The sequence below is a fragment of the Plecotus auritus genome, assembly GCF_963455305.1.
Source record: "Plecotus auritus genome assembly, chromosome: 2".
Taxonomy (NCBI): Eukaryota; Metazoa; Chordata; class Mammalia; order Chiroptera; family Vespertilionidae; genus Plecotus; species Plecotus auritus.
In genome coordinates, this window is record NC_137771.1 from 217,653,470 (window position 1) to 217,797,648 (window position 144,179).

The 144,179-nt window shown below is 39.4% G+C and overlaps 1 protein-coding gene across 1 annotated transcript; it reads right to left on the reverse strand.

Annotated features, from left to right (window-relative positions):
* Positions 1-23,872: 23,872 nt before the first annotated feature.
* Positions 23,873-102,738, reverse strand: CYYR1 (cysteine and tyrosine rich 1). Its single transcript, XM_080654288.1, has 4 exons — positions 102,239-102,738; positions 96,926-97,028; positions 32,030-32,187; positions 23,873-26,220 (listed from the first exon to the last, which is right to left on the reverse strand). The coding sequence occupies exons 1-4, from the start codon at positions 102,309-102,311 to the stop codon at positions 26,087-26,089; spliced, it is 468 nt and encodes a 155-aa protein (XP_080510414.1). The 5' UTR covers positions 102,312-102,738; the 3' UTR covers positions 23,873-26,086.
* Positions 102,739-144,179: the final 41,441 nt, after the last annotated feature.

Sequence of the window (144,179 nt, forward strand, 5' to 3'; positions counted from 1 at the left end):
GAGCCAAAGTATCCAAGATCAAGGTGTCAACATATTTAGGGTCTGGTGATTCCCTGATTCCCTTTTCATAGATAGCACCTTCTTACGCTGTGTCCTCAGATGACAGAAGGGTAAGGATATCTCCCTGGCTTCTTTTTTTTTAAAGTCTTTATTGTCTAGAGTATTACAAATGTCCCTCTTTTTCCCCCCATTGCCTCCCTCCACCTGGTTCTCACCCCACCCCAGGCTGGCATGGCGCAGTGGTTGAGTGTTGACCTATGAACCAGGAGGTCATGGTTCGGTTCCTGGTCAGGGCACAAGCCCAGGTTGCAGGCTCCATCCCCATTGTGGGGTGTGCAGGAGGCAGCTGATCAATGATTCTCTCTCATCATTGATATTTCTATCTCTCTCTCTCTCCCTCTTTCCCTTCCTCTCTGAAATCAGTAAATATATATTAAAAACAAACAAACCACTCTCTCCATGGCTTCTTTTGTAAGGGCACTAATCCCTTCACAGGGGCTTCACCCTCATGACCAAATCACCTCCTGCAGGCTCTTTCTTCAAGTACCATCACACAGGGGATTAGGTTTCAACATATGAATTGGATGGGAGGGGTACAAATGTTCAGTCTATAGAACAGGATAACCTGGAATTTTAAATTAAAATATTGCTAATATTCCTTTCTATTTCACTTTCCCCTGCCCCAATTCCTTTTCTACAGTGTAAAGAAAGCCACAAGGCCAGAACAGTGGCTTCAGAATTTGTCTCTATTAGATGGAGACTTTGACAAATAACAGACATTTTCACTGTAACATACAGACATTTTAACATAAAGCCTATTTTAATGACTTTTACTTATAATCAAGTAGCTTTAAATTCTACACAAAATTATAAGAAGACCGATTTGTCTAAAAATCAGGAAAATGTCACCATTTTGAAGAGAGAACAAGTAAAATGTACAATGTGGGGAGGCTGGGAAGGAAAATGGGGAAAACATTTGATGATGTCATCGTGCTATTGAGCTGGTGCTAATATTCTGTCAATGATTAGTATGCAGACATTATCTAATAAATTACTCTTAAAAAATAGAATTTCTGATGCATCCAATGTTCCAAATTCCTTTTGGCTTCTCTGTACTTTATCATATTTTATTAGATTTGGAAAGCTTTTCAATCTGGAATAGCATATTCCCCATATGTTTAGGTAGAGAAATAAAAAGAGAAAGAAGGAAGAAATTAAATGAAATAGAATAAATAGAAATAAATATGTCTCATATTATCCTCTTATAGTTATAATTGTAGTGTACATTTGTAGCACCTTCACTCTTCACATTTCACTTTCTTATCTTTTATTTATGACAAGAATGAGAAAGCAACATCATCACCTTCATTTTACAGATAAAGGAATTGAGTCTGTGATATTTTAGGTAGTGTGTAAGGTTTTATAACTTATAAGTGGCCTATCCTCATCTTGACTTTGGTGTCTTAACTCTTTAATCAGGGTTTATTATTCCACTGTGTGTATTTTTTGGGGGGAGGGTATAGTTAGCAGAAGTCATTGGAGGATTAGTAGAGAAAAACATTATTCTTTTATAAACCAATTGTCTCTCCTGAACTCTATGTTGCACACCTGAAATTCAATGGCAGTGGTGAATGAATGTGACCAAATTCCATTACTCTCAGACTTTGTGTAAATTTTCAGTAGGTATGAGTCGCTCTGACCACTTCTTTCCTCCATTTAGGAAGAAGGCCTTGGACATATATTAGTTTACCACTTAAGTATCTGATTGGTCACCCTATTGGTTTCATACACCCGATTCTTCTGACACTTGGGAGGTCATGTCAGTGAAGAAAGGCTGAAACAAGAACGTCCCAATGTGTACCTCTTGTCAAGAGTTTTAAGAATGAAGTCATAATGGAAAAGCAGACTCACTAACTCCCCATCTTCATGGTTTCCTACCTTATGAATTACTGAGTCACCCCTCTGACACCTCTTTGGGTTCGAGCCTGGCTTTGTCTTGTGCAGACAGGACTCAGTTGTGCTTTGACTCAACTGGCTGCTGCTCTGACTTGGTTGGTTCCCTTTGTCTCTCCCTCTGCTCTGCTGCTTCTTTCCAGAATTGCGGCCAACCCTGACTCTTCAGCAGTTTTTAACTCCAGCAGCTCTTGGCTTCCTGCCTCCTGACCACTCAAGTCTGTTTCTGTCTCCTGTGCTATCCCAGATTTCCCAATCCACATAACATTCCCTATCTAGCAGGTAGTACGCACATGTCTTTTGCTCCATTTAAGTTAAGACTTGCCCCCTTTTATAGGCACTTGAATCCAATCCTTTAGAATTGCTTTGGGGAAAAGGCCTGTGGACAATATTTATTATGGTGCTTTTTCCTCTCCTCACAAATTGGACTGTGCCTTTTGGGAGGCCTGTATTTTAGCTTTAAATGAATATATTACTATTCTAAAGGTTGTAGCATGGTCACCATTTTATTTTATTTATTTATTTATTTTTAAAATATATTTTATTGATTTTTTACAGAGAGGAAGGGAGAGGGATAGAGAGTTAGAAACATCGATGAGAGAGAAACATCGATCAGCTGCCTCCTGCACACCCCCCACTGGGGACATGCCCACAACCAAGGTACATGCCCTAGACTGGAATTGAACCTGGGACCCTTCAGTCCGTAGGCCGACGCTCCATCCACTGAGCCAAACCGGTTTCGGCATGGTCACCATTTTAACCTTCTGGGCATGGGTGGTCTTAACTCCTCACCGGGCTTGTGCATGTAATTTCTGGGTCTTGCTTTGGAGAGCTCCACCAGGAAGTGTGAATTAGATTGGAGCAATACTCCTGGTTGGACTATTGATGGACAACTGACAGCAGATTTGATTCCCAGCCAATATCCTCTGAAGGCATCACTTAAAAGTGAAGGTCCTGATTCCTCATCTAGAATACATTTTCCATGTTAAAATGATATTATCCACATAATCCATTAAAATATCATATAACCTTAGCCAGTTTTGCTCAGTGGATAGAGCATCGGCTTATGGACAAAAGGGTCCTGAGTTCAATTCCAGTCAAGGGCACGTACCTTGGTTGCATGCTTCTCCCCAGCCTGGGCCTTGATTAGGGTTTGTGCAGGAGGAAACCACTCGATGTGTTTCTCTCATAGCAATGTTTCTCTTTATCTTTCCCTCTCTCTAAAAATCAATGGGAAAATATCCTCGGGTGAGGATTTAAATTTTTTTTTTTTTAAAGTCATGAAATTCTAGCTGGCCGTCAAGTACTTGGAGAGACTCATTCTTGTACTGACATAAACATTTCCATAGCCATGCCCTGGCAACCTTGAGACAGCTGGTACCAACGTGGGAGAGGGCAGAGCCTTGAGCATCAGTACTAGCTGTTCCATAACCACTTTCAGCAGTAAATTAAAGCTGAAGGAGTCAAATATGAGAAATGTCATGTTTAGGATGACAGGGCCATATCCCAGGGTGGGTAAGCTTGGACTGGAACCCCATACTTCCTACTGGGACTTCTAATAATGCAAGGTAGTGGGAGGATGGGCAAACCAGGATGGAGAGGAACCAGGAGTGATCACAAAAGTGGCTATTGGCACAAATTAGAGTGCTCAGTGTGGTATGGCTATCTCAGCTTGATGTATACTGGCCTACATTGTCTTTCAGGAGTGGATGGTGGGTTAGGAACAGTGAGAGGAGAGCCAAGTCTGAGGGTTGTTGCATAGAAAGGGAAGGAGTAGTGGAACTCACTCTTAGGTGTGAATGTGAATCGGTTCAAAAGAATACAAATGGCCACCCAGCACCTACAAGAGAAAGGGGGAAGGGTGTGGCTATCGTCAAGGCCATAGGTAAGAGGTCAGGGGGTTATTTATAACACGATCTCAGACCTACTGCAGAAATAAATTCTCAGTGGGCAAGCAGCTGGCTAAGGTTCTTCTCAGGCCCATTATAAGGCAGCTGTGAAATAGAACTAAGATGTTTCTAGATTATAATTTCTTATATAAGGTCTTTCTTGGTAGAGATTGACTCAGTCCCTGGGGGGAACTGCCTCTTTGACTGAAGAAACTGACTCCTGTAAGAGAAGGAGCTATGGAAGGGAGAGGCAGGTGTAGTGTTGTGGTGAGATAGGGTGACTAGCCTTCCTGGTTTGCCCAAGACTGAGCGGATTCCAGAGACATGGGACTCTGAGTTGTAAAAGTGAGACTATCCTATTTTAATTGTCAGTCACCCCATGAGGTAATGTACTTGACAGTCTTGATCAAATGCCTTCTCAAGTGCTGCTCATAATTCAATAAGGGAATAAAACTATCTTTACACAAAATGTAAAATGTGGGATTGGTAGTAATTTTGGTGCAAAACTAATATTAACTAGATTTTTACTGTCATATTTTATTAGAGAATCTTAGAATTTTGGAATGGAGAGGAGATGAAATGTTAATCTTTCATTCTCTAAATGATAAAATCAAGACCCTGGGAGATTAGATAAATAACTCAGGTTTGTGTAGTTACTTAAGGGTCTCATATTTTGAGTCCAAATTCTTTGCATGACCTCATCAATTTTTTTCTGCAGCACCTAAAGACTCTTCCTTTTTCTCTTGGCAAGAACCTTTAAGAGAGTAGACCCTTTAAGAGAGGTCTCATTATAAGAAAAAGAACATGTTTTTCTCTTTTTCACTATATGAGATGATGGATATTAACTAAACTTATCATGGCAATTATTTCACAATATAGTCAAGTTATTATGCTGAACACCTTAAACTAACACAGTGCTGTATGTCAATTATCTTCTACCTAATAAAAGAGTAACATGCTAATTGACTTTACCTTTGTGATGCCCACCAGCCAATCAGGAGTGAGTATGCAAATTAACACAACAAAGATGGTGGGTTAATTTGCATACACAGGTGCTGAGTGGTCGGGGGCGTTCCACACTGCCCCACCTGCTCTGGGCCTCTGGGCAGCATGGGAAGGTGGAAAGGTGGCTCTGGGCCAGAGCGAAGGCGGTGCCGGGGAAGGGAGGCCCATTCTTGCATGAATCTTCATGCATCGGGCCTCTAGTATCCTAATAAAACTGGGGAAAAAAGAGCCCTTGCCACACATAGGCTAGTTGTTCTTTTTCAGTTAGGTTCAGCCAGCCTCCTTCAGAAGATTATAGCTAAATCTACTATAGAACTCTAAGACTACCAGGTTGTAATATTTCTATGTCAAATATCACTATTACTAGTAATAGCATGACTCCCTTTACCACCATTACTGCAGTATGAATGAAATATAAGACAATGCTTGTTTCAACCCCAATTTCTTAAGTGGATTGTAATGAAGAACACCATGAATTCGAGGAGTCTAGCAGTAATTCTTGGCTACTAGATGTCTTTTGTGGTCCCTGATGTAAATCTCTGGGATAGATACTCAGCTCTGGGGCCAGACAATTTAGTTTTTCCTACATCTCGTCATTTTGGTTACTGCCTCGGCTATAAGTCATAGTCAAATCTTGCAGAAGGAAAAGAATTAATGTACTGCACAGTGACCAAAGCTTCGACTCTGTAAACTGTTACAAGGGTATTCCATACCTGCAGACAAGTCTTTAAGCTTCGAAGTTTACAGGAGCAGATTGATTTCAACTGGAGGGTCAGCCTGTCGTATTTCATTCCATATATTGTCAGGTCCATCATGTCTAACATGCCCAGAGCAGCTCCTGGGGGATTGTCTGCTACCTAGAGTCACAAATACAAGAATGTTTTGAACAGGTCTACAGAGAAGATGTGTTCATACTTTAAATGAGCTTCAGGTGTTTCTGGAGGAAAAACAGGGCAGGTTCCTCACTCCTTAAAATCTATTTTAGAAGATTACTCTTGAAAAAGCTTCTAGGTATTTCCTCTGGCCCCCTTCAAGGTTGAATTGAGCATAAGTTTGATCTGGGTTAAAAGTTGAAAGTATAAATTCATATTTTGGTGCTTGAACCTATAAAATCACCAAATGGCAGGTTAAATAATTAAATATCATCATCAATGATTTTGTTTTGTTAACATGATATCACAGATTCAATTTGCTTGAATTGGCTGGCTCATTTGCTCAAACAATGTTCTGACTGTTTTGGAACTGAGTAGGCACTATTTTTTTGTGAGAAAAATTCTCACTATTCCCAGGAAAACTATGAATTTTTGGAATGGTGAAGAAAGAAAATGGGGATTTGAAATAACATATCTGGGACTAAAAGTGTATTCCCCATAACAGTATTGAGTGACAGGAAGGGCAATTTGCTGGAAACCAATCATTCTACCACTAACAGAAAGATGTGGCCATGAAACTGGGAAGGCTGGTCAACAACCTTAAATGTTTTAATCACTCACTGTTTAGTTGAAACATTGTTAGCTGAAGCAGCCTCCACCTCTGTTTCTCCTATGTAAATTTCTGTTATTGGAATTTCCTGCCTAAAGGTTATGGGCGTGTCCCATAGTCTCAATAAAAGGGATTGCAAGGCCAGAGCAAGGGGTAGTCCTTCCACTAGAGGTGGGCTCCCGCCTGGCCCCCAATATTTCCAAATTAATACTTTTCTGAGTCTCTTTTCATTTGTTCGGCCTTCTCCAGAACCCGAACCCTGAACCGGAACCCTGAACCACGCGGAACCCTGAAAGGGGTTCCCACACAATTGATGTTTCAAGATTGAATGGTTCATTCCCATAATTCCAGGGAATGTTATTCCAAACAGCAGAAGCTTACCTTAGTATTGTGAATCTCCAGGTAGTTCTAAAATGTCCCTTGATGACCAGTAGATAATCTCTCATGGGGAATTTTCTTTTTTTAGTTTGGTTAATGTTACCTCTATCATGCTCTTACATAAGCACCAAGTTCAATGTTATATAAGTGGTAATAACCAAGAGTTTCAGGCTTCAGTAAATATACAGCCTATTAAATACAAAGTTCATTGCTTTTGCTACTTAATAAGTGTTTAACTTAAAATAGTTACCTTTTTGTTGGTATAAAAGACCTTGCATGTACTTTCTGAAAACAATTAGAAATTAGCTTCATGAGAAGATCAAATTTAGATGGTTAATAAGCCCATACTGGGAACTGGGAGATTGCCTTCTCAGACAGAGTGAGAGTTTTTCTCTATAATATATTGCTTTTAATAAAGAAGCAGTCCCTACATTAACTATTCCAACATTCATTACGAAGGAAAACATAATAAAACATATCTTGTCAGATTAAAAAGCTCCTGGATCAACCTTTGCAAGACAAAGTAGAGCTTCTGAATAAATAGATTATATTATGTAGGGAAATGCCAGAAGGCAATTTTAATTATGCTTTCTGCAAACATGTGATAGTATTTCCCATAAATTATTGTAGGCAAACACCTGGGACAGAAACCAGCAGTGTATTTTTAGGGTGGTCACATTGTATGGTTGTTCTTTTGCTTTTCTGCTGTACTTAAGAATGCCTAATTTTACCATTTTCCTTAATTTGATTCAATGCACATTTGATTTTTTAACTTTGTCAAGAGTAAGATACATATCTAATCAGTAAAACACAGAAGGAAAATACAGTATAGAGAACACATCCCATGGTTTGGCCATGTGCAAATGAGCAACACCTTCTTTTTGTGGACACAATGGTGGTTGAAAACCATCACACTGAGTGGGCTGGGTAAGCCAAACCCATCTTCTGGCCTCAGTTTTACCATGTGAACATGGAAAAATTGTAGCTAATGCTGCTTTTTAAAATATACTGCAAGAAAATTGCCTAAAGTAACATAAAATATTATAGCCATGTTTTATGCACAAAGAGCTTTCCTGAGGTTTTCATTGTAAATCTAGATTATACAAACAAACTTAAATTCACTAGGAGAGCAGTTTATTTAAAATGGAATTGATTAATGTTCCTGTAAAGCAGATTTTCACATCTCATGCTTGCTTAAACCACAGCGGAGACCACTAATAAAGGAAACCACTGTTTTTATAATGAACTTAATAAGGATATACAGAATTTCCATATTTTGTGATATGAAAGTCTGTTTTGTAGCCAAAGTTGGATCTGACAGCAAAAGCACTTGGGGCCATTTTGAGAAGTCTACCAAAATCAAGGAGTTCTTCCTTTGAAATGATCCCACAAAATTTCTCCAGATTCACCTAAATGTATTTGTAGAACAAAACTTCTGCATAAAATACCACAGAAAATTAAAATGCCATTGCCAGTAGGTTTAGTATGTTGTATGATACACATCTTTCCACTACTTTCTATATAAACTCAATTTGAGGTCAGCTGAAATAGCTTCTATCCATAGTTTCATTCCAACATGTCCAACATGTACTGTCTAAAATGTAATTAAGTTAATATGATGATTGTTTTCTGAACTACTAATGACATTTCCTCTATAGAATGTATCCTTTATGGGCAGATAATCTGTGACAAGCTTAACTTTTTAGGTAATTTCTCAGTAACAATCCTAGCATATCTATATTATGTCCCCTCCCCAAATTTATATGACTGGGATAGGCCTGAATATTTAAGTATTCTCACACTAAATAAGATGTTCTAACATTAACAAAGGATAATTTTATTTGTTTCTATTTTAACTTTAATTTTAAAATAGGTAATATATTTACATGGTTCAAAATTCAAAAGGCATAAAAGAATATTTATTGAAAGTTATCTTTTCACACATCTCTTTCAGCCGCCAGTTTCATTTCCTGGAGGCAAGAGTGTCACTGATTCCCTGGGTATCTTCCCAGAGAAATTCTATGCTGCATATATAAAACGTACGTCTATGGATATATTCTATATGCTGGGGACCCTCTAACAAGCTATGTGGAATGTATTTCCTGTGCGGTGGTAACTCTCTTCTACTTCCGTATTGTGCCCACGTCAGAATGGTTGAGTGGTTTCCACAGGTGTACCAGGCAGTAGCAGCGGAGAGGGCCTGGGACTGAACGTGGTAGATGGGTGGTACACTGAGAAGAGGTGCCACAAAGTCACACTTGTGCTGAGGTGGTTCCTGAGTGACCACGTGCAGTAAAATGTTGAGCCAAGGGGACATGAGAAAATGCATAAGAGAGGGTCTGACTATACATGATACCTCAAAGTTAAAGATTGGGCAGATAACAGTTGTTGATACAGAAAGTCTAGCATGGACTCAGATTTCCATAAATTTCTACAGTTTTAGAAGATAAGGCATCTTGAGACTTTTCAAATCATGAATTTTTGACTAGGCTGTCCTAGTAGGCTCTGTGTGTGTGTGTGTGTGTGTGTGTGTGTGTGTGTGTGTGTATAGAATATGAATAATAAAATTGTCCATTTTAATAATTTTAAGTGTACAGTTCAGTGGCATTAGGTGTAGTCACACTGATGTGCAACCTAGTAGGCATTTGTAGAAGTACATGATAGAATTTTTTAATTTTTTTGCTGATGTCAAAAGTTATTGTTTTATACCATTTTTTTTTTCACTTGGATCTCCAATATATCAAAAAATGTATGACTCTGAAGTCTTTCTGCATGTCCCATGCCATGAAAATCACTAAAAGCTTGTGTTTTGTTTGGGATTCTAGAACTCCAGAAATGGCTGAAAAATTCCAGGAACCAAAATAATTTTAAATGGCCACTGTTTCACTCATCGTTTTAAGAAGCATCAGGTTTAGAAATATCTGGACATGCATTATTGGTATTGTCCATAAGCCTGGGCAACACCAAATGGTGCAGAGATCTTTCTCCTAAGCCAAAAGGGTGGTCCTTGACAGGAGTTGGCCTTGGATGGCAATTGGTAGAATTAGGTTGTGCCTTCTGATTATATAATCCGAAGACAAAGTTATCTTTATACCTTTTAGTGAGTTTGTGCACTAAAACAGATACTATTTTTCTCCTTTCAATTCACAATCCTTAAAACATCTCTTGAGAAAATAACTAGTTTCTAATAATCGGCTGTATCTTATGGGAGAAAGGCTTAAATTCCAAGAGTGGGAAGCATTTTCCTCTCAAGAAGCATCTAGGATGCTTCCTCTCTCTAGGATGAATGAAGCTTCTGTAGTGCTGCCACCCTGCACACGTGTAAAGTTCTTTCAGCAACGTCAACTCTATGGTTGTTGACAGACATATGCTTGCAAGCATGCGCACAAACACGCATTCACACATACAAACCACTGGTCAAGGATCTTACAGAAAGTATTTGTCAAATGTCTGTTCTAATTGTAAATAAATCAAATCAGAGTCACCTTCCATTTTGCACACACAACAGTTTATAAGAATTAGGGTAAATGCTGGAGGTTCCTGTCTTTGTTTAGGCTGCTATAACAGAATACCACAGACTGTGTGACTTATAAACAATAGAAATTTATTTCTCACAGTTCTGGATGCTGGAAATCCATGTTCAAGGTACTGGCAGATTCAGTGTCTGCTGGGAACTTGCTTCCTGGTTCTTTTATATATTGATTGATTGATTTCAGAGGAAGGGAGAGGGAGAGAGATAGAAACATCAACGATGAGAGAGAATCGTTGATCAGCTGCCTCCTGCATGCCCCCTACTGGGGATTGAGCCTGAAACCCGGGCATGTGCCTTGACTGGGAATTGAACCATGACCTTCTGGTTCATAGGTCAACACTCAACCACTGAGCCACAGCTGAGCCACACCGGCCAGCTGTTTCCTGTTTCTTAGATGGCTGTCTTTTTGCTATGTGCTCACTGGGTGGAAGGGCAAGGGAGCTCTCAGGACTCTATTTTATAAGGCACTGAGACCATTTATGGGGTCTCCATACTCATGACCCCTCCCAAAAGCCCCACCTTCTAATACCATCACATGGGGGATTAGGTTTTCCATATGAATTTGGGGTGGGGGGGACACAAACATTTAATCTTACAGCAGTTCCTAAAGCATCATGTGTAGGAAATTTTCCGTATGACAAAATTTTACTCATCTCACATGCTCATGTTGAGTCTATCATGAGGTCTTTGGGATATAGCATGCTATGTTTTCTGAACATGCTGCATTTTTTTTTTTTTTTTTTTTTTTTTTACGAATCTGTGCATAACATTTTTGATCTTTCAATTGAAACATGAGTATAATTGTTCAATGACTTCGGCATGACAGAACTAATCTGAAGATATTATTGTGTCTGAGATTTCCTATGTTTTACCAAAGAGCAAGAGAAATCCACTTCACATTATGAGGACCACGGATATCACCAGCTTCCGAGTTATTTCTGTGTTATATCTTACTGAATTAGTCTTTATTTTGGCCATTGAAAATTAATTCAGTCAAGGAATATTATTAGGAGACATTATTATAACTTTTATATACATGCTTAAGGTAGTCTCTCAACTTCAGTACTATTAACATTTTGGGCCAGATAATTTTTTATTGTGAGGACTATAGGATGTTTGGCCTCTACCTATTCCAGTTGTGACAACCCCAAATATCTCCAGATGTTGCCAAATGTCCTCTGGTAGGCAAAAATATCTACATTTTATAACCACACATATATATAGGGAAACCCTGATTTAGGCATGGTTTCTACAGCTAGTCTCAATGCCAGGTGCATAAATCAAAGACACCTAGGGCTGTAGCATTGTTAAAAATCTAAGAAGACTTTTATACAAGTTATGAGTAGGAGCTGTTCTGAGTCCTCCGAATACTTCTCTCACCCTGTCCTGTCTCCTCCACATGACCCATTTCTCACCTCCCTTCTATGCAGAAACTCAAGGCTTAAAACTGTCATAGCAAGATCTGTCTTATCGATAGTTAAATTGTATTATCTATTATTTTATTTATTTTATTATTTATATTGATTTTGTTGTCACTCCATTCTTATAAGTTAGAAGCAACTAGGTTCATCACACCTCTCAATTCACAGTTGAGTCCTAGAACAGAAAGTCAAATTACTTTCTTTAATTTGTTACCTTGCTAGAAAAATACCGTATTTTTCTCTGTTCTACGCCTGCATCATTCCTCTTCAAAAATGACTGCGCTCCCCTTACCAATGATCTTATGTTAAACCATATTCTTGTTGGAGTTTAGTTTTAAGATAGACTTGTTATGAGAGTCAATGGAAAAATATCCAGAGAGAAATTGCTACTCAAACTTACAATGTAAATACAGCTCCAGCTGCAATGATAACAAAAGCCTTGTCAACTGCACACAATGGAGTCAATGATAGTGCTTGGAATTCATCGCATGGTACATGTCCTTCACTGACAAACTGCTAGCATTTCTCCACAGATTTACAGACACCAACAGACATATTTATTCAGTAGTTAACACAGATCTCAGCCATTCGTATTTACAGAATTTCTAGGCATTTGAGTATTTTCTTGTAGGTTTCTTGGATTTCAGAGAAATCTTTTTGTTTGAATCTAAAAAAATAATCCACTTCTGCTTATGCCTTATCTTAAGAATTATGACCAATTGAAACTTCAAAAATGAAAACATTTCCTTAAAACATGTAAAAATATGTCATATTAATTTATCTACAGTTAAAACTTGAAATAACTATTGTTTTCTGGTTATAAAAATCAATGGACTATTTATTGTGAAAAATAAAATCTAAAAAGGAAATAATAGTACTCTTTCATCTAACAACCCAGAGATAACAATTTTTAATCTTTTTGTATATATTCTTCTAGATTTTACATGCAAATAGTATTTTGATAAAAAGAAAATGAAAGCACACTGTAAATCCTTCTTTTCCTGGTTGATATAAAGTTTGCATTGTTCACTTGTGGTAGCTGTGAAGTACTGTATTGCATAGATGATTGTTGCACATTTGGCCTTACTGAGGCATAGTTATATTGATTTTATGTCATATTCAACATTGCTGTTATGATTCCCATGCATATATCTTTGCGTATTTGTCCTGTTATTTCCTTTAGATCAGTTCCTCAGGGTGATATCAGGGAGTCAAAAGATACCCACATTTATGCATTTGGATTTGCCCAGTGTCCATCCTAATAGGGCACAAATGCACCTGTACCCCATATCTCTACTAGACACATACTAATCTTTGGAAATAGGCTTTCAACACATGAAGAAAGCCACCCACATTTTGAAATCTTGGTTTAGCCTGACTGTGAAAGTTTGTGATTGTGTCTTCTTAAACAATGATTTATAAAATTCAACATCTTCCCAGGTAAAATCGGTTTAAGTGATAATAGAAGGTTGTCATGGAGTCCAAAGTGAGATGAGAGAGTGAATTACACGTCTGGTTATTAAGAAATTAGACTCTATCAATTTACCTTATGAGAATAGTATCGACTCTGCAGTGAAAGTGACTTTGATTTAAGTTTTTCCCTTAGAAATCTGATGAAGAGCAGTGGTGGTATTTAAGGTATGGCATTATTTTTATCACATTCAGGACAAAGAATAATCTTAGCCTCACTTCAGAGTGCTTCTGATGGAGTTATTTTTGAATCCCTTTTCTCCACTGTGTTTTAGAAGCCAGAGCCCAAGTGAAACACAGTTTGCTTTGGGGTTTGATGTGAGATGGTTTCCAGAAGCCTGGCGATAGCTCTCAGTTATAAGATAAGGACTCCAGCCAGGGACAGAGCCTCTCCTCTGGATCTGGGTACAATGCCAGCTAATGACAGTGGCTTTTAATTTTTACATATAATATTTCTTGGAAACTTGGACAAAACAATAGTCCATGCTGAATGGCTTAACAATTTACAGATGAGGAAACCAAGGCTCAGAGAAATTCTGTAATTTCAAGAAGATCCTGCAGTTTGTAAGCAGTGGTAGTGGGATTTAAATACTGACTGACTCCAAAGTCCACAGTGTGTTCACTGCACGCCCTCCCCCACCACAGACACTAACCTTTCGTACCTTTTTAGCCTGATCCGTAGACAATCTACGTTATAGAAGAGAAAAAGTAACCCAGATTCTCTTTCATAATCATTGACATCTAATGGGGGTGAGGATAAACTGAGGCAGAAAGGAAGGCAGCTATCACAATAACAGACTAATACCTCATGATTTTGTTCAGGCCATATTTTAAAAACCATTCCACAATTTTTATTTTTTATATTGTTATTGATTTCAGAGAGGAAGGGAGAGGGGAGAGAGATAGAAACATCATTGATGACAGGGAATCTTTGATAGGCTGCCTCCTGAATGCCCCTTACTGGGAATTGAGCCTGCAACCCAGACATGTGCTCCTGGCCTGAATTGAACCCGCGACCCTTCAGTCTGCAGGCTGACACTCTATTCATTGAGCCATACTAGCTAGAGAAATACCACCATTTTTAGATGAATAAAAATTGTTCAGGATCTGTAGTTAAGACTGAGTCTTCTGTGCACAGAACCTAAGAGGAAAGTTATTTTCAACCATATTCATTAGTTGGGATATTCCAAAACGTATATTTGGAAGCAGCAGTTTACATCCTTTTGGAGTATTTTAGAGCACTCTAGACTCCTTTCTCACCCCTTTCCCTCTTTCAGGGAAATTTGAATGTTTTATTTTTTCTCAGCTGCATCCTAGGAAATTGAATGGTTTGGTAATTTCAGTCTTGGGTTCAGTTAAATTTCATTCTGTATGCATTGAAAAGCTAGAGTGTTCCTTCATAACACTCAGAAACATCAAATGGGGTTAAAAACTCAGAAATCAAATGACATTACTTTATTAGAATATAGACATTCAACCACTAAATTATCATATTTTGGTTCTGAGTTAGGAGGCAGCATTGTGATTTCAGAAAAAAAAAGTGAGTATAGAGATAGCAGTTTTCTTGAAAATGTCTACATTTGTCTTCTTTCCTTCGACTCACCTTACAAGGATAGCATTGAAAGTTAGAAAACACCATGAGCTATTAACACATAGAACCCAGTTCTTCAGTCAGGAAACAATAAATTGGATGGTGGAACATTTCAGAGAGAAGACTTTGGCTTTTTTAAAAATGAAAAAAAAAAATTTGAGATCTAATCTTGTTCTAGGAAATTTTATTTCTGGGTGTGCCTCTAGGGGCCAGGCTAAGAAGGTCTGGATAGAGCTTGACCAGTATTCTCCAGGTATTAGGGATCATTTTGAATTAAAAGAAAATCTTTAGGGAACCATAACTCCCCACTTTGAAGTATTCCTAATTTTATTTCATGTTGCCTCTCTGCAAGCCACTCCAAACTGTTACCCAACAACCCAACCATGCCCCCAGCCCCCTCAAGATCTATGACAGTGACCCAATTTCCAAAAATTTCTTTCTCTTTTATACTCTATGAATATCCATTAGGGATGTGCTACACGAAGCAATGTGCTGATAACTTAATGCATGCCGCCATGGGACAGAAAACCATAACCTAATTTTAAATGGTCCCAGGCTACATTTTTGCATATATGCCTTAACCTATATATCTGTATCTCTCAATCTCACTCCACCACTAAGCACACCTATGGGCATAAAAAAATGCAGTCACATAGATGAAAACACCTTGAAATCTAAAGAGCAATGTACAAGTGTTCAATAATAGAGCAAAAAAGATATATATTATACAATTTTGCCATTTAGATTAAAACTTGAATTTTAGTAAATATATATATATATATATATATATATACACATATATATATATATATATATATATATATATATATACATATATATATATAACACTAGAGGCCCAGTGCATGAAATTGTGCGGTGGGCGGGGGGGAGGTCAGGTCTCTCAGCCCGGCCTGCAACAATGCCAGCATCCCTTGCCCCAGCCTCTGGCCAAAGGCCCCTCCCCTCCCGCCACATGGCTAAGGAGCGAATGCTGGGCTCACGTTGCTGGGGCGATGCCGCCAGAGTCCCACCCCAGCCGCTATGGATGCCTCCATCTTTTGTCACGGAGTGACGGTTAATTTGCGTATTGCTCTTTTATTAGATAGGATACGTATGACTCAGTCTTCCAGTGACTTTTCATTTCACTCAGAATGAAATGCAAAATTTTTACCATGACTTACATGCTTGACCTGATCTGTTCTGATACTCATGCAACATAATCTCCCTTTTGCTCATTCTGTTCTAGCCCCAGTGGCCTCCCTGCTCTTCCTCAAATAGGTGGAGGGTTTGCCCATCTCAGGCTCTTTTCTTCTGCTTTTCCCTCTTCCTGCTACATTCATGCCCTGGATATTGGCAGGCCTCACTCCCTCACCTCTTTAAGTTTTCTGCTTAAAAGGCATTGAATCAAGAGTCCCCTGATCTTTTTTTTTTTTATAAGTGTAAAATTTTTAATCAGTATAAAAGAAATAGTTCATAAAATTTGTTAATTTTATTGTTTAAAGTATTACAAATGGTAGTACATATGTCTCCTTTTTTTCCCCATTGACCTTCCCCCAGCCTCCACGGTGAGGGCATGTGCCAGGGGGGTAGGGGAAGACGGGCGATCTTTTTGTTTTTAATAAGTCTTTTACACGCCCCTCCCCCCAACTTTGTCATCCTTGCTCCTTTTACCTTGCTTATTTTCTTCAGAGCCTTTTCACTATTGATACTATTTCTTTCTTTCTTTGTATTTGAAGTTCCAGGGAGTTTTTGTTTCCTGGTAAATCCCCAGCACCTAGAATCATGACTGACACATAGTGGGTGTGCAATCAATGTCTGTTGAATAAATGATTCTAAAGAGGGTACCCACAAATGTTCCAGGCTTACTGTTGGGGAACTTACCAGAAAGAGGTTATTGTCTTTTTTTCTGTGAAATCTAACAGCCTTATTTTATTTTTAAAATTAGGCCTGGAGATGCCGTTAAATCAATGGACTCATTTGAATACATTTTTTGTGCTCCTTAATATAAGTAGAAATGCCGCCTCTACTATTTTAATTTTAATGCTTTGTCATAGTTATAGGGCCTGAGTTAGTTAAATACGTGCTCAGGATATGTAAAAAACAATGTTTTTATTTCCAAGGATATTCTTCAACCATAGTGACATTAAACAGTGCTGCCTGGTTGGATTTTCCCCTAACAAATGGAGACCTAAAAAGGACTTATGTCCAATATTAGTTATTCATACTCCAACAACTTGTGCATCCATGAGTTGGCCTCTTGACCAACAATACACTGTACCTTCACCCGGAATAGAATGCAGGTTGCTGTCAGGTAAAAATATATCCTGACTTGAATAATGGATATTTGCATTTATCCCTGGGAGGCAGGCACAGGGGGCCATCACTTAGGTGACACATACCTGTCAAAGCAAAACTGCATAGAGAGAGACCAAAACACTGTAGTACTTGAGGTAATCTTGCTGTTTAACCACCAGTGACTGACATTCGAAGGTAGAACACTTATTTATACTCCCTTGTTCCTTAGACTGGCGCAGTCAGCTGAGCAATTCATTGCTAATGGCATGTGTTAGGGTCATTAAACATTTCAAAATTAAAGTACTTCATGTAATTGCAGATTTTTCTTTTGGGTTGACTCTGAGGTGCCAGAAAAAAAAATTTAAAAGAAAGATAACAATTCCTGACCTTTACTTGTGGTAAATAATAAAAAACATAAAGCACATATGTACAACATCGAAATGACAACTTTTTTTTTTTTTTTTTTAGAAATAAGTGGGAGATGGCGACTTAACCACGAAACGATGTACGTCGAGTCCGACGTAACCCGAGGACTGCCTGTATTTTGTGTGTAGTGCAGAAGGCAATTGCCCATGGCGAGCTTACACTGTTCACTCCTGATGTGTCTGAAAGACTGAATGGTGAGGCGTATCCACCAAGATTTTACTTGCATGAGATTATGAAGTCTCCTGGGCAAAGTTCATCTACAGGAGGAAAGAACCAGAGTTATGTTCCCATAAAATGTTCCAATCTTCGGAGGAGAGTAATCTTTTTATGTAATGAAGGTACAATGTCTGTCACCACAATTTGTCCTAAAGCTCTTTCCTTAGAGTATGTCTACGTGTGAGGAACAGGAGAAGATATTATGTCAAAACTGAAAGCACTAGTTTCACAAAATAGCCCCTGAGATATTGGGAACATGAAACATTGCTGCTATGAGCCCAATGTCTTCAGTAAAAGGAAAAGAGGTATTTCCCCATTTAGCTCAGAATACAACAGTTTCTTGGTTTATTGAGGAATGGAGAGAACATAGGAAGCTCCAGCAACTTGGAGACTCCCTTTCCAGTGGGCCAGGCCTCAGGGTGTGGATGTCATAATTCTAATGACACCTGGGGCCAATAGCTTTCAACAACAGCCAGAGGAAGACACAGCATCCCAGTCATTCTCCATAATTGCTCAGCCACTGGGGGAGTGACATTGCAACATGAAAGGCCCTGCAGTAACATCGGTACCGGTGACTGGGCCCAGCAAACCAATTCAAACATCTCAATGGCGGTTCTCAGCAGCATGGCCGTGCCAAGTGACCTTCATGCCAACCCAGTGGTTGGCAAGTGTCTAGTCAATAACAGTAAAGGGGATCTTGAGAAAAACAAAACAAAACCCTGTAAGATGCAACCTGGTAACTGAGAAGCCACAAAAAATACCTTCTGGGGATTCCCCAATATATAGGTTGTATTCTGCAAGAGTCTGGAAGTCCTACAGTAGCAAATAAGCCCAAGATGGGTAAATATCATCATGTATTATATTGCTGTGGCCCGGAGAACCACAGACTTTGTAAATATTTTAATTTTGACATTCACGCATATATGGCTTTGTGCTGGGTAAAACTATTTTATTCCCCAATTACCATAGATCTCTGCTGTTTAGGCAGAAGTATCAGGAAGACTACTATTAACCCTTTTCTCATTGAAAAATTCTTCCCTAAGTATTCTAATATATTATTATTCTATAGTTCAATGTTTTATTACTTATAAGTATTTTTTATTTAAAAATTCTGCAGAGATCTTACGTTTCTGAAAAAAATATATAACAGCCCTAGCCGGTTTGGCTCAGTGGATAGAGCATCAGTCTGTGGACTGAAGGGTCTCAGGCTTGATTCCAGACCAAGGGCACATGCCCAGGTTTCAGGCTCAATCCCCAGTAGGGGGTGTGCAGGAGGCAGCCGACCAATGATTCTCTCTCATCATTGATGTTTCTCTCTCTCCCTCTCCCTTCCTCTCTGAAATCAATAAAAATATATTAAATAAAATGTATCACAGAAAATCAACAACCCATTCCATAGGACTTGAGATATTTACAAAGTAGACACCAATTTTTGCAATTTATATTGATGTTTACCAACATTCACTATTGTTCCTTTGAAATTAATTAAAATTTCGCATCATTTTGTAGACGACCCTTTCCCATAACTATTGACTCAACCCTTTGTTCTGTTCAGGAAAAAATATAGAACATCCACAAAAAATGTATAGTGATTTCTGTCCAAGTCAAAGTCATGACCTGGGAGATAAAGGGGTGAAGTTGTCTGCTGGGACCAGGTGTTGTATCAGAGATAAAAGGGTCCTTTTACTCTATGTCTCATCCATGCTGCACATAAAAACTGGAATTGATGGAGACTGAATGATGAATTGCAACAGTAGGACGAAGTGAAGGATGTGAGTCATTAAGATTGTTCAAACATGTATAATCATCCACTGGAACTAAGCCGTGCAAAGGTAGCTCATGATCAGCACCTAGATTGCCACAGGTAGCTCTCTGAAAGATTTGAAAGATTCTCACTGAAAGATTTTTTGAGAATTATGAAGTGATACATTTAATGTTTCTAAACCTGCAAAATGGGGAAATAATAATTCTTACATCATGAAATTGGATGATGAAATGTAATTAAATGTAAAGTGCTTAGAACAGTTCCTGTACCAACCCTGGCCTCCTCTCCCTCCACCCACCAAAAACTATTGTTGTTATTATTATGATTTAAGGTGACATATTTCTAGGGATGATTCCATTGAGAATCAGTCTTTTTACAACGGTATTATTGCTTTTCAGAACTTGGATAAATGCACTTTTATTCTTTATATGCATCAAATAATAATAGCACAAAAGTTGGTAGCCATTTTATGACCCATTTCCAGCAGTTTTTGTCATTTTTTTTTGTTTCACTTCAGAATATTCAATGGTGTTTTATCAACATACCCTGAAGAAATTGCAACGTGAAAACTATGGCAACCTATTTTAATAAAAACATCTTCAGTGAATGCTTGGGACAATGCTTCTGAAATATAAAGTACGTTAGAATCCATTCTATGGAAATGTGTCTTATGAGGCAATTCTTTTCTGATATTTGGTTGGTATACCTTCTGTGTAAAAAATAAGCCAAATTCTAATCTAAAGGATTATAAAAGTGCCTCTCTCCAAATGGCATGCTGTCCTGTTCCCCTAGAATGAGTCTATGAAGGTGAGTGTGTTCATGGACTTGACATGTGCGAACACTGTGCTTAGTGACTGGATCCAACTGGATGTGCACTGGCACATGTCACCCATTAAAAACTAAGAAACTATCGCCCTCTTTTCCAGTTCTCTTACCCATACCTTGGATTATGGATCCTACTTAGAATATACTACTCACTCTAAACTCTCTTTTTCTAATTCTTAAAGTTATTTTAACATGCTTTAATGTCAAATATTATTTGCTGACTTAATATATTCCATTGTTTATGTCTTGTTCCACTTATTGTATAGTTACCCACTGGGGATTACAATGCCCAATGGATAGTCCTTTTTCTTAAAGACCTTATGGTCTCAGGGGAGACAGGCATTTAACAAATCTGTGAAGAGTGTAAGAGGGCTACAAAATAGGTGTTGAAAAGGACTAGAAAAATAATCAGATCTCTCCTCAGAGTATGAGCCTTTTAGCTACAGAAGAAGTGAGAGGCCTAGCCCCAGCAAGAAGATGAAGGACTGAGAGATCCAGGGGGTGGGTTTCCATGTACATTTTCACAGGCTAAGTAGAAGGAATCAAACTTCTGAATGGCTTCCAAGTTGTCTCCAAAGGAGACGATAATACACAACATGTTCGATAATGAAGACACTGACTTAAAATCAGATACAAAAATGGGAACATCAGATCATATGGTTCTCTTTGGATTTTCATCTGAAAAAAATTTAAATGATCCATCCTTCAGGCCATGTAAACAATATGAGAGCTCTTATTCACTTATCACCCACGACCAACTGTGATTCAGAAAACGATTCCCCTGCCTCCTCTTCACACCAAGCAATGGCAGGAGGCACACACTCAGAAGTTGCTCATGACTGGGTGAGAAGATGGGAACAGCACAGAAATAGGAATCAAAGAGTCTGACTTGGAACAACTTTTAAAAAACCAATTATGCTTAATGTGCCCAGAGAAGGCAAACATTCCCAGCGTGTGTTTCTGCAGCCCCAAACATTGCCTTGGATGTGTTTTCCATTTGCAGTGAAGGTATTCAGGGTTAGGTTTGGTAGCAACGCGATCCACCAAACACTTATCTGGAAGCTTGCTGTGGAACGCTTTTCTGGAAGATTACTTATCTTGAAAGGAGCTGAGATCATGTTAAGACTTGTTTGTAAGGTATGTGGTACACTTCGCTCCTTGCCAGAACACGATGTGCTTTAGTGTGGCTCATTAATGAAGTTCATGAGAAACACAAATGTTCTGTGTCATCTTCTATATATTCCTTAGGAATGTAGCACTTACCCAATTAATATGGCCCTGTGAATGCTGCTGGCTCCAGTCTACCCATCAGCTCTCTAAAAACAATCTGATCACAGCCAAGCACGGCCCTCGGATTCTTTTAGCTGTTGAGTTGGTCCAACCTGTTAGAGGGAAGATTGCCTAAACTCCAAATAATGGACTTCAGCAATGAGATGAAATATCCCTGTGATGGTAGGTTGACTACTAACACCGCTCCAAATGCTCTCACCTCCTGCTATTTGTGCGCTCGTGTAGTCCCCCCCTCTTTGGTGCAAACTGGACCTAGTGACCCAATTCTAAGGTATAGAACATAACAAAAGTGATGGGATGTCACTTTCAAGATTAGGTTTTACAAGTCTATGCTTCCCCTCTTGCCAACACTATGCTTTGCGGACATGCTCCCTGATGCTATGCTCTGCTTGTTTGCTTGCTCTGGGGGAAGCAAGCTGACATATCTGGAGTTGCCCTGTGGAGAGGCCTATATGGCAAGGAATTGAGCTTGGAGGCAGATCCTTCCTCCGTTGCACATTAAAATGACTGCAGCCTGTAAGACTCCCTGAGCCAGGGGACCCAGCTAAGCCACACCTAGATTTCATTTTCTATTGAAACTAAGATAATAAATGTCATTGTCTGTAGCCACCAAGTTTTCAGGTAATTTGTTACACAGCAATGGATCACTATTACACTTACTTATAGAAGTGGCTTGGAAATGGGGGCACAGAGTTTGGAAAGAGAATAGCATATATATTTGTGTCTGTCTGAGCCACCAATATAGAATCTTTATCTATCTGGTTGGTGGCTCAGACAGACACAGATGTTCTATATATACTGTTTACAATCATTGCAACAGCCTGGCAAGGGTGGTGTTGTTCACATCTTTTGGATAGGCTGAGATTATGAAAACTCACTCATTTGGCTCAGAACACATAGCCAGAAGGTGACAGGGATGAGACAGAAACCCAAGTCTCTCTTATTCGGAAACCTTTGTTCTTTCCTCTGCATTCATGATTCATAAGAGGCAAGGGCTGGGTTCACCCGTAAGATCTTTTTAAAGCTAGTTATGTCACTTTTTCCTTCTCGAGGTCCCAACACAGTTTGCACTGAACCATGCTGCAAAGTGCAGTTGGACCAAAAGAGCACTGAACGTACACAAGGTTGACTATACTCCTTGCAGCTTGGGCCTTCAGTTTGAAAATTAAAATTGCATATTCCCACCAGGTTCTGATTGAGGCTCTGGTAGCCCTTAGCAGCCTCTCTGGTGATTAGTAAGATGATCATGTGACTGACATTCTGGTGTTGTTTTAATTAAGTTAAAAATAAAGCAGTAGCACCCAGAGCCCCACTAGTTGATGGTTTCCAGATCCTATTTCGGCAACAGCCCCACATTGGCAATGGGTTTGGCTACAAGGATAAGCTGGGAATAGAGTGGGTGAGTAGATAGTGCAGCTTTCATCTGGTGGTGGCAACATGGCTGTGAATGAATAGAAGAGCACACCGCAGAGCCACACCTTAGGAAGATGTAGGTGGCCCTCAATACTCCTCTCACGGCTTCTAGGGCTGAGCGGGACAGCTGCAGAATTGATTAGAGTCTGAGAATAGGCTGTGGTCCTGTCTCACCAGCTTCTGGGCTGGGCCCAGGGTCTGTCATCTAGATTCAGCCCATCGACTCTTATAATAGCTTCCTCAGCCCTGGCCCCGTGTAGGCTTCTCATTGCTCATGAGCTCTCCTGCAGGTCACAGCCTTACTTCCAGAGCAATAGCCTCTTCACATACGCTGGTGACGGACATCGCCATTAGCTGACAAAGTCAACTCCTGGAATAGATGACTATAGAGGTCTCTCTTTTTCAGCTCCTTCCTGCTACCTCATTGCATTTCACATAAAGGATTTTTCTAGAGCAGTACTGCCCAATAAGGGAGCTAGTAGCCATCTGAGGCTGTATAGCATTTGAAATGTGGCCGGTGAGACTGAGGAAATGAATTTGCCATTTAGTTTAATTTGAATTCATTTACATTTGAATAACCATATGTAGATGGTGGCTAATGTGTTGGATAGCACGGTCCGAGAGGCTGTCATTCTTTTGTTAATGTATTTTTGGCAAATATTAATAGAACATTTTCTATGTGCCAGAATGTTGTATGTATCCATCCAGTTTGCACAAAACCTGATTAAAGCCCATTGTATGATTTACATTTTCCGGAGTAGAAAGTTGCATTTTAGAGAGATGAAGTGGCCTGTATTAGATCATATAGGCAGGAGACAGGATTGAAAATAAAGTCTATCTGGCTCCAGTCTTGCGTTTTCTGTACAGAAGAAAAAGGCTAGATCAGCAGGAAGGGAGGGCAAAATAAAATAGACACAATTAAAATATAACCCTTGTTATAATGGGTTGTTTCATTTTATTGCTTATTGTAAACATTTTGGCCTCAGCAAATACAGTAGTTTTTAAATAATCATAATTCAAAGCTTTCACAACAAATACTATTTCCCTCCAAGATGTTTCATCTATGAAAATAATCAGTGAACTCCAAAAGTCTATCCTGATAATGTGCACATTTATGCTATTGTGACACTAAATACAAATAATGAAAATAGTAATCTCTGGTAGGTCTATGGATTTGGATATATTTTACGGGAGGCCATAAAACAATTCAAAGAAGAGAGATGGTGTGGACAGAAATGGTTCCTATGTGGGTAATGATTGCAGACTATAGTAGGCATGTAATAAATGTTTATTGATGGTGAAGATGATGAGAATTCAATTTCCACTGGTCTTTTCCTCGCTGTTTTTCTTAAGAAATATATGGTGCATTTGCGACCAACATTCTGAAATTCAGTCACAGAGACCCTGGTGCTTTGAGCTGCACAGCTTCAGTGGGATTGGGTCTGATCACACTTGCAAAGAAGAGAGATGAATGAAAGCGGATGTACTGTGAAAATTGTGCTAAATCTCAGTCACTAGAATAGGCTGGAACTCTTGAATGCACTGTCTTCATGAGTAAGACAACTGTCAGTGCTTAAAACCAAGCAAGTCATTGAAAACTCACTAGTTTTTAAATCTCACTGGCAGTTAAACCATATTTCAGTCAGATAGATGTATTTGTAAGTAAAATGTGCTATGTATATTAGCTACTAACTTTCCCAACTACAAGAATGGGAACTATAATTTATATCTTAAGGCATTTCTTTTGTTTTATTCAGTAAATTCTTAGCACTGTTTTGGGGTTTCACTGAAACATGACAATGATGTTGGATTAAACATTATAGATTTAATTGCAAAGTGATACAAAAATTTAATAATCTAGTTCCAATATTTTCTTAGTGTAAATTTTAAATACATGAAAAGTCCAACATAAAAACATATATATTAAGGCCACTTGCAGAAAAATATGGCACATTAGAATTATTTATTAACAATGTTTACACCTAAATATAGGCACTTGATAACATTTGGATTTTGGCAAAAGGCAACAATTTGGTATTAATATCCTACCTTTTCCATGAACTTTTCAAAGGAATAGATTATTAAAATATCACAAAAGAGAAATAGAAATCTGTCTAAGCTATGGATGAATGGAAATCCACAGAACAGAACCCCATCTTCATTTCTTCCTCTTCTTTTTTGCAAACCTGTATATCTCCATGGTCAAGTTCTAAGATTTTTCTTCCTGACCCAAAAAGAAAATATTTGGCTTGTGACCTTTTAATCTGAAGTGAAGAATTTGTTGCTTATGGAACTTCATACATTTTTTTCCATCATTGAAATAACTTTTGTCATAATACACTAAGTAAAGCCAGATGATTTTTAGGTGGCAGTAATTAGCATTGAATTGTTCTTGGCTTCAAGCAACTTTGAATCCCTTTGATCCAAATTAAATAGGCAAGACCCAACGATGCCAGTAGTTTTTGTTTTTGGAGGCACACAGATCTACCCCACACCTGCATGTAACATGAGCAGAACCACCCTCGACCATTTGTATGAGCTAACCCTTCTAGAGCAAATCTCTCACAGATCGTCAGCCAGGTTCTGTTTGAAGCCTTGGAAACAGGGCGCTTCACAAAAGCCCCGAAACCAAAGTTCCTGTAACTTCCATCCAGTGCTTCCAACAGTATAAGGCACAGAGTAGGTTCTTATGCACTTGATCAGCATTTACTGATGAACGGAAGAATGGATCATTCCAGTTCTGACTCTTAAAGCTACTTGGAATACAGAACCTGGTGGTTTCTTTATGTAGTCCTGTCTTACATAAATCTTCCTTTTGGATCAGTGTTGCAATTTCCATGAGCAACATGATCTCCAGGTATTTTGTCAATCTCATTGCTCTCCTCCAAATGTGCTTACATTGTTCAGTAGATCTCTTCAAATGTGGTTGCATCAAACCAAACATAATACTCCAGATGGGGTCAGCTCTGAGAAGGGTTAAAAACCCCTATCTCTTAGCCTAGACATTGCACTTGACACATTGTTTGACCCAAAGGACTATTCCTCACAGCAGTCCTTTCCTGTCTGTTTCTGAGTGTAGGCATTTTATTCATGGCAAGACGTGTGGCAGGCACATACTCTCTTCAGGGAGACAGATTATTTCCTTGAGTGTCCAGGATAAGGAGGGGGTGGAGAACGCTGTGCTGAAGACTGTGGGGTTGGGGAGTAGGGAGGAGGCAGTTCTGCACAGTATTCCATCTCATGGTTGTAACTATAGGGAGGTGGTGCCACTGAAAAAGAAAAGGAAAAGGGCATCAGGCAGGTAGCAAATATTTGAGAATCCACCATGTTTATGACACTGGGCTGGGTGCTTTGAGAGGGGACATAATTTTTGCCTGCAAAAATCTGAGTTTTATCAGGCTGAGGGCCGAGTGCCATTGGTTAAAGTATTTAGGGTTGGTGGCTTAGGCAGACAGAGAAGAGGCTAGAGGATAATTCAAGTTTGAGCAAAAGCAAAGAAACAGGAAATCATTTTTGTACAAAGCACGAAGTACATGGAGGGGAGAAATGGGAAAGATGTTGAGGAATCTGATAGTATTATCATCATGGTGGACTTTGAAAATCACACAAGGAGTGAACAATGTACAATCATCAAGAGATTTTTAAAAATATTCTAATGAATGTGTCTTTGCAGTATGAATTGAGGTGGATCAAAGAAAAAGTGAGATGATGTAAGAGCTATGTGAGGAATTATAAGGCAGTGTCTGTGGGGGTGGGGGGCGGGTGTGGATCATAAGAGCCCTTAGACATCTCTGAGCACTGAGGTGATGACTGGGTAGGTGGAGAAAGGTGTGGAGAGTAAAAGAAGGTGTTGAAGTATTGGTCACACAGTACTGGGCTCCCATACTTGGAAGGTCATAGAGCCATTACAAGAACAAGAAAAATAAAAAAAATAAAAAAGAGGATAAACATGTTTGCAAATAAGGATGAAGAATTTAGTTTTCTAAATTTTATTTGAAAAATTTTCTTAATTTTTTATTGAAATATATCTCAGTGTGTTTTTAAATCACATTTAATACACTTTATTATGGCTATGTATGGATGTCTGTTTTGTAGTGATCTCAACCCTATCTCTAGGGTTGAAGAGAGGTACCTCTTGAGTACATCGTATCTTTAAGAACCCAGCCATTCTTCAACATCTGAGCAAACCCTCACCAGGCCCTCTGATGACTTGCCAGTACTTGAATCATCATCTAGATCATGATTCTACTTGGAATTGACATGTCGAATTGCTTACTGTGAATGTAGCCTAGTGTCATAATAAAGCCAAAACAAAACCAAAGGCCAGGTTCTTAATACTAGCATGGGAGGTGGACCATTTCAACCACCTTATTTCTAAAATGTGCTTGTACCAATAAGATTTGACAGTGTTCTGACAGATATGCCTGAGCAAACACCAGCTTCACCCTATTGGTAAACACAAACTGTTTCTTTCTATCCCTTTTAGTTGGCTGACTTTACCAGGAGTTGGATGACTTGAACCATTTACAGATCTGCCTATCCTCGGGGATATGAGGAAGTGGGATTGAGTCACTTAAGAAAAGAGGAACATCGAGACATAATACTGGGTGGGATGTCCTCCAAGGATTTCTCTGGTCAGCAAAGGCTCTGCGAGTCTCTAGTGGTCTGAGCAGGTTGAGGGCTTCTGACAAGGACAGTGCTTGGTAGAGAAAGCAGCAATGATAACTACAGCTTCCCCGTGGCTTCTTTAGACCTTTGGAGGCTGGGCTATTTCAAGCCTTGCTTTCTACACTCAAATGGAATAACGCCTGTGGAGTCTAATCACACATTCCCTCTGCATTACGCCCACTCCTTTGCTTCATTCTGTCCAGGAGGACTGAGAAAAGAGATTTGTAATGAACTTCCTCCAAGAAATGCAGCCTCCATGTACAATAGGAAGCTACAGCTGGATACCCATTGAACTGCTTCTTTTCAGCATGTGGTTTTAAGTTGTTTTAACATCGAGGCTTTTCCCTGCCTCCCATGTGAGGAGCGCACACCTAATGATTCTACAGATTGACTGCATCATTCTCTGTCATGAAGCCGCAGTATGCGGCTATGCCTCGGTAACAAAGCGTTTATGTTTTGCCATCTGCATAAAAACTGCCGGAGGACATTTCAGTGAGATTCCCCATGGTTTACACAGCTGCATGTTGAACAAGAAAATCTAACATATGAAACAGTGTTCTTGCATTCATCTAGCCTTTGAATTTTGATGAAGTGATAATATAATGCTGAAGAGTGATATTTGGACTATCCATCATGAAATAGACATGGCACATCGTTTATGGTACCAGCTACTGGAAGACATTTTTGAAATAATACTTGTATATCTGTGGGCTGTGCTATCTTTCTTTCTTGCAGATAATAAGGTTTCAGTAGGAAGCAACTTTGCACGGTATCCATTTTTAGAATTCCGGATTAACTCTAAAAGGATTTGTTCTTCTTTAAAGGTTAAGTCATCTCTAAAAGATATATGGATGCAGATGGAGATAGGGTACCTTAGAAATTCTTTTATAACCAATATTCCAATTTTCTGATTTAAGTAGAGCAGGCATGCCATTTATCCTTAATGTCATTATAGTTGTCTACAATATTAGAAAATGTAAGGATGCTATGAATTCATAGAAGAAATTTAATGTTTTTCACCCACTCAGGCCAACATTTCTAAAGCAAATGTAAAAGGAAGATGCATAGTGTTATAAAAACTATGCAACATTATTTTAGAAAAATTGCAAACAGAAAAATCATCTATAATTTTGTCACCACAATTAACTAAAGATTATATATTCTCTTCTAGTCATTTGTTTTTTATATCCTTGTGGTCATATAAAATGTTATATGCTTTTTTATACTTTGTGTTATAACATAGTGCTTTTCATTGTGCTATATATTCTTCATAAACATTATTGTTAATAGCTGCATATTATTCAACTGATCATTCTCTTGTTTTGAGATCAACAAATTATTATTATTATAAATAATGGGGTGATAAATGTCTTTCTACACATAGACTTCTTATTATTTTAAATTGGTTCTTTAGAATAAAATTCCAGGAATCACCTAATTGGATATCGCTTACTATTTTTATCTTCCTTGTTTTTATTTTTTACCTGGTAAAAGCTTCCTCCCTTCTGCTCATTTTGTAGTCTTCATTTTGAAGACTGCTTACATTATGGCGCTGGTTTGTTATCACCTGAATTATCTGCTTTAGTCATTCTTTAACACAAGTGGCCCTACTTCTCAGTCCTTTGGACATTTTTGCTCTCAAAAATGATTTTCTCACTTTGTAACCAATAATACTACCATTTTGCAAATCTGAACACAACTCTTTATCTTTCTAGAAGACACATTCCAAAACAACTTGAACCTCACCTGGATTTTCAATTTACTGATGACATTTAAAAAATGATAATTTTAACTGATGTCACCTCTTTTCTGTCTTCATATCTTTATGCAGCTTAGATTTATGGTCCATCACAGAAATCATTTCTGTGCATCTATCATCAACTTTCTTTTCTCTTTCTTTTCCCATTGCCTGAGGAAACTCCAATCCTAATTAAATCCAACATTTTAGCTATCCAGCTCTGTATCCAGGAGCTTAGAATATGAGGATAAAAATGCACAATTGTACTGATTGATTCTTAAGTGTGCAGACTGTTGGTGGTGCCTGGAAATTAAGTATTTCAGCACCCCTCCGTTCTCTGAGATTACTGTTTCATGCATTTTTCTTTCTCCTTAACTACAAACACTTCCTTAACCTAATTTTAGTGTAAGACTTGCTTCTTATTTCATTTAAAAAATAGGCACAATTAGAAGACACCTTATCATCAACTCCTCCTCAGATGAGTAGTTGTAAGTCTTCCATGTCCTGTACATATTCCTATAAGGTTGCCCTCAAATACTAGTTCAATGATTCAAATGGAGTGTTAATTTCTTTTTAAAAAAATATATTTTATTGATTTTTTACCGAGAGGAAGGGCGAGGGATAGAGAGTTAGAAACATCAATGAGAGAGAAACATCCATCAGCTGCCTCCTGCACACCCCTTACTGGGGATGTGCCCGCAACCAAAGTGCATGCCCTTGACTGGAATCAAACCCGGGACCCTTCAGTCCTCAGGCCGACACTCTATCCACTGAGCCAAACTGGCCAGGGCGGGAGTGTTAATTTCTTAATGAAATATTTCCAAGAGATTTTAAATACTGCAAGCTAGTTATTTTACAGAATGTTCCTCAACTTGGGTTTGTTAGATAAGTTTTCATGCTAAGATTCAGGCTGTGAACTTCCAGCCAGAATACTACACAGATGAAGCTGTGTCACCCTCAGAGCAGCACCCAAAGATGTAAGATGTCCACTTGTCTTTCTTTGGTGATATTAGTTTTTATGTCCTGGTCAAGATGTTGTTGGGTTTCTTCACTTTTATAATTAACAAGAATCTGGAAATAGATACTTGAAGAACATGCACATATCCTGATCCTCTGTAATCTTTCCCCCCAGATATACCATAAATTGATGATTCTTGTCCTAAATCTTTCTTAGGATGGTTTTAAAATGATAAATTTTCCAACTCCACAACTCCTTTCTACATGTATCCTTTGGCATTTTTCTATTAGCAAGGGCCTCCCTATCCTCCATTGTTTATATCTATCTATCTATCTATCTATCTATCTATCTATCTATCTATCTATCATCTATCTATCATCTAAATATCTATCTGTTATCAATCAATCATCAGAGACTCAGTAATGCACTTCAAATCTCAACTCTCTTGATAGTGTTAAAATGCCTTGTTTTCCTTTCATTGGAATTTGATTTTTTTCTCTTGTTAGGGTCGTTCTGTATTATTTCCTTTCAGTTGTGTGTAATCCAAGCCAACTTCTTAGAAGGGGGTTAATATGATCACTTTTCTTTGTTTATATTGAATTTCTGGCAAGTAGTGGAAATGTAAGACTGGAATAATAATCCTTATTTTCACACAGATGGTTTTAAAAACAGTTGTAATTAAACAGACATCATTCATTCTACCCAACATGACAGGAATAAAAAACCCCAAACAATTTCAGAAGGTCACTGTCCAAAGGGTCAGGGATGGCAGATTACCTTTTCTTGGTAATCTCCTTCCCAGTGCAGAGTAATTACATTCACTGTCAGGTTCCCCACTGAACACTTTCACCAAGGGGTACTATAACCTTGGCTAAATTATTTTCTACTCACTTATGTGGCTCCAGACTATCTCTATTATCACAGGGTTAATTAATTACTGTGGGTAAAAACATTTTATATTTCTACACATGGAAGATTTTGAAAAGCATTCAATTCTACTCTGAGTTGCTTCCCTATCCTTTAAGTAAAAGCTTAATTAGTGTCTTTGAGAAGTAAATGAGAAGTAATCAAGCACATTATGTCTCGAAGACCTTGTCTTTTTGCAGTAAAAATGCTTCTACCATAAGGTTTATTATGTTTCTTGCATTAATCGGTTCAGCGAACCATACATTTACTAAAAATGCAACACGCCTCTGTGATCTGCCAGTATTAATGATGCCACTATAACATATAAAAAACATGTTTGCATGTGTGAAATAGAAAGTTCAAACCCGAAAAAAAAACAATACTTCACATGAAAATATTTTGTGTCTTCTAATTTTATAAATAATATTTTTAAATGTTTTAAAAATTAATTTTAGCCCAGCTGGTGTGTCTCAGTGGTTGCGCATCAAGCTATGAACCAGGAGGTCAATGTTAAATTCCTGGTCAGGGCACATGCAGGCTCAGATCCCCAGTGGCAGGTAGATACACTGGAAGATTGTTCATTGTAGTCAATGAGACAGCCATTGAAAATATGAATATCTTCAAATATCAGGTGGATTTTATTATTTGGATCTAAGTAATCACCAATGAAAGCTATATTTTCAATCTACATTAATTTAGAAATACACTACATACTCGAAGATTATTCCAGTGAGTTTCTTTAATGTTTCCTCTCTCCAAGGAGTAGAGCATGACTCTTTCCTGAGAAGAAGTGAGCAATTTTGCTTACCAGGATAGGAGGTGATGGCATTGATGCGGGCGGTGCTGATGACGCCCACCCGGGTCCCACGATTGTTTTTCATGCACATGCAGATACATATGGCGATTCCAGCAATGACCCCCATGATAAATACGATTCCAAACACAATACCGGCAATCGCCGTGCCCCTAAAAAAGGAAAAACAAAAGTACATTTGTTAAAAAGTCTCATAAGGATTCTTCAGACTTTCAAATGCAGCTCAATGACTATATGACAAGTGCTTTTTTATGAATGTTCTTAAGGAGAATGTTAAAACAAAAAAGATAATTCCCTGGTTTGGTTAAATAGTCTTGTGCATTCCAATGAATAAATGGAAGTTATAAATCTTTAGGGAATCCTCTTCCAGAACAGTAAACTCATCATTCAGATTCTGATTTTAAAAATTCAGGTATTTATAAAAACCACAATTCTCCAGATACGTTCTCTAAAATAATAATTAAAAACACACACACACACACACACACATTCTGTCATGTACTTAAACATCAAATAATTTATCTATTTTCTGTAGAGTATATGTGTTTAATGAAGACAACTTGATACATGTAAAAATATTAAATACAGTTTGACATTTATCCTCATTAAAACTCTCCATATAGTAGAACTAGAATTATTTTTCTTAATGAAAAAGAAAAACAAACATTTAAAAAATTTATACAGAGAACAGTTATGACAGATTCCCATTAGATTCAGGAACAATGTAAACAAAACCTTTATTTTATCAATGTTAATGTTTCTCTACAGAAAGTTTTTTCTCATGCAACAAAATCACAGAAAGAAAAAATACTGCATGAAAGACTCAATATTATTATTCTGTGTAGAGAATATGATTTGTATGAATCTATTTGTCCACCATTTTGGAAAGTAATGGGGGAAATTTTTATCAATATGTAAATTTTCAACAGGCAATATCATTTGTAGCAATGCATCCTAAAGAAATACAACACATATAGGTACAAATAATGTACTAAGAATATTTATCCAAGTGTTGTTGCTAAGAGCAAAATACCAGAAACACCCTAATGTCCCTAAAAAGGGAATTGACAAAAACTGACAACAATATAATACATAGAGAATGAATCCTATACAATGGTTTAAAAAGGTAAAGAGGTCTATAAATTGAGATGTTCAGGATACATGGTTAATTGAATAATAATACAACAAATGAAAAATCAAATGTCAACAGAATAATACCAGTATCAACAGAATGATTGAAAGAGGATAAATTGTATTTTTAGCAATCAAATTTTTGAATGTATAGATAGTGATTACCTTGTAGGATAGGAAAATAAAGCAAATTTTAATTTGTGTACTCTCCAGAAGCAAGCATTTTCAACTCTATTGGCATTTTTTAGTATTTTCTTCCTATTTCTCAAAAATATTATTATATTCCTTCAAAAAATTTTATTTCCACGCATTAGCTATTGGCTTTTCTTACAGTTTTTGGGATTGTAGATTCCTCAGACAAATCTAATCCTTCATTAAATCAGTCATCAGTATATAGTATATAAACATGATATTACTTACTTCTGAGTCATTGTTACCTTTCATTTCTCTTATGCTTATTTTGTAAGGTATATCCATGAGTTCCCATTTTTACATATACCTATTGTTACTCCCCTTTCTCTGTCCCCAAATACTTAGAAATCTTTCAATTATCATCTATTTTCAAACTCTCAAACACAGTAACAATCACTTTATCAGTTCTGTTTTATCCCCATGGTGATTTCCTTCATAGCCTGCCATCTCCAGTGGTGCTTTTTGAACCTGGAACTGTTTCTAGACCTGCTTATGGTCCATGGATGTCAAGTGTCTGGACCACATTCTTTCTCTTTCTTGGTGAACTGCCCTGTTCACTAAAGCACATTCTTGAGTGGCTTCTTAAAGAAAGGTTTAAGGGAAATAAATGTTTCAGGGTCCTTGCATGTCTGGAAATGACTTAATGCTACACTCACTTGATAGTTTGACTGGGTATGGAATGCTAAGCTGAAATACATTATTTCTCACAAATATAAAAGCCATTTTCATTGTCTTCTAGAATTTGGGATTGCTGTAGAGAAATCCCATAGCATTCTATTTACTTTTCTTGGTGTGATACTGTTTTTTCCTTTCCCTTTCTGAAGTTCTTATATTTTCTTTTTACTCCTAGTATTCTGAAATTCTATAAAATGCTTGGATTAAAAAAAAAAAAAAAGAAGGCTAGACACTGAAGATTTTTCATGTCCGAGACTCACCTTCTTCAGCTTTGAGTCCATTTCATAAATTGCCAATTTCTTTGCCACCATGTCCTCTGTTTCTCTTTCTGGAAGCCTACCTATATATATAAAAGCCTAAGCGACCGTCTGACTGTTTGCCCGTTCGCCCAGTAGCTATGAAGTGCAATGACCACCAGGGGGCAGATGCTCTGACCAGTAGAGGAGGGAGCCCAATTCCTTGCAGAATCAGCCATGGGTTAGGTTGCTGCTGAGGGGAGGGCGGGAAGAGATTAACTAAAGATCTTACATGCATACTTGAGGCCCTTCATGCACCGGTGGGGTCTCTCGGCCTGGCCTGAGGGAATCGGGCCTAAACCAGCTCTCCAACATCCCCCAAGGGGTCCTGGATTGTGAGAGAGCTCAGGCCAGGCCAAGGAACCCCACCAGTGCACTGGGCCTCTAGTTCTGAAATAAGCCTCTGAACTTCCTGAATAAATTCTTTAATGTTTATTATACCTATTTGTTTTCTTGAAATACTTTCTGGGGAATTTTACTAACTTATCTTCCAATATTTTATTGAACTTCTAAATTTCAGCTATCATAATTTAAATTTCCAGGTGTTCTATCGTATCCTCTATTGCAATCTCCCTCCTTTTCATAGGGTCGTTTTCATGGATGTAATTCTCTTAATTTCTGAAGGTATTAATATATTATTTGAAATTTTCTCTACTCTTTGTATATCCTCCACCTTGTCTAGATTGCTTTCTACTGGTTGTTTATTCTGATTTGGTTCATGTTTGATATTTTCCTTAAATGTCTGTTTATCCCTAATCTCCTCCTATTTATAAAAGAGGCACTAACTATCTGCTTTGAAGTTCAGTGTGCAAGGCCAGCATCGGGCAAGCGAGTTTTACAGGATCACCTGAGGTCAGTTCCCATACTTTTTTCCTTTGTAGCTCTTCACGTTTCTCTTTAAAAAAATCCTCCAATTTCACACTTTGGGAGTATGAGAGGCTGCCAGTTTCCTGGAATCTGGGGTTTTACATGGAAGGGTATGAGCTTTTACAAAATCCTCATGCTTTCAGCTCTGAGACGCAGTCTCTCTCTGCTGTGACAGTAGAGGCTTTCAGGATAAGCTTCAGTAAGAAAAGTCCTTGTGGTTTAAAACCATGACTTCTGGCCTGGCCTACATGGCTCAGTGGTTGAGCATCAACCTAAGAACCAGAAGATCATGGTTCGATTCCTGGTTGAGGCATATGCCTGGGTTGTGGCTCAGCCCCAGTGTGGGCATGCAGGAAGCAGATGATCAATGGTTCTCTCTCATCATTGATGTTTCTATCTCTCTCTCCCTCTTCCTTCCTCTCTGCATTCAATAAAAACATTTAAAAACAAAACAACAAACCCGTGACTTCTGAAGCCAGATTTCCTGGGTTCCAACTGTTAGCTGAGTAACCTTTTTTTTTGGCCAAGTTGTTAAGCCCCCCAATTTTCTTAATGAAATGAAGGTCCGTTTGGTGCTTATGACTCTCCTCCCAAATTTCATGTCATAAGTTATTATTCTTGGTGCTATGTGAACATCCACCCAATACTTATCTAGGATGGGTTCATAATCTCTCATCCCAACCTCTTGTGGCCAAGGCATGTCTCATAAGTCAGGAAATTTCAGGTTTTGAAAAGGAAATACAGTTCATCCACCCTATATTGTCTGATACTCCCAGGGCTAGCATCCCAAGCGCAACACATTTACATTTTTGCAGTAAAGGTGGGAATATTAATGCTGACCAATTAAACAGAGACTAAAAAAAATGCCCAGGTTTTTTCAGGTCCAGTCTTGCCACCAGTTGAGTGACATACAACCTTTTGCTTTCCAGAGTTTTTTGAGGATTTCAGAATTTCAGACAAGGGATTTTAAACCCGCATTTGTATTTTTCAGAAGAGATTTTTTTTTTTCTCTCATGACCTTTCCCACTCACTGAAGAAAAATTAAAATAACAGAATACAATTAAGAATGCCAATAAACTATTTAAAAAGATTCCTTCTTGCATATTAACTTTGTTAGTAAATTATGAAGCAAAATGTGAGATATTTGGACATCCTGTTATTTAGTGGCAGATTCTAGCAGTTTAATAAGTTTTTTTTCAAGAAAAAAGATTTATCAAGGGAGATCATTTGAAATAGGAAAACAAAAAAGGATCCGGAAACCTTTTTATTGTAATTTTTATGTCTAAATAATATTAAATTGGAGGGCTTAATTTATGTTCTAGAAATACTATTAATCAATAGCTCAATTATTCAGGCACAGAGTTCCCAAAGTATGTGTTATAGAAACTGTCAATATCAGCCTGGCCAGCTTGGCTCAGTGGTTGAGCATCGACCTATGAACCAGATCACAGTTTGATTCCTGGCCAGGGTACATGCCCGAGTTGTGGGCTCAATCCCCAGTAGGTGGCGTGCAGGAGGCAACCAACCAATGCTTCTCTTGTTATTGATGTTTCTATCTCTCTCTCTCTCCCTCTCCCTTCCTCTCTGAAGTCAATAAAAATATATAAAAAAACAAGCTGTTAATATTAAATAGGTAAATATTTATATTCATTAATCCCTTTTAAAACAGAGAAAAGTAGAAAATTAGCTTCATTTTATTTCCTTGGCAGCTCCAGCCTAAGTGCCTGCTCTGAAGATCAACAATGAGGTTGCAACTACTGTGTTAGGTTAGGTTTCTTACTAAATCATAATTTCGGTGCCCTTAATCCTCTGATACCCATTAACAACTGAAAATTAGTTATTTAAGACATGACAAGTATAAAATGTATAGCATAATTTGCTATTATTCAAAAAGCAGTAACAAACTAATCTTTCTGCATGTAAATAATTTGGTTTGCTCAACTGTTGGAAAGAGAAAAGCTATCAAGTTGAGCAATTTGGCACCACAAAAACCCTGATAAAAAAAAAATGTAGGGGATTCTTTTTTTTTTGAAAGAATGCATGTATTTCAGGGCGTGCACATTTTCTGGTTACCAGAAAGACCGAAGTGTGATTAGAAGGTTGAAACTTTCAGCCTCACTTCTGACCTCTGGGGAAGGAGGCAGGGGCTGGAGGATTGAGTTCATCCCCATTGGCCGATGACTTAATCAATCACACCTGCCCAAGGAGCGCTCCATCCAAACCCTTACACGGTGAGGTTCAGAGCATTTCTGGGTTGGTGATGGGAGCAGTCACAGAAGCTCTGGACCCTTCACTTCCCTTCGCCCACACCTCGTCCTATGCATCTTTTCCATTTGGCTGTTATAATACACTGGTGATCAGGTAAGTACAGCATTTTCCTGTGTCGTGTGAAATGTTCTAGAAATTAGTTAAACCTGAAGGAAGGGGTTTGGGGCATCCCTGAGACAGAGGGCTATATCTAGGGGCATGATGCTTGTGACTGATATTTGGAGCCAGTGCAACCTAGTGGGACTGAGCCCTGAGCCTGTGGAGTCTGATTCTAACTCCAGATAGTGTCAGATGTCCTTCTCTGGGTGCCAAAAATCTTTATAAATGCATATAAGTATCAGTGTGTATTGTCAAACTCCATGGTTGGGTGTTGACCATTTGCTGATAATGAAAAAGTTTTAAACAAAATTATAGCTTAAAATTTGCACCAATATTACACTTTATAATTAAGATATTAAATGTATTTGTAGTGGCTCTAGTGATACTATGAAACTGTGGTTTACAGTAATGCTCAGAGATAAAATAATTTATTCCATTAACAGATTTTCATAAATAAAAAGATTCTGATAAATGTTGTAATTGTTATAATAATATTCACAACACACTTTTAGGCTCAGCACTCCAAATAGTAATTTAGTATAGATATTTTGACATGGTTTTACTATTAAATAATGTTTAAGATAAATAGTAGTTATGAAAAGAATATAATTGTAATATTTCCCTTCTTCTCTGACATGATCAATTTACAAAAGCATTTTATAAAACAGTGTAATATGAGTTAATTTTTCTATTATAATAACAAATTATAAGTGAAGGAAAGCATTTTAACCTTTTTATCAAAGAAGGAAATATTAAACAATTCTATTTATTTATGATAATTCATGTGTGATGAATGAAAGCAATGAAAAATATCATTCCAAACTGTAGGGATGAAAGTAAAATGCACACATGAGAAAAATAAAACTTGGCAAAATTCTTCAGACTATCCCACGTTCTCAATAATTCTTTCTTTTGGCCAATGCATTAAAATATTGTAACGAAGAGAGTAGTAATGATTTCTTTTTAAAAATATATTTTTGTATTGATTTCAGAGAGGAAGGGAGAGGAAGAGAGAGATAGAAACATCCATAATGAGAGAGAATGAATCATTATTCGGCTGCCTCTTGCACGCCCCACACTGGGGATGGAGCCCGCAACCCATGCATGTGCCCTGAACAGGAATCGAACTGTGACCTCCTGGTCCGTAAGTTGACATTCAACCTCTGAGCCACGCTGGCCGGCCTGATTTCTTATTACTTGGTTGCATATACACTTTTCCGACCAGGAGGATGTTTTTGTGAAATAGAATCTAATCCACTTATTTTAGCCCCAGAGCTGTTTATACTGCTCACATTCTCTCATCTACTCCGCAAAGGTCATGGAGTCGCTTCACTCTGTCAGATCAACGGACAAAGTCTTATTGGGAAGCAGAGGAGAGGAGAGAGAGGATTCCCGGAACAGTTGGGAGATTGAAGCTCTGAAGACTGATGGCCAGATTGGATTGGGGAGTACGTGACAGGAGAGAGTGTAGAGTGTCTTCCATGTGGGTGATTGCATATGGTTCATAAAACTGTGTTGAAATGGAGACTCTATGAGACATGCAATCATAACTAGATTTAAACAGAAACCGCACGGAGCTTTCCCTGCCTTCTGCCTCCCAAACCGAAAAATCCCCAATTACTGCTAGAAAGGATTCTCCCCTTTCTAACGCTTTGGCACAGCTCATCCTTATGAAGTAACCTTTGCTGAAACTAATTACTTTAATGTATGATGATTCCTTTAGACAGGGCTTTCTTCCTTTTCTTTCTAGGCCTTTTTATCATAGTTTGAGTGGTGGGAAAAAATCACGAAGCAGTTTCTCAACAGTGACTATGAGGATTTCTATTGAAAATCTATTTTTTGAGATTTAAGTCCTAAGACGTAAGAGATGGCATCTGATTATGAAAATACAGAGCCCTCAGAGTAACCTACTTTCCTTTCCATCGACTGTAGCATTGGCTCCTCCAGTTATTGACCTGGCAGAAAAGCATCTACCTTTCAGGTTCAGACGTTTAAAAATTTAATCAGGTTCCTATAAGATGGGCTGGATGCTGGAAGTTGTAAACTTTTCCCAATTAACTGCTGAAACCGGTAACAGACCATGAGGGCACTATGGACCCCTGGCAGTAAGCCCACATGCTATCTAGCCCAGTGTTTTCTCCTGGGGCGCTGCCAACTGCTAGGCTGTTCATGACTAGTGGGCCCGCCCACCGGGACAATCGTGATTCTCTTCCTGGACCTTAGCAAGTCCTTACCCTTTGCTGCAACAGGCCTGTGTTTGATCATTGTCTGCTGGGGAGATTCCTGGTTCGAGGCCTGCCAGTGATCAGCTCTGTTATGGCATTTATTATCAGCACACAACTCTCCTGAGTGTGTGACTTCCAAGCCCCAAACCTGATCCCACTTCTTCATAGGCCTCGCTCACAGGCTCGCCTGTGCCCGCCTGATGCGGTTGATCAGAAATGCCACACTTTGGCTTCTCTGGAGGATGCCGCCTCATGCTCATTAGTGATTCTTTTTTTTTTTTTTTAATATATTTTATTGATTTTTTACAGAGAGGAAGGGAGAGGGATAGAGAGCTAGAAACATCGATGAGAGAGAAACATCGATCAGCTGCCTCCTGCACACCTCCCAATGGGGATGTGCCCGCAACCAAGGTACATGCCCCCGACCGGAATCGAACCCGGGACCCTTCAGTCCGCAAGCCGACGCTCTATCCACTGAGCCAAACCGGTTTCAGCTCATTAGTGATTCTTAAAGCTGTTTAAAAGCAATATCTCCTCATCATAGCATCACCATCATTCTCTCTCCCTGTAGGTGGCTGCCTCTACATAGCTCCAAACAGTTTCTGAGTTGTGTGGGTTTGTTTTTTTTGTTGTTGTTGTTGTTTTTTGTTTTTTGCCTTACCATTAGAGAGAAAGTGATTTCAACCATGTCTATTCCAGTGGAGCCAAGCTCAGAGAAGGAATGCGATTGGCCGGGGCTGGAGTTGAGGACCCACCTCTCAATCCACTTGGCCAAGGCCTGGAATACTGTGATTGACCCAGCTTTGATCAAATGCCGGTCCCCAGACCTTCAACCATATAACCAATGGGGAAAGGCATGGGGAAAAGAGGTAGTCTATTCAGGTGCACAGGCAAGGGGTTTGGCAAACATCACACACAATATGACTCTGTATAATTGGCATTATTAGGATTCCAGGTCCAAGTTGTCCAAGTTTGAGTTTGTAGATGTGAGCTAGAATTATTAAGAATGAAAAACTGAGACAAATGACCCCAAATCTCAGATCTGTCCACCCTTCACCAACATTTAGGTGGTACTACAAAGTCAGAAAGTAACTCAGACAAGTTTGCAGGTGTGGGAGTGTGAGGATTTCTAGTGGCCATCTGTTCTAGCAGACCCTATTTCAAAAAGAAAATATCTCAAGGTTAGAGAAAAACATAAATTATGTAACACCAAACATTTTTTAGTGTCTTCCCTGGCCTATGATGTTGGAGATTCAAGGAAGACAAATACTGGGGAAGACACAGACACACATGCGTGTAATAATAATGCATGGCATTGAGTCAAAGAGACTGACAAGATTCTATAAAAACAGAGTACAGTGCCTAATCCAAATGTGTTAGCACATGTGCAAGCCTGTGTGTGAGTAGAAAGAAGGCATCTGTGAAAATGTATGCGAACAAAAGAGGGTGTGGGTATATATGTGTATTTAGGGGGTGCTGGAGGATGGTTTTCTGAAGTGGTAACCCCTTCAGAATCTTAAAGGATGATTAGGAATGAATCAAAGGGACTTGAAGGGATTGGAGCAGGTCAAAAGAACAACATGCAAATGCCATAGGAATGTAATAAATGTATCATGATGGGTTTAAGGGACAGTGAGAAGTCAAGAGTTTCTGGAATAGAAAAGAGGGAGGTGAGGCTAGAGCATAAGAAGGGGTTTGGGGGCTGGTCAGGAGGAAGGTCTTCAATGACACGGTAAAGAACTTGGCTTTTTTACAGGAGTGTGCAGAAAACAAGTGGAAATATGTAAGCACAGATCCATCTAAAGGAATGTGGAAAGTGGGTTTGATGGGTATCAAATGGTTCCCAGGGAGCCCTATTAAAAGACCATTGTAGATGTACCACAGTTTTTTAATCCACTCACCTGCTGATGGGCACTCAGGCTGTTTTGAAATAATAGCTGTTGTAAATTGTGCTGCTATGAACATAGGGGTGCATATGTCCTTTTGGACTGGTGTTTCTGATTTCTTGGGATATATTCCTAGAAACGGGATTACTGGGTCAAATGGGAGTTTCATTTTTAACTTTTTGAGAAAACTCCATTATGCTGCTATAAAAAAAGGAAATTTTTACCATTTGCAACATCATGGATGGACCTGGAGAGCATTATGCTAAGTGAAATAAGCCAGTCGGAGAAAGATAAGTATCACATGATCTCACTCATTTGTGGAATGTAGTGAACAACATAAACTGATGAACAAAAATAGACCCAGAGACACGGAAACATCAAACAGACCGTCAAACTTCAGAGGGAAGGCAGGGGAGGGATGGGTGGTAAGAGATCAACCAAAGGACTTGTATGCATGCATACTGGCATAACCAATGGACACGGACACTGGGGCAGTGGGGGCTTGTCTTGGGGGTGGGAGTGGCTGGGGAGGGGTCGATGGGGGAAAAAAGAGACATATGTAATACTTTAAACAATCCTATATAATAAAAGCCTAATATGCTAAGTGTCGGGTGGTCCGGTCAGCCATTCAACCAATCAAAGCGTAATATGCTAAAGATATGCTAAGGCCTCTCAACCCTTCACTATGATGTGCACTGACCACCTGGGGCAGTCGACCAGTCGCTATGACGTGCACTGACCACCAGGGGGCAGATCTCTAACTGGTAGGTTAGCTTGCTGCTGGGGTCCAGCCGATTGGGACTGAGCAAGATGGGCTGGACATGCCCTGGAGCCTCCTGCAGTCCCTCCCTGGCTGGCCAACCTCTCGTGTTCCTCCCAGGCCTCCATCATGCATCAGTGGGATCCCTCAGCCTGGCCTGTGCCTTCTCTCAATTCGGGACCCCTTGGGGGATGTCGGAGAGCTGGTTTCAGCCTGATCCTGCAGGCCAGGCCAAGGGACCCCACTGGTGCAGGAGTTCGTGCACCATGCCTCTAGTAATAATAATTTATTTATTTATTTATTTATTTATTTATTTATTTATTTATTTTTAAATATATTTTATTGATTTTTTACAGAGAGGAAGGGAGAGGGATAGAGAGTTAGAAACATCGATGAGAGAGAAACATCCATCAGCTGCCTCCTGCACGCCCCCTATTGGGGACATGCCTGCAACCAAGGTACATGCCCTTGACCGGAATAAAACCTGGGACCTTTCAGTCCGCAGGCTGACACTCTATCCACTGAGCCAAACCGGTTTCGGCTAGTAATAATAATTTAAAAAGACCATTGTAATTATCTGGTCAAAACATGGTGAGATACTGAACCTGACAATGGCCAAGGGGCAGGGGGAAGGGTGGGAAAGAGGGAGTGCAGGAACATAAAACATAGAAGTTAGAGCTAGTGGTGGTTTAAGGTCATCAAGTTTAAACTCCTAAAGATTATTTATTATACCTCTATGCTATCCCCAGGCACACAAACCTTTGGACACTCCCAGTACTTAAAAGGCATTGACTCGGGAGACAGTTTATTCCAATACAGAACAATACCCTGTAAGTGTGTGACACTTCAGTATGGCTCAGTTCATCAGGTGTCCTATGTCCCCCAAAGAAGGGGCCTCTGCAGAGGGAAAGCTCTGACCTCTTACAGGAAAAGAGAGAAGCGCCAGGCTCAGAAGATGGCAGAGAGAGGGCAGAAGATAAACTCTGTTAACTCTTGTTGCTTACTGGCTTGACTTTAACCAAGTGTGTTTTCCAAAATGAATATGTTTATAAAAGCCATATGTACTCTTTAATATTGTATTACACAAACTTTTAGCAGAATGTGCATGTATTGATAGGAGGGTTTCTTTATTTGTATAATCACTGAACTCTTAATTGTCCTTCTCTGAAAAAAATTTTCCCTAACCTCTGGAAAACACAAATCCTATGTAATAAAAGCCCAGCAACTGTAATGGTGGAACGGCCAGAATGACCAGAGATCAGGATGACCAGGGCCCCTCACCCTGGCCAGCCCCACCCCCAGTGAGGACCCCACCCCAATTAAGGGCCCTCATCAGGGCAGGCCAGCTGGCCTCCACCTGTGCACCAGGCCTCTATCCTCTTATAAAAGGGTAATATGCAAATTGATGGAGTGAACAAAACAACCATTCAACCAGTCACTATGAGGTGCACTGACCACCTCTCAGTCCCTTTCCCTGGCTGGCAGGCTCTGAATGCCCAATGGCAAATGGGGAACCAGGGGTGGATGGCAGCAGGGGGGCAGAGCCAGCTGTGGGCAGCCAGGGAAGATGGCCCTGATCACAGGCCAGGCCAAGGGATGATACCTGCACATGAATTTCATGTGCCAGGCCTCTAGTTAAAAATAATAGCCTTCGAGTTTTTCTTAGATTGCTGCATGCAGTCTGATATTCTGCTCCAGGTTTTTGTGCTATTAGAATCTAATTGGATCAGAGAATGCCCGAGATCCCCTCCAGCTCCTCAGTAGCACAGCTAATTAGCAGAAATTCCACTTTAATAATACAGCTGTTGCAGGTCAAGAAAAGAAAGCAAAGCAGAGGTGGAGATCTCAGACTAATGAAGATACAAGAAAAGATTAGAAGAGTGAAATTTCTGTGTGATAATTAATTCTAGTCCAACAAGAACAAAGTTCTATGAATACTGGCGAATTGTAATATGAGCTATACTGACTTATTCACACAAATCTCTCCCACAACATCACGTCTAATTCGGAGGTGGGAATAGATAATGCTTTTCAATAATTCTTATCTCATTTATTGTCAATTTAAGCAATGATCTCAAGTCCATAGAGATGTAATAATCATCCAGGTAGCATTAAGTATTTTATTTTTCAATTAAAACTTCATGCACTTATTCATATCATCTATCTACTCTCACTTACTAGTAATTATTTCTACTTTCAAAGATATAGCCTTGGCTTGAAGATATTGGCTAAAATGGCTACACCATGACATAATGCTTGGTTTGGAAGGTATCATACATGATTTTTTTTAAGAGCATAAGTGATTCAAAAGTCTGATTGGTTCTGTGCATTTTTAGGAGCAGCTAATATAATGTGCTTGAAGGTTTCACTGTATTCTTTGGCATTCCAATAGGCTAGGGAGGGGGCTCCTCATTCTCATTGCCATGAACTGTGTGTGTCGGGGGGAGCGAGGGGTGAATTACGCTGGGTATCAGAGTGGCAGCACACCAGTTTTGTCTCTTTTGAGTGCTTCAGAAGACAGGCAAGCTTTATATCCTGTTCCATCTAGTGGACAGAGGAAGGCAAACTTCATATCCTGTTCCATCTGGTAGGACAGAGGACAAGAAGGAGAACTGGACTGGGAAATGACAGCTCTCCTACTGGGGAGAAAACTAATTGGCTAATAAAGCTGTGTAGTCTGGCAGAATAAGGAAAACTATAGTTATTCAGGTAATTATCTTGCCAGTGTAGACAAGCGAATAGCAAATTACAGTGTGGGTGTTCACTATAGATCAGCGATTTCCAACCTTTTGCATCCCATGGCACACATAAACTAATTACTAAAATTTTGCGGCACACCAAAAAATATAGTGTATTTTTTGCTGATCTGACAAAAAAAAAAAAAAAAAAAAAAAAAAAAGGTATAATTTTGATTGATTTACCAAAAAAAAAAAAAAAAAAAAAAAAAGGCAGTGCCCTCGGCGGTCCCAGATCTGACTCCTGCTTCAACAGTGTTTGGATGGAACAGACCCAGGGACACCCTTCTCACCCTTCTCCCAGCCTCCGGCCTCCCTCCTGTGTCCAAGGTGAGTGGGCAGAACTCAGGGCCCATGGAAGCCACCCTGGCCTTGGAGGGGAACCTGACCCAGGCCCTCTTGGAGCTGCAGGCCCTGGGTTCTACCTGCGCAGACCCTCAGCTCTGGGACTTCCTGGAGAACCACTTCCGGGTGAGGAGGTGAAACTCATCAAGAAGAGGGGCGACACCTGACTCACCTCCGCAGGCTGCCAGCCTCCAGGCTGAGCTGGGAGAATATCTCTTCGAAGGGCATGACTAGGAGTCTTTGGAGCCCAGAGGCCTTTGAGGGGCCCCTCTGCATCCCCCTGGTGTGTGGCTTTTGCCTGAGCCTCTCCCCCAAACTACTAGCCATTCTTTTAACCACCCTGAAACCCTCTCCCATGCATTGGGCCAAATGGAAACAATAAAGCTTTTTGCAGAAAAATAATAATTAATAATAATAATAATAGTTACCTACCATTTTTGCTCTAATGTGACTCTTTAAAAAATCAGGTGCCTATACTTGTATATAAAGATTTCTGGTACCAAGAATTAACCAATCAGATGAAACTTTATTATGGGACATGATCAATAAGATGCAACTCTATTATATGACCAATATATTTATGGTTGAAGATGGAGCATGCATACTGGATAACTATTGTTGTGTTGGCTATTGTCATTTTTTTAAATTTGACAATCTAAAGGGGAAAGGTCAATGCTCTTGACTAAATAGCCAGGTATTTAAAAATAGCTGTTTTAAAAATTCTTGCAGCACACCAGTGTGTTGAAAATTACTGCTATAGATTAAAGATTCTTCTGATCAAATTAATGCAGATTGGGCAGAAAGAAGAAGATCCAACAAGGAGAACACAGCAGCAGGGAATTAAGGGGGTGATCATCTTTACTGCCACAGATTTATCTAAGGCGGGTGAGTGCAGGCAGCGGGGATGTGGCAGAGACAGTAAGAAGCATGTGCTCCTCTATATTTCCCAGCTTCCCCAGCTTCTTAGAGAAGAGAGACTATGTGACAAATTCTCCCCAACAGAATATTGCTGCATCCCTTCCAGTCAAGGTCAGTAAGGATTCCGTGTTTCTTCATCACCTTCTTTTACTATCCCACCCTGTCTGTGGTACTGGAACCATTCTGGGATGGTGAGCCTGGAAGGAGATCAAGTCGCTGCCTCACAGCTTGAGAGAGATACAAACAGCTTATGTGTTCAAGAAATGAAGTGGTATTGGGCGAAGACCCTGAGATTTCAGGGTTTATCTGTTTCTGCAGAATAGCCTAAGTGTCTTGACTAAGGTATGGGTGTTTTGATTCAGAGCATAGGATGTGGATTTACCATGACAAAGTTTAAATCCTGTTTCTACCACTAATGAGCTCTGTGACTTGACCTCTCTGAGCTTCAGTTTGGAAGGGGTGTGGGAGGGGGGGCAGGAATCTTGCTACCAGAATGAGACATCATAAAAGGGTTAAAAATCAGGAAATAATTATGGAAGTCCAGGGGTGGTCCCTGAAAATGCTACCTTCCAAGACAAGAGTAATTTCCAAGGAATTAGGTGTGGCTATCAGGCTCCCTGAGTTACACAGCAACTGAGGTCCACAGTGCTCCTGATTTGGTCAAGAATATGAGCGCCAGTCCCATTATGCCTCAGAGTGAAGCCGTGGTCCTCACCTCTGGTTAGATATAAATTAAATTACACACAATACTGATGCCTAGGCCCTAATCCAAATTAATTAAACCAGAATTTCTGGTGATGAGATCCTGATATTGTTATGTTTTTTAAAGTCACCTGCTGGTGCTATTCTAGAGTCAGAGTTGAGGATCAATGCGCTGCTATAACAAAGAGGTCTAAAGCTGCTTAAGAGCTTTCTGTTTCAGCTGAAATTGGTTAAGAAGGTGAAGGACAGGGCCAAGGGGAAGAAACATAAGCTTGAATCTGATATGTGGAACTGGAAAAAGAGGTGATTTTAGCAGCAATTTCTCACCAAAAGATAGTAATTTAAGTCAAAACATTTCTGTTTACAGAAATGAAATAGAAGAAACATCATTATGTATATGACTATTATTTTCTTTTCAATCCTCCTTTTATTTCATGTTTTTAGTCTACTGAATGCATTTGAAATATGGGAAGAAATCACGGGTGCACAAAATGAATTTCCAAGATAGAAAAATATGTCTGATTGGTAATACACAAAACTAGGAAAATGTTAACAAAAAGTTAAAAAAAAATACAGAAACTGAACAATTGTTTGCAATCTTTACTGCTCAGAGATAGTCATTAAAATATATCTTTGGCTCTATGAAACAGGCAGATCAGTGCTTCCCAAATAGGGAGAAAACTTAGTCCAGCAACCTGGAATTGCCAGATTGGTTTGGACCCATTATTTGTCCAACGTCCTGTTCTATTGCTGACCTAACCCACATCCAGCAAGAAAGACCAATTTTCTAGAAGATATAAGTAAATCTTAGTGAAAAGGTATACTTCAATTTCCTTTAGTCATTTATAACTGTTACTAAAATTTCCCCTAAGCAGTTTTTGAACTGCTTAAGTCCAGTGGGATGACAAATTTGAAAGTATCTGCTGGCAATGAAAGGTATTAATTGGACAATAACATATTAATCTCTTGGCTTTGAGGATATAGAAAGGTCATTAAAGAATACTCCATTCACTTACACTAAATTGCATGGGTGCCAAAGGATTTTATTTTTCTTCTTTACTTGGCATCAAAGTCAACAGTCTTAATAATTTTTCTGGTCCTTCAAATATTCACACACTTGCTCAGATTTAATTTGCAAGTAAGTCTCTTTTCAGCAATGTACCCTCATCAGGAAATCCAAATCATAAAAATTCCAAGGAACAGCACCAATAACTTATTTTATGTAGAGTTTGGGATTATGTCCATCAATTCACCAGTTCATGACTTCAAAGACTGTTCCATCAATCTTCTATCAAGCCATAGAACATAAAATAAACCCTTTAACAAGAATTTGGATTTTATTCTATTAAATAAAGGTCATTTTTAAAAAAGCAAATCAGCTAGCATGCCTACAAAGAAAAATGATCATAGAGCCTTTTGGCTCTATTCTATAAATCTTGGCCTCTTTTTTTTCCCATCTGCTACTAGTGGATAGTTTGCTGCTTATATTTGTCCCTAAGGGAAGTTCTAGTACTACATGGGGATAAAAAATATAACTTGGTCTTTTACTATTTTAAGTTCAAGTTATTAAAATGCCATGGACTCAGTGAAATGTGGCTCATATCATATGACCAACCTGGGAAGGAGTCACACATACTGCTTCTGACAATATTGTGATACTATAAAACTAATAAATTTTGGGGGGTGATAAATCCATTTAAGATCAAGGTCCCTAAATGTTATGTTTTAAAATGCCTAAGAAACACACATTCTTTTCTACATTGAAAGACAAGCGAAACATGGCTCTTTCAGGAGACCCATGTGTAAATATTGATTTTATGCTCTCCACTGAATGAAAAAGTCTGAATTAAATTTCAAATTGAGTTCCCATATGCCATTTTTGTCATATATTTTCATTTGGTTTGAAATTTCAAGCAGCTAAATTTGACATTGGCTTTACAATATTTCCATCTTTTAAATTTCAAAAAAAAAAGAATGAGTGCTGTAAGCTACCCATTGTCTACACTATAATGAAAGTGCAGCAGGGAACACTGATGGAAGTTGGGCTTTAGCAAGGGCTAAAAGCTATGCAGGGATTGTTCTGTTGAGACAATGGTGGCTTAAAGCAATCCCCTAACCTGATAATCTTTTACTATTTACCAAACCTTACCTTTGTTATGTGTGTTTGCTTTGCTAAAGGACAAATGTGTATTCTAGTAAATAAAAAGCCAATGGGTCTGGGCATTGGGGGAACCTCTCCACTAGAGAGTAAGGTCTCCATCTGGCTCCCCCCATGCCTTCTAAATTTATATTTCTTGTCTATTGTATCTGTTTGTGCACAGCCCCTTCTTCAGATCCTGAATCCTTGCTGCAAAAGGTTGTGGCAAATGAAAAACAGATCTCTTCATAAATTTGTCCACTGTGGATGTAGTACCTATTCAGATGTTTGTCTAGGAACTGTAGATCCAGAAAGTGTCTCTTTTAAATGATACCAGAGATGGAAGACAGTTAGACAAGATATTAAGAAATATTAAAGAAATTATAATTAAAATGAGCTTTGAAAGGTGAGTTGGTCAAGGAAGTAAAAGAAAGTATTCAGAAAGAAAAACAAGCTGTGAGAGAGTGAGAGATAGAGTAGGGCCAATATTAAGAGAAAACAGTTCAGTATAGTAAGTACTGTAAGTAGCTTTGATGGCAGGAAGAGGTTTGACTAATGGTTGCAGATGAGATCAGAGAGCTCATAAAAGGCCTTGAAAACCACAGTAAAGGGTGACTGGATAGTGGAGAGGTTAGCGGCAAGAATAGAGGTGTGTTTCAGGAGAATATCCATAGAATAACAAATAGTTTGCAAGAGGCAAGAATGGAGAGACTGGGTCATCAATTAGGAGATTGCAAAAGAGGTGAGGAAAGGCATGGGCAAGTATTGTGGATTGAATGGTGCTCTTCAAAAGATGTGTCCCTGTCCTAACTCCCAGAATGTGAATGTTATCTTATTTGGAAAAGGTCTTCACGGATGTACTGAACTTAAGAATCTTGAGATCAAGAGATCATCCTGGCCATCTGGATGGTTCCAAATGCAATGACAGGTATCCTTATAAGAGACACGCAGGAAAGATTTGACACACAGAAGAAGGCAGTGTGACCATGGCGACAGAGAGTGAAACAAGCCAAGGAATGTCAATAGCCCCCAGAAACTAGAAGAGACAAGAGAAGATTCTCCCCTAGAGCCTCCAGAGGGAGCCAGGCCCTGCTGACACCTTGCTACCTTGGTTTCAGACATCTGACCCCAGGACTGTGAGAACAAGTTTTTGTTGATTTAAGCTACACGTTTTGGTAATTTGTTGTGGCTTCATCAGTAAACGAATACAGCAAGGCAAGAGAAGGCCAAGGCAAGGGGGAGGGAGAGAACACAGTGCTTTTGGGACGCTGCAAAGTATGGTAGAGCAGAATGGCAGGGAATTCATGAGTGAGGTCAACAGACAAGCAGGAGGTTCTATTTGTGAAAAGTTGCTGGGTCTGAATGCACAAAATATCAGCGAGCATATGAAAATGGCTGAAAAAGAATTATGTTCTTCAACAATCGGAAGAAAAATGGGAAAGGGTGGGAAATGAACAGAATGCAGTATTTTCTCGTTGGAGGAAGAGTCTATGGCAGTGCAGGTGGGGAGGGGGCAAGGGCTGAGTGTTGGGAATTTCTACCTCAGTCAAATACAGGGCAGTGTCTTTTCTTGTTTTTAATATATTTATATTGATTTCAGAGAGAAACGGAGAGGAAGAGAGAGATAGAAACATCAATGATGAGAAATTCATTGATTGGCTGCCTCCTGCATGCTCCACACTGGGGACTGAGCCTGCAACCTGGGCATGGGCCCTGACTGGGAATCAAACCATGACCTCCTGGTTCATAGGTGGATGCTCAACCACAGAGCCATGCCAGCTGGGCCAAGGCAGAGTCACCCAGTGACTTTGTTATGGTAGCCCAAGCAGACTAAGACACTGTCATTTGCTTTGTAGGTAGTCAGGAAGTAGATGAAAATGTATAGCAAATTTGATAAGAAGAGTAAGTTACATTTGTAGAGCAATAGGAGAATAACAAGTTATTTATGAACTTAAGCATTTCAAAAGGAAGATAAAGTCACGGTGTGCTTCTTATACACTAATTATTTTAGGCTGTAAACCCCCCAGCAAATAGAAAATAGTTAAATAATTTTGGCCCTTATAATTTCTCTTGGTTTTTGCATCTACAAGGATGAGATATCACAGTATCTGTCTTTTCTTTTATAGACCACCAATTCCTTGTATTCCCGAAACAAGTGTCATAAGTCTATTTATAAATTGTTTGACTCAAAATATATTCCTTTTTCCTCCTGTTTGTCTCCATGTTGTAATACACCTATGAGCTGCCGCCAATGTTACAGATAAGACATTTTATTTAAGTTCTCTTATCTTTAATGCTACCTGTGGAACAGGTGGTGCTCTGCTTCTGTAGGTGCATGCTTTTGATGATGAATTTTCTTCTTTTTCTTCTTTATTCACATGTGCTAGTTTGTTTTTGCCCAAATGCTTATATTCTGCTCTATAGTAGATATGGTCAAGAGGGTATTTGCTCTTGTCAAAAGTGTCTATTTTATGCATGATTCTGGAGGCAGATGGGAGGAGGACAGGAAAATAAAATTGGGTATAACTCCTAACAAGTTTAACATTCTTCCCCCTCACCTCCCAAGATTCTCCATTATAGGAGAGAATGTATGGGAACCTCACTTATTTAGGATATTAGTGAGGTAATTTGGAGTCTGTTCTTGAGTGGTGGGACATACTTTCAAATATCCAAGTCCTGCCTTCCTAAATATTTCATTCTTTTAAAAAGGGAAAAGTAATTTGAGGTATATGATCAAAATTGAATCAAAATTATATTTTAAGAGTGCATTACTGAGCACTACATGTTATTGATTAAAAATTCAAAGGTTATTAAACAAGTCCTTTTAAATAAATAATAAAAAACAACATAATCTAATTTAAGAAATAAATTATAGCCCTAACCAGTTTGGCTCAGTGGATAGAGTGTCAGCCTGCAGACTGAAGGGTCCCAGGTTTGATTCTGGTCAAGGGCATGTACCTTGGTTGTGGGCACATCCCCAGTAGGGGGTGTTCAGGAGGCAGCTGAAGGATGTTTCTCTTTCATCGATGTTTCTAACTCTCTATCCCTCTCCCTTCCTCTCTGTAAAAAATCAATAAAGTAAAAAAAGAAATAAATTATAGGTTAAACATTTTTCTTTTAACTCCTCCCTCCAAGACACTAGAATGTTCTCATATACACTGAGTGGCCAGATTATTATGATCTCTGACCGCATAATAATCTGGCCACTCAGTGTATATCCTGTATAATAAAAGGCTAATATGCAAATTGTCCCCTCAACCAGGAGTTTCACCAGCAGGCAGGCCAGCCAACCACCCATGTCCCCTCCCCCTGGCCAGGCTGGCTGGACCCCCATGCACGAATTCATGCACCAGGCCCCTAATACACACACACACACACACTGAGTGGCCAGCTTATTATGAGTTCAGAGATCATAATAATCTGGCCACTCAGTGTATGTCTCATCAAATATGTCTAGATTTCTTCTACATTCTTCTTTTTCTTCCAACCTCATCATTTTTATCTTATTTCTGTTCATTTTTGTGTCCTTCCCAGGCTCTCTCTGCCTGGAATCCTGTTGCCTGGAGACCAGTCTTGAACATGCACTGTCACGGCCTCTTGAAGATTTAACATCTAATGAGGAGCTGACAGAAATCATCAGCTTGTCTTGAGCAGGTAACATTGTTAAAAAGTCACAATAAAACACTTGTCTGGATATTACCTACTCAGGTTATCATAACACTTAAGTATAGCATTCAGAGGAGAAAAAATACCTTTGGGAAAATCTGAATTTTACAAGTCCTTGCAAAAGGGAGGTGTGATAAAAATTAAAATATGTACATTTAAAAAAATAAGTGAACATTTAGGTTTCCCCACATTGCTTATATACTATAATTTTAAAAACTATTCTAAAGGCTCTATTATCTGTATTTTTAGTTCTTCTGTGGGTCTATTGACATTCTCTTTATCCCAGAGATGTTTTGAAGCAGCAAATTCCATAAAATGGCATAAGAACAACTGTACAAAAAGTCAACAATAAAGGAGAGAAAACACAGCTATAAGAACGTCATATCAGCAAAGAAACAATCAACAAGAAACAATCCACAACCAAAATGAAAAGGCAACTGATGGAATCGGAGGAAATATTTGCAAATCATGTGTCTCATAAGGGGTTAACATCCACAATATATAAAGAACCCATTTAACTCAATAGCAAAAACCCAAAGGGGTAAAAAAAACCTGAATAGACATTTTTCCAAGAAGACAATCACATGGCTGACAGGTACATGAAATGTGCTCATCACTAATCATCAGGGAGATGCAAATCAAAACCACAGTGAGATATCACCGCACACTTATTAGAATGGCTGCCATCAAAATGACAAGATAACAAACGCTGGGGAGAAGGTGGAGAAAAGGGAACCCCCATGCACTGTTGGTGGGATTGTAAATTGGTGCAGCCACTATGAAAAACAGTGTGAAGGATCTTCACACAATTAAGTCAAAGCACAACCCCCATATGATCTAGTAATTCCACGTCTGGGTACTTAGCTGAAGGAAACAAGCTCACTGCCAAAGAGATCTCTGCACACCCATGTAGAATCTAAAGAACAAAATAAACAAACACCCATGTAGAATCTAAAGAACAAAATAAACAAACAAAACAGAAACAGACTCATAGGGCCCCAAAGGTGATTTTGGTGCCACGTTCAGAGTCAAAGCACGATGCAATAGATGAATGAGCTCGGTGATTTTAGTCTGAAGCAGCTCTTCGTGTTTCTCTGGTATCAGTGTCTCCTGGGCCCTGAGTCGTACACCTTAGATACCTGACCTGGATGCCCATGCTGTGAATCCTTTCATTCTAGGGAAGAGAGAGACAGGCTCTAAAAGTGCATGATCTCTGGAAGCTCCCTACCCAATCTAGGTGAGTGCCCCACTTGCTTAAATGACCCTGGTCCCTCATTTGAGTTTTACAAACAAACAAAGTGCATAATAAACAGAGGCTCTAGGTTTATAGTTGATTGCAGAGAAACTACAATCATTCCTACTACCATCCTTTTCATAACAGTACTAGTGAGCTCTGAGCTTGCATTTTTCCCCTTGCTGCACAAAAGTGCGAAGAGTATAATAATTTAACTTGGGAAGAATTCCAATAGTAGCTATGAAAACCCTCAGCCCACAGGTTGGTGTGATTTTTCACTTCTCTCTTCTAAAGGGTTCATTTTACTTTTGACTTTAAAATTCTCACTCAATTTTGACAGGAGACATATGACTCAGTTCTTTACAGTACCAATCCTGTAAAAACAGATGAGTCAGCCACCAGTTATAACAGCACATTATTGCAGGACTCAGCCAAACATGCCTTATGCTGTCTAGAGAGGGCTTTCAAGTTGATGAGGCAAAAACAGCAATGCCCCAACTCAGAACATATGTTGTCCTGTAATAAGAAAAAAAAGAGCCAACTATAAATACTAAACAACACTGTATTCCTAAAATGTAATCCCTTAAAAATATCTGACATCTTTACTTTCCCCATTATTTGATTATTAATTTTAGAATAGCTGCTCTCTTAAATGAAATCTATTTTTATACAAATTACAGAATTCAGATCCCCACAGGAACTAAGAAACCAGGAGCTGATTTTTCTCAACAAGTCTCCCTTTCAAAGCCAAAGCACAGAGTGCACAAGAAAATAAGCTTAGCCCTAAGAAGAATAGTAATCATCTAATACCAACGGCTGTGAGCCAAAAAAGGAATTACAAACATAAATCAATCTGGAGCAATAAAATGCCCCCCTCAAAACCTGAGTAAGAAAAGTTCAATATTAAAGTACTGTTTATTTTCAAGTTTCCCAATAAACTGCTGAAAGAAAAGACTACATTTTCACTCATGAAGGATATGACTAAACAATGCCACTTTTTACTCAATGAGCATCACAAGATGGATGAGTGTCAAGATATAGACATGCCATCTTTTAAATTACATTAATCCCAGGCAACAGAGCTTGACTGGTATTTAGAGCTATGAATTCATTCCACATGGACTGAGCACCTACCATATATCTACTATGTATGGCTCTCTGTTAGGGGTTTGGCACACAAGAGTTGTCTTGGGTGTGTGTGTGGGGGGGTGACAGATGTAAGCTCAACGTCACCATTGAAATAGTTATATATGAGAGGCCCTGGAGGGGAGATCAGGGAAAGTTTTACAAATGGTGTGACATATAAGCAGAGGCGGAAGGCAGTAGGAATTTGCCAGTTAAACAAGATGAAAAAAATATTCCGGCAGAGGGCATGTGCAGTCACTGATGCGTGAAATAGTTTATAAAGTTTGTAAAACAACAAGCAATTTTGTGTGGCTGAGGCAAAAGTTGCCATCTTCTCCTGCCTTATTTTCTCACAGCACCAGAGAATGGTTTTTGTACTTCTCTGAGACATCTTAATGGGAGATACTGGTGTATTGGGATATTGGTCAAGTGCTGATAGCTGCTGTAGAAATAATTGAGATGAGAAGTACTAAAATAGGCTGAGCTTATGCTGCTGTGACAAACAAGCCCCGGATCTCAGTAGCTAAACTGAAAAAGTTTATTTCTTCCTCCACCAAAGTCTGCTTAAGTCAGACGACTCACCAGGAGAGCTCTCCTCCATTCAGTGACTCAGGGATCCAGGCTCTTTGCATTGAAAGGTCCCGTAGAGGGCCAGCCCAGAAGGTGGTGAAAGAGTTGGCCGTGGTATTTTGTGGAAGAGCCACACTCAAGGGGCCAAAGAGCCACATGTGGCTCAAGAGCCACATTTGATGACCACTGACTAAATGCATGGTCCCTTTCAAATGCAAATGCACAAATAATGAAACACGGAAAGCCTGCCTGAAGGAGATAAAATAAATTATACTCCCATTTTACACCAATGTTGATAAAGTTATCCCATTGTTTGAGCCATAGAGAATGGTAGCATTTCTAGATCTGCCAGTTTCATAGCTGTTGTAACTAACCACTGAAGTTTATGTCTGGTGTATTATATGAAAGGAGCAAGAAGAAAATGCCAAGGAAATTCAGAGGTTGAACAAACATTTAAGATTACCAAAAGCACAAGTTTGCAGACTATGAAGACACTTTTGTGTTATGGTTGCCTTCAAGCATGAATGAATCCAATATTGGCAGCTTGTGTGGTATCTTGTGCTCTGTTGCTAGAGAGGGTCCTCCTGAATCAGCTACTAAGCAACAAGGTCAATCATATTATCTAAAGATTGATGTGTATTTAGGACAAAGTGTAATATTGACCAAATATCAGCTATTTGAAAATCTCATCAGGATGTATTTAAGCATATATAAAAATCTTTTAATAACCTAGTTTTTATAGTGTTGGGAAATTAATGAGTACATTTGTTGTCAGACTTCAAAAAGATACTGAATTTATACACAATTATTTTCTTAGTCACCTAAAACTGTTGCTGATGGTGAAAAGTTAATGTTAATAATGGTGATAATGATCTTATTTATCAGTTTTCTATATTCAAAGGAGTCTTATAAATAACAGATCTAACTTTTATATACATTTAATGTGAAATACTTAACAATGTGAATTCTACAATGAAAATACGCTTTGGGTTCTGTGGAAAAATCAGGCAGAGTCCTATGACATAAGGGTAGAAGGAGTCTAAGTCACCTGTACCAATTCTCTACCAAATTAATAAATTGTTCCTGTGGAGAATTTCTTATTAACTTAGTATGCTTTTAAAAAAACAGTTTTATTGAGGTGTGTTTAACATATAATAAACTCCATTGAATTGTTTTTGCAACTTTTCAAAAATTAATTAGCAATTTTTTTGCAGGTATGTTCCTGCATTCTTTATTCTGATCCATTGGTCTATATGCCTATTCCTTTGCCCATACCACATTATTTTGATTACTGTAGCTTTGTAAATAGTCTTAAAATTGGAGGGTGTGCTTCCTGCAATTTTATTATTCTTTTCCAAAATGTATTTGGCTATAAATTTTTTTAAATATATTTTTTATTGTTGATAGTATTACAGATATCTCCCTTCCCTCCCCTTCCCCCTTCTCCTCCCAGCCCCGACCAACTTCTGCCCTCCTCCCCTCCCCCAACTCCCCAGGTCTTCACTACTCTATTGCCGGTGCCCAGAGACTATGCATATAAGTAGATGAGTTCTATGTCTATAAATTACCATAATATCTGCTGGGATGCCATTTATTATCTATGAGAAAGCTCATTCCATTTCAATATATACCTCTGATAGAAAAGTATTTCATATATTAAGCAGATATTTGCCTCTATAGAACTTCCACCCATTATTCTAGTTCAGAAGATGTTTTTCCCTTCTTTTAGTAATAGTACTGTACACATATACTAAACAGGAGCACCGTTACAGTCATTTAAAGGGAATAGATTGATAGCCTAAAATGTTAGAGACCACCAACCAGTCAGTACAAGGGTAATTGACACAAAAAAATCCCTATGAGGATATTTTAATTGAACCATGTCATGGAATTTTTCTGCCTAGTCATTGGCCCACATAACTTTAACTGATATGAACAAAAGAAGGTGGAGTCACCAAGGCCAGCCACAAATAGATACCCATAGCCATGTGCTGGGATGCACACAGCATATGAACAATGAGATAAAGCTTTCTGAAGCCAAAGGTCACTGAACCAAGATTTCTGACACATGCCCAAGTGCAGGCTATTAAAATAGAGAATAATAGAAAGCACGTTGTACTTCATAAGCTGTTTTATGTAGTGTTGTGAGAAAATAGGACTAGGTTATTGCAAAGTGAATGCTCCTTTGTTTCCACACGCTGGCAACTTATACTACTTCCTTGACTCAAGGGTTGGAGTTAACACCCTTACCCCCTACCCCAAAGATTGTTGAGAATGATTGCTTTTCTCCTTTTAGTCTGCCCTGGTTGGGTGGCTCAGTTGGTTAGAGCATTGTGCTGATACACTAAGGTTGCTGGTTTGATCCTAGGTCAGGGCACATACAAGAATCAACCAAATCTCTCTCTCTCTCAAATTAATAAAAAAATGTAAGTACTAAAGAATAATATATAAATGAAATTTCACTTTCTTAGACTATTTTCTGTTGGCAATTTTTTCTTTGAATTTTGTTCCCACATTCAACCCTTTTTTGGTGTGTGATTTGAGTCTTTCCAGTTAATACAATTCTTTCTGGCCACGGGAATTACTTAGAACGAAGCAGTCCTCATAGGCCTGCAGACCAAAGGGTCCTGGGTTCCCTTCCAGTCAAGGGCACGTACTTGGCCGGGCTCTTGCAGGAGGCAACCAATTGATGTGTTTCTCTCACATCGATGTTTCTCTCTGTCTTTCCATCTCTCTTCCACACTCTCTCTAAAAATCAATGGAAAAATATCCTTGGGTGGGGATTAAAGAAAAATAAAAAGAAGGAGAAGAAGCAGCTCTATGAAATAGAAGAAGAGGTTAGAATTTGAAGGTAGACTATGGCTCTTTGTTCTACACCACTTGCAAAGCCAATATGATGATCTGAGTCTAAAAATACTTTCCATATCACTAATATGTACAGGCTTATTGTCATACAAGCTGTTTTTCAAAATCTTAATAAAACATACTGATTTGCATCCTATGATCATGTATCCTTCCAAGAATTTCTATTTAAATAACTGCATATTTTTTTTTGTGACATAATTTACATCATTGTGACAGTCCTATTGTTCTCAAGGGCCCTTTGAAAGCCAATTTGAATGGGAGAGCAAAACATATTTAGGATATTTAAAAATTATATTAAAAGTGAATTTTCTCATTTTATAAATAGTAACACATTTATTAATGGAAACCTAAAGGGTACTAAATTATGAAAAAATAATTTTGAGTTTGCAGTGACTATAAGAAGAGTCACCATTATGAAAGCAAGCTAAAACTAAGAAATATATTCTTTTGAAAATTGTACCTTAAAATTATTGATTGCAGAATATCAAAATGATGGATTTTGCTGGTTGATAAATTCCCTAGTTTTGATAGGTATACAGAGGCTTCCTAAAATATAATCAATTTTTAATTATATATATAAATAGACAATAGTAGCTGGGTATATTATGTACCATAATGGTCAAATTTAAAGCTGCTTATATTGGCCCCTAGAATGTGTTACATATTTTAAGGCTATTTACTTGAGAATTCTTTGCTTAACTTAATGTTAAAATTATTCTAAAGGCTGGCAAGTAATGAAGGAATTCTAGGGAATAATAAAAGAAATGTTTAGCTAGGATTTAATAATTCACTAGGCTAATCTACCCAATTGTAATTTTGGATACCATCAAGGCTAAAATAGTGTGCCTATCAATAAAGTGAATTACAAGGAAGAAATAGAACACCCTATACTAGGATTATCTGAGCCTATTTCTCCTAGAAGCTTTTTTTTAGTTTTCATGTTATTATATGCAATTTTAATATGGTATTACTTCTAATCTTTCAAGTACTGCTGTCAGAAAAACCTAATTATTTCCCAGAAATGACTTGCTATTAAAAATATGCAGCTGAAAACTTATTCATTTAGACATATTTAGTTTACATAAAAATATTTTTCTTTTTATTCTTTCATGTAGAAGAAAAAGACTCAGATGGATGGGGAATTAGACATATTGGCACAGGTGGGAGTAGGGAGTGTTGGTTGGGGAGGGGAGAGGGAATCCTAAAATTTGAGATAGCATAGACAACTCTTCATAAACCTCTAAGAGACCTCTAAAGATTTCTACACAGGCATATACAGGCATTTCTCAGGGACTGCTATGGACTGAATATCTGTGAACCTGCAAGATTCATGTGTTGAAGCCCTAATTCCAATGCAATGACACTTGGAGGTGGGGCCTTTGGGAGGTAACTAGGTATAGATGAGATAATGAGGGTATAGCCCCCAGGATGGGATTAGTGCCCATACAAAGAGATCAGAGAACTGACTCTCTCACTGCCTTGGCTCCAGTATAAAGGAGGCTGTCTATAAATCAGGAAGAGGGCCCTGGCCAAGAACCCAACCATGCTGACTGATCTTGCCTTCCCAGTATCCATAACTGTGAGACATCAATGTTGGTTGCTTGAGCACCCAGTCTTGACATTGTGTTATCACAGTCTGAGAGGACTATGACCTGAATGTTCACATCAGTGTTCCTCTCCCGTGGCCCTAAGATCTTGGCCCACATCAGAGAATCTTTGTGTCTCAGCTCCAGCACTGCCTACATACAGCTATGATGAAGACATTGGATCTTTAACAAGGAAAGGCTGCTTTCAAGTGTGAGTTATGAAAGCAGAAATCAGAGCCTGTGGATCTGCAACCATCTGAGATCCCCTGATATGGTTGTCTGGGACACTAACTTCGTAATCAATTGCTTTTATCTCTTCACTTGTGAAAAACAGAAATTATGCTACTTTATTCCTCATAGCTTCATACTTTTTGTTCCCAAACTGCTCTCTTCCTAAAGCTCAGCCTTCCGACACACCAAACAATGGTTCAATTTAGTTTCTCACCAATGGACTACTTAAGAAAGAGCTCTGAGTTCAGAAATTAGGCAGTAATTCACATTTTTTTGAATATCACTGAAATCTTTTCTCCTGAAATTGAATAGATCTGGTAGAACTATTCCTGCTCCTTCACCCAGGCCTGTCTGAGGTCAGTGGCAAACATTTTAATGTAGTTCTTAAGATGAGAGGTAAACTCAGGTTTGGGCAGGAGCATGTCTTCTTATTCATTTTGGTTTCCTCAGAGTGAATTAATACATACATATAAGGTTGTCCAGCCAATCTGTTCATTCATCTGATTCAACAAATATACTGAGAGCCTATACTATGTGCCAAGAGCTATTTTAGACGTTTGGAATATATTATTAAGATACCTATCCTTGAAGAGACTACATCCTGGAAGGAGTTGGGGAACAAGTAATAAACATAACAAATATATATATATGCCATAAATAAAGTATAAATATTATCCGAAGATATTACATTCCACAAGGAATAAAATAATGTCAGCAGGATAAGGAGGACCAGGGAAGGGAATCAGGTTAGCTGAGAGACAAAGGAAGACTTGAAGGTGGTGAAAGAGTTGGCCAAGCAGACAGCTGGACAAGGCCATTCCCAGCAGATGGCCCAGAGAGAGCAGTTGCCTATGGCAGGTGTCAGTGTGGTTGGGGAGAGTGCCCAAGGGGAAAGACGGTAGGAGATAAAGCCACAGGCTGAGAGGCCTGAGGGACTTGTAGGCCATTGAAGGGCTTTGGCTCTTACTCAGCATGAAAATGGAAAGTGCTAAAAGGGGTTGTGAGCAGAGGAGTGACATAATCCAACCCTGGGATTTTGAAAGTTATCACTCTAGTTGCTGGGCTGGTAAGATTTTGAAAGTTATCTCTCTAGTTCCTAGGCTGATAAGAGACTGTGGGAGTGGGATTAAAGTGGGAGAAATTGCAGTAATCCAGGTGAAAGATACTTTTAAGGGATACAATCAGCAACCCTGGTCCCTACTTGAATTAACCTATCATGCTCTCTATGCCAGGCTAAAATGGCTTTAGATGTGTACTAAAGACATCTACTTAAATAGATGCGGCAGCATTGGCCAATAAGATATTCTCAAAGTTGTCTTAATTCTTAAATTTTGTAAAGAGCTGGTACACTGAATAGACTCTGAATTCAATAACAAATTCTAGTAAAATCCATCAGAACCAACGCTTTTGAAAGGAACATTCAAATTCATATTAAACAATAATAACAAAGAATAGTCTCCTTCAATGTTTCTAATTTCAACCATGCAATAGTATTACTATCTATTTTTTTGTAAAGAATTCCTGATGAACTGCTACCATATTTTTCTGTGTATAAGATGCCCCCATGTATAAGATGCCCCCCACTTTTCCAACCCAAATTAAGAAATCAATATTTTAAACATTTTGCTGGTTTTCCTCTTAAGGCCTTCTTCTTTTTTGGCATTTTAAAGAGTTGTTCTTCCTGTTTTCTCCATTGTCTGATCAGACACTCAGTGGGAGGAGGTCCAAATTGTCTCTCTGCAGCTCTGTCTCCATGCTCTTTCGCATAGCTGATTACATTCAGTTTGAATTTTGCAGAGTAAGACAATCACTTACTGGTATTTATATTTTTATTTTTCGACATCTTTACAGGCTCAGAACGCTCAGGTCCCTGTTGTATCTGCACACTCTACCTCCACCTCCTAATACGGCATCAGCTGACGTCAGTAACAATAAGGCTTGTGATTGGAGGGAGCCTGTTTGACAAGGTATGGGCAGCTACACACCCTCGTGGCTCCTTGGCTGACTTCTGTGTATAAGATGGTCCTCAATTTTCAGTCTAATGATTTTAGAAAATAATGGCGTCTTATACATGGAAAAATACGGTACTCTATTGAACACTTGAGTATCTTATTCCAAAGAGAATGATCAACAAATTGTTGTTTCATTGGGTCCTGAATACATGCTACACATTTGAATATACCTACTCATAGCTCATCTGTGACATAGCATCTGAGTCACAGGTCCATTATATTCCAAAGGAAAAAAGATGATGAAACAGAATCAAATATTTACTCATGTTCACGAAGGAATTCAATCTATTTCTTTAGCAGGCTAAGGTAGCATTTGTAACATTTCTCTCTCTCTCTCTCTTTTGAGCTTCTTGTTAGCTGTTTTGTCCTTCAGAAAAAGAATCTGTTGTGGTACAGATTGAAAAGGTTACACTGTCATCCTTGTACAAATAAAGTCTATCCGAAGTGAAAATTCACCAAGCTTTACACTGATGCTGTATTGTTCTATGGTATTCTGCCAAAACTATATGCTGTAGAGAACAGCGACTTTCAACCAGTGTGCCACAAGAATTTTTAAAACATGCAATAACTGATTATTTAGTCAGAGGCACTGGCCTCTTTTCCCTTAGACTGTCAAATTAAAATGACAACAGCCAACACAACAATAGGCTTCCCGAGTGAAAGAATCAAAATTATACCTATTGTTCTTGTCAGATCAGCTAAAATTTTAACATATTTTTTGGTGTGCCACAGAATTTTAGTAATTAGTGTATGTGTACCATGAGATGAAGGTTGAAAATCGCTGCTTTAGATCAAAGAATTCACCTGTATTTATTAGCACATTTCAACCAACCACAGTATTAGACACCTATACTATGAGAATAGTAACAATAGACAATGTGGGCAATATTGCAACCACAGAGGAGTTTTATTGTATATTATTTTTAGAAAGCTCCAAAGTATAGTCTTGACCTATTTCAGGAGTGGGTTTAAGTGGGCCTGGTAACCTCTAAAATCATTTGCAAAGTCACACATTGACATGAATCTATTAATTGATCGGTTTTTATCACAATTTCAAAGGCACCTGAGATGACAGTCCACCTCAAAAAACACTTAGAAGAAAATATTTTATTTCACCTGGTATAGTGGGTTTTTGTTTTGTTTTGTTTTGTTTTTGTTTTTGTTTTACAATGGAATAGACCTTCATTTATTTCAACCACTGGAGGAAACAGTGATGGGGGGCGGGGGGGAGGGAAACGGTCTAGGTTCCTGCCCCTGAGAATCTCACACTGTATCAGGAGAGATACAGACACAAATCATAATCATATACCGTGAAAAACAGTATTAAGGAAATGAATTCAAGAGCAGTTTTATCCCCAGGAAAACTGAATTATTGAGGCTGGAAAGATGAACAAGATTTCCCAGGCATAGCAAGAGAACTAGAGTGTGAGCATACTATATTGTATTTCATCGCTTGAATATCCCACAATTTACTTTTTTTCCTCCTTGGTGAATATTTTGGGGTTTAGGTAGTTTTATTTCTCTCTCTTATGACTAACAAAACCCCAATGAACATCTTTGAATATGCCCCTTTCACCACGTGTCAAAGGTTCTACTGATTTACATTCCAATTACTAGTGCAAAAAGAGATATTTTTATCATTTCTTTTTACTTTCCTTTAAGCTCTATTGCTGTCTTCAGACTTCCTGAGCTGAATGCTTAACTCAATTATTTTCAATCTTTTTAAGATGATCCATTTTACTCTAAGTAGTTTACATTTCAGAAAACTTTATATAGTTCCTTTGATGCTATCGAATTCAAAGCATTTTTGTAATTTCCATTAATATTTTTCTTTTTAATCTATGATTTATTTATGAGTGAGATATTTCCCCCATTTTCTAAACTTAGGTATTATAATTATCTTTAGATGCTTGATATTTAACTTTCATTGTACCTTGGATGGTCTGTAAGATATTATTTCTTGATATCTGTTTAAATTTTCTTGGTAGTCATAATTTGTAAATGTGATATATATTCATATATATTATATATTACATATATAAATACTGTATATATTACATAATATATATATATATATATATATATATATATATGTATACATATAATTGATTTCAGAGTGGAAGGGAGAGGGAGAGATAGAAACATCAATGATGAGAGAGAATCATTGATCGGATGCCTCCTGCACACCCCCTACTGGGGCTCAAGCCTGCAACCTGGGCATATGTCCTTCACTGGGACACTTCAATTCGCAGGCCCACACTCTATCCACTGGGTCAAACTGGCCACATAGTATATTCTTGAAAGAAAAGTGAAGTCCCTGCTTCTTGGTGCAGAGTTTTTAACCAACATATTTACCTGTCTTCTAATCATCTAGATCCTCACAATTATATTTCTGAAAAGTCTATTCAATTCTGAGAAGTGTGTTAAAATATCCCATTGACATTATTGTGCATTGTCAGTTTTCTTTGTGGTTCTATCAAATTTTGCTTTATATAATTTAAGATTATGTTGATAGATGGATAATTTGGATTATGTGTCATTCTCATGGTAACTGAACTGGTAGGTTGTGCCCTATGCTCTATAAGTAATAAACATCCTTGCATAATAATGCCTTTGCTTTCAATTTTCCTTAATAGTGCTTTTTGCTTTAAAGATTTTTTTTTTGTCTAATTAAATTTATATTGCCACACTTTCTTTTGATTAATATTTGCATGGTGTTGTTTTTTTCCCTTTCTTTATTTTCAAACTTTTGTGTATCATTTTGTCTCTTGTAAAAAACTAATAGTTTGATTAAATGAAAAAAATCCAACCTGAAAATTTTGGTTCTTTCATATATGATTTCATTGGTTTACCTTTATTGTGATTACTAGAGGCCTGATGCACGAAATTCGTTCAAGAGTAGGCCTTCCTTCCTGCCCCGCTCCCCAACCCGGCTGCCAGCACTGGCTTCCCTCTGGCATCCGTGACCCGAGTTTCCCTCTCAGCTCTGGCTTCATCTGGAAGGTCGTCCAGAAGGATGTCCTGTCTAATTAGCATATTATACTTTTATTATTATAGAATTATTATAGATAATAATTTTGGACCTTTTTACGCCATATTGTTTGTGTGTGTTTTAAACCATGGTTTCCTTTTGGTTGTTTTTCCCCCTCTCCTTTTCATCTTCTTTTGGATTGATTAAATTGATTTAATTTATTCCCTTTTCTTGGTACTACATCATATCTTTATTCTTTCAAGGTCCTTAACATGTAGAGTTGTCATAAATAAATCTAAAGCTAATTTGTATCTCCATTCACTTTCCAAATAATGGAGAGATTGTATCAGGATGTAGGGAAGCATGGGAGACTTGGTTGGAAAGTTTGTAAGGAGGACATTCCGAAAAGGGGAAGTGTGCTGAAGGTGGCCCACCCTGTTTATTGGAATTCTGACTTAGGGGAATGACAAAGGCAGTGCCCCTAATTATTCCTGGACTTTTCCAAACAAGTCTGTGCATGTGCAGACCCTTAGGTGTTTACTGGAATCTTTATGCTTAATCTTTAGGTGTCCCTGCTTAATGGACACTACAGACACATGTTTCTCCCCCAAGATTACTTACCCTACTGATTGTATCTAAAAGATAAACTTTATCTCAAACTCCTATTACAATAAAAGCCTAATGAGGCGGGCGATAGAGGCTGACTGGTTCCTTTAGCCAGGTAGTCCCTTAGCTCTTTCTTTCACAGCAAACCTGTGTCAGAGTAATCATTCATCCATCGCTCAGGGTCTGCTGGTCAGCCCCGGCATCAGGATATAGAAACCACACACTGGTTTAAACAGGTGAAGTATATATATAAAGAATTATTAAATTTGATAAAATAAATATAAACTACATGGAAATTATATGGGATGCTAGTGCTGAGAGAGAGTGCCCAAGGAAGGACTGGGAAGGTTTCACTTGCAGGAGGTTTAATTCAGTCACTGGAGAGCAGAGAAGTCTGCAGTTTGGCCAGACGTCATCTGTAGTCAGCGGGCAAGCAGGACGACACCCTCCAGAGAGCAGGCAGGGAGCGAGTGATCAGAAACCAATGGTTTGGGCCTGCAGAGCCAGTGGCAGCTCTGCTGGAACTGTATAGGGTGCTGGTAGGCTGCATGGGCATCTGCAGATGGAGTGGAGGCTGAGGATGCACTGCCTGTAGGAGGCCTTTGGTGCTGGCAGGAAGCCTTCAGGGCTCTGGTTTCCTTGGTTAAATGGCCTGGAAAAGGTTACTGTCAGGCCAAAGCTGCAAGGTTGTTGGTAGATTTTGCATTCTTGGTGGGTGCTCTCATTCACACTGCTGACCTTCTCCAACTCCATGCACCTCCAGTGCCCTCTACTGAGAAAGCTCAACATCAAGCTCACTTTCAAAGAAAACGTATTGAAGACTGAATATGGAACTAACAGGCAATAAATGGATAATTGGCATGGAGATGTGAGAACATTCTCTCTGACATCCCCTTTCTGATGCCCTTTATGAATTCCTCAGTTCCAATTTCAAATTCACTAAATCTCTCTTCAACCATAGATCTCAGTCTATGCAATTTTCCTTTTATCTCAATGTCACTTTTTTTTTTTTTAACATTTAGGATGTTTAATTATTTCTCTTCCTTCACCTACTTCTTTTTCATTTCTGCCTGCTTTTCTTTGTTGCTCTCTCAAAATTTTTCATAAAGTTCCTCTATGTCTCTGAGAATCTTTAAACTATTTATTCTGAGCCCACTGCTAGTGCCTCATCATATTATTTCTTTGCAGCTTTTTCAGCTTCTCTGATAGGTGGGCGAGCTGATCTCAGTCCATAATTGCCACAGGTTCAAGCAGTGAGTCTGTTTTCCAGACCCGTTGTGTCTACCTCCCACCCACCCACCCCCGCCGCAATGCATGCAGTACTTTTGAATCTAACTCCTAGCCATCCCTGCTTGCTTCTCTTCCTAAAGGCTTCCATGGAGATATTTATCCTATTTTTGAGCCCTACTACAGCTTCTTAAGTAAAAATAGTTATTCTTATGTGTAAATGGGATATTTAAATGGAAGCTTATCATTTTTCTGAAGGGACCCACTTATTGATTAAAGCTATCCTAGGCTATCTGACCCTCATGAACCTCTATAGTCATTGTCTACATTTAAAATCATTTTACTCTGCTAACATGGTGGGTAGTTCCCATTGGTTGAAGAGTTTTACTTTAGCTTGCTGAAGTAGCTAGAGGCAGTCTGTAATATATATATGTATGCGTAACGACTGTTACAACCAGTCGACCAAACGACCGGTCAACTGGTTGCTATGATGCGCATTGACCACCAAGGGGCAGACGCTCAATGCAGGAATTGCCCCCTGATGGTCAGTGCGCTTCCACAGCCAACCTCCCACAGTCCCTCCCCCTGTCCAGCTGGCCCCAACTGGCCCAGATCGGGACTGGGTAAGGCGGCCCCAATCGGCCTGATCGCCAGCCAGGCTGAGGGACTCCATCCATGTATGAATTTGTGCACCAGGCCTCTAGTTTACTAATAAATTGTTTTACAGAAGTTACATTTTAAATTTCTTATTGCAATATAGAAATGACTTAAATGTTAAGACCATGACAGGCATTTTGAATTATAATTTATTTAATGAATATGATCATTCAAGCTGCATTCAAAATAATTTATATGTTTTTCAAATAAAGATTTTAAAAAGGAATCCAACTTCAACTACAGGATGCCAGGAACACCTATTTCCACCTTGGTATCCTGGCATAAGATTAAAAACAAACAAACTAACTAACTAACAAACTAACAAGTTTCAATCTCAGATCAACAATCTAGTCTTCTCTGGATGCTTCCCTCTACAGAGATTTCAGCCCTAACATGTATTTCTCTTCTTCTTTTTTAATCTGTAGGGAATGGTTATAGGGTTAAGCCTCGGACTGACCTGCTGGCAAAGCCGAAAACAAGTCCCAGCTTAGAGGGCACAGCTCTCTTAGCATAATTAAGCTTGATCTTGTGACTGCTCCCTAGATCTTTCCTGGGTAGCTAATGGGTTGTGGGAGGTGCAGTAAGTGCTGCCAAAACAAGTGAAACTTATAAGAACATTGTAAATTACCTTGTTTACCTCTAACTATAAAATAAAGCATCAGCTTGCAGCCTGATCTGTTCTGTGGTCTCAGTCACACACAGAAAATCCACCTAGACCCAGCTTATTCTCTTTGTCTGTCCTTTCTTCATCCTTGGCCGGCCCTCCCTCAGGCTCGCGGAACCCTTGGCTGTGCTGGCACAGCACATTAATCCATGGAGATATTTACTTGTTTTTGAGCCCTACGATGACTTTTTATTAGCTAAGTAACTGTGTAAAACTTGTGTAGAGCTCTTCACCTCTTTGAGTCTTTTCTAAAAAATCTTTAGAGTGATATAATAATTCTTGTCCTTACTTCAGGGTTCTATGTATCAAAAGAAATAAGAAAGCTCAACATTTTAAGAAAGCACTTTAAAACTCAGCAACCCCACTTAAGAATACATCACATGTCCTCCAAACACTATGGCCCCATTAATTCTCAATATATGCCCAGAGGTCCTCTCTTGCATGAAAGAAGCCAAGAATTCAGGCCAATCACTCATAATGAGTTAGACCAGTGGTCGGCAAACTCATTAGTCAACAGAGCCAAATATCAACAATACCATTGAAATTTCTTTTGAGAGCCAAATTTTTTAAACTTAAACTTCTTCTAACACCACTTCTTCAAAATAGACTAGCCCAGGTCGTGGTATTTTATGGAAGAGCCACACTCAAGGGGCCAAAGAGCCACATGTGGCTCGCGAGCCGCAGTTTGCCGACCACTTAGTTAGAGCATGAAGTAGTTGACCCCCAAAGATAAAGGTGCTTTGAACTCTTCTATTTTTTTTCATTGCAACTATACTGGTGTGTTCATAACATGAGTGATCAGAAGTCAGGGAATGGCTGCCCCCATGTGACTCTGTTCTGCCCTGGAAACCTAAGAAAGGGCATTTGGACCTTTGGAGCAAACTAGAGTCAGAGAAAAGGTCGAAGCACTGCCCAATTTCCTCTTTTCTTTCTTCACTGTCCACAATATCATCAAAACAAGTAGTCTTATCAATACAGTGAGGCTTAGAATTTGGAGGTAACCTAGCATGGTTTCTAAAATATTATGGCTTTTAATCTTGTTTTGTTTTTGCAGGCATGGAGTTGTGTAAGCTCAGTATATTTTAATTATGTAAAATAATCCAATTTATATAACCAACAAAGTCAAATCTCTTTTATTTTTCTCAGTGACTGTTGTGTAAACCTCAAAGGTAGAAACCCAACTCAGAAAGGATATCTATTAAGTAGCTGTTTACATTCTCCCTGAATTTAGGAATCTTTCCTTATGGACAATTCTTGATTGTTGAGTAGATCTGTTTTCATCATCAGGCAAAAATGGCCAATACTGGGATGAATATATTCCATTCCATTGCTGCCCCCTCACGTTTCTTTTGCATGAATATGGCCATTTGAATGATTTATAAAAAAAAGTTCAGCTCCTCTGGAACACTGCTACGTTACAAGGGCTTCTGCTGCCAAATTCAAAGATAAACTCAGGTTTGAGTTATCAGAAACTTTCATAGGTCCTGGGTGAATATTTACACTTAAAATGAGTAAAAATCTAGAAATTTTGTTGAAATCTGGTCAACTCTCTATAAAAAAGAGGCAAATATCATGAAAGAAAAACTATTTTGACAGAATAAAAATATTTATTTTAGCCAACACATTCTTATTTATTATTTTGGTTAATAACTAAATTATTGCTTTTAGAGCAAGAAGATTTCCATTTAAACAGTTTTTATTTTTTTGAAATTTCTGTTAAGTAAAAACTTCCAGAAATTTGTTGATGCAACTTTGGAAAGACCCTGAAATGGAGATGAAAGTGACAATTTAATATACAATTTAGTTCAATCTATTGGGCTGGTTCTTGCATACTTGGAGACAGGCAATTTCCTGACCATAAATCAACTTGACCTAATGTTATTGAGGAGCTTGGTTACTGATTATATGGGGCCATTAGAGGAGAAAATATACGAGAAAAGAAAAAAACATTCAAATAAGTCTGTTATAAGCCTTTTCAATAAAGGTTTTTCTGAGGTAGGCAGGCTAACACCATAAAGCTTTACTAGTTAATTATCTATTTCACACCTGTCTACTCCATTGTTAATAGCAAACAAAGGTATAAAGATGAAATTAAAGTAATTATTGAGTCCGTTCTCTCTACACTTTACAAGCATACCATACACATATTACTTATTTCTCACAACATTACAATAGGTGTGTATTGTCATTGCTACTTAACATATAAAGTAAGGCTCAGAGGGGGTTAGTAACTTGCCTAAATTCATCTAGTTAATAAGTGGCAGAGGTGGCAATTCAAATAGAAGTCTGCTTAGGGCAAAACCCATCTGTGTCTATCTCATCAGATTTTCCTACGTATGTTCCCTTTGTGTATTTTTAGAAAAGTATAGAGTTTTATGAAATAAACTAGGGGCCCGGTGCATGAAATTTGTGCACTGGAGGTGGGGAGTCCCTCAGCCCAACCTGCCCCCTCTCACATACTGGGAGCCCTCAGGGGATGTCCTATTGATGGCTTAGGCCCGCTCCAGGAGTGAGCCTAAGCCACAATCTGGCCTCCCTTTGTGGGAGGCGACCGGGCTGATCAGGGGAAGGCACCAGCCCCATCACCCTGCTGCTGCAGCCACTGCCAGTCACCACAGCCACCAAGGTCTTTTCATCAACACGGACTCCAGTCCCTTCACCATGAAAAAATGACAACTTTCTTTAGGCATTTTCAAGATGTGTCTTTCATAGGATATGACATTTCTTTCTTTCTTTCTTTCTTTTTTTTTTTTTATCCTCACCTGAGGATATGTTTCCATTGACTTTTAGAGAATGTGGAAGAGAAAGGGAAAGACAGAGAGAAACATCAAAGTGAGAGGAACACTTTGATTGGTTGCCTCCTGCATGAGCCCTGACCTGGGTCCCGGCCAGGGAAGAGCCTGCAACCTAGGTACATGCCCTTGATCAGAATTGAACCCAGACCCTGCAGTCGGCAGGCAGAGGCATTATCCACTGAGCCAAACTGGCTAGGGCAGGATATGACATTTCTCAGCCCTCCAGCAGCAGACCTTTGTTTTTTTTTCTCCGGGAGTGTGATGGAAAAACCCTAGATCACCTTTTTGGATTCTTATTACCCAAGTTACTAAGAATATTATTAGTGGCATACAGGAAGCTTAGCCAACGAGCAGTCAGAAAAGACGTTTCCTCTGGAGTTCACACCAATCGCCGGCTGGGCCCTTCCCAGGCTTAAAGCCTCTGACCGAAGCTTTAGGCCTGAGCAAGGGACCCCCAGCTCCCTCCAATCGCCAGCTCCGCCCCTGCCCAGGCCTGCCCAGGCCAAAAGCCTCTGGCCCAGGCTTTCAGCCTGGGCAGGGGACCCCTAGTTCCCTCTGATTGCTCCCTTCTGGTAGGGAGGAGGGACTGGCCAGTGGGGAGGGACCAGGGGAGTTTGGCCAGCTGTGGGAGTGCACTGATTACCAGGGGGCAGCTCCTGCATTGAGCATCTGCCCCCTGGTGGTCAGTGCACATCATAGCAACTGGTTGACTGGTCATTCTGGTCGTTCAGTTTTAACGGTCACTTAAGCATATATATATATATATATAAATGAGTTTCTGATAAACTGGATATAAATGACCTTTTACAGATTAAGTGACATACTAACATACTAGTATATGGGACAATCATTAATTCAAGTGCCATGCATTACATTTATAAAGTACACAATTCACAAAGAAAACAGGTCACCACAATTTTTATTTAGATTTTAATACAAAGGAGCACTCATGGCTTTGCCTAAAGTGGATGAAATCTGTGCAAAACATGGTTTTGTTGGAAGCAGCAGCAGTTGTTAGCATGGGAATAATTCTACACTGTTGTAGACTTGGAGTGTGGCTGTGCCAATAGCATGGCACATACAAACACAGATCCTAAAGACACAGGAGAACATGGTTGACACAGTCCAGGTTCTTATCCATCTCTCTTTCATTTAATTTAAAATTGCTGCAGTTAGTTTTTTGTCAGAGGTCATTTTGGTTCAATGGTATTGGATTTTACGTCATTAAGCACTTAAGTTGTTTGCTGGAATGGTTAAAGGGCAGAGGTGTATTGGGAGAGATTAAGAGTTAGCCCTTAGACCTTTGGTAACAGTGAACTTCAAAATGCAGAAACCAATGGATCTTGAAAGCTCTTTTCTCGACAATTTTGTTATTGTACCCAACTCATCTTTTCTAGAGACAAGGATGAACTGTGTAGCAACACTAGTATATATCCACAGGAATAGTGACATGTTAGTATTGGTGAGCAACTCCACAACTATGATAAATAAATGAGCAGTTCTTCCATTGGAGACTAGAGCAAACCCTAAAAGCTATATTATTTTGGGCGCAATGTGAAGCTTAGATTTTTCAGCCAGTTTGCTCGTGTTTGTTTGTTATGAAAGTCATTGAAGTTGAGACACTGTTTACAAAATTCAGGCTGTTCACAAGCAGCCTGCATGATTGTTCTGCCATAATCCTATATAATAAAAGTCTATTATGCAAATCGACCGAAAGGCAGAACGACCGGTCACTATGATGCGCACTGACCACCAAGGGGCAGATGCTCAATGCAGGAGCTGCCCCCTGGTGGTCAGTGCGCTCCTACAGGGGTAGTGCCACTCAGCCAGAAGCCAGGCTCATGGCTGGCCAGCACAGCGGCAGTGGCAGGAGCCTCTCCTGCCTCCGCGACAGCACTAAGGATGTCTGACTGCTGGCTTAGGCCCACCCTCCATGGGAACAGCCCCCATGGCTCCCAGACTGCGAGAGGGCACAGGCCGGGCTGAGTGACCCCCCTGAGTGCACAGATTTCGTGCACCAGGCCTCTAGTAAAATTATGTTTTGTTTTTGTTTTTTCAATGGAGAAATTTTACTGGTATTCAGAAGTAGAGTATTCTCTTATTTTTGGCCACACTACAGGCAGCACTTTCAATAACTGTTCATGACAAAATGTCAAGTTGACTGTTGCTATTGCCAGTGGTGGTGGTGTGTGAGTATGCGTGCACATGCATGTGTTTTGTGTTCAATGCTTGGCATTGGTTCTGAGAGTGAAAAGACTGTAAAATTGAATCTTAACAAACACCAGTTTACATAACATAGCCAGCCAAAGCCACTTATCCTTTTATGGCAAAAGGCCTAGAAGCTTCTGTTAATAATTTAGGACTCAGGTGTACCTGCTGTAAGATTGATTCAAAGGACATAAAATTCAGTATCATATTCTAAGTAAATGGAGCATCCAGCACACATGGCATGCCATTCACTAATATTTCTGTCACCATGTCAGCATCTGTTTCAAATCAGTTCACGTAATTTGTCAACCAGAATCTTAGAACAATGACCTCGTACAAACACTTTGCCAATATTTCACCACTACCATTCGCCTATTTGCTGATTTCTCCATTACACCTCTTCGAAGGCAGAAATGATGTCTTATTTCTTTGTATCCCAGGAAACTGGTCGAGTTCCTTTATATAATAAGGGCTTGATATAGGGTTCCTGTTAAATGAATGAGTCAATGAATACGAGTTGCTGATTTCTCGCTTCATTGCTCAGCTGCAGAGTTGGTGGCCATACATTGCACCTCCACATTGTGTTAATGTGCTGAATATTTTCTTCTTGGCCCTCCTGAACCACTTTCCACCATTCTCCATTTTGCTCAGTATTCAGGAAGGCTGACCCATAACAACTGCATCACCAGACCAACTTGCCTTCTGTCTTCTGTTTGGTTTTGGCCAATGAATGTTTGATGAGGAGACTGCAGGTCGAAAGTGAGAATGAGATGATGCTCTGGCTCCCTGCCTGGTCAGTCACTCCAGTTGGCTGCCTTCCCTAGACAGCCCTTCTCTCATGAGAAGTCCTTTTCCTATAGCTCCTCTCTCTGAATTTTGGTAAATGCTCCCCCTCCTTGTCTCTCTCAGGCTTAGGAGTGGTAAAGGTGCTCTGCTCTTGATAACCCAGAATACTGTGCCATCTTGTGCTGGTTTCTCCAGTCCCTCTCTGCACTTTTATTCAAGGTCCTTTCATTAAACTCTTCAAGTTTCAGTTTGAGTATGTTGTTTTCTGCTGGGACCCTCATCTGGTATCATAATAGTTGCATACACAGATCTTATGTAATTAATTTCACTTCTTACATTTGCAAGAGAAATAGGGCTATTCCTATTTTGCAACTTAGCTGTGATAGAAATACATACATTTGCAAGAGAAATAGGGCTATTCCTATTTTGCAACTTAGCTGTGATAGAAATACATCTTACCTGGAACTTGTATTTTATTCATTCATTGAATTCTTTCTCTTTCCCTCCCTTCCTTCCTTCCTTCCATCCTTCCTTCCTTCCTTCCTTCCTTCCTTCCTTCCTTCCTTCCTTCCTTCCTTCTTTCCTTCCTTTCCCATAGTCATTGCAAATTTGTCTGTTGGCACAGTAACTGCTAGGTGTAATTCCTGATAGAGCAGAATGCCACAGAGACATTCTGGCCCAAAGTAAGTGCCTCTGTTGGATAAACAAATAAATATGTGTAGGGGGGCCTTTGCTATGAAGGTAACATGGGGAGGGGGGAGTTGTAAAAGGAGAAATGGAGGAGGCTCAGCTCAGAATATGTTTGCTATTGTAAAGAACAGTCCTATTGAAGTTTTGCTCTTATATTCATTTGTGTGGAGTGAGGGGGGTGGGGAGAGGGAGGCCTATGAGACTTCTACTAGAACCAAGCCCAATGGCTTTGGAGTGAAGTCAGTAAATTCTAAACCAGGCTTTACTACAGCACCCTCTAAAATGTGGGAGACTCTCTCCTCTCATTTGTTTTATACGCAGTGTTTGCATCCTGAGGGTTCTTTCCCTTTCATGTGCTATCACAGTGAGTCACTGGCCACTCTCAGATCCCACTCTCCAAGGACTTGCCTCAGTTTCTCCAGCAGGCTCAAGAGTCGAGGGAACTCTGAGGCACCTGGGCCAGAGGATATGTGTAACCTCCTTATCCAATAGACCAGCAGTGAGTGTGTGGCTCCGTTGCCACTTACCCCGAAGTTGCCAGAGGAGCATGAAGAAGAAGGAAGATGTAACATATTGTTGAAAGTCATACAGGAATTAAGCGCTGGCTTTTCTATGAGATGCTTAAACAAATAGGTAAATGTATACAGTCTATGTGAATTAGGAAATGGTGCACATTATCAAGGGAAGGCAATGTCAAATGATAAGATTCCAAAATCAGGAACCTAAGACTTTTGGGAAAGTGTAAGTCACCTTAATACATTTTAAACACCATTTTCTCTATACTTCACAGGTTTTCCTTTTAGAAAAGAATGGCAGGAGTCACTCTAATGTGATTATAAAGGGCTTTTTGCTTTTAAAATTCAATACTTGGGTAGAAAGAAAATGAAAAAAAAAAAACTTTTCCCTTTGATTTCTGTCACTATTTTTGTAACACTAGCAGCCCTGAGACACCAGAATGGAAATGTATCTTCTTCTTGATGTTATCTGGGCAATGCAGTCACATCCCTTACTGGGCGCTGTTTTCATCAGTGCCTTGACCTTGACCTCTGCATTCCCCTGAAACCACGTCGTTTCTGTAGTCTCCAGACTTATTCTCAACTTTCTTGACATTACATTTACTTGTTCATTTATTCATTAGAAGTTTATTGAGTACCTACTGTGCGCCTGGCCCAGACAGAGACGCTGCACTCACGGAGTCAAACAAAATAAACAAATATTTGGAAACACTGTTAATAGTAAACACTGTGAAGGAACAGTCTAAGGGTAGGGGTACAAAGCCAGGCAACTGGGTTTAGAGATATCTTCTTAGGGAAATGATTTTGGAGGAGATTGTGATGGATGGGCACACATTTGGTTAATTGAAGAGTAAATGAGAAGGTCTAATAAATGTTTATGGGTTAGAAGAATGGCATATGCAGGAACCAGAGAGTGTGTGGTGCTGAAATATGGGATGGATATATGCAGTGTTTGACTTAAAACCCCTGGACTTCAGGCAACTTATGACTAAGATCAAGGCTCAGATATTATAGGGTCCACGTTGGCTTCCTCTGTCCTATTCTGTGTGGCATTTGCCTTGGTTCACAAGTCAAAACACATGAAGAGCAGATGCAGGGAGGTAGACGGTAGAGATTCTAGCTGATGCTGCAATACAACCAACCTCAAGCCCTCAGTGCTTGGTCCAAGCGAGCTTTATCTAGTGCTCAAGCTTTGTATCCAAGGTGGGTTGATAGGAAGGGGTTTTTGTCCTTTATCGATACTCAGCAGCCTAAGCTGGCAGGGTTTACTGAGACAGAGAGAAGAGCACCTGCCAAAAGGTGAAACAGTTTAGAGATCTTTCCAGAAGTGCTGCACAGTTCACTGGACAAAACAAGTCACAGGGCAACGCTGATCCTCAGACTATAGGGGAGAGGGAGCAGCCGCTGCCACAATGCTGGGAAGCAGAAAGGCAGAAAGACTTGGTGAGGAACAGTAGTGATCACCTTGGAGATGAACCTTTGTTTATCAGATATCGCTGTCCATGAAAAGAGCAAATTACTGGCGCCCTGCCTGCAACCAGCCCATTTTCTAGCCTTCTCTCATTTCCAGCCACTGGCTACTGCAGAGGTGTCCGGGCATGGGTGGGGCATGGTAATGGATGGTAATGTGAGGGAGTGGAGGTCAGAAGGCATTGACTAAGCAGTGCAACGTTTTGTAAATGGATGTCGGTAGAGCAGATAAAAGACCATTTCCATCCCTTTGACTTCTCCTCTACTTCCTGGAAGAAGGAAATGAATCATGTTGTCCTTATTATATTCTACATGTCTGTTGACCTTTTTATCGAAGCTGCCATAATTGAATTTCCAAGAGCTCCTTTGTATTCTTTGTTCCTTTGCATGGGGTACCGTGGTCTTATGTTATGGATGCAATATAGTCTTTTATTTCTCTTAGGATATTAGCGATGTTTCTTTCACATGTTTATTTTCACGCCACTTTGTTTTTCTCCCTTCTTTGTTTCTTGTTTGATTCTATTTTGTTTTGTTCTGTCTCTGCCTTTCATGGCAGAGGCTGGCCTCAAATATCTGGTCTCCCTCAGATGTCAAATAACATTTAAAAGTGAGGCCTGGAAGTTCCCCTTTTGGACGCATGAGTGTGGCTTACTCATTTGTGAGTCTCACTGTAGGATTGCTACTATTCGTTTGGTTGGGGGAACCTCCAAATGCCTGTATCCATAATTTAGAGGTTCTTTATCGTGTGTGTGTAAAATGCATGAAACTAATTAAATTAAAATCTTAAAAGTTAAATTTGTGTTACAGTAATATGTACATCATTATTAATGCATCATATAATAAGCTTTAGAGTTGTGTCTAATAACTGTTAGAGTTGGATCTAATAACTGATGAGTGTACTTCAAAGAAATGTGATAAGAAAATAACTGTGACAAAGGTCACAGGTACTGCTATTATTATGGTGGTTTGTTTTCTACATTCAGAAATAACAGAAGTGCTAACTTTCAGAGGATAGTAAAAACAAAAATGAATTATTATTCTCATTTAAGTTGCTAAACCCTCTGGTTAAAAATCCCTACTGGAGGCCTATACTTTTGGGTGGATTGTTGTTTTTTTTTCCAGAAGGCAGTACCAATCTCCCACCTCAAGTTTGTATGCCTAGCTGCAGGCCTTTCTGGAGCCTTGCAGGGAGCAAGTCGCTCTTCAGTGGGAAGATTTTCCCATCATCCCTCTGATTTCAGCACAGTGACTCGCCCTCTGTCCTCAGCAATTCTTTGCTGTTTCCAAATCCAGAGCCTATCCGTCAGATAAAAGCTCTCCAAAAGTGGATCTGGGTTTTCTCTTGGTGGAGTAGGGTTAGAGAAGGAATATAGCAAATCTAACTTCTCTTTTAGAGATGCTCAATCCGAACTCCCCTTCAGTCACTGCTCCCGCCCCCCCCCCCCCTTTTTTTTTTTTTTTGCCTTTCAAGCATCAGTTGCCACCAATTCCTGAGACTGGCTATAGTTTTGTGTGGAAATGACTAGCTTTATGACTTTTTGTCTTAACAGACTCAGATCATTATATTTTTTAGTTTACAATTACCAGTGGTTAAAGTAGTCGAGATTTCACAATGTTACTTCCATTGTCTGTTGTCTTTTTTTTCCTTGTGAGCTTTGTTTTTTCTTAATTATTTTACTGTCTTTGCTCTGTAAGGCTTCAGGAGGAAGTACAGATAGACATTTGCATTCAATCTATGCTGTTTAGCAGAAGCTTTGCTGCATTCAGATGTTCATAAGCAGCATTTTATTATATCTGAAGTCACATCTTTTCTTCCGCTCATAATAGCATATCTCCTTCTCTCTGATTTAATATAAAAGTGAGTGGAAAACAAGGTTGATATGCAATGCCACTTCAAAGAAGACATCTATTTTGTATTTTAAAGAAATCATTTCTTAAAAGAACTAGTCAGAGACTCTCCCTAGGTGCTTTTAGCATCTCTCTTTAGGACATCAAACTATGAGTTCCTCAAAGGCAACAGCCAGAGGTGTGGGCAGTTTCTTCCTCTGGTAGAATGGTAAAAGTGGAGTAGGTCCTATTGGTACAACCCTACCACAGAAAACAACTACAAATTCTTGACAATATAAAAAATACACCCTGAACTCACTGGAGAGAAACTAAAAGCAGGCATAAATTGGAGGAGAGTCAAAACTTAGAAATAGGAAATGGGATTGGGTGAACTTCCTATTTGATAAGACTTTTTGCTCAAGGGCATACCCCAGTCAGATTAAGCAAATTGGCTAAATCTTGGATACAACCCACAGCAGTGTACTGGTTTAAGAATCACAGGACAGAATTTAGGACAATCCAAGTAGAGGAAAGTGATGGGGGGTAAATCAGGGAGAGGAGAAACGACAAAGGGAAGGGGACATTGCATTTTGTATATAAATTCTGGGGAAAGTTTCAGAATCACCTCTGAATGGCTCATGCATGGGGCAAACTGCCAGCAGCTCAGCCAAGGCTTACAGAACTGAACAGAGATGTGAGCAGCTACCCAGTGCAGGAGGGACCACGACTGGGAGGTGAGTCCTGCCATGTTAACTACCTGATAAAACAAACAAAAAATCAACTCTGAGGACATAACAGAATTCAGTCTCTCCCGTGTATTTTTCACAATGTTCGGGATACATCTCAAATTACTAGGTGTATAGTATGAGGAAAGGAAATGAAAGCCCTGCAGGACATTTTTTCCTGTCCAAAGCATCCATGGAGACATCTGGTTCCTGCCAAAAGGTCCTTGAAATTTGGTCCTATACATAATGTCTGTGAGCATATTTGGTCCATGCCAAACGGACCTTGATATTTCATCCTGTCCAAAACTACCATGCTTAGGAAATGTCCTTGGGTTCAAGCAGCCCATACTGGTTATTTATTCTTATGGCTTATAGGATTAATATAGTAAAAATACTATCATGTTTGATTGGTCCAATAATTGTTCGGTGGCCATATTGTTAATAATAACCCTGCTTGTCTTGGAGGCCTTTGTTTGTTGTGGCACATGGTTTTAGATAGATGGGTTGGTGTGGACAAAATGTCTCCATGAACATTTTGGACAAGGCCAAATGTCTGCTAATCAATTAAAGAGACTAATTGTGAGATAACCTTGATGCTAAAATTAGCAAACAAGGATTTTAAGGTAGCTATTATAACTATGCTCAAGGTTACAAAGGAAAATATGTTTGTAATGAATGGATAAATAGGAAGTCTCAGCAAAAAGATATTAACTATTAAAAAGAGCCAAATGGAAACTCTAGAAATGAAAAACTCAATATCTGAAACAAAAAATTCAACAGGTGGGTTTAACAGCATACTGTAAATGAAAGAAGAGTCAGTAACTCGAAGATAGTTCAATCAAAATTGTACAATGTGGAGAACAGAAAGAAAAAAAACAATCTCAGTGATTTGTGGGACTATATCAAAAGGTCAAATACAAATGGAGTTTTAGAAGGAGATGAAAAATTGGATAACTCCAACATTTGAAGAATAAATGGAAGAAATTTTCTGAAATTTACAGATTCCGAAATCTTAGGGAACCTTTTGTAGAACAAATAGAAACAAAACAAAACAAAACAAAACAAAATAGCCTTGGAGATATATGACAGTTAAACTGATGAAAGCAACAGATGAGGAGAATCTTGAAAGTATTCAGAGAAAAAAAGACACATTTACACAGACAGGAACAAAAATACTAGTTACCAACGACTTCTCAGCAGAAACACCGGAAGGCAGAATACAGTGGAATGATAGCTTTAAAGTGTCATATGAAAACAACAAACTGTTAATGCAGAATTACATATGGAGCAAAAATAACCTTCAGAAATAAAAGTGAAATGAAAGCATTTTCAGGTGAAAAGAAAAAAAGAAAAGGTAATTCTTCAGCAGACCTTCTCTATGAGAAAAGCTAAAGGAATTTCTTTAAGCCAAAGGGAAATGATGCCAGATAAAAATTCAGATCTTAATTTTAAAAGTATTTATGACTGTTTAAAGTTAAAATGATAGCCTGTATAGCACATTATGTGATAAACATAAAAAGCATAGCATAAAAGGTAGGGAATTAAAGACCTATAAGATTGCACTAAAAAGAGATTGCAAAATTATTACATTTTATGACACCATTAACTTTCAACAGACTGAAAAATTAAGGATGCATATTGTAATCTGTAGTGCACACTAAAATAATAACACCAGAAGGTAAGCAGAAAAGCCAGTCAATAACTTAAAGTGGAATTCCAAAAGCAATTTCAATTAACTCAACGATGATAGAAGAGGAGGAGCAGAGGAACACAAAACAAATGAGACAAACAGCCCTAAAGCAGAGATGAAGACAACTATGATCTGCTTAGTTTTTAATTTTAGAAAAAGTTGGGGTCATCTTTCTGTGGGCTTTAATTCTTTTGATATTTTCGTAAAATGCAGTTTTTCAAACACAAAATAGGAAGTCATAAAAATACAATATAAAATGCAAAATCATACTAAAAAAAAAATCTTTCTTGTTACTGAACAGGTTTGGTTAAATGTATCCTTCCTTCATCATCCCAAGGTCCAACAATTGTAGTGATAACACAACAGCAGTAACAACAATAGCAACAACAACAACAGATGTTTCTGCTATAACATGATATATGCATTTCTGAGGAACACTCAAGTTCTACAATATCATGAATTAAAAATAACATGATTTATGTGAGAAACAGGTTAGAGACAGACCAGTTGAGATCTATGCTACTTGCTAACCAAAGCTATTGACGATCAGTGTTTCCTGAGTCTGAAGCACGTAAAATTTTGGAGACTTTTTTAAAAGAAAATATGTTAGTTTAACTGCCTGACACAACTCAGCAGTGTGAATTATGAATGTTTTATTATATATATATATATATATATATATATATATATATATATGTGTGTGTGTATATATATATATATTTTTTTTTTTTTTTGCTGCAAATTCTTTGAGCTCCTCTTCATAAGACAATAACTTTGCAATATCTTTTTCCAAACAGGGAAGAGAAAGATTAATATAGTGTTTCATCTAACACAGAGATTTTCGACTTTTTTCATCTCATGCCACACGTACACTTATTACTGAAATTTTGCAGCACATAAAAAAATGTATTATATTTTTTGCCGATCTGACAAAAATTGGGTATAACTTTGATTCATTCACACCAGACGACTATTGTTGTGTTGGCTGTTGTCATTTTTTAATTTGCCCATCTAAGGGAAAAGAGTTCAGTGCCCCTGACTAAATGGTCAGGTATTGCATATTTAAAAAATTCTTGCCGCATACCACTGTGCTGTGACATACCAGTTGAAAATTGCTGCTCTAACATGATGGGTTGAAATTTGATTTGAGTTGATTGATCATTTGGGGGAGCCATTCCTGTATCAGAATGGCTAGCAATAACTTAACTGTACTTGGAAGTATCTATGTACCACATAAATGTATACTACACTTAGAATAAACCTACCCACAATTTCACTTTCCCCGGCTGGATCCCTAAAAGGGTGCAGCCATTCCAAAGCCCCTGGGGAAGAAAACATTGAACTAGAAAGAGACCATGGTCTTAAAAGAAACAGTCAAAATATTTTACTATGCACGTGCTACAGAAATGCCCCACCACGTGAATGTGCCATCTTAGATGCAGTGAAGGGGCCCATGCAAGACGGGAGCTCTGACAAGAAAGCTTCGTTAATGCCACAGTGGACTCTGCTGGGCTTGGGGTGCTCCAGGAACTGTAACGGACACGAAGGGAAAAACATGCCCAGCTCAGGGAGGAAGTTCACTGTGGCTGGAGGCTGCCTTACAGGATATTTAAAGGCACAAAAAACAATCTAGTGGGAACGCCAGCGTCCCAGCTCTGAGACAATGCAGACGAAAGTACCACCTGCCAGAAGTCAAGAGCTGAGCAAGGTTGAGGGTGCATGTTTCTGGTTAGGGGACCCCAGGTACCAGCACTCATTTTGATCTTTCATAAAATAGAGCAAGGAAGGGTCCAGCCTGTGCAGCATTTAAGCTAAAGCTTTTGTCCTGTCTGGCTGAAGATTGTAGTTCTATTCCCACAATTTTTTTTACTGCCTTTGACAAGAAAAAGTCATGTTTAACATACCTTTCCTCTTATAGTAATGCCATTCCCGAGTTACCCATCATGTAAGAGCTAATTGATGTAATGAAAGCATACATTGGCAAAGGATAGGCAGTAGGTTATAATTACTGACCTGCAGCTGCTGTTCTAAGTGGTTCAGAGTATTAACTAGTTTACTCCTTGTAGCCACCTATGGAACAGATTCCTGCGTTACCACCATTTTACAATCCTATTTTGGGTAGAGGTAAAAGCTTTGTTCATTTGAGTGTTCATAGGCTTACTGAGAACCCACTGCTTCTCGAGTAATACCAAGAACTCTATTCAATTACTTTGATTAAACGTGAATAAAACTTCACGGCATTTGATTTTCAACACTTCAGGGAATTTTTACCATGGTAAATTGAACTAAGCCTTTATGTAAGTCTGTGTAAGTGTAAAGAAGCTATAGTTAATGAAATGACAGTTCTATTATCCTATATAATAAAAGCCTAATATGCTAAGTGTCCAGTCATCCAGTCGTCTGTTCAACCAATCAAAGAGTAATATTCTAATAATATGCTAAGGCCACTCAACCGCTCACTATGACATGCACTGACCACCAGAGGACAGACATTTGACCAGCCGACCAGTCACTATGACGTGCATTGACCACCAGGGGGCAGATGCTCCAACCAGTAGGTTAGCTTGCTGCTGGGGTCTGGCCAATTGGGACTGAGTGAGATGGGCCAGACATGCCCTGGAGCCCTCCTGTGGTCCCTTCCTGGCTGGCCAACCTCCAAAGTCCCTCCCTGGCGCCGGTCGTGCACCAGTGGGGTCCCTCTGCCTGGCCTGTGCCCTCTCATAATCTGGGATCCCTCGGGGGATGTCAGAGAGCCGGTTTCAGCCTGATCCCACAGGCATAAAAGGCTAATATGCAAATCGACCGAACAGCTGAACGACCAGTTGCTATGAAGCACACTGACCACCAGGGGGAAGCGCTCAACGCAGGAGCTGCCCCATGGTGGTCAGTGCACTCCCACAGGGGGAGCGCTGGAAGCTTAGCCAGAAGCCAAGCTCATGGCTGGCGAGTGCAGCGGCAGTGGCAGGAGCCTCTCCCACCTCCACGGCAGCACTAAAGATGTCCGACTGATGGCTTAGGCCCGCTCCCTCTGGAGAGCGGGCCTAAGCCGGCAGTTGGACATCCCCTGAGGGCTCCTGAACTGTGAGAGGGTGCAGGCCAGGCTGAGGGACCCCCCCCCCAAGTGCATAAACTTTGTGCACCGGGCTTCTAGTATCTCTTAACTTGATAACCAAACAGGATAATAGGAGTCCAAAATGAAATGTTTTTGATATGGTTTACTTAGACCAGTGTGGTCCAAAGACCATTTGTTCCAGAATCTCCTAGTGGGAGATGGTTAATAAAAATATGCATTTCTTGACTCCATTTTGGATTTACTGAACTTGAATTCCTAGATGTGGTCTTGGGAAAATGTTTTTAGCAAGCACTCCCAGGGGTTCTCATACTAAAGTTTAAGAACCTCTAATTTAAACTAATGTAAATGCTGTGAAATCTCTATGCTTAACAGACATAATTATTGTATCACAAGACGTTTAAAAGCCTGAATGTTATTTAAAAAATGAATAAATATATTTTTTGTTTCTTCCATGCTAATATAGGCTTACAAGTGTTATTTGAAACAAATGATATAATATGGGGGGAAAAAACCTACAAGATTTTGCATATCTTTAAATTAGATCATTGATTGATTGAAACACCTGGGGGTTGGTCTTCCTAATAGAATAATCTGAAAAGTAGAATAGATTTCACTGGCTTTAAATGAATCATTTCAGGATAAGCTCTTTTCTCTTCTAAGCTATTTTCTCCTTTATGACCTAATTTCATTCCAGAAAGAAATGAATTTTGGGGTCTTGCAGTTCTGTGTGAGCTCTCCCTTCTCATCAATATTAGATTAGAAGAAACATCCAGGATCATTCTTTTAAAAAGTTTAATGAATTTTTAAAAATGTATGAATATAGTTGGGAAAGCCTGCTAGTGATTAAAGAGGCTTAGTTTTAATATTACACTCATTTCCCTTCCAAAATTCTCTTTCACATTTCATGAGACAATATATTTCTCCTAACTAACCCAAGTTGAAATTAATCATTTTAGTCATTTTCATCACAACATTTAATTATCGATGCTCAATTTTCTGGGATTTGTGTCCATGTCTCTATTCCATGTCACCTACAGAACACACTCTCCATCCAGTATGTTAAATTAATATTTCTACCATCATTGAAATGGGTTTTTAGTGCACTACAAAAATGCATATGTGTGGGACATCTCTGGGAAGGTATCATTTCCTCATGGAAGTGTTTATAAAGAAAAAAACAGATTATCAAGTTTTAGATTGGTTTAGAATGGGGATAGAGTAAAACTAAGCTTCCATTTATTATATGCATTAATTGGCATGACTCATAATTAAAAATAAAGAAGAGATCCCAGCCATCATGGCTCAGTGGTTGAGCGTCAACCTATGAACCAGGAGGTCACAGTTTGATTCTCAGTCAGAACATATGCCCAGGTTGTGAGCTCAATCCCCAGTTTGGGGCATGCAGGAGGCAGCTGATCAATGATTCTCTCTTCACATTGATGTTTCTATCTCTCTCTCCCTCTCTGAAATCAATTAAAAATATTTTTAAAAATAAAATAAAGAAGAGAAAGAAAGGGAAAATAAAAATAATTTCATTTAATCCTGTATGTAGGTCAACATACATGCTTTGTTCTTTTTCCCGTGTAAACTGAGTTTCAACAAACAAAATTAGTGTCTTTTACTTGGTGTTTATAAAAACCAAATGTCAAATTTTTTAATTTGTCCTTTTGATTGTTAGTTCTTCCTGGTTGATTGATCCTTTTCACATTATGCAATATCACTTTTTATGGCTAGTAATATTCTGTGCGCTGAACTTTGTGTTAAGTTAATGTAGCAACAATCTAATTTTCTTTTGCTTAATGTTTACATGGTATATCTTTTTCCATCCTTTCTCTTTTTTCTTTTCATGGCTTAATAACTCATTGCTTCCTCACCACCAGCTTTAACAAGATATAATTGACAATGAAAATTATATATCTTTGATGTCTACAACCTGATAGCTTGATATACATCCTATATAATAAAAGGCTAATATGCAAATTGACCAAATGGTGGAATGACTGGTCACTGTGATGCGTACTGACCACCAGGGGGCAGACATTCAATGCAGGACCTGCCCCCTGATCGTCAGGGAGCACTGGTCAGCCAGAAGCCGGGCTCATGGCTGGTGAGCACAGCGGTGGTGGCTGGAGACTCTCCTGCCTCCGCGGCAGCCGGACAGCCCCTGAGGGCTCCAGGCCTGCGAGAGGGCGCAAGTCAGGGTGAGGGACCCCCTCCCCCAAGTACATGAATTTCGTGCACCAGGACTCTAGTTAATAAATAATCATCAGAGTCAAGGTAATTAACATATCCATTACCTCACATAGTTAGCTTTTTCTTGTGCGTGTGTTTATTGAGAAAACTTAAAATCTAACCTCTTTGCAAATTTCAATTACACATATAGTATTGTCCACTATATTCACATTATCCATTAGATCTCCAGAATTTATTCATCTTAGATCATTGAAACTTTGTACCTATGACCAACATCTTCTATTTCCCTTCCTCCATTACTTTTAACCTACTTATATCATTCTAGTTGAAGTGAGTTTCATGGAGATAGGACAAACTCTGCCAGTTAAAAATATCCATTTGCTGTCCTTTATTTTAGTTACTGTGTTTTGATCACTAATATAACTATTGATGTTGGATTTAGGTCTACTATGTTATTATTTGCTTTCTGTTTGTTTTCTCGGTTTATCATTTCATTGATTCTCCTTTCCTGCCTTCTTTTAAATTCAATTTCACTGTAGGTTTTTAGTTTATTTGTGTTTGGGGCTATATGTAGTCTAGAGTGGAGTAAGCAGAGGGGAAGAACTGGTAAACTCACGGCTAGTTAGGTGGTACTTCAAATTTTGGTCTTGTTCGCTGATCTGCTTGCTATTATTTTCTTTCCATACACCTGAAATTGCTGCTCTGCACATTGCATCCAAATTCCATAGCTGCATTCAGTGGGAGGCAGAGAGTGAAGTGTGCTTTTTGTCTTACCCCCAATTGGAGCCAATCCTTCCAACAAAAGGCAATGAAACAAAAACTACCTCAGACACTGTGCAAAATGCAAAGCGTGGTAAGCTGGCTGTTTAGAGCCAACACGCTGTGTAAAAATAAACTCATTTTAGAATTGATAGACCTCAGTTGATCCTTGGTATGATCAATGATGTTTTATTCAGCATGCCAGCTGGCATTTATTGCCCTCACTGAAGATTCATTCAATCTGGCAATTTGCCGATGTAGGTTGTGTATCATATCATCAGAGGCATGTCATTGCTCGTTTCATTCTTGTAAGTCTTCTAAGCACTTGATGTATTGAAAGAACTTCTGATTAACACATTTTCTAAAAATGCCTAATCAGGGTAATTCTAAACCTTTTCATGAAAAAGCATGCTCCAGTGTAGAGTACTGACCACTGCTGGCATGACTAGCAGTTAGACCACTGTTGTGTGTACAAATTGTTACTGGCAAGTCATCAGCCGAGACAAACCAGTGATATGTACAATGTACACTTCTGAAAAGTTGTGAATAAAATAAATTTTGAATAGTGAGTTAACTGGAGCTCTATAATGAATCCTTTTATAAAGCAAATCACTGCCCCCTGATTTTTGGTATTGCACATGTTATGCTTATATATTTTTGTTTAGACTGGTTTACTCTAATGTACAAGTTAGTCTAGGGCAGTGGCTGGCAAACTGCGGCTCGCGAGCCACATGCGGCTCTTTGGCCCCTTGAGTTTTTAGCGAAGGCCAGCTTAGGAGGACCCTAATTAAGTTAATAACATTGTACCTACCTATATAGTTTAAGTTTAAAAAATTTGGCTCTCAAAAGAAATTTTAATCTTTGTACTGTTGATATTTGCCTCTGTTGACTAATGAGTTTGCCGACCACTGGGCAACAAGGTAGATTTGTCTGCTTAAAGACTTTGGGGGCTGCATTATGCTTCTAGCAACTGCTGGGCAGCAGGACATGGTACCTAATGAGCTGCCTTTGCTGTCATCAGGCTGCAGTCACATTTGATTCAGTAGATCATTTGTTTCAGTCAATGCTCAGAGTGCTCTCCTGAGGAGAGACGCCCCTGCTTTGGTCTGAAGAACCAGGGAGAGAGCCTCACACCCAGAGCTATGCTCTGCTGCTCAGTCATGAGCTTTCCAAATGACCTTGGAGGAGTCACTTTGCTCCCCATTGATTTCATCTTTTTCCAAGCTCCAGATGGCTTCATCACCCAATGTTTTCATTAATGACAGAAAACATTTCCAAAGCCATTCTAAGTGCTTTTATGTACACATTTTTCTTCTTTTATGTGCACATTTTTCCTCCAGCCTTATTCTCAGATATAGGTAACCTGTTACTGCTATTCCTTTTTTTATAAATGAATAAACTGAGGCTCGGTGATATTAGGAGAATAAAGTTCACACCAGCATAAAAGAGGAACTCACAACTTTTATCAATTACCCTACAACTCACTATCATTGAAACTATTATGAATTAAGAACACTCACAAAGAGTTGTTTCCTGAAAAAGGGCAAAGTCTATTTACTTAATATATTGCTCAAGATTGCAACTGCATAGTCGAGTTTTCACCATTTATTGGATAAATTTAAATTCAAATATTTCCCTCTGGGTAAGACTTTGGAGACTGATTTTGTTTCATTTCCGGTGTTTGGAGAGGGAAAATGCTGTATCAACATTATGCAGTTGGTTATTTGCAACCACAGGTAGCACTTATTTTCTCTGCAAAGTGCAGCATGGCCTAGAGAGGGATTGTTCTGCCTACCTTTTGGGCAGTGTGAATTCATAAAGAGTATGTGTGAGGTAATTTGTCATATTTTTTTCCTATTTTTGTCAGCTTGGTGCAAAGGCATAAAAAGACATTCTTCTCGTTACCTGTAAGATTTTTCTTCTTCCTCTTTTTGCAAGAAAGAATGTCGACACTAGAAATTCTGTTCATCTTGAGTTACTATGAGTTAAGGGGGCAAGGCTTTCACCCATGGCACTTTCAGATGGAATCCTATTACACTGCATGAGGTTACCATCGCCCTCTGAAATTGTCATTCGTCATGGGTGTGTTCATCCTAACATTTTACATTTGGGAGGCAGCTGCATGTTGTGTTCTGACCGGCAGCTGCCACCAGATTTCATCCAATAAAATGGGAAAAACATCACTCTGTGTGTGCATAATTCTTCCTTCCACAACATTATCAATAAAACATTTTATTTCCAAAAGTTGTGCAACTGAATAGAGTTGGATAGCAGCCTGTTGCCTTAATAGTCACAGGCAGGCAGATCACACTTCCTCATTGATGGACCACACTCCAATATGTGCTGTGTCAATGAAATATGACAACAGGTAAAAATCATTGTAACTAAATTGGCATTTGAGTTCTAATCTTATTATCTGACTAGAGGCCCAGTGCATGAATTCGTGCACTAGTAGGGTCTGGCCGGGGGGAGGGGCTGCAGGAGGTTGGCTGGGTGAAAGGCTTATCGGGGGCAGGGCCTTCTGGGGAGAGGGGCTGCAGAAAGAACTCCTGGTCGAACGCCTGGTCGAGGGGGTAATTTGCATATTAACCTTTCATTATATAGGATTATAAATTTATTGTCATACAAAGTGTGACTAGAAAGTGGTCACTGAATCAATCCATGGAATGATACCTGATTTGTATTCTGTGAAAATAAATTCTAACATATTCCAATTACAATTTGATCACTGAGTTGGTCAGGCCCTGTACCTTCCACTAAGTTGTCAGATTGACTTCATGTCCCCTCATGGTCTAGAGCAGTGGTCGGCAAACTCATTAGGCAACAGAGCCAAATATCAACAGTACAATGATTGAAATTTCTTTTGAGAGACGAAAACTGACTTCTGTGCATGGGCCATGAAGTTTCAATCGCACTGTACGTGCGTGCCCGCATGTGGTATTTTGTGGAAGAGCCACACTCAAGGGGCCAAAGAGCCGCATGTGGCTCATGAGCCGCAGTTTGCCAACCACTGGTCTAGAGTATGAAAGGTCAGACAGGTAATTTAGGAACTTGAATAAAGTCATAAGTAATTATATGGTAGGTAAAAGATAATGTATGGCAGCATATAAGAGAGAATTTAATCCAGATATTGAGGGTAAGAAAAGGCTCACCCCAAAATATGGTTTTAGGACTTCATAAGATCACAGAGCAATTAATAGTTTCCATTCTCCCATCCTGAAAGCTTCAGATTTTCAGGAGCTGGTGGAGAGCAGCAGAAAGAGTCCAGCACATGAATTTTTAAATGCCAGCTCATTACATAGTAGCTGTGTGAATTTTGAAAAAAAGTTCCCTAATCCCGAGCCTCAGTTTCTTTATCTGTATAGACTAGAGTAAAAATAATACTTAGGTCATGAGGGCTACTCTGAAGATTAATAAACTAATATAACCTAAGCATCTGGGACAGAAAAAGGATAAATAAATGGTAGTTCCCATGACTTTCATAATCCTTGCCACCACCAAACAGACCTTCTCTTACAATACCCAACTCTGATTTTTGTCTAAGGTAGCCCTTAAACACTGGAATATATGACCAGATATGATTCAGTACAGTCAGAATACCTGAAGATGGTGCTCACATCAGCTGCTTTTTTATGTCAATGTATGCAATTCATACTGAACTAAAAGACCAGCACTTTCATGTTTTTATCTATGTATATAAAAAGCCAGCGACTGGAACACCAGAACGACAGGAACAACTGGTTGCTATGACACAGTGTGGTCGTCCCACCTCCCGCAGCCCCTCTTCACCACTGGCCTGGCCTGATTGGCCCCCATTAGGGCAGGCCCACCGGACCCCACCTACATGAATTCATGCACTGGGCCTCTAGTATAATATAAAACACAAGAAGTGCATAGAAGAAAACAAAGTCATTTACACTAGTACTATTCCTACTACCATAGGACATGTCTTCAGGCTTATTAGTGAAGGACAGATTAATTTTCATAGGGGTGAAGGAATTTTGAAAGGATGGGGGGCACTTGAAGGAAATAGATGTAGAACAATTTTCAGGAAGCTGATCAAGTAACTGGTGTAGAACATAGAATATCTCTGTCCATATTTATAGAAATAAGTTACTGAGACTATTTCCTAAAAACTTAATCTATGCCTTCCTAAAAGCAAACTATGATTTTGACATTAGTCTTAATTTACAAAGACAATTCTGATAGAATTAAATATAGATTTGACTGAGCAAAGTTTTAGACATTTAATAACATAAAGTTTGCTTTTAATAACATAACCCATAAAATATAAGTGTATGTAAGTTTCTGTGAATCACTGACTCTCTTCTTATATTAAAAACTAGAGGCCCGGTGCATGAAATTTGTGCATCGGGGGGTCGCCTCAGCCCAGCCTGCACCCTCTCCAATCTGGGACCCCTCGGGTGGTGTCCGACTGCCAGTTTAGGCCCGATCCCACAGGCAGTCAGACATCCCTCTCACAATCTGGGACCACTGGCTCCTAACTGCTCACTTGCCTGCCTGCCTGATCTCCCTTAACTGCCCCCCCACCCCCCGCCTGCCTGTGGTTTGGTCGTTTGGTCGCCCCTCACTGCTCCCCCTGCTGGCCTGGTTGCCCCATGCAGCCCGCTGCTCAGTCATTTGGTCGTCCCTCACTAAGCCCCCTGCCAGCCTGGTTGCCCCACGCAGCCCGTTCGGTTGTTTCGGTTGCGACGGTCACTTAGGCTTTTATATATATAGATCATTTGTTAAATGTAAATCAAGTTCATATATTTTTAACATTGTTAGTTATTTATCTTTATGTCATTACTAAAACAAAAATAAGACTCCCACAGACTTTGATTTGCTTAATATGCTCCATCCCAGAAGTGTTTTTCTTCCTGAGTACTAAGAAAATTTAAATTTAATTAATTTAAATGTTTTTACCAATGCCAAAGGCCTTTCAAAATGCATTATGTTTCTGTCAGTATTTGCATAGCCTCATATGTTTTATTCAGAATGCTCAGCTACTTAATGAGCATAGAACCTCAAATGCCATTTGAAAATATGAAACCTTTATCTTTTAACTTGGTTTTGCTTTCATGCATAACACGACTCTAAAATCACAGTTGTGATATTTAGTAGCTGTCTTTGCAAAACTGCAGGCAATACATCTTTCACATTTCATTGAGAAGAAAAGAACCTTAATCCCACCAGGATCTCCATTATTAGTTCTTCCTCTTGATTTTTCCTCATGGGGATTTTGAGTTGGCCAGATGTCTCTCTGATGAATTCCTAGATAGACCCGCATCTTACAAAGGCAAGCTGGAAGAGCAAAAATCTATTTTTTGAGGAAGGGGATTAAATCTTACTTCTTGTCATCTGGCTCACTGTGTCCAACCCAGCCATTACTGCTTCCTATTCAATATTGTACAATTATTCTCTTATGTAGTAGCTTACCTTCACTTTCAGTAGTCTAACAATAATTAGCCAATCATTGCACTCTTTATTCCCTTGAATTCTACTAATTCTAAAGACTATTGCACAAACCACATCTTTACCCTGGATCCTCTCTCTAGGGAATGCCAATTCAATTTCATCAGCAGCAAAAACTGAAATAGCCTATTCCATATTCATCACAGATGTTTATCTTCCATGGACAAGAGTGGCTGAGTGAAATGTTTGAGAATCAATTGGATGAGAAATTGTTTATTTCTTGAATTGGCCTAATTCTCATTTTCAAGCATAGTGAGGCTTTAATCTTTAGGTAGTTGCTTTTGTGAGAAAAAAAAATGTCAAAAATGGCAAAATGATTCCAAAGTCACACATTCTGTCATAAATGGTTCTAAGTACTATAACAACTCAAATGTGTATTCCAAATCTTTTCTCTATGGAATTAATAATCATCATTATTTGGTACCTTCTCACCTATGTCCCTTGTTTCAGTGCTAAGAATTTGTCCTTTCTATATAAAATCAGCTATCTTATTTCTAGAAAAATACTGAATTATTATTTTGTTTCAGTTGTGTTAGGCCTGACCAATAAATGTATGAAATCTACCAATAAAAGTATGCAAAAGTAAGACCTTATCTTTTGCCTTACTGACCTATTTTTATGTTATATTAAAAGGTTACCCTTACCTCTCTAGCAATGCTGAGCAACATGGCTTTTTACAAACTGGTCATTTCCTTTCTTATATCTTTGTTTTGAAAGCACAAGTCCATTTGTCTAGAAGTGCTTACCTTTTTTCACTGTCCATTTGTAAATAAAGTTCTTTCAAAGTTCTGTTCAAATTTCATATTTATGAGACTTTCTCCAAACATTTTTTCTAGACACACACACACACACACACACACACACACACACACACACACACACACTCTCTGCACTGTTTTCTCTCTTCCTGACCCTCCAATAGCACATCATGAATTAGTTCATCAAATTAGAATTTTTTGTCTACACTCTTATTATATTAGAAGATCCTTGAGGTCAGGGTACATCCTTTATTCATCCTTGATAGTCTAGCTCAGTACTGCAATGGTTATGGCATACACTATGTATTTGTAAATAATTGATTGCATAGGATATGCTGACTTCTGTAAAATTATTCTTAAATTCTGGAAAATAACTATTTTTCTATATTGAAAACATTATCTGTGACCATAATGATTTAAGTAGAATATTCTATTTTAAATAAACTTATGTTAAATGGACTTACTGTGGTGATCAAACCGTTACCTTATACACCTGAAATGAATACAATGTTATATGCCAATTATATCTCCATTAAAAAGGTAGATATGCTATTGTAAAACTTTAATTTTTAAAGTTTTCCATGAGATACAAGTAAATTTTAAAGTTACTACCCACAAAAAGAATAGAAGGGGGGGGGTCTCAATTTATTTGTGAAAATTAACTCATTCAGGTAAAATATCAGTAAAATAAGGCTTTTTAACTAAAAGGTAAAAAGAAAGTTGGCTCTTGTGATCTCTTCAAAATGTCTTAATGGTTAGTCTGCAAAACAGAGCAGAGTTGAACTAAAGAGAATCCAGGGTGAAACATGTGAACTCCGTTATTTCAGAGGGTGACTAGGGAAAGCACTCAGTGACCAGGGTATGCGTTCCAGACCTCACCAGTTACAAACAGTCTAGAGTGACCCAAATTGCATTTTGTACTCTTTTTGGCTCATTTTAAGCTGAGCCAAGATATTTTCTATTTTTAAACAGACAAAAATAGAAGCCAACTTATAAAGTTGTTCATTTATGAGACAAAACATCCATTGTATTTATTGCTTTCTTCCTTATTACTTTTCTGATAACCTAGAAGATTTAATTTTCTGTTAAGATGATTAAAATGATTTTGCTAAGAATGTGTCTAGATGCTTGGAATAGAGAAAGCATAACTTCTGAGTTCCAAAATAGCTATATTTGAAAGTATGTGCATGAAAGAACTTTCGTAAGCATTCTTGGACTGATATTTTTTCTCTCAACCCCTCCACCCACACCCAACTTAAAAAAAAAAAACAACCCAACAACTTTGGGTGGAGTTAAGAACTCTTTTCAAATCTTAAACAATAACTGGAAATCCTGAAAATGTATTCTCCTTTATCCAGTGGGGAAAACATTTTAAAGTAGCCCCCTCCTTTTTCCCCCTAAGAATTGTTTAGCAAGGGATTTACTTAGGGGTTTCTATTTTGAACAGAGAATTCAGTGTTAACTGCCTGAAATAAAATGCCATCTGTATTTATTTCCCTCAAAGACAAAATCCTTTTCCTCACAATATTACAAGTACATGGCCCTAATAACCCAGATAAATAGAACAACTCAACTACTTTAATTAAATGGTGAAATTAGTGACTTAGAATATGTACCATTAAAATGTGAATGATTGCAAATTAAAACATGACAAGCATGCCTAAGCTTAATTTTTAAGTATTCTGATTAGTAAATTATGTATCACATGTATATTTACCAGGGTGGTGGAAGCTATCAGATGAGAGATAAGGGCACAGAGCATGTGTGGTTAGTGGACAGGGAAATGGGCCAGGAACCAGGAGACCAAAGAACCACAGAATCACTCCCGATGTCAAGTTCCTCAAATGTATACCACCTGCTGGGACCACTCACACGTCTACCTAGCACAGCCATATCTGGTATATGGCGACCACTCGAAAATAAAATTGGAACTTAGTCATAATGTAGTTTAAATATGAAATGATATGTAAATGTGCAACATCTTTATACACTTATAATTAGGGTATTCTGAGCTAATTCCTATGACTATCGTTCTGACCATTTCCTAATATAAGAAGGAAACTTCATCTCTTTTCCACCAAGTCTTCCATGAAAAAAAAAATTCAAACATTTTATTTAGAGTTTATATGCACATCAAAAATGCTTATGTTCCATCCCTCAATTTTTATTACAGCCTGACCTTTCTTACATAACCATGACATTCTTCAAGAGGAACCAGAGGTCTGATGCTTGTTGGTCTCATTCAGAGAGACATGATCTTTAATATCAGCCCCAACATTGAGTCTAGAAAGTTTATGTTATAGCAGGTTTTCTATTTTCAGGAAAGGGAAGTTGAGTTATATGCCGTCTCAATGGACATCCTTTAGTGCCTAATCTTTCCTGGTTCCAAGTAAGCCTACAGGGCATGAGTGAAGCCACAACAGGACAGCATCCAAATCTTCCTGATGTTCACGTGACAAATAAAAACTAAGGAGAACAGAGGCTAGACTCTTGCAGCTGTCTGAAAGACACAGGGGATTCTGACTCAGAAAAATCTTTCCTTCCCAATTCTCTCCCTTTATTTTCCCCCCATGACGGTGTGTGTAGAGAAACTGAGAGTTGTATACTTTTAAGACATACAACCCTGAAGGCAGTTCCTGCTCCTCCATTTCCCTTTGACTAGAAGCATCTCTAAAATAAAATGTGAGTTCGTTATGGAGAAATGCTTAACACAGGCGAAGTGTGTATGTCTCATGGCTTTTCGTAGTTGGTTATTCCTTTACATTGCTGATGCCTAGACTATCTTGGCTCTAAACTTGTTTCCTGAAATTGCTTTATATGCGTTACATAGAAAATTGACATTTCATATCTCAGCTGTTTTTATTCATAATGTCTCTTTCCCATGATATCTACTGAATGAGTTAGACAAATATATGGATGGCAAAATAAGCTGGCTATAATTACATGACAAATTCTAACTTATGAATTTTTTAATAAAGCAGACGGCATAATTTACAATGTTGAAAAAATATCAGTAATATGAATAGGTCTACTTAAAACATTGTTATTATTTTATAACACAAATTAAGCAACAATGAAGACAATTTATTTTATATATTAACCTGTACATTTTGTCAAGTAATATAACATACTAGAGGGTGATGAGGACTTAGTATCTACAGTATAGATTTTCTGTCAACAGCCACTCTTAAAAATTTCTTTCCCAATGCCTATAACAGTACATTTTGAAACCATATCTGGGCATGGGAAATGTTGCCAAATTTGACCACTACTCACGAGAGGATATTCCCAATATAGGCGTAGTAGGAGCAACAATAGGGCGTGGTCCCATCACAGCAGTAAGATCTGCAGTCTTTGCCACACTGGGCAAGACAATTGTCTACAAAAATAAAAACAACATATCCAGTTACAGTTCTGAAATCACAACTTCCTGAAAAATTATCCCATTTCATACCTTCACCATTCCTCAGTGGATTTAGATTTTTGTTTTACGTACTCAGAATGGTAAAACATTTGCAAACATCTGAACTAATCTTCCTTCTCTATTAAATATAAAGCTAGAAAAGGCTAAGACCATTCTTTGAATCACCTGCATTCAACACCATAGTTGGTGGTCAGAATTGAATAAGACAATGAAGGGAGGAATGAATGACCTAACTAATCAGTCAGTCATTCAATTTGTCAACTGAGTTCTCATAATAATTTTTAAATGGTAAAGTCTTTTGACTTTAGGGTATTACTCTCAACTTCATTTAATGGAAAATGTTATTGACATGAATAATGTCAACTGGAAATAATTTTAAAATAATGTACAATGATCACAACTTGCTTACATATGGTAAATGAATAAGTCTGCATATCCTGTCAATGTATTTAGATTAGAAAATAAGAAATTTCCCTAGATAATTAACTTGTGAAAAATTAAGAATTTAATGTCAGGTTGAAGAATCAATAAACTATGAAACAGCACTCTGTGATGGGGGGAAGGTATTTTCTGATTAAAAAGGACATGTTGGAGCTAACAAAACCAAATTATCATCTTTTTTGCCACATGTTTTTGGTAAGGAAAATTATACCAAAAATGTTGAATAAAAATTACCCTGGCTTTTTAAAAATTCTTTATTCCACCTACATAATTTATGTTTAACATGTTAAGGTTACCATTTAGTTATGGTTAGTGGTATACATTATAATGGATATATGAGTTTCAGGTATAGTATTAGGAAAACATTAAGTACAGCCTGATAATTTAAGTTAGATGTTCAAAAATCACAAAATAAGTCATTTCCAACTCAATCTCTGAAGGCAATAACAATTTTCTACATTATGTAAGACTTTTGCTTTTTTGCTCAAGTCACATAAAAATATAAGGTGTTATATTTAGACCTACATGTCCAAATGATTTATCTAGAAAGAAAAAATTTGATTTTGCTTTTAAATCACCTCCTTGCCAAGATGAAGTTTTACAAAAGGATGTGACCAGAAAGTAGCAAAGTTCATTCACCTTTATCAATAATGTGTATCCTTTGTGGAACAAGATAAAAAAGTTCACATTTTCTTTCCCTCAACTTTATTTCTAACTTCTAAATTAACAAAATTTAATGTCTTCTTCTGGGATGAGGTAAAAAGAAATGAGGGGCGGGGGGAATAGTTACCTTTGTAAGATGCAGTAACTCTGCTTAAATTTACTTGAAAGTTTTGAAGACAGAAACACAATCTAATGATTTATTGACTGCATGCTTTTTGCAGAATGCATCAAACTTAAAGGCTATTTATTTTCTCACTTTCCCAATGAATGTTTACTGCTCTCATTTTTTGTGCTGCTTAATGACTTCAAATATTTAGACTGCTCAGTTGTCTCAAGCGTTTAGCAGGAATGTTTTACTTCATGATCTTAAAAGCTGTAGAAGACACTGAGATACAGGGAGAGCTGATATCCCCACTTACTCTGGGGGAGGACAACCAATATGTAAGCAGCTTTATGAGGTGCCTTTTCAGTGACATCCAGGACAGGGATCTTACTAAGCACTCCATGAATATCAAAGACTCAATTACTACTATTGTACTCAATTACTCTTATTGTAAGGACATGCTGATATCAAAATATTTTGAGCCAATGTGACAGGAAACCAAGCCCAAGACCTTGTAGCCAAGAAACTGGCTTTTACCTGCAGCAAACATCTCCATCATGTCACACATTGTTCATGGTTTTTATGGCATTTTCCAGTGCTCATGTCTACTTCCCAGAATTAAACGACTGAAAAGGGCAGATTTAATAGCCCGGCAAATACATTCACAACCACGACATTTCCAGACGGCGGTTCCAACCACACCTCAAAGCTTATTTTGATCATCAGTTTATAATGTTTATAATGTTTTTCAAACATTATAAACTGATGAACAAAAAAGATAGATACAGAGGCAGTAAAGCATCAAACAGACTGTCAAATTACAGCGGTAAGGTTAGGGAGAGGTGGGGGAAATAAGAGATCAACTGAAGGACTTATATGCATGTATATAAGAGTAACCAACGGATGCAAAACATTGGGGGGTGAGGGCATGTATGGGAGTGGGGTGGGGGGGGCAATGGTAAGATATGTACACATATAATACCTTAATAAAAAAAAAAGAAAAAAAAGCTTATTTTGATATGTTAGTTGCTTTCTCCACTTTATTTGAGACTAATTCTACAAAGATTAGAGTTTGAACAATACAGGAGCGTTTTCTCACTTGTAAAAAAAAAAAAGGAACATTTTTATTGTCTTCAGAAAATAGATAATATTGCTTCTAATATTCAAGGTAATATCCTTGAAAATCAGCCAATGAGAACTTTTCTCAGTGACTTTAGTTAAAGGCATGAAGATCTGGAGGAAGGTTCCCCACCCCCACCCCACCTTAAAGAATGTGTCCTACAGGAAAAACAGCATCTGGCTGCAAAGATTTGCTCAGAAAAAGGTTCTTATAAACTACAGCTAAGGATAAGAGAGGAAGGAAAGGGAGGGGACAGAAGTCACTCTAGCTGAGACTGCAAAGGCAAAACCTTGGCCAAATCCTGTCTTTGTAGCCTGTACTGGGCGTTGGATAATAATATAAACACTGCGTGGGGTCTCATTCCAGAAGTGACTCCACAATACAGCGTGATGCTTCAGGTTTAGAAACTTGCTCGTATTTCCTTAACAAATGGACCAGGAATTTAATGCATTTGCTTTGAGGAAAATAATTCAGGTTATGGACAGTGCATCTACTTGTGTTTTCATCCCATTAAAGCTGACAATTCATTTAGCAGGGCGTCTGAACTATTCTTACTTCTGTAGTGTTCCCTTATCTCATCTCAGTCCTCACTTCCAGCCCTAACTCTTACTCCCAACCAAACTGAATTATCTATTTTTGCAAAGACACATCTCGTGGTTTTTGCCTTTGTGCATACTATGTCCTATTACTCCATCTCCTATGTCCAAGACCTCCTTATCTTTCAAAGGCCTAGTTCCTAAAAGTCCTACTCAATTCAGTTTTTCTGAGCAAATATTGATTGCGTTCCACTTGTAGGCCAAGCATTTTGCTAGTCTCTGAGACCATTAAGCTGAGCCACACAGACATCATTTTCACGGAGCTTACACTCCTCGGCCAGCAATAAGACCCTCTCCTTTGAACACTGAAAGCACGTGATTGTCCCTCTCCTGTGACCCATTTGCACAATCTCCTGGCCAAGACTCAGAGGATGGCCTCTGTCCTAGGTGTCACTCAGCAAATATTAGCTGAACGAATATGGAAAGCATGAAAAAGCCTCTGATATAAAGAGTTCAGAAATTAACACCAAAGAACACATTAACTCAACCTTCCTTATCGAAGACCATAAGTCAACCTAGTATTTTTGGCTTCACATTGTGTACTTTGTAGTTCAGCAGGGAGAGATGTGGAAAGAGAGAAGAAATGGATGGAGATAAAACTTTCTGAACTAACCAACCTGCTGCTAGCCAGCTCTGCGGGCTTCCTGAACCTGGGGAAGGGAACCAAGAGAAGGAAAAATGTGCAAATTAGAAGCTTTCTCTTTACCACAAAGTATAGAATAAGACAAAAGAATAAGAAAAGGTTGTTATCAATGGTGTGGTCGAGTAAGAGCAAATGAGGTTATTCCAGTTGCATTTGCTGTGTTCGATTTTCTTATTTTTGTCTTCTCTTGATAAAGAGAAGGGGTAGGAAAGAATTATCATTACTTCAAAGAAACGAATAAAGAGATAAAACGAATATGAATGCAGTTGATTCTGTTAGCCCCTCAAGTTCTGAAACCTTGTATGATTTAAGTAAAAGAAATACGTGTAAACAGATTAGAATGTGAATTCTCATTAAACAGGAAGTGCTTTTCCTACTTTTATAAATTTCCTCATTTTCCCTACAAGAAAATATCTTTGGACTAACGTATGGAAACCACTAATTTGCATTTAAATAAACAGACTGAACATTTCCATAAGAGTTATTGTGTGTCACTTCTGGCAAAGTTGAAAGAGGAATTCAAAGCTTTTGATGTGCAGATAATGTTGAAGAACTCTTCATTTCAGCTCTAGTAGCTTTATATGCACTTCAAAAAGCAATCTTTATATATATTAAAAAGTAAATCACACTGCTATACACAAATTTAGTATCATAAGGTCATGGGTACCAGCCTCTGGTTTTCCTCATAGGAAATTAGAGACGCGGAAAATATTTTGCAAAACACTTTGCTTTTAGCTTGTATTGTGAATGGAAAACAGATGCAAAACCCGTGTGTAATTAACTTTAGACCTGAGTAAGGAATGAAATGCATATCATCGGGCTCCATAGCAATAGCTAGAGAAGAAAAGCACTTTGCCTCATCAGTCATCAGCAATGCTCACTGAGAGTAATTAGGAGGGGAATGAGGTGCCCTTCACCTGCAAACAAGGCTTAACAAAATCCACGAAAACAGACTAGACTCCAGGTGAATGAATGCCTCTCCAAAACCTTATGTTTGACTTCAAAGCATCCAATTGCCCAGGCGACTGCACTAGGGAATCGCCTTCTAAAGAATAAAAACAAAAGTCTAAAGGTTTTTATTTCCAGAAGGGAAAAAGCGGAATATTCAAAACGCGAGGGTGGAGAGGGCAGGGAGCAGCCTGCGGTGAAATGCAAAAGTCACCACTCCGTTCACTGGAAAACTTCAGCAATGCTGCTGCGACTTCAGGTGCTTTTTAGAAATGTTTTCCTTCCACCCCTCAGCCTCCAATCACCCTGATGCCGGCCGGAGTCGTGGATACTGATACAACTGGATAATGTCCCGCTATCCAGAGAGTAAAATCCCCTACATGTGGGGTTGGGGGCTCCAGGTTGCTTTGTGCAGAAAGGAAAAGCAAAGCAAAGAGAGGGAACTTTGGATGAAAGGGCACGATAAAGGAAGGGAACAAAACCAAACCGCGTTCAAGTGGAGTCGAGGGTCCCAGTCCCCCGCCCCTCCCCCTGCCCCGGGGCCACATCATCTTTGCGCTCCAGGGCGTCCACTCAGACCGCGTCGCCCCGAGTGGGACCCCAGCGGGGCCCCAGGTCTCCCATCCCTGTCCCCCGCCCTGGGTCACTGACCTGCGAACACAAAGAGCAGAACCAACTTTGGAAGCAAGACCCCTGGACCGCTGGGCAGCCTTCGTGCGTCCATCCAAGCCGGTGGCCGGAGGTTGCGCGCCAGGCCAGCCGGACAGACAGACAGACAGACAGACTGGAGCGGCTGGGAGCGACGGGAGAGCCCGGAACGGGAAGGGGACGGAGGGGATGGAGGGGATGGAGGGCGGTCAGATGGAGCCGGCAGTGCTCCCGAGAGGGGGGTCGCGCAGAGACCTGGCCATTGCCCAGAGCCTTAGAGTGGAGCCCGGGGGACCGCACCCGGCCGTGCTGGGGCCGAGGTCTCTTTGTCTCTCTCGGTGGGGCCCTGGCGGCGGGCGAGGGGGACGATCGTGTGTCCTGGGCCACCGGGGTTCACTTTTCATCGCCGCCGGTGGCACTGAGGCGGGCTGGGGGCGGAGGTGGCCCGACTCCTCCCCACGCCCCAGCTCTTCTGCAGTGACCCCGGAGCATGGCCCTCTCCTGAAAGAGCTCTTCTAACCCTTGGCTCTGGCTGTTGCTATGGAGTTTAGCAAGCTCCTTTTTCGCTCTGACCTCCACTCCTTTTTTTTTTTCCCCTCCTTCCTTTTGAAGCAATGGATAAGAGATGAAGAATTGTATTATTTTGTCTTTAAACAAATGAAAGGCATTTTCAAGGTGGAAAGCATTGGACAAAAAAAGGTAGTGACGAAAATGCAGGAGAATTGGAAAGTACACATCCAGTATATGGTAGCTGCACTGAAAGCTGTTAAAAATGTTTGTTAAACACCCAAAGCATTTCCCGTAAAATCAGGAAAAACAAAACAAAATAAAAATGCACACCGTGGTCACTGCTGCTTGACAATGCTATGGAGTTAGTGGCCTATGGGATTAGGCAAGAGAAAGAAAATAGAATTATAAAAATTAGAAGGAAAATTATCACTTGCTGATGATATGCTTTTTTACATAGAAAATCAAAGAGAATAAACTATAAAGCTCTAAACTAGAGTTAAATGACTAAAAGTTCAATGGAAAGTCAGTTGGAAAGTTCTCAGTTATATGCACGGAGGGATAAAAAACATAAGTAAACAGAGATACTTCTCTTGACTGGAAAATTCAACAATATGAAGATATCAATTTTCTCTAAATTAATCTATAAATCTGGAAATCAAACTGAACTCAGTAAAAATACCAATAAGAATTTTTTTCAAACCACTCTGATTCTAAAGATTACAAAAGAAAATAAATATGAAAGATCTATTAAAAATGAGTAAGTGAGCTGATAAAAAATATTTCACAAGAGGATAGGCAAAATAAATATTTTAATCAACTAAACAGAAGTTCCCAATTTACATTGTTCTAAAGTAATATTAACTTAATTTACATTTTGGCAAAGGAAACCAATCATCCATACTTTCACCATTTTTTTTTCTTTTTTGAGGTAGGTGGTGTACATTCTCATTTATTCTTTGTATGCGTACATAACTTCCCATAGTTGAAGGGTAGTGTCTGCTCAATTTTATATACTGACTTTTTTTCAGTTAACATTGTATCCTAAACATTTTCATTATTTGTACCATCTCCATAATCTTTACAGTCAGTAGCTGCTTGCAATTCCATTAGGTTGTTTCCGCATACTTTATTTAGCCTTTATTTATTGCTGCAATCGTCTTCTTACAGTTCTGTCCATTTCCACCTCCTCATAGTCAATCAGTCTTCCAGGCATTGGCCTGATTAATGTTTTAGAAGTAATATCAGATCCCCCATCCCACTGATAGAGTTTTTTAATAGATTTCCTTTTCCTTTTGAATCATATTCAGACTCCTTCCCAAAACCTGCAGTGCCATGTACAGTTTGGTTCCCGTCTGTCTTGCTGATTTCTTCTCGCATGTTCACCCCTCCTTTCTGTGATCGGGCCACAAGAACCTGTTAGTGCTTCTCAGAAGTCCCAGTCGTTTTCCTGCCTCAGAACCCCAGCTCCTGCTATCCCATCTCTCTGCAGCTGACCTCTCCCCGAAGCTTATCCTCTGAGTTCACCTAAAAGGTCACTTCTTCAGGTTTCCTCCTTGATCACCCTCTGTTATTCTCAATTAAAACACTGTATTGATTTAATATGACTTCCAGGAAATTCTGATGTATATTTAAATTTGAGAACAATTCGTCTAGGATATTGCTGTCCAATGAAAATATCACATGAGCCACATATGTATTTCAAGTTTCCCATAGCCATGTTAGCGAAGTAAAATGAAAGAGTGACATTAATTTAAAGATATATTTTATTAACTTTGGTCTATCCAGAATATTATTATAACATATAATCAACATAAACAATTATTGAGATATTTTGCATTATTATTTTAAAGTTGTAGTATTTCCTTAATTTTTAAAAATATATTTTATTAATTTTTTACAGAGAGGAAGAGAGAGGGATAGAGAGTTAGAAACATCGATAAGAGAGAAACATCGATCAGCTGCCTCCTGCACACTCCCTATTGGGTATGTGCCTGCAACCAAGGTACATGCCCTTGACTGGAATCGAACCTGGGACCCTTGAGTCCACAGGCCGATGCTCTGTCTACTGATCCAAACCAGTTAGGGCTATTTTGCATTATTTTTATATCGTCTTCAAAATCCTATGTGTATTTTAGATTTAATATCCTGTCTTAATTTGGATACTAAACTTCTATCAGAAAACCCCATTTAGATTTTGATTTCATAAAATTTACAGTTGAAAAAGTAGATACACATACCAAAGTTGTTCCAAATATACCTAAAAGTTTTCTAATAATGGAACGAAGCAACTGATTTGACATTTTAATTTAAATTCATTAAAAAATTTAGTAAATCCGTTGCTCTAGCCACATTCTGAGAGCCCAAGAGGTGCATAAAGCTATTAGCTACCATATTAGTTGGCACAAATCTAGAAAATGCCCAAATTGTACCATGCGAACACTTACTTGAGGACTCAGACTCTTGGGCACCAAATGCTACTACAAGAATCCCTATTACTGGTCTGTCTCTGGCCTAAGTGACTTTGTTTGCAATACCACAGCACTCAAAAAATATAGATCTCTGTGTGTCTTTGTCTTTATGGAACTTCCTTATTTAATCTCTTATCAGTGCACGTGACTGGAAGGGCCATCGTCACATCCCTGTGATCTAGCTGCCAGAGAGTCTGGGAAGGGTGGGGGCAAGCTGGTAGAGGTCAATGGAGGAAAAATGGGACATACGTAATACTTGCAAAAAAAAAAGAATTTGGAAAAAAATAAAAAGAGAGAGAGTCTGGGGATGTTGCTTTTTGACATCTTCCCTGGGGAGGCTGGCCTATGTAGAAAGTTTGTAAGACACTGGAAAGGTGCTCTGACTGCTGGGCAGTCACAGAGCTCTGGTAAACAGCCACTGTTTGTCCCCACTACAGGGCAAGCGCCCATCGCCGGGATTTCATCATGTTGTTCAGGGATAATTCACCCAAAGCTTTGAACTTAGTTTGGCTCAAATGGCAGTGCAATAATTTTTGGCTTAATCTAGAAGTTTATGGTTCACACCAGAGAATATGAACTAAGAAATATAAAACATGTTTATTTCCCTGTCTGGGGAAAATCAGTTTCAATATGATACTGCTGTGAGGAGGACATATACTTACTATTTTCTTTTAACCTCTGTTACTACTAGAATGATTTTTCTGATAAATTCCAGGGCCTCCTCTGAATGATAAGTTAAAAATGGAACCTGAGTGATAGCAGAGATGAAGGGTAGAATGACCTTGAGTGCACAGCAAAGCGTGATCCAGCTGGTGATGTCAGGAGATGTGTTGGTCAGGAAGCTTGCTTCCCCAGACTCTTAAAGAGAAACTGACTTGACTGCAGTCCTGCTCCAGAGGAACCACAGCAGGAGTTGTAGTACCAACTGCCCTTTCTCTACCACAGACGTTTTGTTTGATTAGGCAAGGGCATCTGATCCAAGAGTAATCAATCCATAGGCTGGCAAGCAGTTTATTGCATTACTTGCAGCAAAAGGTAAGTTCAGCCCATCAGATGAATTCAAATTCAGAAATACCAAAATACGGCAATAGCAGAAGCTGAAAGTATAGGAGGGTGGTACAAGGAGAGAGCAGGCAACTGTAATGGGTCATTTGCTGGCCTATGTTCATGAGGAAGGAGTAACTATGATTAAACAGCAGCAAAGGTGTGGAGAAAAAGTTAAATGTATATATGTATACCTACTGTTTTAAGTCTATTCAGGCTGCTATAACAAAAACATTATAGACTGGGAGACTTATAAACAACAGAAATTTGGTTCTCACAGTTCTGGAGGCTGGCAACTCCAAGATCAAGGTGCCAACCACTTCAGTTCTGGTGCAAGCCCACTTCCTACTCAGCTGCATCGTCACATGGTGGAAACAGGTAGGGAAAGTAGTCAATTTTCTGAGGGTACTAATCTCATTCATCAGGGCTCCCACCTCAGGACCTAATTACCTCCCAAAGGCCTCATCGTTTTTTTGTGTGTGTTTTTTTGTCAATCCTCACCTGAAGATATTTTCCCATTGATTTTTAGAGAGAGTGGAAGGGAAGGGGAGAGAGAGGAACATCAATGTGAGAGAGACACAGTGATTGGTTATCTTCCGCATGCACCCTGACCGGGGCCAGTGATTGAGCCTGCAACCGAGATATGTGCCCTTGACTGGAATTGAACCTGTGACCCTTCAGTCCATGGGCCAATGTTCTATCCATTGAGCCAAACAGGCTAGGGCAGGCCTCATATTTTAATACCACCATTTTGGGGGATTAGGATTTTAAATATGAATTTTGGGGGACACAATAATTCAGATCATAGCACATACGTATACACACATGTATGTATACCCATATATGCACACATATATTCACATGTACATACACACATATGGCTCTGGTTGTTTCCTTCTCCTAGCATACTCTTCTAGGTCTTTAAATGGGAAACCTTTAATTATATCCTCTAATTATGTTTTGGGTTTGAGTCAGTTGTCATTTATTTAGTGGGTCTTCCCTGACTTCCCAGTCTAATTTTGTCTTCTCTGTTTCTGCCCCTACCATCATTCATTTCTAACTCATTACACTCTTTTATTTTCTATACTAGAGGCCCAGTGTACGAAATTTGTGCAAGGGGCTTAGCCTTCATAGCCTAGGCAGCTTGCCTAGGCCCTCACAGCCCCGGCTTCATCCGGAAGGTCATCTGGAAGGATGTCCGGAAGGTCATTCGTCTGTCCAGTCTAATTAGCATATTACCCTTTTATTAATATAGATAGCACTTATCACAACCTGAGTTAACTTACTTGTTGATGGATTTACTATGTACTATCAATTGTTCCCTTGAATTTAAACACCATGAAAGTTGAGGTCCTAAATATCATATACACTGCTGCATGTATGTACAGTGTCCCCAGTGGTCCCTGACATAGTGTGTGTCAGGGGGAATAAATGTCTGTTAAAAGAATATGTAATAAGTATAAATGTATATATGACATACATCATGTCAGGTTGGTAGATAGAAAGGAAATACTGAGAACGGAGTGACGCTCAACTCTGCAAATAGTGAAATGCATGAACAAAGATCAAAGGACTCTACTGCTAAGTCCCTCAGATCCACCTTGGCTCCTGCCATTTCCTGCTTGTCCTGAGATCATACAGTAATTCAGGGTCAAAAGTATTGGCATGTGTCTCTGCAAGGCTTTTCAGGTCACGTTTTATTGGTTAAATTAAGGAGTAAAGGATCTTTCTTATATCTGTCACTTTCTCTTCTTTCTTTTGGCTACAGTACTTCGATTTCTCTCTAAATTAGTGCTTCTCAACCAGGGAAAGTCCTCTCCATCTCCCTTCAGGAGACATCTGATAATATCTGGAGACAGAACTGGGATGCTTCTAAACATACTACAATGCGTAGGACAGCCCCGCCCAACAGAGTTATTTAGTGCAAATGTCAATAGTACTGAAGTTGAGAAACACTGCTGTGAACTATGTCCCCATCCATTGTTCTGATACAAATGATGCAGTGTTTGTTTTGACCCAAATAGAAGTTATTATAATAGACGAGTTGGAATAGAGAAATCAAGTTAATGCTAGTGATGCTTCTCATGAATCAGCAGATTGATTACATGCATGTATCTACTCTTCCTCCCAAAGTCCACGAAAGAAGAATTAAAGGGTAAAAGTGTGTTGATTCATAAGGCCAAAGAGAATAAGAGAAAACATATTTGTAGACAAATATTATCATGAATTTTGGAAGCTAGGAAGTCAGTTGAGGAAAAATATCTGACCTGGCAGGAGGCAAAGACACCTTCCCCTTGAACATCTGCAAAAGGTACTCCAATTTCAATGATTATAACTTGGAGGTAGAGATAAACATGGATGGTAGTGATAGAAAGCAGGAGTGAAATGAAAAGGATTGGTTTAAAGTGAGTATATAAAAGTAGTGGACTCCAGATCTCCTTGCAGCCATGAAATACCAGTTGCTATGCTTTCCTTTCTCTCTCCCTCCTCCATCACTTCCCCTTCCACCCTAGCCTCATGTGCACCTCATATTTGGACTCTAGAACATTCAAACAAGATAATTTCTAGAATCAGTGATGTCAAGTGACTAGGCTAATATAAACAGGGGGTTAGTGGTATGCAATGATGGTGTTGGATTCAAGCCTTGTTAGTCTTGGTAGACCACAATAAAAAATTCAAAATTTATTCTAAATATAGCAGAATGACTTTGAGAGTTTCAAGAAAAGGAATGCCATGATCTGATGTATCTTTAATTTTTTTCTCTGATTTCTGTATGGAAAATGAATTAAAAAGAAGGCAAGGAGATAATTTTGGAAGGTTTTTTGTTGTTGTTTTTTTTAATTTCATGATGATTTGGACCTGTATGTTGGCAGAATAGATTAGAGAGATGGATGACTCAGCTCCCATCATGAAGGTAGAAGAACAAGAAAAAGCTGTTGATGGACTATATGTAGAAGATGAGGGTAAGAGAGGAACAACAGATGACTTTTAGGTTTTTTTAATTGAATAGTGAGGCAGATGTGTTAGCCCATTCACTGAGATGAAGAAGGCTGAGAATGGAAAGGTTTGGAAATGGGAGTTGGGACAGTTGAGTTTTGCTCTTGTTGAGATGTCTCTTTAAATATTCAAGTGGAGCTGCCAAGTAGGCAACTGGGAGATGGCTCAGGATCAATACTACAGATATAAATTTGGGACTCATCAGTGTTGTGGGTTGAATTGTGTCCCTTAGTCCCCAAAAGGTATGTTGAAGTCCTGACTCCCGGAGCTCAGAATGTAACCTCTTTTAGAAATATGATCGTTGCAGGTGTTAGTAGTCAAATTAGGATGAGATTATGTTGGAGTGGAGTAGGCTGTCAATATGATCAGACTGTTGTCCTTCTAAGAAAATAAGAGACGCAGCGATACGGACACACGAGGGGAGAATGCTGTGTGATGATTCAGGCAGAGACTGGAGTGATGCAGCTGCAAACCAAAAAAAGCCAAGGATTGTCAGCAAACCAACGGAATCTAGGAAGAGGCAAGGAAGGATTCTACCCTACAGACTCAAAGGGAACATAGCCCTGCTGACAACTTGATTTCAGACTTCTGGTCTCCAAAACTGTAAGACAAAAACTTTCAGTTGTTTTAAGCAACCTAGTTTGTGTACTAGGCTATGGCACCGGCCCAGAAACTAATAATAAGATGGTATTTAAGGGCAAGGTCCTGGCAAAAACATTCAATGTGAGAATATATACAGGAAAGAGAGCTAAGAACTGAGCCAGGAGGCATTCCAGCTGGGAGGATCTATGGCATTGCCCCAGTTTCTGACTGGTTTCTGACTCCTGTGGTACCTCAGTGCTTCTTCCCACATAGACAAGCTTATTACACCCTACCCAGGCGCTGCAGACATTTGTCATGATTTCTCCTGGTGTTATCTTTGCGCCTCTGTCTTTTACAATGACTCATGCCAGTGCTGCCTCACTAAAACGAGAGGGAGAAAGGCTGGCAACCTGGAGAAGTACTGCTTTTGTTACCATATGTTAAAGGAGTTTACGGACGTGTCCAATTCACAACTAATAAACAATGGCATCAGAATATTAAGATCAGAGTATTTCAAAACTCATTATCTTTAGTCATAGTCTTACTATAGCTTCTTATGCCAATAATGAGGGAGCCTTCACATCATTGTGAACATTGTGATGTTCTGTGTTAGTGGACTCATAGACCCTTTTACAACATCTGATACTCCAATCAGGTCCATTTGATACTCCAATTTCAATGTTTATAACTTGGAGGTATAGATAAACATGGATGGTAGTGATAGAAAGCAGGAGTGAAATGAAAAGGATTGGTTTAAAGTGAGTATATAAAAGTAGGTGGACTCCAGGTCTCCCTGCAGCCACGAAATACCAGTTGCTATGCTTTTCTTTCTCTCTCCCTCCTCCATCACTTCCCCTTCCACCCTAGCCTCATGAGCACCTCATATTTGGACTCTAGAACATTCAAACAAGATAATTTCTGGAATCAGTGTTGTCAAGTGACTAGGCTAATATAAGCAGGGGGTTAGTGGTATGAAATGTCATAGGCATATGACATAGGCATAATGTTCTATGTCATAGGCATAATGATGACCGTCCCTTCAACATGGGACATTCAAGCTAACGATGAGGAAATCTTGCCTTCTGTCTACTGGAATCAGTGCCTCTGCTCTGCAGTTATTCAGCATGAATACCAGGCTTCTCATACATGTATTCCCTCTTGACTACAGCAAGATTGTATGTACTTTACAGCTGGTTTGCCATCTTTCATTTCTCTATGACCATGCACTTTTTTTATTTCTATGTCTTAATGTGAGAAGCAAGGGTGCAATAGTGTTTCTCTTTTATAGAGTTCATTCAAACTCAGGAAGGCAAAGAGGCTTCTTTACTGACCATCCAGAAGTTAATTGTGGAATTGAAAGAAATCTGTTTTCCCCCTGTCTATTTCCCAGATCATAGCAGGGGTTTCAATTTCCATTTAGAATCTTTTCCCAGACCTTTATTCCCAAGCTTCCACCAGCTTTCTGTCCATATAAGGCTATTTCATCCTCTGTGTTCTGCTTCCATTTTCTTCTATCTCCTAATTATAGTCCTCCTAAGAGAGTATTTTTCTCCATGTATCTCTTATTCTGCATCTTCACCCTTTCCTTTTTAAAAAAATATATTTTATTGATTTTTTTTACAGAGAGGAAGGGAGAGGGATAGAGAGTTAGAAATATCGATGAGAGAGAAACATCGATCAGCTGCCTCCTGCACACCCCCTACTGGGGATGTGCCCACAACCAAGGTACATGCCCTTGACCAGAATCGAACCTGGGACCCTTCAGTCCACAGGCCGACACTCTGTCCACTGAGCCAAACTGGTTAGGGCCACCCCTTCCTTTATTCTCTGGCTCTTTCCTGAGTATGTAAACATGACTGCAGACATTATAAAGTGAAAAACAATGTAGTCTTTTTGGTAATTTTAACTGATAGTGCATACGTTTTTGGCACATCTATGTCTCTATAGGTTTTGTTGCTTCTCTGAGAGATGTGTTTCTGCTTTATGAATATACAGGGGTTGGCAAACGTAGGCTTATAGTTGAGAGTATGCTAAATAGTTTATTCTGGTTTATTATTATGTATTAATTATTGCATTATTTTCCATACAAAGAACTGAAGATCTATTTTTTGTCCACTCCTGTATTTATAATGCAGTCTACTCTCATACTATTATTTGCTCGTTGACGTTGCATGTACTCTTGCTTGAGCAGCTGTTTTCTGGAATGAGGATCTGACATGAAGAGGACGACAGGAGAGGATATAGATATAATCTTTAACTTACACTGGGAATAAACCAGAAAAGGAAGGACATTTGTTCTTGTGTGTGAACATCATTGTGGACTTTTGATTTCTCAGCAGTGGTCTTGTCTGAGAGTGAATGACCTGGATGCTGAGGAATGACTTTGTCCCAAGCACCACAAGGTCACTGGTTCAGTTCCTGGTCAGGGCACATGACAGGGTCACGGGCTTGATCCCCATTAGGAACCATGCAGGAGGTAGCTCATTGATGTTTCTCTCTCTTCCTCTCTCTCTCTCTCAAACAAAACAAAACAAAACAAAAGAACAACAAAAAAAAAACAACACAGAACAAAACATAAAAAATAATAATTCATTTATTTATTTATTTTTCTTCTGAGTGTGGTTTAATTAAAAAAGATTATTGACTACAAAAAAATTCATTATGCTTCAATCCCAGGTATCAAAATATTGACTATAGTTTTCTAGTATAAAAATGTAAATCATGATATTAAAATACAGGATATTAAAACATTGTTTCGTTTATTATAATCAAGGTCCCAGGTTTTATATGAACCCGTATAAACAGAAGACAGTTTGGGAATTTTCTAATTGTGATACAAAGTACAATAAAGATGACTACCTAAATGTTGGTAAGTTAAGGCAACACTGGCAGGAAATAATGGCCCGATACCCTTGGGGAGGTTGCTCAATCTCTTTGACTCTCAGTATTCACAGTGGCAAAATGGGAGAATTACTTTAGTGAAGATCTTTTTTTTTTTTTTTTTTTTTTTTTTTTTGCATCTCAAAAGCATACATAGTTCTCTGCTGGGTGCTAGCTCAGGGCAAGAAGGCAAGGGATTCAGTTTTGTTGAGGGTGGAGGGAATGGGATGGAGAGAAAGTTCTTAAAGGAACTCTCCTTCTTCCCTGCTCAAGGAAGTTAAACTACTATTCTAAGAGGTCAGCTTAATAGTAAGTCTTGAAGTCAGGTCGCATCAGTCCTCCAACAAGGTTTGTCTCCTTCATTACTGTGTTGGCTATTCTGGGTCTTTTGCCTCTCCATATAAAGTTTAGATTCAACTTATAGATATTCACACAATAATTTGATAGGATTTTTATTAGGAGTGTATTGAATCTATAGATTACATTGGAAAGAACTGACATCTTAACAGTATTGAATCTTCCTATCCATGAACACGGAATATCTCAGCATTTGTTTAGTTCTTTGATTTTGATTATCAGAGTTTTGTAGTTTGTACATATTTTGTTAGATTTATACCTAAGTATTTTACTTATTTGGGGTGGTAATGTAAATGGTGTTGTGTGTCCTCTCTCACCACTACCGTTCAACTTCATATTGGAAGTCCTCACTAATGCCACAAGACAGGTGAATAACCACATACTAATCAGAAAGGAATAAATAGATTTATCTGTTCACAGATGACTTGATTGTGTGTAAAATCCAAATGAACGGGGAAAACCTTCTAGAATGAATAAGCAATTATTGCAAGGTTGTAGGATATAAGGGTAATATACAAAAGTCAGTTGCTTTCCTGTATACCAGCAACAAGTCTGTCAAGAAAAATACATTAACTTTATTTTATGTGAAAAATTTTATAACACCTTTCTCCATAAAATAACTTTATTCTTTCTTTAATTACATATAACTTTAGAAACAACCTTTGAGAGAGAAATACCTTGAAAGAGGGATATACAGTGCATACTCTGTTATAGGAAGCTTAACCTACTTCCATGATAGTTATATTTATTGCCACTATAGTGTGAACATATCACCAACTGACATAAAGAAAAAAAAGGAAAAGAAAAAGAGAGAATATGAGAGAGTGGGAGGTTATTTCTGGTTTGAGATTTTGTTTTGTTTTGTTTTTTCACTGATTGGGACATCACTATAGGTAATATAGTAAATGTTTATGTCTTCCATGACCTTATTTTTAATATGTCAAGTAACAGGATTGGGGATAAAACATGTTGTATACATTGCTGGATGGGATAAAACATTTTGTATACATTGCTGGCTTCTTGAGCTTCATCACTATTCTAGGAGATAAAGCTGATTTAGATGACAACATTTCTTGTTTGTAAGTTTTTCTGTGACTATTTTGCTAAGAATTCAAGTCATGTACATTTTATTTACCTGGAATAAATATACCCTGAATGATAATGATTATATTGATTCATAGAATCATTACAGATTGCTATTGATTCTTAAGATAGCTAGAATTTTATTAGCTAGCCTTAGAGATCCAGTATAAATTTAAGTTATTTGATATTTTAGGAGGGAATGTGTTTACCAGGTGTCCATTTTTGTGGCTACTACATTTAAAAAAATTTATCTTTATTGTTGAAAGTATAACAGATGTCTCCTTTTTTCTCCCATTTACCCCCTCCACCCGCACCCGTCCCTCCCCCTTCAGGCCTTTGCCACACTATTGTCTATGTCCATGGGTTATGCATATATGCATATAAATTCTTTGGTTAATCTCTCCCCACCCACCCACACACCCCTGCCTTCCCTTTGAGAATCATCAGTCCCACCCACCCACACACCCCTCCTTCCCTTTGAGAATCATCAGTTTGTTCTATGCTTCTATGTCTCTGGATCTATTTTATTCATTAGTTTACTAGCAGCCCGGTGCACAAAATCTGTGCACGGCAGGGGGGGGCGGGTTGGTCCCCTCAGCCTGGCCTGCACCCTCTCCAATCTGGGACCCCTCGGGGATGTCCGACTGCCGGTAAGTACAACACATGAGTAAGAGCCTATAATCTGATAAATAAAATTATTGGGAGGTACTGTTTGAGGTATTATTACATATTCCCACACATTCTCCTTTGTTTTCTCTTTTTCCTCTCTCCAAGATAAGTAGCTGGTTCTGCCTTTATTGCAAACGGAGAAAGATTCAACAGAACATTCTGGATGGTGGCTACCTGGGTGTAGACATAGGTAAACATTTATTGAGCTGTACAATTGAGATTTCTGTATTTTACCTGGACATTTGGCTCTTGTGTTTGCATAAACATAAGTAGTGGCTTCTAACCCACAGGTTAGAATCATTCAGGGACACTTAAAATTTACTGTTGGCTGGATACTTTCCAAATCAGCAAAATCAGAATCTATGGAAATTGAACAGAATTGGAACACTAATTTCTGAAGGGGCAGACTTGTTTGGAATATTTTACACACACACACACACACACACACACACTCTTCAAGTAATTCCCATGAACAGCTATCATTGAAAATCAACCACCAAGGGAATTTAGAGTCCTTGTAAGGGGGCAGAAGAATTCAGGCACAATAAATAGACAATTGTGTTGCTAGAAACAGCAGGAAATGTGGGCCTTTCCTCATGCCCTACAGCAGCCTAAAAAGCCTTGTGCTGCCCGCCCCGCCTCCCCGGGCCCCCAAGGGAATGGGACTTTGTGGGCGGGGCCTGGGGTTGTCCACCCCACCTCCCTAGGCCCCCGATGGACTGGGACCCCTCGGTTGGGCCCTGGCACTGCCTGCCCTGCCTGGGTATGCAAATTTACCCACCATCTTGGTTGGGTTAATTTGCATATCACTCCTGATTGGCTGGTGGCATAGTGGAGGTATGGTCAATTTACATATTTGTCTATTATTAGGTAAGATTGTTAGGTAAGATTTTTTTTTCTTCATTAGATTCTACATATGAGTGAGATCATGTGATACTGGTCTTTCTCTGACTGGCTTATTTTGGTTAGCATAATACTATCCAGGTCTCTCCATGCTGTCTCAAAGGGTAACCCACTCCACTTTCAAACTGTGTCTCACCATTGTCAGTTGGCAAGTAGGTGGGGAATTAAGACTAATTTTACTAATACACAAAACAAAACATAATTAAGAAAACATATAAAAAATTAAAAAGCTGCAATTTTCATAATGCAATTAAAAGCTAAAAAAAATGATTTTTTAATTATATGCTCATTTGAGTTATGTGTCATAGCTCCCCAAGAGAGAGCTGTGTAGACCCAAGTACTGGCCTTAGTAATTCATTATGACATCATAGGGTGGTGTAAAGGAAGTAAAATTGCTACTCCCTCCATCCTCTCCTTCCTTCTTTTCCAGGCCTGGGGATGGAATATGATCAAATATGGCCCTTGCTATTCTCAATCAAAGATTCACTCCTTATCTCAGGAGTGTGCTCAATTCTGGAGCATTGGGCAAGGGAAGGATCTATTATTCAACTGTTTCTTATAGGGAATTTCAATCACCTCCTCTTTTGAGCCCATCTGCCCATACATTCAATTCCTCAGCTCTTTTGTAGTTCTGTAGGCCAGCACATGCACTTTGGGGAAGGCAGGTAGCTTTCAGCTAAATCCTTTATCATGTTTCTGTTTTCCTATTTCTAACTTTTTAAAACATGTCTGCTCTTGTCTCTTTTACTACTTTCTTTATCTTTCTGAGATTATGGCTTTCTCCTTTTTTTTTTGGTTTATCTCTTTCCTGTCATCTTGGGTAGAGTGCTGAGGACAGCATGGGAAAATACATCTGTGCAATCTGCCACTCTAAACAGATGTCCTTGAGACAGTATTTTGAACGAGGGGAAAATAAGTCTTTATTTTTTGCTTGGCTCTCTACAGTCTGCCCCCTTCATTTCTGTCTCACTGATGCCTTGAAAGGTACCTATAAAGTTCTCAACCAGCTGTCAGTTCATCTCCACCAAGGCATTACTTGATATCAGCTTAAAGAAATAACCTATGGAGGAACATTGCACATATATACTTTTTATACTCCAAAAGAAAGACATTCTGTTTTCAGTAATAGAAACAATATTGAAGGATACAAAGAGGTAGCAGAATTTATTTTAAATGGGAGTTTAAAAAGACTTTAAGACTACCAAGGAATAAATAAACCTTGATTGAAAATTCAGATTGAGTTAGTTTTTCAGGAATAGAAGATTGTCTTCAATCTAACCTAATTAACCTGTATCAACTCAGAGAAACTACTCTCTGAGATTCAAGCAGCAGGTATGATATTAACCACAAGTTTCCTATTGTAGGTAAACAACTGAATGAATCAAAAGAGGAGCACATCTCTTTCCCAAAAACGTTTGTATTTTTTACTCTAGGCTACTTTTTAATTAATTAGCCTAGATGACATTTCTAAGTAGTGCTTATACTTCAAAAGATTGGTAGAAAAAATCCATTTTTTTTTTACAATATGATGGACACATCATAATCACCCCAAATCATAGTTTACATTAAGGCTCACTCTTGGTGTTGTGCATTCTGTGAATTTGGACACATGTATAATGACATGTACCCATCATTGTAATTAATATACAGAGTAGTTGCATTACCCTAAAAATCCTCTGTGCTTGCCTATTTATCCCTTCACTCCCAACTATGATCTTTACACTGACCCATAGTTTTGGTTTTTACAGAATGTCATATAGTTGGAATCTTACAATATGTAGCCTTTTCAGAGAGCTTCTTTTACTTGGTATATTGAATGTAAGGTTCCTTCATGTCTTTCCTTTGTTTGCTAGCTCATTTCTTTTTCTAAGAATCAGTTCAAATTTATAACAAAATACATTCTTAAAAACAGTTCAGTTGAAGGCATAAAGACAGGTTAAGAAAATAACCTGTTAGTCAACTGTATGAAATAGCTGAAGAAAATTACTAAAACATCTCTCTTTTCCTTTTTTCATCCTCATCTGAGAAAACTTTTTTCATTAATTTTTAAATTTTATTTTATTGTTTAAAGCATTACAAATAGTAGTAGAGAGTTGAAGGGAGAGGGAGAGACAGAGAGAAACACCGATGTGAGAGAGACATAACAATTGCTTGCCCTCCCCCATGCCACTCCCAAGGTATGTGCCCTTGACCAGAATCAGACCTGGGACCCTTCAGTCTGCAGGCCAATGCTCTATCCAGTGAGCAAAACTGGCTAGAGCAAAACATCCCTCTTTTGGATTACTGTTTGTTCATATGCCTTAAAGCTTTGCTTGAAAGCTGGAGAGACCCCAGCACAACCTAAGAAACAAGTTCTTGAATGTTCATAAATTCCTGAAAAAATAAATTCTTGAGTGTATTATTTCTTCATAAAGAAGACAGAAAATAAAACAAACCTCCCAAATCCCAAGGAAAAAATAAGCAGTAATTAAAAATCTATTATTAAACAGTGAGAGCAGCAAAATTTATTTTTATGGCCCTTTGGAAATAATGGAAATATTTTTAAAGCTGTAGATGCAGCAATATTTACTACAAGCCAGCTCCATGTACAGAACATTCCCAAGTGAAAATTTTAGAAATTTTATCGGATGTTAAATCTTTAACAGGGAAGCTGACATAGTAATATTCCTAAGTCCCCCTAGGAAAACACCTTATTTAAGCTGTCATCCTCTTTTACCTTAAAAAAGAAACTTTCTACGTTTCATCATCTTTCTAGTTTTGATCTAGAGTTAAAGAAATAATTTTTATATTAAATACCATCATTTAATGACTATTGGTGTCTGGGGTGCTGAGCTGAAGGTAATGAGACACAGTACAAAAATTCTGATTTAATTGCAGACTTTCCCAGGTTATTTGGAATATTAATCTTATCACACGTTTTTCTTGATCTACCTTCAGGAATAAACCTCAAGCAGGCCTGAGGTCTGGATGGGCTTAGAAAAGAACCCGGAAATTTTACCTCTGCCTCTCGGAAACATTTATAAACGTGTTGGATTCATGTTCCTGTTGAGGAGGCAAAAGACAGTCTCTGTCTTTCTTTTTTTTTTTTTTTTTTAAAATATATTTTATTGATATTTTTTATAGAGAGGAAGGGAGAGGGATAGAGAGTTAGAAACATCGATGAGAGAGAAACATCGATCAGCTGCCTCCTGCACACCTCCTACTGGGGATGTGCCCGCAAGCAAGGTACATGCCCTTGACCGGAATCGAACCTGGGACCTTTCAGTCCACAGGCCGACGCTCTATCCACTGAGCCAAACCGGTTTCGGCCAGTCTCTGTCTTTCTAACAATTGAGTGGTGAGAAGGACAAGAGGGCCTAAAATCCTCTTGTGAATGTGCCAGAGAATTCTCACCTGGTTGTACTCTTTCTCTTCATAGAGGGAATCATGCTCAGTTCCGCATCCTAGCTCTTCCCACAATAGGTTTGGGAACTGAAAAAGTGTACCTATGTGTAACCTTCTCCGTATGCAACCAAGTCCATACATTTCCATATCTTTTGCTATTAGCTTAGCTTTTTAACTGTATTTGTTGGCTTCTTTTTATGAAGGACATCACCATTTCATTGTGATAATAATGCACTAACACTGATTTAGAGAATTCAAAACATTGGAACATTTTATTGGAAATAGGTCTGCCTTCTAGAAGGATAAGACTTAGCCTAACTTTTCTATTAAGATCCTGCTCTTCTACCTTTTCTTCAGTGTGTATTTTTAGTAACTGTATTTGTTTGACCATTGGAAAAAGCTCAGTTATCATCTCGGACAATGGGCGACCTCCACTGTGTCAGACCTCTCTGTTTTCTACGGGGCATGTTCTGTGACACCCGTTTCTCACAGTGAAGTGCCAGATCTCATCGTACCAGCCAATTATGTGCCTCTCTTCCCAACTTTGCATTCATCAAGGTCTAGTCAAGAGCATGAATCAGCCATGTTGGGAGTGTTTACAACATTGGAATTGACCATAGCTACAAATGCAGGCTTTCATTGCCTTCTCTTCCTAAGCAGGTGGTTAAACCTTTACCAGCATTCCACTGTCCCCAAATTATCTATATGTCCATACACATTTGGATCTATGTAAACATTATGTTTTAGCACAAAAAGATCAATCTGAAAATGTCAAAGCAAGTTCTCTAGTCCTGAGAAAAGATCAGATACTCTTCAATAGTACCCAGTCCCTCACTCACCATGCTTAACTGCTTGCAATGCTGATTTATGGAATCAAGCATCTGGAAATTCAGCTGCCTCACTGTTTCCCAAATATTCTAGCTTAAACTCTCATTATTCTAATATATTTTCTGAAAAATCTCATTAGGAATTAGTTGCATCACTTCTGAGAGGTCTGGTACCATCAGAGGAAATTTGTTATTATACATATTTCAGACATAATATAAGACACAAGTGATATTATAATGACCATTCATGTATCTGTAGCCCAGATGAAAGAAAATTAATTAAGGCTTCACTGCCTGTCTTTTATGTCTCTTTCGTTTCTGCAGATGAAATTATTATCTTTCATATGATGTATATAATTTCTATATATTTCTTGACACATTTTCTACATAATATGTGCTATTCTATTACTGCCTTAAATATTTAAATAAAAAGTATCTTGACATTTTTTAAACTTGATTTTTTTGCTCAATATTGTATTTATGAGAATTATCCAAGTACATACAAGTAGCTCATATTTTGTTAGTTTTTGTGCTATATGACATTCAATATAAGAATATATGTCACAATTTATTCATTCTTCTAATGTCAAAACATTTATTGTTTTGACTTTTTTGTTTTTATAAAAACTGCTGCTATAACCTTTTTGTAGATGTCTTCTTATACACGTATCTGAGAATATCTTTAAAATATATAACTGGGGCTGGTTTGGCTGAGTGGATAAAGTGTCGGCCAGAGGACTGATGGGTCCCAGTTCAATTCTAGTAAAGGGTACAAGCTTAGATTGCAGTCTTGATCCCCAGTCGGGAGCATGCAGGAGGCAGCCAATCAATGATTCTCTCACATCATTGATGTTTCTATCTCCCTCTCCTTTCCTCTCTGAAATCAATTAAATAAATAAATAAATAAATAAATAAATAAATAAATAAATAAATAAATAAATAAAAATATATAACTGGGTGTGGAATTACTGGTGAGTAGAGACTGTGCCTCTACTACTTTCTTAAATATTGCTAAATTGCTCTTCAAAGTAATTATAATAATTTACATCCCATCCAGCAGAATGTAAGCCTTCTGGTTTCTGAATAATCTTTCCTAAATGTGCAGTTAGATTTAAACTTTGGCTGGTATGATGGATGTGAAATTAACAAAGTGGTTTTAAGTAAAAGCATAGGTGTATATATTATTAAACAAAAAGTAGCAGAAGAGCTCCAAATTGACAAAACCCAATGCACTTCAACAAGAGAATGGATAAACAAACCATGGTATACTCATGCCACAGAATACCACTTAGCAATAAAAAGGAACACAATACTGCTCCATGGAGATATGAATAAATCCCACAATGGTGATGGAAATCATCATGCTGGTCATCTCTGTTAATTGTAGGGAACTGCCTGACAAGGGTTTAAAGGCACTTTATGGACTCATGGAAATGGTCTACACACTTTATGTGTTGGTTACACAGGTGGGTATATTTGTCAAAACATATCAAACCATACATTTAAAATCTCTATATATAAAAGCTTAAGCGACTGAATGACCAGATGATTGAACCAGTCGCTATGACACGCACTGACCACCAGGGGGAAACGCAGGAGCTGTCCCTTAGTGGTCAGTGCGCTCCCATAGCAGGAGCACCACTCAGCTGACCGACAGGTGCCAGACACAAGACTCATGGCTGGCAAGTGCCACTGTGGCGACACGAGCCTCTCCTGATCAGAACTGACTGGGCGCGAGCTCGCAGTAGGCGCAGCGGGGCCAGGATGAGCAGGAGAGGCAGGTGAGAGCAGCATGCAAGAGCTGCAGGCAGCGTTGGACTGCCGGTTTCAGCCCAATCTCCGCAGGCCACACTGAGGGACCCCAACGGTGCACGAATCCGTGCACCGGGCCTCTAGTAGAATATAATTATACATCAAAATTTTAAAAGAATATTAATAGAAAACAAAATTGTAGAAATAAAAATATACTGAATATGAACTTCACAGCCTTTTCCACACCTTCATATTATCAGAAGAGTATTTAATTACTTGTACGGCTACCAGGTTGTCTTTTTACTTTATTATTCTTTTAAGAACATACGTTGAGAAAGACAATGGAAGCAACTGCAAAAATCTAGGAAGAAAGAATTAGGGGGAGCTGAGTGGACAGAGCAGGGAATTAGGAGCAATAGGCTTTGCCATGTTGTGTAAGATATTGAAAGAGAGTCTCAGATAAGAAGATTTTTAAACATTTTGCTCAGAGTTAAAAATACAGTCCCTCTTTAATGCTTTCCAAAAGCAGCAGTAAAAATTTAAATTGCCTTCCAATCATTTTTAGATGTAACACTGATGCTTTATCTAAATGTATTCTCTCTACTGAGATCCACCAGGAAACAGTGTCTCCTGAGACACACTGGTGGAATATGTTAAATTATAGTACATTCTTATGACTATTCTTAAGACACATAAAACAAGTTTTAGCTTTTTTTAAATAATAAATCACATCCACTGGTTAATTATTTTAAATTAATCATACAGAAAAAGTGTGACTTAAGTAGTAAATAATAAAAAATGAGGTATTTTATTTTGGAAGTCAATGTATGTGGAATTTTGAGTACTATGGCATGTACTATATTATGGAAAATATATAAAAGCAGCCTTCATTATCTGCTTTTGGATAATGGTAATTTATGGTTGCTACTTGTAATTTTTCCATAATTTTGTGTTTTGTTTTTAGATAAATGGGATAGGCCATTTAAAATTATTTCAATCGTATTTTGTAAACATTGTAAGTTTGGGTAATCATTATTTCCAAAGGCAAAAGTCAAATTAGAGGTATTTCATCTCTGGGTTATATCTTTTTAACATTGATTGTTAAACTCAAAGAATTATTTTAAAGTGATAGTGAAGAATTTTGATCTAGTAAAGATTACCTTAAAACATAATTTTGGATTTTCATCCTTTATATATGTCTCTCATTATCTTTAATTCAAAATCAATGTTTCTTATGCTTCTTGCTTTTAATGAATGCTCTAAAATGAGTAAACTTTACACAGGGTATGACCAAAATTAAAAGTAGTAAAAAAATTAAAATGCACACCCCTCAAAACTACCATGGTGTTCAGTCAGGTACAAATGAGTCATAGATCTATGAGTATTGCTCAAGGGCATATCAGCCCACTCACCTAATCTCTACCAGCCCACTTCATGTTCCATTGTAAAGATAAACTAAGTGTTGTTTTGTGAATTGATTAACAAGACAGAAATGGGAGTTGTCATGGACTTTCTAGAATGCTTTGACTCACTGCTGGTCATTCACAAACCACAGGTTGTGAAAAGTTGATCTAGTTCATGCTCTTGATGTTGGACAAGATAAAATCACCCCTGTAAAATAACATATCCCCTATCCTAATTTCCTAAGATATATAACAGCATAATGTGCAAAGATCATGACATGGTAAACATAATCCAAATGATTACATATTTTTCAATTGATTAATAAGATAGTAAGGCCTGCATATAAGGTTAATCTGTGAACAAGACAATTAATAACAAAATGCACTTCTGGGTATTTGTCCCCAAAAATTGAAAACAGGATCCTAAAGAGATATTTGCACTTCCATGTTCATTGCAGAACTATTCAAAGTAGCCAAGAGGTGGAAACAATTTAAGTGCCTATAGATGGATGTAAAGTAAATGTGGTCTACACATATAACATAATATTTTCCAGCCTTCACAAAGAAGGAGCTTCTTGTCATCTATGGCAACAAGGATGATTCTGGAGGACATTATGCTAACTGAAATAAGCCAATCACAGAAAGACAAGTTGTATGATTCCATTTATATGAGAGATCTAAACTAGTTAAACTCATTCAAGTAGAAAGTAGAATGGTGTTTGCCCAGGGCTGAAGGGGAGGGAGAAATGGCAAGCTGATATGCAATGGGTCATGTAAGGTTAAAAAAGATCCAGAGATCTGCTATACAACGGTGCTGTATACAGGGGAACGCTAAAAATGTACACACACTCTAACAGCCGATAGCTCAATTTTGAAAATAAAATGTATTTTAATAAACACTGCCATGATAATTATTCAAAGTGTGTGTATACATTTTTTGGAACACCCTAGAGTTAACAATATGCATTGCTTATTTAAAGTTTGTTAGGGGGGTAGACTTCATGTTATGTGTGTGTGTGGGTTTTTTTTACCACAATAAAAAAGCCTAAATAATAAAAGGCCAATATGCAAATCGACAGAACAGCAGAACGACTGGTCGCTATGACACTCACTGACCACCAGGGGGCAGACGCTTAACGTAGAAGCTGCCCCCTGGTGGTCAGTGTATTCCCACGGGTGAACGCTGCTCCAGAAACCCTGAGCCGGGCTCACAGCTGGTGAGTGGAGCATCCCCTGAGGGCTCCCGGACTGTGAGAGAGCGCAGGCCGGGCTAAGGGACCCCCCACCCCTGAGTGAATGACTTTCATGCGCCAGGCCTCCAGTATATAATAAATATAATAAATATAATTCCATGCTTATTATTTGTAGGCAATTGTTTATATGAGTCATAGTAGTCGTGAGGGAACAAAATAGCCCCTTACTCAGTTTGGGATTTAAGGTCAAGGAATGGCTGTTATGGACAGGTTTACCAGAAGGCAGACTCCAAGGCTAGCTTTAGGGTTCAGAAAGCTGCTGTTGGGAGTGCTCTTGGGATCAACACTGTGGGAGAGTGAAGGAAGTAGAACCAGACAGGGAGAGAGGCTGAATTGTATTGTAATCACAACTAGGCATCTGCCAACTTAACAGGTAGGTGGAGCTGGGTGGCCTTATAGAGTTGATTCGAATAGGACCAAGCAGCCCAGGCCTCCATATCCTTAAATCCGTCAATCATTGGATGCCTGGAGCCCCTGGTAAAGAGATGTGACTTTGATCTTCTGTGGAGGGTAACTACATAGGAGGGGAGTGAGGAGAAGCTCACTGTTGGGAAGGAGTACATCTGTCTGGAAAGGAAATCCATGTGTCTAACCAGTGTCCACTAGAGGGGGTTGAGGGAAGTGGAGACAAGCTTTTTAGAGCTGAAAGTGTTGCAGAAAGTGACATAGTGAAATGAATGAACCAGAAGTAGGTAGTAATGTTGCCCTTTCAAAGATCCAAATATATGGATTAGAATCTAGGACTATATTTTTTAGTCTGAAAAGAAGTTTGCACAAATGAGAGTTCATGCACGTCTGTATATATGTTATTTTAAAAAATACATTTTTATAGATTTAACAGAGGAAGGGAAAGAGAGAAACATCAATGATGAGAGAGAATCATTGACTGGCTGCCTCCTGCATGCCCTCTACTAGGCATCCAGCCCACAACCTGGACATGTGCCCTTGATCTGAATCAAACCCGGGACCCTTCAGTCTGTGGCCTGACACTCTATCCACTAAGCCAAAGCAACTAGGGTCACATGTCTGTATTTAACATGTGGTATTAACCTAGGAACTTTGGTTTACCTGAATATGGTTTGATATATGTTGCAGGCACAATGTATTGTTATTTATGAAACAATTGCCATTTTATATAAAATCTATTGCCTTAGTGTAACTTTCTGCCTTTAGACCTGTGGCTAAATATTTGCATTGTCAAGATAATTATCTATCTCCCTGATGCATGTTTTACTTATGTATCAGAAGCTCCTAATGACAAATGTTTTTTACTCTCTAGTCCCCTCTTGGGGGTTATGATGGTAATTATATATCCTCCTTGCTCATACATAATACATGAATACTGCAAAAGTAGGTTATGAAGTATTTCATTTATCTCCTGCATCACCTTTTCAGTTGATGTGTAGTGAATAGGAACTTAATATACAGATGTTTTCTTTCACATTTATGCACCAATTGCAAATCTAGGTTGTGTATACATAAAAGAGAGTTTAAGGAAGCTAGTTTAATTTTGGAATAAACAGTGTCCTAGATTGGATTCTAGTGCTTGCTCTGCTATTAACTTTGTGGGGGATATTGATGAAGAAGCTTTATTTATTTGGTCTCTTTTATTATTTGTAAAATTCAGGGTTGGATTATTTGATTTATAATGACACTACCCAGCCCTCATTTCACTGCCTGTTGAATGAGTAGATAGAAGTTTTCTATTCACAATATTCATGTTTCCCCCAAAGAAAATGAATCTTTTCTTACTCACTGTAGCTCAACCTACACAGGTCATTTAGTGGTGCACAAGTAAATTTCAAACACCAGACTTTCACTTGGTTTCATTAACCTAAATCCAGTTCAAAGCTGTTGTAGGGTCAATTAGGTGCTCTTATAAACTCAAATGTTATAAAATACTAGAGGCCCAGTGCACAAAATTGTGTCTGGGTAGGGTCCCTAGGCCTACTCTGCGATCAGGGCCATCTTCTGCCTGCTCACCAGTCCCCAGTCCTGCCTTGCCACCACCCACCTCAGTTCCCCATTCTCCATCTGGCGATTGGAGCCTGTGGGCTGGGGGGAGGGACTGAGAAGTGGTCAATGCACCTCATAATGACTGGTCTAGTGGTCATTCTGGTTGTTATGCCTTTATGGTTGCTGGGCTTTTATTATACGGGATAATGGTTGCATTATTTTCTATCATTGATCAAAAACTCCTAACAACCTTCTATTGCCACTGAGGGCAAGGAAAATTCAAACTCCCTTTCAGACCTGTTTTCTCTGTTCCCCATCCTATGCCCCAAGTGAGAAGACAGTTCTCATGCTCCCGTGAGGACAAGGGGAGGGAGGGACCCGGATTTACCTGTGAATTGTTGTGTGTCCTCAGCACCCTCATGGGACTCTGGTCTAGCTGGGCACCCGCTGTGGTGTCTACTGTGGTACAGCCGGATGCTCTGCTGATGCTGGGGTCTGTGTGTCCTCCCTTGCTGATGTCTGGGGATTGTGGAACTTCTCAGGGGGCTTCACAGTTCTGGTTTCTGGAGCTCTGACTTCTGGCTACTGGGTCCTTGTGAAGCATACTTGACAGTCTCCAGGCACTAGCTGGCTATCTCCTCCACAGCATCCGGGAGCTGGGGACTCAGTGGAGTACTGAGTGCCACTTTTACCTCCCAGTCATTTGCAACTGACCCAACATTTGCCCCTCTGTCGGATTCTTTCGACTTCCTGGGTTATTTTTTTTTTTTGAAAGTTTGGAGAGTTGGTCCAAGAGTGAGCAATCATCTGTTGCCTTCTTTAGACCCATGTAAAACAGGATTTCCAACACACTGACCTCAAATATAAGAGAAATCGGTTTGATAATGTATCGTCTTCCAACTGATGATACCAATCTGCCATTTCCAGCCTGCAAGACATATGGTCATATGTGACCCTCATGTCAGGTCCCATAAAAATTGCTCCAGGATCTGTCGGGGACAAAATCCTGCAGCTCTGAGGTTGGTTCCTTAACTTCTCTGGCTGTTTGTAGCAGATTCACCCATTACGTAAGTCTGAACTTGAACATCTAACCTCTGTTCATTCTTTTCGCTCAGACCCCACCTGGGACCCCGAAAGTCTCACCCACTTCCCTTTGTGTCAGGCAGAGACTTCTCCTCTGTGCATTCTGTCCTCCAGCGTCTCACAGTGGGGTTCATCTTTCCTCTTCCCTGGAGGCATGGAGGCTACTGATAAGAAGTGTGTACTTTGGATGATATTTGAAACCTATTGTTCTCACTACTAAAGCATGTAGTTAAATTCCCTCAAAACTGAAGGACCAGCTGCTGCATCTTGTATTACAGAGAAGGAGAATGCTTCAAAACCCCTTTCATTTTGATGGCCATGTGTAATCCCGTTGGGGATGCTGCTCTGACCCACTTTCTGGTGACCCTGCGGGCTGCTGGGCTTAAGCGTCTTCAGCAGGTCCTGCAGGGCAAGCCGCTCTGCCATTTGGACCTTTTGAAGCAGGAGAATCAATTTTGCTTGAGCTTTTTAGAGCTGATTGGCTTGTTCTATGGTTCCTGTAGTGAATCCCAGTATTGTGAGGCCTTGAGGGCAGCATGTTTAAAATTATGTGTTTTGACCCATTAGTGAGTTGTGAAATCCATTCATAAGGTCTTGAGGAACATTCAAAAAATATGGAAGATCCCTTACTGATTTTGCTCAGTGGATAGAGCTTTGGCTGGGAGACTGAAGGGTCCCAGGTTCGATTCTGGTCAAGGGCATGTACCTTGGTTGCGGGCACATTCCCAGTACGGGGTGTGCAGGAGGCAGCTGATCAATGTTTCTCTCTCATTGATGTTTCTAACTCTCTAGCCCTCTCTCTTCCTCTCTGTAAAAAAATCAATAAAATATATTTTAAAAAATATGGAAGAGAATAGAATAGGAAGGCAAATATCAGTGTACATAGCTTATAGTAAGGCAACATTTATTAAATGTGCTCATTTTAAAAATATATATTTTATTGATTTTTTACAGAGAGGAAGGGAGAGGGATACAGAGTTAGAAACATCCATGATGAGAGAGAATCATGGATTGGCTGCCTCCTGCACACCCCCTACTGGGGATGTGCCCACAACCAAGGTACATACCCTTGACCGGAATCGAACCTGGGACCCTTCAGTCCTTAGGCCAATGCTCTATCCACTGAGCCAAACCGGTTAGGGCTAAATGTGTTCATTTTATTCAAGGTCTTCGTGTGTTGTACTGGTTTACAAATTAAAATGCATTTCTTACAGAGGTCTGAGGTCACAGTTTTTGAAAGCCACTTCTTTAGGATATTTGAGGAACGTCCTGCCTATTTAGTCAAATAACTGTTTTTGTTTTGTTTTGTTTTGTTTTCAAGAAACTGCTCTTGGCTTGGAACTGGGAACTGGAAGGTAGAGACTGGGTCCCTGATGATAACACTAGAGGACCATGTCGTTCTTCATGAACTGGGTGTTATCTGACCCACCAGTCCATAAATTAGGGCCTGCCCAGCACTACCATCAACTGGAGGTGGCATATTTTGGATCGGGCACTAACTGATCCAGGGCACACAACTGAGTAATGGGAACAGGTTGTTCTCACTCCCAGTGCACGTCCTTCGGCACAACTGCCACCTGTCCAGCACCCACATAGCGAGAGTCTCCTGGGGAGTTCCATTTGACCAGTTGACTAAGAAAAAAAAAAAGAAAGAAAGAAAAGAAGTCCTAGTTTACAGATGGTTCCTCTCGAATTCTAAAACTGGCTGTGAGTAGATGTGCCACATTCAGCCATGTGGGGAAATTTGAAAATACTTCATAAATTGGGAGCTCCACAGTGACTCAAATACACTTAATTTGTCAGAAATCATATTTACTCTCCTTGTCCTCTATTCAACAATATGAATGGCCCTAACCAGTTTGGCCCAGTGGATAGAGCGTCGGCCTGTGGACTGAAGGGTCCCAGGTTCGATTCCGGTCAAGGGCATATACCTTGGTTGCGGGCACATCCCCCGTGGGAGGTGTGCAGGAGGTAGCTGATCGATGTTTCTCTCTCATCGATGTTTCTAACTTTCTATTCCTCTCCCTTCCTCTCTGTAAAAAAATCAATAAAAAATACATTTAAAAAAAAACAATATGAATGGAAATTGGAGGTATGCATGAGGCCTGAAGAAATATAGGAATACAATAATTATAGAAGTTTCAGAGGTGAATACTCTGCTGTAGGTTTAAGAATGACTGAGGTTATTTGCGAACAGTTTTTCAGGAAGCATAAGATTTGCATTGCTGTTTAAAGGGTGAGAGGAATGCAGTGCAATGTCAGGCAGGATGAAAAAAGCTGCTGCGAGCTTTGAGGGGCTCCGAGGGCAGGTAGGTAAGTGGAAGACTGAGAAAGTTGCCCAGAGGACCCACAAGTTAGGCTGGTATTGACAGCGCATTTTTTGGTGCGTAGTTTTTCATTAATTTTTTATTGTTGAAAGTATTATGTATGTCCCCTTTTTCCCCTATTGTCCTCTCTCAAGCCTGGCCCCGCTCCCCAGCCCAGGCCTTCACCACCACCCTCTTCGTCTGTGACCATTCGTTATGCTTATAAGCCTACAAGTTTTTTACCCACCTCAAGCTCTCCACCCTTCCTCAAACTCTCCACCCTCCCTCCCCTGCCTTCCCTCTGAAGTTTGACAGTCTGTTCTATGATTCTATGTCTCTGACAGTGTTTTGTGGTTAGAAATATGGTAGACTTTGGAACAAAAGGATAAGGTAAGAAATACCAGCAGAGAAAAGTAAATGAAATAAAAAGTTTCTGCTTGATATAAAAAAGTTTTTATTTGATTCAAAAACATAAAAGATAAATATGTGCTTAGAGGATTTTAAATAGCAGACATTTATAAACAAAAAAGAAAACAGAATTATTAATCTAACAGAATATTCTATAATATTGGTAAATTATGCTACAATGATGTAGCAATTAGCAGGCTACATTTACTGAATAACATATTAAGATAAACTATATTTGATGGTTTTTGATCTTTAGTATAATAAGTATTACCATTTATAATTATTCCATATTCAAATGAGGATAACATCAAAATTAGATATTGATATATTTGCTTAATATATTTTTATAATCTTTAAAACTAATTGTTCCTTAAGGACTAATGTACTCTAATGGCTCCGTTTTTGTTTAGAGTTTTTAGTCTTTTGTCAGTTTGTCTCTGTTTTTTTAGAGTTGGCTGTATCTTGACCCTGGGTTTTTTTCCATCAACCAAATGTTCTTTGTGGATAAGTAAATTTGTCTCTTTTTGGAAGATGTAAACCTTACCCATAATGCTTTTTTTGTCTAGAAGTTTTATAATTTATATTATACATTTGAGTAAAATGTATAAAAGTACATTTCTCTGGCTATTCCATAATTTTCTTTTCACAGCATTAATTCCATCATTATCAAGCAAAAGCAAAAAGGAATAAAACAATTTGTATTGGCGGGGACTGTTAAGGTCTATGCTATGTATATACTTGAATTTCATGCTTTTTCTTCTGCATCGTATAATTTTAATAGATACAAAGTAATTTTATAAACCTCCAATATAGAATGGATGTATTATGAAAGAATTAGTTGTTTAATGATAGTACATAATATTTTCATTAACATCACTCTGGTTTGCCAGACCCATGATGTGATTGATTTAAAAACATCAGAAAATCTCTCACCTAATTATGCAAATGCAGGCAATGGACCACGAAAGCTCCAAGGAGATTTATTCTAGTTTACTGAATAAATAGGTATTTATTCCTAATGAAGTTATTTCAGGTTCTTGGGTGAACATTTATTTTAGAATTTCCCCTCCTCAAAGTTTTAAATGCATTCATAGGATTGTAATACAATTGTAATATTAAATGTAGTTTAGCATTACAACCAGAGATGTTAGATTATTCAGTGTTTGAATACTGAGAAGGGAATTGAAAATCAATACTTTTTTTAAGGATAATTCTTTAAATAACCTAGTGAGTAAAGAATTATTGTCAATTATTTTCTACATATCCTCTTTCATCATCATCTTTTATGAAGAAAAAAATACATTGTAAGAGCAGCAATACCTGAAGGATTAATATAAATACATTTTATTAATGAAAAATTATTAAAACTATAACCATTCTCCTTCCAAATCCTCAAAGCAAGTGCGAAAACATAGAGAGAAGAGGCCAGATGTTTTTCTAAGCTGTTTGGTCATACAATTTGGATTTTATTGGACTCTTAAAAGAGTTCTTTTGTTGGCTTTACATTCATGTTTAAATAACTAGCCCCCAAGTTCTCAGAGTTAGGGTCAAATAATATGTTTCTAATTTCATGAGTCGTTTAATGCAGATCGATCCCAAATCCTCTAACACTGTATGTTTCTATAAGAAACTCAGATAAGAGTATTATTCCACTTAAATAGGGAGCCGTCTTTTATGTCCATAAAGCTCCTTCTGAATGCAATCGGGCCTGTGTGAGGCTGGAGGATAAATGGGATATGGGGAAAAATGATAATCTTACCCTCTGCTTTTCAACTGAAAAATAAAATAAAATGCAGCATTTCTGTGTCTTGTGAAAATGATGTTGCTATGGAGACTGCCTTTATGAATCCAAATGAAACTGATGTTAGTAACACTCTTCTGATTTTGACTTCCCATGAGTTAAGGTTGCCTCTCCTTCTCTTAAACCTTCTTATTCTTTGTTGAATATGCATAGGGCGGCAGAGCAGGGCATGTAAATCTGTAGGATAGCCATTTTTCCCATAATAAAGTAGAAAACATGGAAATAAAGCATTGTCATTTTCCAAGAAAAGGATGCATTTACACATTGTAAGGAGAATATGCATAAAAAATGGCTTTTCTTACTGGCTCTGCACACGGGTAAAAGAAGAAAAAGCATGAGAAGTTGGAAAATTATCTTTCTGTGTTTTTTTATGTGGTGATACTGCATATATAATATTTAAACATGATCTCTGTTGATTTACAAGAACTAGAGCATACACTGACTTACATTTCCTCAATAGTATTCTATCTCCAAAAATTTGCAACAATAACAGATGTCCTGTTATTTGCTTCCATAAACAAATACCATTTCTCTTTCTAAATGTTACTGCAACCCAAATTGCATTATTTAGGAAGCTGAGAGAAAAACTCACATCTGAACCTATCCAACCAAATAAAAATGTTTCTTAATGTAGACCCTGATGACCAAGTGGAGAAAGACCAAAATCTTTTTCCTCGATTGGGAGTTTTAGTAGTGTCTCATTTTAATTTATGAAGTGTTCATTTTTAAATCATTGTTCTTTTATAGCTGGAAATGTGATGAATACAAAAATATCACTTGGGGCATTTTCTCCTCTGAGTTCTCATAGCATCTTGTACGCTTCTTAGAATGCTGCCCACTGCGGTAATGACTTGCTCTCTTATCCATGTCTTTTCCAAACGGTGAGCTACAGGATGCTAGGCTTGTGTTCTCATTGTCCTTCTTTCCCAGCACACTGCACAGTGCCTGGAAAATGGTGAAGGGAGGGGACCCTCAGGCGTCACTGAACAAACACGAATCAGGTCTCTGCCAAATACTTGGTGAATTCTTCCCACCTCTTCTTTGAAAGGTCTCTTTAAAACGTTTGATTCTGGTGTTCAGTTGAATATATACATCATATGCTCAGTTTCTTTTCTTATTCCTAGAAAAAATTTACATGCCAAGTGAGACCACATATAATTTTCTCTAAGATTTCGGGGATTGGATAGGTATTAGGAGAACAAGTAATTTAAGTTTTACTTCAATAACCAATTCAAAAGTAGTAAAATATATCAAAACAAACAAGCACAAAACTGTGTTGGGAGAACAGATAATGTCCTTTATACTTGTAATATGGCAGAGTACATGCTGTGGGAGATACATATGAAGAGACAGCTAAGTACTATATATCTTCAGGTAAATTAACATGACTTTAGCCAGAGGGAAAGGGGGATGGGGGCGGCAGAAGTGGGCAGAGGGGGGATAAAAGGGGATGGAAAGAGACTTGACTTTGGTGGTTGAGCACACGATGCAGTATGCAGATGATGTTTGGATTTGTACACTTGAAACCTGTATGGTTTTGTTAACCAATGCCATCTCAATAAATTCAATTGAAATGACTTTAGGACATTTTTTAAAAATATATTTTTATTGATTTTATAGAGGAAGGGAGAGGAAGAGAGAGAAACATAAATGATGAGAGAGAATCATTGATTGGCTGCCTCCTGCACAACCCACACTGGCAATCAAGCCTGGAACCCGGGTGTGTGCCCTGACTGGGAATCAAATCATGACCTTGTTCATAGGTTGATGCTCAACCACTGAGCTACACTGGCTGGGCAACTTTAAAACATTTTTTATGAAAAAGTGGGGGAAATGTGAACTGTTTTATAGTGAAACTTCATTAACTATATGCTTATTGATTTCATAAAATTACTCTCCCTCAGGATTTATAGGAGGTCTCCACTTCTAGTTTTTCCTTCATCCATTTTCTTGGTTGGGCATCTTCTTATCACAGGCTTTCCCCAGAGTTCTGTCCAAAACAATCAGTTTTCCTTCTAACTGAATTACCTTTGTATGTACTGCATCAATTTTTCTGTGTGTTTTTTTTTCTGCACATATGCTGATATCCTCAAAATCTGCCATTCTGATTCTCCCAAGGCTCCTAAAGCTTAACTTATCTTCTCTGCCCAAATACCTTTCTCTCTTTAAGCTCTCTACAGATGAGATACAATGACAAAGAAGATGAGATCAACCTAATAAGGAAGAGGCCGTGGTACATTGTTTCAATGATAAATATATTTAAAACTATTGTGAAAACTATAATACTACAAAGATTATTAATGGCAGCAGTCATAGAGATAATTTTCTGAAATTTTGTGTTTATATTCAGAAAACTATCCATGCTATGGAGATTATTCAGATCTAGTTCTGCACATTTAAAAGAAAGGTACAAATAATAAACAGGAACAATGAAATCATAACATTTCCTCCAATAAAGCAGGTGTCTAGGGTCAATATGTATTCTATCCAATGGCCTAAATTTCTACATCTATAGAACATCACAAAAGTTAGTCTATATATCAGTAATGTTTACATAATAGTTAATATGGTGGCTTAAAAAGTCAGAGAAATACACAATCACCGGTAAAAGCTGTCAAAGAAAAATTAAGTACATGAAGGATAATATCCTAATCATTTGGATCATTGCTTATTTAGTATAATGCATTCCCTTGGAGAACTGGATATCTGGGGTTTCATTAACACATTCAATAAATATCTTGTCATTTAAATACAAGCTTTTGTATACGGTGTTGAAGAATTATGGAATATCTAGAAAGAAAATTTTATGTTAATTTTATTTTATTGCTGACAATATTGGCTAACAGTCAGGAGGCATATTACCACTAAATTTAATATGTCATTTATGAACAAAAAACAATTGGGAATTGACTTCCACCTTCAATAGGGGAAAGAAATCTACTCTTTTTCTCAGCTGTCTGTGATCTCTGAGACATTATATGCAATGATAATAAAAATCAATAGGACACACACTGAGCTTGGATTACTCAGCAATAATTTTTTTTTCAGTCAGAGTTCTGCCAGATGAAATGAAAGAAGCTGATGACATCTGGTACCCTGTCCTCATTCCTGGCTTCTGTAGATGCTGTGCCTGTAGATGGGAGCTGGCTGCTGTGTTTTGGCTTTCTTCAAACTTATAATGGGAATCTGATTTACTCACTCAAGCACTTACCTAATTGTCACTCTGCTTTCAGGACTGTTGCCCCAATGACTACATGATGCTCAGGCCATTACATTCTTATGCCTTTTGTGCAGGCGGATTCTAATGCTTGATGGAGTCACACAGTATCGCTGTGGGGAAAATGACCAGTGACTTCAAGATTCCAGAACCTCCATCAACTGTAAGGAGGACTGAATAAATTGCATTTGGTGGGTTACTTGACAGTTGATTTGCACAAAAGATGCCATGGGTTATGGTGAAATAATGTGTTCTACTTGTGGTGGGCATGCTCAGAATAAAAACACACTAAACTCTAATCTCAGTAAGGTAGCATAGGAAACAAGACAGAAGTTCAATGGAGTACCTCTCTTGGCCTTTTAATATATAGTCAATAAAGCATGTTAAAGAATGACTTCACAAGAAGAAAATCTTCTTTCTAAATATGGCTTTAGAGGCTTTTATAAGATAGCTAGAGGCCTGGTGCATGGGATTTATGCACTGGCGGGGGCATGGCCTGCGGGGATAGGCCCGCTGTGGGAGCACCGCTCATCCTGGTCAACTCAGTGGCTGCGGACCCACCCTCTGAGCAGCTGCTCCCGCTGTGGGAGCACCACTCATCCTGGTCAGCCCAGCAGCACTCCCACTGTGGGAGCACACTAACCACCAGGGGGCAGCTCCTGCGTTGAGCGTCTGCCCCCTGATGGTCAGTGCGCAACTGGTTGACCAGTCTTTCTGGTCGTTCCGTTGTTTGGTTGCTGGGCTTTTATTATATAGGATATGGGAAGGTTGTGTTTAACTACAACAAAGCAGATTCTCATAACATTTTTTCTTATTATAAAAGCTAATAATATTTAAGAAAGATATCCTATCTAATAAAAGAGTAATATGCAAATTAACCATCACTCCGCTACACCCACAAGCCACACCCACCAGCCAGTCAGGAGCGAGTATGCAAATTAACCCAACAAAGATGGTGGTTAATTTGCATATACAGGAGTAGAGCTAAGACTGAAGACAGTATATAAGGAAGCAAAGCGTTGCAGAAGGGAGCAAAGCTGCACAGAAGCAAGCAAGTGGGGCTGCGGAGAAGGGAGGGAAGCAGGCGGGGCAGGGGAGAAGGGAGGGAAGCAGACTGCCGCAGGAAGCCCTATTGCAGGAATCTTCCTGCAACGGGCCTCTAGTTAAAAATAAAGAAGAAGAAAATAAAAACAGTCTACCATTCCTAAAATAAATTGACAGTCTTTCCACATTATCACATATGTGATTTTTATATACATTATTTATGCACACATTATTTTTAAAGAGAATAGACTATACTGTAATCTGCTCTTTTGATGTTAATTTAGCAATGCATTAGTATTAATGTTAATGAAAACATCCTAGAATCATCATTTGAATGGTTGCTGAGAATTAATTAGTTTTACTGATAGATCCTGATTATATAATCATTCCTTCGGTGATAACCATTGAAGTCTTTTCTTTTTTTTCTACCCACCACACACCTTCTCTCATTTTCTTACTTATTTTTGGGTTAAGTCATGCTAAAATGAAAATAATAACAGCTATGTGTGATCCCTACATGGTTATCCTCTTATATTAAATAACTAGAAAAATGAGTGGTGGATCTAAGGGTATGTACCATGGTGTAGAGATCAGCAGGACTCAATAGGGCTTCAGCAAATAACATATGTGTTCTTTTCTACTATCCCTTTAAACTTCTGCTGTGAACTAGTCCTTTTGTTCTACAACTGGATGAAATCTTAGGCACATCTCGTAGTTTTGCCCAACCCCCCTTAATTAATAAACAGATCCTTTTTTTTTTTAACTTTAAAAAGAATTGTTCGAAACCTGGAAGAATGTTATGGTTTAATGTGATCAGGTGTTCCTCCTGGAAGTAATTGCCATTCTTGATAAAATTCTCCAATTTTCTAATAGAAATTAATAAATGTATGAGCCCCTCCTAAAATTCTAATGGTGTTCAACCTCAGAAAAAGCCTAATGTCATTTAACCAATCTCACAAAGAGCCTATAATATTTAACCAGCCGTTGCATTATATTCCATCCAATTTAGTGACTACTGTACAGCTACTTTCCTCCCTAGACTGTCCCTACCTGAGGAATTATCTGAATTGTCATGACATAAGCTCCTTTTTTGGGGAAAATTTCAAGAAAAACTCCAACATGTGTTTATAATCATTTTCTCTGAGAAGATGCTTTAATAAACATGAGAAAGTTTTATCTGTAAGACTGAGTGGGGTTTATTCCAGGTAGGTAAATACAGATTAAAAACATATCAGGCCTGGTTGGCATGGCTCAGTGGTTGAAATGATTAAAATAAACAACAAAACAAACAACAATTCTTTGGGTGATTAGAAATAAAAAGAAATTTTCTTAATCTAACAAATAATATTTAAAAAAATCTGTAGAAAAATTATATATTGTGGTGAAATATTGAAAATATTCCCTTAAGGTTATAAACAAGAAGATGGTACTTTTTTAAAATTCAGTATTTTCATTTGGTCCCCAGCCAATAAGACAAAAAATAAATAAAAGTAGGAGGATAGTTAAGAGGGAAATAAAGATTTCATTATTTGTAGAACAAGATGATTATGTTCCAGAAAAAAAGTTACTTCATTTAAAAACTCTTAAGTTAAATAATGATTTAAATAGTGTCACTGTATTGATGATTATAAGTTTGTTTATATACAAGCAGGAAATGGAATAGGAGAAAAAGCTTGCAAGAAAAATATTCTTTATAAGAACATCAAAAACATCTCATATGTAAGAATAAATCTAAATAGTAATGTGCAAAATGTCTTCAAAATATCAGTTCACTAATAAAAGGTGAGTATTTTTAATAAATAGATTAAGCTCTTTGGATATTCATATGAAAAAAATGATCTTGACCCTAACTCACAATACAGTATTTAAAGGGAAATGAAACTAATGAGAAAATAAGTAGAAGAGTAAAATAAAGCACACCTAAAGCAAAGAATAAGAAATAATTCACTGAATGGGTTTAAAAGCAGAAGACATTGTAGAAGCTCATTAATAAACTTGGAAGTAATTGAAAGTATAGCAACTGGGGCATAAAAAGGAGAAAAAACCCTGAAATTATTGGTCAGACCTGCTGTCATAGGATGAATTGTGTCTGCCCTTCCCAAATTCATAAGTTGAAATACTAACCTCTGGTATCTTTGACGTGACCTCTTTTGAAAATGGGATTATTGTAGATGTAATTAGTTAAAATGAGTTCATATCAAAGTCAGAATAGGCCTACAATCCAATATGACTGATGCCCTTATGCAAAGGAGAAATTTGGACACACACACACACACACACACACACACACACACACACAGGAAGAATGCTATGTGAAAATGAAGGCAGAAATTGATGTGATTCATCTATAAGGCAAGAAGTGCTGGATTGCTGGCAGACCACCCAAAACCCAGAGAGAGAAATCTTCTTCACAGTCCTCAGGAGGAACCAACTCTGCAGACACCTTGACCTTAGACTTCTAGCCTCCAGAGTTTATTGTGAAACAATAAAGTTCTGTTGTTTACTCAGTACAACACCCTCTAGGTCCACCCATGGTGTTGCAGATGGCAAGATTTTAATCTTTTTTATGGTTAAGTCATATTCCATTATAGGTCAGACAGAGAAAGACAAATGCCATATAATTTCACTGATATGTGGGAGCTAAAACAAAACAAAACACAAAGGAACAGGCAGAATAGAAACAGACTCATAGATAGAGAGAGCATCTGATGCTTGCCAGATGGGAGGGGGCTGGGAGGAGGGATGGAAAAGCTGAAGGGATTAAGAAGTACAAATTGGTAGTTACAGACTAGTCATGGGGATGTGAAGTACAGCATAGGGAATATAATCAATAATATTTTAGTACGTTTGTATGGTGTCAGATTGATACTAGATTTATCTGGGTGATCACTTTGTAAGTTATATAAATGTCTAATCACTGAGTTGTACACCTGAAACTAATATATTATTGTATGTCAACTGTAATTGAAAAAAATATTTAAAAAATTTTTTATTGTTTAAACCATCCAGTTTATAATACTTAGTTAGAGCAGTCCCAGGAAATTACTATACATGCAACCCCCTCTTAAAAAAACAAAAACAAAAAATAAAACTATAATTAAAAAAAATGGTCAGAAACGAATAGATTCATTCACAGATTATGCTAACATTATTTATGTAACAAGTTAGACAAAAATGTATATTACAGGAGGCATTACCAAAAAGTCTGAAGGTGATGCAAATGACAAGAACTTTATTTTTAAAAATATATATCATATATGACTGCCAGCTGATTTTTCAACAGAAACTTTGCAGACCAGAAAGGGGTGGCAAGAAATATTCAAAGTGGTGAATAGCAAAGACCTACAACCAAGATTACTCTACCCAGCAAAGCTATCATTTAGAATTGAAGGTCAGGTAAAGAGCTTCACAGACAAGAAAAAGCTAAAGGAGACTTACACGTTCAAGTGGCTGCTGGACAGCAGCAGCTGTGGGATGAAGTGGATAGGGGGGCCCAGTGAGCAGCCCCCTCTCTGTGAGGGGTCCTCGCTAGGGCCCATCGCTCCAGGTCAGCTTCAGCTCTAAGGGGCCTGCTGCCAGCACCGGAGGGGGCAGAATTCACTTGGGGCCTCTCCAGCCGGCCACCCCCGCCCTCCTGAGAGTCTGCGGAGTCCAGGGCTGAACAAGCCACAGGCCCCAAGAGTTCGGCCTACACACGGAGCCTCGGGGAGGTAGTGAACAGCCAGCTGAGAGCAAGGACCCAGAAGAGTGAAGAGACTTCCCAAGGTCACAGCCAAAGCCAGAAGCCAGGCCTCTTGATTCCAAGCCTGGCTCCATCCCACCTGCCGCCTCCCTCTGCCCAGGAGGCCCAGAGAGCGTTCTCGCTGCCAGAGGCTCTGTAGAAGGGGACAGAGCCGCCATGTCACTCGCCCCATGGAGTGAGGCCACGGCCTGTGCCCGCTGGGCCCTAGGCTTAGAGAAGGGGGAGCCCTGGAACCCAAAAGAGCTCACCAGCTCTGGGCCTCCTTGTGGCCACTGCTGCCCCCAGGAGTGCTCCCTGCCCCCTCTGCTGAGGCCCAGCACCATGCCCCCTGCCCCCACCCGACCAGGGAGCCTCCCCAACTGCCCAGGCACCTGTCCCTTCTGGAGCCCCATCGTGTGTGCAGGTGGACGCATGTCCCTAGTTGTCCCAGGCCCGGGGCCCTCGTTACGTGATTTGATGGAGGCGACCCGATTCTGGTTCTCTCCAGACTTAGAGCCGGGGAAGACCTCAGCCCCTCCCTCTGAAGCTGCCTCTCCCTCTGGCACCGCCACCCTCCCTGGCCAGCAGTACCGGACTGGGCATCTGAGATTCAGGATTGGTGAAGCCCAGGACATCGTCCAGACACATAATGTTGTCGATGACGTCAAACTGAAAGAGAAAAGTCTGCCTGGGGAGGGCCCACCAGGAAGGCAGGGCTGCTGGGGCCCTGCCCTGAGGCACCTTGGAGCCCACCCTACTCCACTCCTGATGGGGGGCGGGGGGGAGGAGCCCATGAGCTTCCAGGTCCCACAGCGCCAGGGCCCAGCCAGGTCTCCCCACCAAGAAGCCAAACTGCCTGGGGGATTGGCTGTGCAGGTTTCTGTGAGCCTCCCAGCAGGCTGGGCTCCCTGAGGACAGAGGTGTGTCCCCCTCAGACTGGGGCTCCCTGAGGACAGGCTGTGTCCCCCTCAGACTGGGGCTCCCTGAGGACAGGCTGTGTCCCCCTCAGACTGGGGCTCCCTGAGGACAGGCTGTGTCCCCCTCAGACTGGGGCTCCCTGAGGACAGGCCGTGTCCCCCTCAGACTGGGGCTCCCTGAGGACAGGCCGTGTCTCCCCTCAGACTGGGGCTCCCTGAGGACAGGCCGTGTCCCCCTCAGACTGGGGCTCCCTGAGGACAGGCCGTGTCCCCCTCAGACTGGGGCTCCCTGCGGACAGGCCGTGTCTCCCCTCAGACTGGGGCTCCCTGAGGACAGGCCGTGTCTCCCTCAGACTGGGGCTCCCTGAGGACAAGCCGTGGCCCCCTCAGACTGGGGCTCCCTGAGGACAGGCTGTGTCCCCCTCAGACTGGGGCTCCCTGAGGACAGGGCTGTGTCCCCCTCAGACTGTGGCTTTCTGAGGACAGGGCTGTGTCCCCCCTCAGACTGGGGCTCCCTGAGGACAGGGCCGTGGCCCCCTCAGACTGGGGCTCCCTGAGGACAGGCTGTGTCCCCCTCAGACTGGGGCTCCCTGAGGACAGGGCCGTGGCCCCCTCAGACTGGGGCTCCCTGAGGACAGGCTGTGTCCCCCTCAGACTGGGGCTCCCTGAGGACAGGCTGTGTCCCCCTCAGACTGGGGCTCCCTGAGGACAGGCTGTGTCCCCCTCAGACTGGGGCTCCCTGAGGACAGGCTGTGTCCCCCTCAGACTGGGGCTCCCTGAGGACAGGCTGTGTCCCCCTCAGACTGGGGCTCCCTGAGGACAGGCTGTGTCCCCCTCAGACTGGGGCTCCCTGAGGGCAGTACCTTGGTGCAGCCACGGGCCAGCTCCTCACTCACCTCCCTCTCAGGGTTGGAACCAATGTGCAGTGTGGCCATGGGGCTGTTGAGCGCACTGTTGCCTGCTGAGGAGGACACCACATGGCCATCCCGCACCCCGGGGAGGCGGCTGGCAGGAAACTTGTTCCCAGAGGTCTCGGACAGGTACTCCCGCACCTTCTGGTCCCGGGACTGCTGCAGGTGGTAGGAGGTGGGGTTCGCCAGGTAGGACTGCACCTGGCAACGGAGAAGGCGGCTCAAGTGTGTCCAGGGACAGGCAGGAGGGGACAGGCCGGAACGAGCCCTACCTTCAGCACCTCCCTGGGCACAGGGGGTGGAGACTGGAAGTGGACAGGGGTGCTGATGGCCGGGGTGGGCGGTCCCTCCAACTGCTGCGGCTGCTTGTAGTGCACGACGGCCCGCTGCTGCATGTAGTGCACGACGGCCCACTGCTGCATGTAGTGCACGACGGCCCGCTGCTGCATGTAGTGCACGACGGCCCACTGCTGCATGTAGTGCACGACGGCCCACTGCTGCATGTAGCGCACGACGGCCCACTGCTGCATGTAGCGCACGACGGCCCGCTGCTGCATGTAGCGCACGATGGCCCGCTGCTGCATGTAGCGCACGATGGCCTGCTGCTGCATGTAGCGCACGATGGCCTGCTGCTGCATGTAGTGCACGATGGCCTGCTGCTGCATGTAGTGCACGATGGCCTGCTGCTGCATGTAGTGCACGATGGCCTGCTGCTGCATGTAGTGCACGATGGCCCGCTGCTGCATGTAGCGCACGATGGCCTGCTGCTGCATGTAGCGCACGATGGCCTGCTGCTGCATGTAGTGCACGATGGCCTGCTGCTGCATGTAGTGCACGATGGCCTGCTGCTGCATGTAGTGCACGACGGCCTGCTGCTATATGCGCTCCCGCTGCTCCTTCTGCGCCTGCTCCCGCATGAGCTGCATGCACAGCCCAATGCACGACTCCATGGCGGCTGCTGGCACTGGCTTCCTGCAGACAGGGGACAGGTCTGTGAGGCGCTTGGCCGCTTCAGAGCACTGGGGCTTGGGGGAGGGGCCCAGACAAGAGGGAGTGCACCCATTGCACAGCAGACGCTGAGGCCCAGGGCAGGGATGGGATTTGCCCAGGGTCACAGCAGAGCCTGCAATGCAAGTGCCCTGGGTCCTGGGGCAGAAGCGGATTCCTTCTGCTTCGCTCGCTGCAGGTGCCAGCCCCCAGCACTGGGGTCAACCTCCCCCTGCTCCCTCACATGTGGGTCCTGTCAGATCTGACCTCAGGTGTGTCCTCATTTGCCCTCCACCTCGCTGCCACCTTACCTGGCTTCCTGGGGAGCCTCTTCCTTGTCTTGCCTCACTAGGGTCTACTCAGAACTCAGTAATCGGAGGGATCCCTTTCAAGCCTGAGTCAGATCCTGCCCCTCCCTCTGCTCAGAACTCACCATGGCTCCCACTTCTCTCAGTAAAAGCCCAAGTCCTCACCAGAAAGGGGCTCTGGGGGTCTAGGCCCACCTTGTGGACCCTCTGACCCCGTGCCTCCTGCTCTCCCCTCCCCACCCGCTCTAGCCATCCCCGACCCTCAAAGACACCAGGTGCGCTCCCGCCTCAGGGCCTTGGCACTGGCTGTTCCCTCCGCCTGGATGCCCTTCCACCAGATCCCGGGTGGCTCGGGCCATCATGTGCAGTTCCTGCATCTTCAAGGGTCATAAACATCACCTGCAGAGACTTTCCATGACCTCCTCCTTTCAAACTGCAAAATCCCCACCTCTTTCATGGTTTTCCGTATCACCTATCGCCGTCTTAAATATTATGCATTTTTGCTTAAAAAAAAAGAAAGAAAAAGCTAAAGGAGATCATTACCACCAAAAGAGTATTACATGAAATGTTGAAGGGTACTCTTTAAAAAGAGGAAAGAGAAAAAACATAAAAATATGAACACTAAAATGGCAAAACCACATATCTATCAACAACTGAATTTAGAAATCAAAATAAATGAACAAGGAATCTAATGAACAAAATAAACTGATGAACAAGCCTGAGGGAAGGTGGGGGCAGGAAAAGATTAACCGAAGAACAGATGCATATATGCATTACCTATGGACACAATAGGGTGGTGAAGGCCGGGGATGGGGCTGGACTCAGGTGGAGGGAGGCAAGGGGGGGTGGAAATAAGGGGCATCTGCAATACGCTCAACAATAAGATTTTTAAAAAAATAGGTATCATAATTGTATCATAAAACTATTTAAATGACTTTTGTTTGGTATGTTTCTTTAAATGAAGAGAGCTTTTCAGTGGATAGAGTGTCGGCCTGCGGACTGAAGAGTCCCAGCTTTGATTCCACTTAAGGGGGCATATGCCCAGTTTGCAGGCCCAATCCCCAGTTGGGGGCATGCAGAAGACAGCTGGTCAATGATTCTCTCTCATAACTGATGTTTCAATCTCTCTCTCCCTCTCTGAAATCAATAAAAACATATTGAGAAAAAATAAAA

Excerpts from the sequence above, each read along its gene's own strand:
- CYYR1 (XM_080654288.1), bottom strand. The coding sequence starts at position 102,311 with ATGGACGCACGAAGGCTGCCCAGCGGTCCAGGGGTCTTGCTTCCAAAG. Across the intron at positions 97,029-102,238 it reads TCTGCTCTTTGTGTTCGCAG|ACAATTGTCTTGCCCAGTGT; the intron begins GTCAGTGACCCA and ends TTATTTTTGTAG. Across the intron at positions 26,221-32,029 it reads TGCCATCACCTCCTATCCTG|TGGCACCACCTCCCTATAGT; the intron begins GTAAGCAAAATT and ends TTTCTTTTTCAG.